The 144,179-nt window shown below is 40.1% G+C and overlaps 3 protein-coding genes across 4 annotated transcripts; 2 read left to right on the top strand and 1 right to left on the bottom strand.

Moving 5' to 3' along the window:
- Positions 1-13,009: 13,009 nt before the first annotated feature.
- LOC115420119 (zinc-binding protein A33-like) lies at positions 13,010-15,070 on the top strand. Its single transcript, XM_030135357.1, has 2 exons — positions 13,010-13,127; positions 13,202-15,070. Exon 2 carries the CDS (start codon positions 13,215-13,217, stop codon positions 14,619-14,621), a length of 1,407 nt encoding a protein of 468 aa, XP_029991217.1. The 5' UTR covers positions 13,010-13,127; positions 13,202-13,214; the 3' UTR covers positions 14,622-15,070.
- Positions 15,071-23,472: 8,402 nt separating this feature from the next.
- Positions 23,473-35,314, bottom strand: cyc1 (cytochrome c-1). The gene is made up of 7 exons (XM_030135364.1): positions 35,177-35,314; positions 31,445-31,635; positions 31,225-31,351; positions 28,307-28,464; positions 28,058-28,218; positions 25,967-26,067; positions 23,473-24,241 (listed from the first exon to the last, which is right to left on the bottom strand). The coding sequence occupies exons 1-7, from the start codon at positions 35,255-35,257 to the stop codon at positions 24,137-24,139; spliced, it is 924 nt and encodes a 307-aa protein (XP_029991224.1). The 5' UTR covers positions 35,258-35,314; the 3' UTR covers positions 23,473-24,136.
- Positions 35,315-51,987: 16,673 nt separating this feature from the next.
- Positions 51,988-129,643, top strand: appl1 (adaptor protein, phosphotyrosine interaction, PH domain and leucine zipper containing 1). Of its 2 annotated transcripts, XM_030135354.1 has the most exons (22): positions 51,989-52,153; positions 65,533-65,631; positions 75,068-75,127; positions 75,715-75,786; positions 84,619-84,706; positions 90,122-90,163; positions 90,764-90,822; positions 90,920-91,066; positions 92,835-92,917; positions 101,034-101,195; positions 117,693-117,881; positions 118,003-118,045; positions 118,119-118,175; positions 118,396-118,487; positions 119,178-119,357; positions 119,830-119,882; positions 120,824-120,998; positions 125,803-125,839; positions 125,922-126,062; positions 126,157-126,207; positions 126,289-126,378; positions 128,058-129,643. In XM_030135354.1, the coding sequence occupies exons 1-22, from the start codon at positions 52,100-52,102 to the stop codon at positions 128,208-128,210; spliced, it is 2,127 nt and encodes a 708-aa protein (XP_029991214.1). In that variant the 5' UTR covers positions 51,989-52,099; the 3' UTR covers positions 128,211-129,643. The 2 variants fall into 2 exon arrangements, with proteins under 2 accessions (XP_029991215.1, XP_029991214.1); XM_030135355.1 differs by lacking the exons at positions 125,803-125,839; positions 125,922-126,062; positions 126,157-126,207; positions 126,289-126,378; positions 128,058-129,643 and adding an exon at positions 122,539-122,636 and having other exon boundaries at positions 51,988-52,153; positions 120,824-121,035.
- Positions 129,644-144,179: the final 14,536 nt, after the last annotated feature.

Below are 144,179 nucleotides of genomic sequence, written 5' to 3'. Positions count from 1 at the left end.
AAACCCTGAAAATTTCATCAAAATCTGTCCATAACTTTTTGAGTTATGTTGCACACTAACGGACAGACAGACAAACAAACCCTGGCAAAAACATAACCTCCTTGGCGTGGGGGGACCCACGGGGGGGGCCACTGATCAGCCTTGTCGGAGGTCTGCGCTCTCCGAGTGCTTTTCTAGTTTTCAATTAAAATGATATGGTAACAAGATTGAAATTAGGGTAACAGGGCTGCATAAAGTAACAGGGATGACTAGCTACATTATTTCTGATTATAGATCATTATATAAAAGTGACAAATGCTCAAGACACTAAAGTATTCTTTGAATAACTTTTAATACTTTCTGTCAGCAGTATTTCTCAAATAACAACCCCCCCAAAATAAATAACAATAATAATCGGGGGGGGGGCTTATTTCAGGAATATTTTTAGATTCAACTTTAGCCCTGATTTTCTGATGCAACAAGATGTTCTAAGCACTCCTGTGTATTTTTTTTTTTATGAAATTTTCATCCAAAACCCCCCCTACCTTGAAAATTACTTTTTCAACCCTGAAAACGTGGGGTTTTTGGAAACTTTCAAACCTTCTTCACTTTTGATAAAGTACAATGTAGCAATCTGCTCATGCTGGGAACTTAAATGTTTTTTTGTGAGACATGTCATGTCTTAAGCGTGCTTTGCACTACAAAAGGTGTCGAGTCAAGGTCAAATTATAGGTCAAAGGTCACCCAAATGGTCCAAAATGCATATTTCATGGAATTAAGCTTTTAATGTGGGTTCTTCCAAATGTTGGGCTCAGGTTCTCTCCTCAGAACACATCTACTGACCACAAGCAACTTCTATTCAATAAGACACATTAAACAGAACTATTTACTCCATATATTCTCCATATAGACATGTCAAAAAGAACAAACAGTAGTTTCACATGACTTTGACATTTACAGGTATATGTCCTGTTGTGGGTGACACAGTGGTGCAGTGGATAGACCTGGTGCCTCACAGACAGAAGGTTCCAACACCAGTCCGTGGGGGTGGGACCTTTCTGCGTGGAGTTTGCATGTTCTCCCCATGTTTGTGTGGGTTCTCTCCGGGTACTCCGGTTTCCTCCCACCATCCAAACACATGCACTGATAGGTTAATGGATTCATCTAAATCCCCCATAGGTGTGAATGTGACAGTGATTGTTTGTCTCTCTATGTTCAGTCTGTGATGAACTGGTCACATGTCCAGGGTGAACCCTGCCTTCACCCATAAGTAGCTGGGATAGGCTCCAAGTGACCCCCGTGACCATAGTGAGGATAAAGCGGGTTCAGAAAATGAATGAATGAATGAAGTGTTAGTGATTCCCGCCAAAATGTGCGCTAGTGTTTCCCACCACACTAATGGCGGCAAATTCAAATGGAATGTACATATTTGAATATTTAGTCTCTAATGTGTCTTTAAAGTGTCAAAGGCCTTGGGGGATCCCACTAGGAAACCAGAGGGAAGAGAACTGAGGACACATTTGATCAAATGTCAGAATGGGAATAATTTTTTTTAAAAACTAGGCTTTTTGGTGACCTTTAACCTACAACATGACCTTGACATGAGACTTTTCACTGTACAAAGTACTCTTACGATACAATATGGCACTGACAAGATCATTAACTGGCCCATCATGAACATATTTATACACTGCACTGGACAAAAGAGTGGAGGAGCTGTGAAAGTTGCAATTTTCAGAGTTAAAAAAGTAATTTTTGGGGTGGGTGGGGTTTGGATGAAAATTTCAAATTGAATGAATGACATAAATTGTAACTCATTGTTTATATATAGTTTGATTTATGTAAAGTTAATAATCCCATCAAGGTAGCTGCTGCAACCATAATCCATTTGGACTACCATTAGGAAATAAAAGGAAACAATACAGTCTGGAAAATTCAGGAATGTGTTTACAATATGTAGATTAACTAAATTCTATCTCAGATAATGTAAATTGTTGACTTGAACCATAAATAATAGTTTGTAAAGTCTGAGTAAACTGAAGGAGATGCAATCCTATTAATGTAGTGCAACCCCGTTACTCTAATCACAGTAACAGGGTTGCAAATCCAGACTAATGTTAGCTTTTTCTCAGGCATAAAAGATAGCTACTTAGCTAGCTGTTACTGCTGACCAAGAGGACACACTTACTTATGTATATAAGTAAAGAAAAAATCAAAAAGAATTTGTCTTATCCTATTAATATGCATAACAGGGTTGCGTGAGGTAGAGTGAGACATTCAATCAAGGCTCACAATCTCATGAAAATATGAAAATAGAAGAGAGGACATACCTTTGCTCTACCCATTCTTTTGGAAAACTGTTTGATGATGTCAATTCCAGCATATGATGCAATTCACTGCTTCTCTTCTTCTTCTACCATGCTAAAAGGTTATGGGTGACAGGGTTGCGTGCATGTTGTGGGACACAGGTTCCATGCATCATAATTATTATTTAAAATATTATGTTTATTTAAAAAAATGTCCCCGCAATTACAAGAGACAGCAATGAAACAAATCATACCAAAAAAATGAGATTTAAATTTCATTTTAACTGTTTTATTTGAGATTCAATTTGGTCATCAGGGGGTTGGGACAAGTGAAAAATGGCATTTTAGGGGGTACTCCAGACTTATTTGGTGTTTTTTTGTTTTTGTTTTTTTTTTTATTCTCTTTATTGGGTTTTTTCATATAGCAACAAAGACGTGTTCATATACATTCACTATGCTCAATGCGAAAAAAAAAAGTGAGAACACGTAGTAAAACAAAAACCGCACAAACAGCAGTAAACAATGAACATAAAGAAAACAAACAAACAAACAAACAACTGAGGACATCGTATATCGCCAATTTTAAGTTGTTTACACATTTGTATTATTAAAATAATCAATGAAAGGTTGCCATGTTAAGTGGAATGCATTTAATTTCCCTTTTAATGAAAATTTAATTTTTTCCAGTTGTAAATGTTTCATTACTTCTCTCATTAAGGCTGAATGAGCAGGAGAAGTTTTTTGTTTCCAGTTTAATAGGATTAATCTTCGCGCTAGTAACACCACAAAACATATCATATTGTTTTGGTTGTTGGAAAGTTCTACAGCAGCCGGCTTCACACCAAACAAAGCAAAAACAGGATCTGGTTTAAGTTGTTTTTTTAAGATTTCAGATAAAGTCTGAAATATCTTGGTCCAGTATATTTTAACACAAGGACAGTTCCAAAACATATGTGCAAGTGAAGCCGGCCCCTGTTTACATCTGTCACAGGAGGTTATTTGGTGTTTTTAAAACTATTTACAAACATTCTTTTCTCCTAGTTTTTTTAGATTTGGTTTCAGGACAAGTACATTTACACAGAAACTCCATGTTTTAGTATTTTGTACATGGATTATTTAAAATTTGATGGGTGGGACGTAAAATGTCCTCCAATTCTGGAATGACCCCATAAGCGCCACAGAAGTCTGGCATCATTTACGGTTCTGTCAGGAGACTGTCTTTTGGAAACATTACGTAGAGTTTGGATTTGGGTAGTAAAACCAACATTTTTTTAAAACGCCAAAGCATCCTGTATCATACCTACATGTGTGATGTTTTCAACAAATCAAACCGTTTGGAAATCGGCCAGAATTTCAGCATTAACTAGCGGCACATTCAGAGGATAGCATGGGTGCTAACTTCGTATGCTAGCGTTAGCACGGATGCTAAACTCATTAAAAATTATACATTAGCAAACTGAAAACTCAACAGATTTATTACAGGATGAGTTGGATATTACAAACAACAAGTTACAGGAGTTTAGCCTTCATTAACTCATGAATATTAACTTTAATGAACTTTTATTGGCAGAGCTCAGCTCTACAACAACTCAGCTGGGGAAGGCTTTAACTGGAGCGCAGCCAGACGTGCCTACATCATTGCGCTGGAAGCTGCCACTCACACACATACACAAGGCTCTACACACACACACACACACAGGCAGGATATAATGGTGAAACTAAGAGTTTTTCAAGCAAAAATTGGGGGTGATTTTGTGAAATTCATAAGCTATCAATATTCAACTGTTTTATGTGAATCACCGCGCCTGCGCCACTACCTGAGCGTCATGTCATCTTCAGCATGATGCATGATTAGGAGGAAGTTGGATCAAGCGGCTCGGTACTCCATTGGTTTTGCCTGGCCAAGATGTCTGTGATATACTGAAATTTTTTTTAGATTTAATTTGAAAAGCATTGTATTTGAGAATATTGAATTAAAAAACTTTTTTTAAAATAACTGAATTCAGATTATGAAACTCTATGTGTAAAAATTCAACTATTCAAAAAAAAAACTCAACTATAAAAAATTCTATTTGTGAAATACAACAATTAAAAAAACAACAACAAAGCATTCAACTCTAAAAAAAAATCAAATGATGAAATACAACTATTAAAAAAAAATCAACTATAAAAAGTTCAAATGATGAAATACAACTATTCAAAAAAAACATTCAACTATAAAAAAATTCTAATTATGAAATACAACTACTCAAAAAAAAAAAAAAAATTGCAAAATACAACCATTCAGTATCTACGGAAGCGTATTGCATTCACAAAAAAAAAATAATTTCGGCTCTGTTTTTCTGAATTAATGAGATAATTATCTCATAATTACGAGAAAAAATAAGTTTAAAAAAAATCGGCGCTGTTTTTCTGAGTTTATGAGATACTGTTTCCTGGAAAAACAAAAAACAAAGCTCTGTTTTTCTGAGTTTACGAGATACTGTTTTCCGAAAAAAAAAAAAAAAAAAAAGCTCTGTTTTTCTGAGTTTACGAGATACTGTTTTCTGAAAAAAAAAAAAAAAAAAAAAAAGCTCTGTTTTTCTGAGTTTACGAGATACTGTTTTCCGGGAAAAAAAAAAAAAAAAGCTCTGTTTTTCTGAGTTTACGAGATACTGCTTTCCGGAAAAAAAAAAAAAAAAAGCTCTGTTTTTCTGAGTTTACGAGATACCGTTTTCTGAAAAAAAAAAAAAAAAAATTGGGCTCTGTTTCTCTGTGTCAGTGGGACAGTGGTCCCTGGTCCAGGCAGGAGCTCCTTCTATCTGTGCTGCTGAAAGCCTCTCGGGGGAGCGTGAAGTTGTTTCCGTTCTCGTAACCGGTTCCGATTACGGATCATGGAACTAGTTTTGTTCACAGAAATCAGAACCAAGCCCCGCTTTGTGCACGGATCAAGCCCTTCAAGCACACCGGCGCTCGGAGCCTGTGTAGCCCTGCTTCCTGACAGAGCACGACCGCAGTGATGGGAGTTGGCATTAATGAAGTCAAATAAAATGACATTCACCAGCATTAAAGAAAATATACACAGCAGAAGAGTGCAAATGTGTATTCATTTATTTGTCGGACCTGATGGAAAGCATTAGTCAGAACTAGATCCATGAAGGAGCGGCTTGGTGTACCGGTTCGTCCCCCCCCCCCCCCAATAACTTTCCATCAGGTCCAGGTGGACAGCTATCCGCTCCCCGGTGTGTAAGCCGGACTGGAGCGGGTGGACGGAGCAGCTGAACTCGACAGAACAGCGGCGCTCAGAGCCTGTAGCTGGCTTCCTGACAGGACACGAAGCGGTGATGGGAGTTGGCATTAATGACTACTACTACTACTAGGACTCCTGCCATGGGGCGGGTATCCCGTCCCGGTGCTATGGGCCGACCAGGTGAACCAGTGTTTTCCATGGCTGGTGGTCCTGTGCCAGCTGCTCTGCGTCCTCCATGGTAACTCCATGTTGTTGGAGGTCGCCCGCAATGACGTCGGACCATCGGGTGCGGGCAAGCCCGGATTAACCATATGGGCAACTGGGCAATTGCCCAGGGGCCCGCGACCTCTGAAGGGCCCTGGGTAGCTCGGGCATAACGAAAATATCTGGTTATCTTTTGCTTATAAATGAAACTGTCTGCTGCCCGGAGCCATTGCACTGCACAGAAACCCTGCTCCTTCTGTCTGTGACCGTGAGCTGAGACCCTCTCCTCATTGGTCAGTCCAAAAAGCGAATCAGCGGTGACGCATATCAACGTGCGTGCACTGAGCGGGGCCCTTGAATATTGTTGCCCAAGGTACAATGAAGTGTTAATCTGGCCCCGGGTGCGGGACTTGCCTTGTGTACCGGTTCACCCCCCTACCCCCATAGCTTTCCACCTGGACCTGATGGAAAGCTGTCCGGGGGTGGGGGGTGAACCGGGACACCAAGACGCTCCTCCATGGATCTAGTTCTGACTAATGCGTTCCATCAGGTCCGACAAATAAATGAATACACATTTCCACTCTTCTGTTGTTTGTATTTTCTTTAATGCTCGTGAATGTCATTTTATTTGACTTCATTAATGCCAGGACCTGGAGTACGCTGCTGACACCATCCTGCTCAGCATATCCTACAGTCAGCTGACAGATGGTCTGGGCAGATACAGTGAAGAGGCACAGAAGCTTGGCCTCCAAGTGAACCTCACAAAAACCAAGCTCATGCATGTCGGTGATGGGCCAGATCCACCTCCCTTGCAGCTTGGTAATGACATTGTAGAACCTGTCAAGAGCTTTGTGTATCTGGGGTCCATGGTGACAGACAACGGGGACCTAAAACCAGAGATTACCCGCAGAAGAGCCCTGGCAGCATCAGCTCTGCAGTCCCTCTGGAAACCACTCTGGCAGCACCAGACCATCTCACGCAGGACGAAGCTCCGAATTTACAACTCTGCGGTCCTCTCCATCCTGCTCTATGGCTCGGAAACATGGCCCTTAAACAAGACTCTGGCTGCTAGAATAGATGGCTTTGATAGCAGGGCTCTCAGAACCATCGAAAACATCAGGTGGACCCAGCGGGTTTCCAATCAGGTGCTTGGAGCCCGCACATGCCAGTCCAAAGCATCCAGCCTGGCCGCGCAACGTCGCCCCCGCTGGTTCGGTCATGTCCTCCGCCTCCCTCCTGACCATCCAACAAGAGCCATCCTTCAGTTAGACCCAAAGGCTGCAGGCTGCAAACGACCACAAGGCAAGTCCCACACCCGATGGTTCGACGTCATTGCGGGTGACCTCCAACAACATGGAGTTACCATGGAGGACGCAGAGCAGCTGGCACAGGACCACCAGCCATGGAAAACACTGGTTCACCTGGTCGGCCCATAGCACCAGGATGGGACACCCGCCCCATGGCAGGAGTCCTAGTAGTAGTAGTAGTCATTAATGCCAACTCCCATCACTGCGTCGTGTCCTGTCAGGAAGCCGGTTACAGGCTCTGAGCGCCGCTGTTCTGTCGAGTTGAGCCGTCCACCCGCTCCAGTCCGGCTTACACACCGGGGAGCGGATAGCTGTCCACCTGGACCTGATGGAAAGTTATCGGGGGGGGACGAACCGGTACACCAAGCTGCTCCTTCATGGATCTAGTTCTGACTAATGCTTTCCATCAGGTCCGACAAATAAATGAATACACATTTGCCCTCTTCTGCTGTGTATATTTTCTTTAATGCTGGTGAATGTCATTTTATTTGACTTCATTAATGCCAACTCCCATCACCGCGGTCGTGCTCTGTCAGGAAGCAGGGCTACACAGGCTCCGAGCGCCGGTGTGCTTGAAGGGCTTGATCCGTGCACAAAGCGGGGCTTGGTTCTGATTTCTGTGAACGAAACTAGTTCCATGATCCGTAATCGGAACCGGTTATGAGAATGGAAACAACTTCACGCTCCCCCGAGAGGCTTTCAGCAGCACAGATAGAAGGAGCTCCTGCCTGGACCAGGGACCACTGTCCCACTGACACAGAGAAACAGAGCCCAATTTTATTTTTTTTCAGAAAACAGTATCTCGTAAACTCAGAAAAACAGAGCTTTTTTTTCCCGGAAAACAGTATCTCGTAAACTCAGAAAAACAGAGCTTTTTTTTTTTTTTTTCCGGAAAACAGTATCTCGTAAACTCAGAAAAACAGAGCTTTTTTTTTTTTTTTTTCGGAAAACAGTATCTCGTAAACTCAGAAAAACAGAGTTGTTTTTTTTTTTTTTTTTTTTTCGGAAAACAGTATCTCATAAACTCAGAAAAACAGAGCTTTTTTTTTTTTTTTTTTTCGGAAAACAGTATCTCGTAAACTCAGAAAAACAGTTGTTTTTTTTTTTTTTTTTTCGGAAAACAGTATCTCATAAACTCAGAAAAACAGAGCTTTTTTTTTTTTTTTTTTTCAGAAAACAGTATCTCGTAAACTCAGAAAAACAGAGCTTTTTTTTTCCCGGAAAACAGTATCTCGTAAACTCAGAAAAACAGAGCTTTTTTTTTTTTTTTTTTTTTTTTTTTTTTTCGGAAAACAGTATCTCGTAAACTCAGAAAAACAGAGCTTTTTTTTTTTTTTTTTTTTTCGGAAAACAGTATCTCATAAACTCAGAAAAACAGAACTTTTTTTTTTTTTTTTTCCCGGAAAACAGTATCTAATAAACTCAGAAAAACAGAGCTTTTTTCTTCCGGAAAACAGTATCTCGTAAACTCAGAAAAATAAAGCTTTTTTTTTTTTTTTCCGGAAAACAGTATCTCGTAACCTCAGAAAAACAGAGCTTTTTTTTTCCGGAAAACAGTATCTCGTAAACTCAGAAAAACAGAGCTTTTTTTTTTTTTTTGGAAAACAGTATCTCGTAAACTCAGAAAAACAGAGCTTTTTTTTTTTTTTTTTTTTTTTCAGGAAACAGTATCTCATAAACTCAGAAAAACAGCGCCGATTTTTTTTTTTGATTTTTTTTTTCTCGGAATTATGAGATAATTATCTCATTAATTCAGAAAAACAGAGCCAAAATTATTTTTTTTTTGTGAATGCAATACGCTTCCGTAGTATCTGATGGCACACATTTGCTTCCATATACCGAGAGGTTGTAGTGTAGTTGCAGTTTCGGTGTTTAATGACCAGGCAGGTCTCTTCTCAAATTGCACGTTTACTCTAAAACATACTGCAGCTTACAGAACACAAACAGGGAACTGGCACTCGTCATCCGGAAAGTGTAAAGTTTTTTTTCCTCTGTCAACACAAATCTAAAATGACTTCCTGTTTTGAGAGCCTTCAAAATAAAACCATTTCCTGAAATTATTTAAAGTGTTTTCTCTGAATAATTATCAGCTTTGTTATGACTCTTTTTTACTATTAATAATCAACTGAAATATCTGAAAATGAATAAATAATTTATCCTTTTAATATAAACTTAACCCAACATGAATAGCCTGGTTTTCTTTAAACTCATACATTTGTTACAACAGGGGTATTTCAGCCTGACCACACAGGGAATCCGGCTGGGACCCAAGCCTGGCTGCAAACTGGGCCATTACATAAGGCTACATTACCTTTGTCTGAAATAAACACTTTATTTATGAAAGTTTTAAGTGGCGACAATGGTATTTTTTTTGGGGGGGGGGGGGGGGGGGGGCACAAAGCCTTCCCCTACAGTTTCAAAAAATGCTGGAGGAAACCCTGGGAGAGATAGATAAGGTACTTCCTGTTACTTACGGAGAACTCCCGCCACCCTGGTCTTACAAACTATTTTCCCCCCATCCCCGTCTGTGCACTTCGTGTGTACCTCACAATTTCACTCTGCAGGCACACCTGGGTATTAATACTGTACACCAATTGCCATTTATATTTTAAAGAATGACTTACCAAACAATTTTTATGTCACTGCTAATAAAATATAGACTACCATCTTTTCCCAAAACTCAACTCTCCCCAGCATAAAAACAACCACATCTAGAACCCGTGGTTCCCCATGGGTCACATACTAGTCTATGTTATTACGGTCTCCAAACAATAAGAAAGTAAGTCAGCTTAAAGGGAAAGGAGACCCCAACATAAAGAAAGGACACCATAGAAATCAAATGACTTTAAGGATTTTATTAACCAAGTTAAACAAAAGTAACCCAATGAATCAACAATGAAGTCATTAAAGAAAATAATGAACTCAAAGGGTAATACATACCAAAAATGAACTCAATGAACCAAAAAGACCTGGAGGTGCCAGCAAAAATAAAATGGAGAGGGAAGGTAGGCCACCCCCTATAGGGACATAGAAGCTGCTCCCCCTCCCTAACAGAAAAGAACTTGTTCAACTAAATCTAAAACAAAAAGTTTGACCACCGGCCACCCCCAGGCCAAACTAAAAGAAATTAACTTAAACGTTAATCCAAAAAGAAAGAAGGCTCCCTTGCCTAAGGCTTGAGCTGTGTTTGGAGGGGTTTGCTGCATCTGGGTCTCTTGAGGTGTTCGTTGGACTGGCTTTTCTAGCTGGCTGACAATCAGGGTGGCTGGTACAGCTGATCATCAGCAGGTGTGTCACCTGATTGAAAGAGCCACAAACAAGGTTACACAGCAAAATGATGTCATGGCCCCACGCAACAATGTCATAGTACTGGAAGGTCTCAGAGCGTCTGTGTGTGTGTGTGTGTGTGTGTGTGTGTGTGTGTATGTGTGTGTGTGCATCTGCACAGTTCTGAGAAATTGAGACTGTTTTAACTGGCCAATTTGGTACCTACAGTTGAGGAATAGACCCAACTCCACATTAAATATATTGAGGCAAGTTGAGAAGACCAATATTTTGGGAGATATTAATCATTTTGGAATACAATAGCCTTACAGTCATGTTGCTCAGTTGACTGGAAGCGCAGTACCATGCTGCATGATGGGAAATTAAGTTAAAGACAGGAACGACACATTTTCTAACTTCAGTCCCTAGATATCGGTATTAATATGACTTGTGGGGAACCATGGGTCAGTGGACTAGTGTGTTCATAAATATCAAGGTAAGCAGAGAGTGATCAAGCTGTTGCTGAACTGCTGGCTAGAATGACAAGTAATTAGCATGTTTACTTAGACATAATTTATGTATAATGTACAGTCAACCTTACTAAAGCATCATAGTCTGCTTTGAATGAAGCATGATTGCATCAATTTGTTCTGTTATGGGTTTACCAAGTGGACGTCTTCTATATAGTGACAGTGATGTCAGCCGAATGCTATCATCAGTTAACCTTTTTTCCGGGTAACTGTGTTTATGTACGTGTGTGTCTGTCATCTTGAGGGTTAGGGTTAGGTAATAGTTAATCTTCAGACGTGAAATGTCTGCTGCAGACATATGTACTACCCTTTTTTATCACAAACTTTGGTCCCTCATCCCACTGGATCACCTGAATCTATTTTCACCTAACCTCACTGTCCAAAGGGAAAAAAATGACAAAACAGATATGGCTGCTTTTGGGCATAACAAGAGGACCCTGGAACGCTACAAAAATTCTTGTTCTTCACATGCGCTGTAGTTGCCCTGATAGGCGAGGAAGTAGAATTCCGCGACAATTACGTATTTTCAGTCAAAAATATGGAAGTTGTGAAAAAGGTCTATTGAGCTAAATCCCAGTTATCCTACAGACCAACCTATTTGCTATCTGATTGTCTTAGTACTTTTCCGGATGTGACATTTACATCTAGCCTAAGCCTCAGGGTTAATTAAAGCTATGCATATCAATCTGGCATGTCGCACAGCACTTAGTAAAAATTTGAACATGAACATCACACCGCCCTCCAAAGCCCCGCCCACTTCCCCGTGTCTGAGCTCTGACACACTCCTCGTCACCTAACGCACGCGGTGGAAAGCAGAAGTAGAGGTGGAGGTGCCATTTCGGCATGGCTGTGGACCCCTCCTTCAGCAATCAGACACAACATCATCCACCTGTTGCATCTCCTTTATCATTAGGAGACCCTGTATTTAAGGGTCTGGTCTTTGTAACATTGTCTTCAACTGCACCTCATCATGTACAATAAAGGCTCCTACAGAGTTGGGTGTACTGTGTCGTACTGAGAGCGTGTGGACTCCGCACACTGTCCGGGGACATTTGAGGTTTCAGAGTCCAGATATTTATCATTCTACATCGTCCTACATTGTGTGACACCAAGTATGTGTACACGGAGTCCACACGGTTGTAAATACTGAGCTTTGCGCAGACGTGTCTGCGGAGTCAAGTTCGCCCTACTCCCAGACTTTTATCACCATCCTTCATTCACTGGACTCTGACTGCTGCAGTGGGGTTTTTCTGTTTGTTCCCCTTGGTTGTTGTTTTTGTTAAGGAATTGGTTCTTTTCCTTCAGCACCATGCATTTGAGTCCCATCCATTCACACCCCTTGACAGGAGGAGCAGCGCAAATGAAATGTCCAACTCAGAGGCACTTGTATCTGATGCGGGACAGCGATAATGGATGACAGACAGGATACTTGGCCAATTATTTTATTCTGACCGAATAAAATGATTGGTCAGACTTTTATCAGAAATATATGAGAATTACACATTTTTGAGTTTCAAAGCCTGGTGGATTTATTTTATGGTTTAGTTTCCCACATGCTTATTAGGAGCATTTTAAGATTGCAAAAGAAAAGCATAAAAATGCCAGATCGTACAGTATAGCTTTAAGATTAAAATGTATATTGTGTTGTGAAATATGACCGTAATGCACAGTACATTCTGTAAACAAAGCACAGAGTCCTGCTGAGCAGGAATATGACAATTCGGAGAAGGATATCACATATGTATGTATATATAGTACACACACACACACCATTTTTTCTGGCTCCACCCCTGGAATATAAATGGTCACATACTGGATGCAGCAATGTGCGCGTGACTCAGTTCTGTGTCAGTTTAGTGTGTTGAGTGCTGTGCTCCAAATTCTGCACTCTCAACATTGTCTCAGTGGCTGATTTATATCAATATCAGATTTACCTACCTGGCTAAAAGCAGTTGCAATGTACTAATGTTTGTATGTTGCATTAAAGGTAACACGTGCTAGAATATATTTATAAGCAGAAACTATTTTAAGCATAGTTTTTTGAGGCCGTCATCTTGGAATTTGTTGTGGCATTACCCTGTGGCAGTTTTCAAAGCATAAAAACTAATGTGACCTTAGTTAAGCTCCACCTGTTCCAGTAACATGACTCACCAGAAACAAGTTATTCTTCCTCATGAACATAAACCAAACAGACAGGATAAGACACATCTCTACATGAAGTGAATGATGACAGAGATAAAACAACTTTAGGATCATACTAACTCCAACACCCTACACTGAGTGGATCTTTTACGGACTCAAAATGAATGTAAGTATTGTATATTGTTGCAAAGTATGCCAGTATGTACAATACAAGTCACTCACTCTGCTTTCTCACTTCAGTTGTTCTGAGAATATGTCTCTACGAATTGAAGCAGTGGACCTCTGCTGTCCTGTCTGCCATGATGTCTTTAAAGATCCTGTTGTCCTGTTGTGCAGCCACAGCTTCTGTAAAACCTGTGTGGAGAGCTGGTGGACTGAGAAAGAACTACAGGAGTGTCCAGTTTGTAAGAAAATATCATTAATGGCTAAACCATCCTGCAACTTGGTATTAAAAAGGCTGTGTGATGCTTTATTACGACAGAGAGAGGACCAGAGGGATTTAGAACCTATCTGTAATCTGCACTCTGAGAAGTTCAAACTCTTCTGTCTGGACCATCAGCAGCCAGTTTGTGTCATCTGTCGAGATTCAAAAGCACACAGAAATCACAGGTTTAAACCAATCGATGAAGCGGCACAGGATCACAGAGTGGAGCTCACAAAGTACCTGACGCTCTTACAGGAGAAACTGAAGCTCCATGAACAAGTCAAAGGAAAGTGTGATCAAACAGTAGAGCACATAACAGTCCAGGCCCGACACACAGAGAAGCAGATTAAGGAACAGTTTAAGAGGCTACACCAGTTTCTCCAAGAGGAAGAGGAGGCCAGGATCAGTGTTCTGAGGGAGGAAGAGGAGCAGAAGACTCAAAGGATGAAGGAGAAGATGGAGGTTTTGAGTGGGGAAATCCAGTCCCTGTCAGAATTAATCCGAGCCACAGAGGACGAGCTGAGAGCTGAGGACACCTCACTCTTGAGTCGATACAAGGCCACAGTGGAAAGACAGCAGCAGCACCCCCTGCTGGATACTCCTCAACTAGGGCTAGGAGCTCTGATAGACGTGGCCAAACATCTGGGCAACCTGAGCTTCAACATCTGGAACAAGATGAAGAAGATGGTCTCCTACACTCCTGTGATTCTGGATCCAAACTCTGCTCATTCAGAACTCATCTTGTCTGTAGATCTGACCAGTGTGAGTCATGGGAAGAAACAGAAGCTTCCAGAAAACCCAGAGAGGATTGACTGTTATCGAATTGTCCTGGGCTCTGAGGGGTTTAAATCAGGGACTCACAGCTGGGATGTTGAGGTGGGAGACAACACAGACTGGTTTGTTGGTGTAACAGGAGAATCTGCACACAGGAAGGGGAAACGGATGTCTCAGTTATGGAGAATGGGGTTGTATGATGGTAATTACACAGCTCGTTCTTTATCAGATCCCTCTATTGTTTTGTCAGTGACGAAGAAGCCCTATAAGATCAGGATCCATCTGGACTTTGATAGAGGAAAACTGTCATTCTCTGATCCTGATATGAACACTGACATACACACCTTCACACACACTTTCACTGAGAGGCTGTTTCCATACATTAACTCTATAAATGTACGTCCATTGAAGATATTACCTGTGAAGATCTCTGTCTGCACTGGTTGTACTACCAAAATATAGCAAATACTGGTTAACTCAGCAATGAACCTAAACTCTTGTTTAGTTTTTAAATATGTCTAGAAATGCAGGTCCTACTTTATTCTAGTTTTATGGCAGTTTGCTGTGCTCTTTGTTGTCTTCAATGACTGCTTTACTCAGTTGTCTCATAAAAACCCTTGCGTGGACAGGATGTGAAATTAGCACTACTAATACTATGACATTTGCATTGTAAAGATGGAATCCGGTTTTATCTATTTAAACTATGGACCATTTGTTCATATTAGACAAACCACAAACAGAGCAGCCAAAATCCAATAAATTAATACTGGGGAAAAATTCCAACCTGAACTGACATCCTCCACATCTATAATTTCTTTTCAGTGTTTTGTCACTTTTTACAAATTTGTAATCACTGATTCAGTAATATTGATTGAAAATTGTGTCAAATTGGAAAACAAACAATAAAACATTATGCTATCTTGACTTATTTAAGTGCCTGAGTTGCCAACTTACGTAAGAACCCAGACAGCGCCTAAGTCTGACAGCCATTCTAGGATCTGACCTTAGGGGGGGCTCAGCCCCCAGGAAGCAGCTGACATCCATTCTTGACAAAGAATAATCAGGCTATTGAATTTAATCCAGTTTTTAAATTTCTTAGAAAAGCCAAAGATTTTTCATCAAAGCATATATAACAAGAATGTGTGATAATCCAACAATGATCTATGTACAAGCTCCACTGACATACAATCCCACCACTATATCAGCCATTTCACCAGATGCACCTTAAACCTATGATGTAAAATATTAATGATTAAGGATGAACAATGATAAACTTTTCTCCAAAGTTAGTGAATGTAAACTGAGGAGAAGGCTCAATTGACTACAGCTGTCTATTATATTGTATCTCAGCTTTTTTGGCCTGTTAAGGGGTAAAAGACCATATTGAACTTTAGGCAATTTTTGGGCTATTTCTAAAAGCCTATGCCTTCTAAATGTGATTTAGTACTGTGTAAATATGATGTGGAATTATGTGCTGTCCATGGCATGGAGGAAGGTAGTTCATATCTCAATACATACCCCTTTTCCACCAAAAACAACCTGGTGCTAGAGCCAGTGTTTAACTGGTTCCAACCTGGTGCCACCAAAGAACCGGTTTGTTTTTCCATAGGCCAAGAGCCAAGTGGAGCCAAGCCAGAGCTGCATCATTATGTCATCGTAAAACGTGACTCACGTGACTGGGTCTGGTGCGGGAGATGCTCGGCCAGAAGCAAGCGCTGCTCTTGTGTTTACAAATCTATATTCCAATCCACAGGTGAAAAACACAAATATTCAGTCTGTGGTATTTCTGATAAACATGTATATGTGGATTTCTATACGTATGAACATAGTGTAAAAATAGTCTGTAAACAGGTAATTAGTGAGGTCAGCAGAGCAGTATTGTGACCCAAGTTTATGTGAGGCATAGGAAAACCCAGACAAAATGAATTTTATGCATTTCAAAAGGGTTTATTAACACTTAAGCTGGGGTGATTCTAGGATCTGTCCTTAGGGGGGGCTCAGCCCCCAGGAAGCAGCTGACATCCATTCTTGACAAAGAATTATTATTATTATTGAATTTAATCCAGTTTTTACATTTCTTAGAAAAGCCACAGACTTTTCATCAAAGCATGTATAATAAGAATGTGTGATAATCCAACCAGTGGCGTCACTAGGCCTATTTTAGGGGGGCTGAAGCGCCCCCAAAATATTCTTAAGCCCCCCCTAAGTATTTTGGTGCTTTTCATTAGTTTTCTTTTTTTTTTTTTTTTTTTTTTTTTTTTATAAAAAAGTTCTGACACATTCAATGTAATGTGAGTTTAAATAAATAATCATATACCCTGTCATTATTAACTTAAATATGATCATAAATCGGTCAGTTTCCCTTCACTTCATAGTGTAAGGCAGTGGTCCCCAACCCCCGGTCCCCGGACCGGTACCGGTCCATGGATCATTTGGTACCGGCAAGAAGAGAAAGAAAAAGAGAAAGAGAAAGAAAAAAAAAAATGTGGTTAATATTAAAGCAATTTTTCCCATTAGTCTTCCAGAGATTTCATTTTGAAAAGCGACCGTTTCCGCCCTCGCCTCATAACCATCAGACTCTGGTGCGCCATTTCATGAATCAGTAGTAACACAAGCTAAAGAAATGAGCCAAAAAAATAAAAAGTTCACTGGAGAACTTTTTTGGGAAGAAACGAAGAAACGATGAGGCTGCAGAAGGGTCACAGACTGCCTGCAAACAGAAAGCTGCATTTAGAAGGAAATGTCATGATTCCTGCCTAAGTTACAGGTTCATCGCAGCAGGTGACACACAAGTGTCTCAAAACTGCTCCGGCACATCAATCCATGTTTGAGAAACCTCTGTACATTTTGGATTAAAGTCAAAGCAGAATATGTGGATATCGCCACAAAAGCCCTGAAAGTCCTTCTTCCGTTTCCAACCTCATATTTTTGTGTGGCTGGGTTTTCTGTGATGATGAATTACCAAGTAGTTGACTGGATATACGGAACATAACTGCAGTGTGTCTCCATCAGCCCCAGATGGGACCGTGTAGTTGCAGGGAAACACGTTCAGGATTCCGACTGATTCTGCATTAGGGTGAGTGGATATTACACTGTGGAATCATTGTAATTGTCTGATATACAGTGTAAGTGTTTCAGATCACATGCTCTGAACTGACAAAGTTTTTTGTTATTGGAACCCCCGCACCTTTTACCGGTCTGTGGAAAATTTTCATGTATGAAACCGGTCCGTAGTACAAAAAAGGTTAGGGACCACTGCTTTACAGTTGTTGTCCATGGACAAGGAGGCAGATTCACAGTAACGCCACCTGGATTTTTCTTCCCTTCTGTCAAGTTTTAAAAGCATTTTTTTTATTTGAGCCTTTTTTTTTTTTTTACTTAAGTGTGAATAAATCCTTTTGAAATGCATGAAGGTCATTTTGTCCGTGTTTTCCTATGCCTCACATAAACTTGGGTCACAATAGTGCTCTGCTGACCTCACTAATTACCTGTTTACAGACTATTTCCACACTATCTTTATATTTGTAGAAACCCATATATATGTGTTTAGCAGAAATACCACAGAGTGAATATTTGTGTTTTTTGCCATTAGATTGGAATATAGGTTTGTAAACACAAGAGCAGCGCTTGTTCTGTGAAGGTGACTCCTGTCACGGCTGATAAGTGTCTGTGGATTTTAACGTTTTTATTGTGCGTTTTAGTTATTTCTTATTTAACCTGTGTGATTTTACGTGATGTGGACGACAACAGTGCTTCAACTGGCCTTCAGGTGGCTCATAATCACGAGTCTATAGCCCGTAAACAGACTTTGTTTGGAACCGGGGCAGCCATCTACTGCCATACCAGGTAGGCTTACCTACTACAGCTGACCTGTCGCGCCACCCTCGAGTTGAGTACCTAGCACTACTGAGCATGCGCCTGACCCCTAAGCGTTTTCACAGTTTAAATGCCCGTCGATTTGCGCTACCCCAGGAAGAGGTGAGTCATATTTTGTAAATATTTTTCTTTTATAGTGCCTTTTGAGCATTAAGCATGGAAGCAATTACATGGGCGCGAAAGACAGACGTAGAATATTGACGTGAGATGATAATAGTGTATAGAAGTTCTCACTGTATGATATTAACGTTAAGTTCATGGGTCAGGTGGGTGTTAATGGCGTTTAGATTACTGTTTAATGCCGCATTTCCACCGCGTGGTATCAGCTCGACTCGACTCGACCTTTTTGCGTCTCCATTACAAAAAAGACCTGGAATCTGGTACCCGGTACTAGTGTTTTTGGTACCCCCTCCGCCGAGGTTCCAAGCAATACTAAACCGTGACATATAACACTGCAGACCACTGATTGGTCAGACAGTTTTCTCTGTGACCCGCCGTTTGGATAGTAAATATAGTGGTACATTAATCCACATAATGACAGCCCAAAACTACACCATGGTTTGTCGAGGAGATTCAGTCTTTGGTGGCCGACATAAAAATTCAGACGAGACAACATGCAATGAGCGAGTTTTCAGCAACTCTCTGAGCAGATGACAAGGAAATAATGTGCCGCATCGCTATGACGTCCAGGTACTATAAAGTCGGTCCTGTCCTTTAATTGAAACGGTCTACAGGAATACCGAGTCGAGCCGAGTCGAGTCGAGCTGGTTCCACGTAGTGAAAACGCGGCATAAGTTAGTTCAACAGATGACAATAATAGTAGCCTACCATTTAACTGAATAAATCTATGTTGACAATTCCTGTAAGCAATTACATGTGCATGAAAGATAGACATAGAATATTGATGTGAGATGATAATAGCGCACGGAAGTTCTTATTGTACGTGGGTCACCTGGGTGTTAATGGCGTTTAGATTATTGTTTAAGTTAGTTCAACAGATGACAATAATGGTAGCCTACCATTTAACTGAATAAATTTATGCTAACAGCTCCCTTAACTACCCAGAGGGGTGGCGGGGTAGCGTCAATTGATAGACGTTGCTGTTGATTTAAGCTGCTGGTAGCTTACTTCGACGGAGCAGCTCAACTCGACAGAACACTGGAGTTACTTCAAAGAAGTAAACAAAAGTGGGTACGAAGGAAAAGAGGCTCCAGAGGAGAGATATGCTACCGGCTGAGGAGGAAAGGATGCCGGTTACATTTGTTGTGCCGAATTCTACTCCCTGCCAAAAACTGCTCCCCCTTCCTTAGTCAGCCATGAAGAGGACAATATGCACTAAATTCACCCTGTCACAATTTGCTGATAAATGCTCCATTCTCACTCTGGCTCATTAATTTTTCTCTTTTCTGACTGTAGGGTATGAAATTAATTGTGAATTATTCAGCCTCTTAACATCATCATAGCTGTGTAGAAATTAAGTAATTAATAATATTGTAAGATACTGCAGTTATGTTTTTTATCTGTTTAATGTGAATGTGCAAACTGTAAGGTATATAAAACTTTCAAACATTAAATCTTAAATAGACAACACACAAAATAACAATAAAAACAGATACTGCCGAAAACTACATCACCCTCAGCTGGGGATGCAGTTTTCGGCAGGGAGCAGAATTTGGCATAACTTTTACTTGCCATCACACTGACTACTGCCCGATCATTACGGAACAAAACCGAGGAACTGTGTGCTGATGAAGTCCGATCGGGATTACCAATGGACCAGTCTTTTTTTGTTTCACTGAATCACGGCTCTCTGGGGACGCGGACTTTCAGCTGGACAGATTTAACATCATTCGCTATGACAGAGATATCAATCAATCAAATTTTATTTATATAGTCCCAAATCATAACAAAAGTTATCTCATGACACTTTACATATCAAGCTGGTTGAAACCATACTCTAAGCCAATTTACAGAAATCCAACAGAATCCAAAAACAGATACAATCCAAACACAGAAATTGATTGGGGGCAGGGTCTGCATGGCTGTCAACAATAACTGGGCAACCAACTACACGGTGAGGAAGACTGAGTCACAAAAAACATTAGGATCTGGAATGAGGATCCATCTGAGATGCTGAGAGGCTGTTTTGAGCTGACAGATTGGGGTATGTCTTTTAATGACAGTGGGGATGACTTTAGCAGACTTTCTGATATACTCACCTCATATATTATAGTCTGTGAAGACAATGTCACCCAAACTAAACAGGTAACCATCCACCCAAACAAAAAATGGATCACCAATGACATGAAAGCCTGTTTGGTGGAAAAGAAAATCTTCCCTACAGGGTGACAAAGTCAGAATGAGGAAGCTGCAGAAAGAATTCAAGAGGAAGGCTAAGCTGGCTAAAATAAGGCACAAGGACAAGGTGGAGAAAAAAACTTGAATCAGGAAATGCAAGAGACGCATGGCAGGGCTTAAATATGATGGGCAGAGCAACCAAGCCTGTGGTGGCTGACTGCCCAGACTCAGCCTCTCTTGCAGAACAGCTCAACACCTTCTTCACCTGTTTTAACAGTAACACTTCATTGATCACCTAGACCCCTTCAACCCTCAGTCTCCCCCACACAAGCCCTCAACATTAATGAACACCTGGAAACCTCCATCCTACACAAAGTCAACCCCAATAAAGCTGTTGGTCTAGACAGACTCAGGGTAAGGATCCTCAAATTCTGTTCCATCCAGCTAGGAGGAGTGTTTACCAGATTGTTTCAGCACCTCTTGGACTCAGGTGTCGTTCCCAAACAGTGGAAGGAATCATCCATAATTCCTATTCCCAAAAAAACACAGCCAAAAGATTTGAAGGACTACAGACCAGTGGCCCTGACATTGATCCTCTGTAAATGCATGTAAAGAGTCATCAGCTGTTGGGGGAGCTTGAAGGCAAACTGGATCCACTCCAGTTTGCCTACAAAACACAAAGAGGTACTGACGATGCAAGTTTCATGCTTTTAGATACAGTCACTAAACAACTGGACTCCACACATCCACACACAAGGATTTTATTCATGGACTTTTCATCAGCTTTTAACACTGTAAATAACAACACCCTGCTACACCGCCTCTCTGACCTCCAGATTCCCCCCGCACTGATTTTATGGATAAAGGACTTTTTAATAGACAGACCACAGCATGTGTGTTAAATGGTTTTAAATCTAATTCAGGGCTGTGTTTTGTTGCCTGTCCTGTTCTCTGTCTACACTAACAGCATCATCAGTAGCAGGGAAGGACTGAAACTTTTCAAATATGCGAACACGGCCTTGGTAGCACACATCACTGACACCCAGGCCCTGACACAGTACCAGGAGGTCCACAACCTGGTTCAAACATTTGCTGAGAGCTCACTAGAGCGCAATGTATCAGAAACAAAAGAGCTATGCTGTGGATCTTCAGGGAAAAGTCCAGACCTGTTCCAGCCCCTGAAGATCCATGGTCTGTGTGTCGAGCAGGTGCAGAGTTTTAAATACCTGGGGACAGATATTGACACCTGCCTGCCCTTTGGCCAACACACAGACTCTGTGTACAAGAAGGCACAACAGTGTCTTCACTTGCTCAGGAAGCTCAGATCCTTTAACATCAGCAAAGACATTTTAACCCTTGTGTACAAATCACTCATCGAATCCATCCTCCCCTGTAACATCTCAACCTGTTTCAACTTTCTCACCATCAAAACACAAAACAATCCCGAATAATAAATCAGGCCAGTAAAATCACTCAAACAGCCCAACTCCCTCTGTGTGAATTGTACAGATGCTCAGTGATGAGGAAAGCCATCCTCAACACTGAGGATCCCTCCCATCCCCTCCACCACTGCTTCATGCTGCTGCCATCAGGCAGACGCTATACAGAACCCCACTGGCCAAGAAAAACATCTACAAAAAATCTTTCATCCCTTCTGCAATAGCTGCTCTGAACATAAAACAGACTACACTGTGGTTATAGTGTTTTTATTCATTTTATGTTTTACTTGATTTTATCCTTTGTATTGTGCTTTAGAGTGTGTTGGGGTGTTTTTAATGCCTGAGTGTGGTTTTGAAATTTTGTCTTACAGCCGTGACAAAAGATAAATTTCTGTTTTTACTTGGAACAGACAATAAAGCTATATCTATCTATGAAATTAAGCCGGGGGTGGTAGCAGGGGAAGAGAAGAGGAGGAGAATGAAATGAGGCTGAGGTAAGAGCTGAATATCTACACTCTACAAGTGGGACTCTAGAGTTTACATTCTGGAATGTTTAGTTTTCTTATTGCCTACTGTTATCATTACACTATATGCATATTATAACATTATTTATTGTTATTTGTAATTGTTACTTCTTCATTATTAATTTCTATTAGTACTTTCCAATGTGCAACTGCCTGTTTTATTTTTGTAATTACTATATTCTTTCCTCTTGCCTTTTTTTTTCCAAGGTCAAATTCAAATACGTTTCAAGAACTTTTAAGGGTCATTTTCCAAATTTTCCAGCACACTCCTTACAAAAATACATATCTACAGGAATACATATACTCTTTTTTTGTCAGTTATGATTCATAATATCAAAAAAGTTGAGGAATTAAAGGAGAACACAAAGTTTTATCTAAAATAAAAAAAGGGAAGCCACTTGACGTTCTTTAGACACACTCACACTGAGACAAAGATTGAACTAAAAATTTGCCTGGAGTCAACCTGAGAACACCGGGTAATTTTCTTTTTTGCCATGAAGTTTTATTTTTCAAAACGCATTACCTCTATGAAAGGACCTTTGGCTTGAGTTAATGTTAAAAATAAATCAATCACATCACAGTTAGAATTGTAAGCACTTAAACTGACATTCAAGCACTTTTCAGACCTTGAAAACACAACACTGAAATTCAAGCATTTTCAAGGATTTCAAGCACCCCTACAAACGATGTATACATTCGGTGTTGTGCTGCTACTGGAACCTTAATTTTCTGAGGGCTCTGTCCAAGGGATCAAAGTAATCTAATCTAAAACAAAAAAAAACTGTCTTTATATTCAGGTTTGTACAGCTTTCAGTAAGTTAAATTTAAGACTTTTCAAAACATTTAGGACACAATGTAACACCTATTTCACAATTATCTCAAGTCAGTGATGTTACAAATGTGAATACACAAGAACTGGGTGTTTTCTTGGGACTTTGTTTTTCTGATTTCCAATATGAACCTAATGCTTTTTATACAAAGTTCCCAAGATCTCTCTAAAATCACATATTTTAAGTTCACAGGATTTTAAACTTAATGCCATGTATACGCAGGTTGGAAATTATACTAATCTAGTTTACCACTATTTTGTGAAAGAGGCAGGAAACCATTGACATCTTCCTGCCACTGTCAGCTCCCCACTTACTGTCTCAACAAATTATCAGCTCAAAATGAGGCTGGTTCATCAGTTTATTAAGTATATACATGGCAAAGGGTAGATGGAGATTTTACAACGTGTCAAACATAAATAATTGGAACAATGAGCAGCAATGGGAGAGCTGGGTGTGCCTACATCTCATGCAAGAAACAAAACAATGCGCCACACACACAAAATTTGTTTTAAGATAATTTATTTTATACACTAAAACGAGTTTCAGAGGTCGCATTTGATCCACTCAGCGGCTTAGTGGAGAGATAAGGGGAGGATGAAAATACACACACCGAGCATGTTAGAACCATTTCTCAGCACTCCCATTGGTATCTTAGAAAGACTAATTAATAAACTGTTCATTGTGGGGAAATAGTCTGATACGATGTGATAGACACCAATGATGACTATTCGCAAGTCACTTTCTGGAGGGTGCGTTCCAGGACCCAGCAACTCTCCGACACAAACCTGCACTTCCATGAATCATGCCAACAACAAAAAGAAAGGCATTTCGCACAGAAATAACCAGTTATGAATGTATATATTCTTATATCTCTACACTGTTTGAAAGGCATGTATGTGTTGGTCAGTTGTTTCGAGTCCATTTGACAGCTGTGAGCTGAGCGTTGTGGGGTCATTGAACACATCCTCGCTGGTGGGTTTAGGCCCATTGTGGGGTGTGTTTGTTCTTGTTTACTTGGGAGGCCTGTAGGCAATCTTCCTGCTCTTCAGTACAGACCACCTGTGTCTCTTCATGTAGTACAGCAGAGGGATGAGGATGGCTGAGCCCATTAACATCTGGAAAAACAGAACAGAACAAATGCATATTTACAGCAAAACTTGCTGTTTACACCACATCTGTATTTGCTCTTCTTCATCCATGTAGCACAAGATATTTGCACTAAATCAGTATTGTTGACGTTGGAATCCCTAAATACACTTTATTAGTCTGCAAGTTTCTTTTACAAACCACAAAGAAACACTAGTTTTTAAACCAGCAACTTTTCCCCAAGACCTTGACTTTATGCACTTTTATACTTGCATGCCTACTTTTTAGGTTGATATTATACCTGATGTGTGTAGTAGAAAAGTTCATTTTTACCCCTTGGCCGAGGGGTACTGTAATTGTTTTGTCATCTGTCCGTGCATCTGTCTGTTCAATGACATAATTGCATTATCTGAAGAATGCATTAAGTTATCTCCACCAAATTTATACTTTGGGTGCATCTTGGCATGGAGCAGAAGCCTATTGAAAACAGGTGACCTTGACATATTTTTTCAAGGTCAAACTGCAACATGTTTTTTCAATGATATAATCGCATTATCTGAAAAATGCATTGAGATATCAGCACCAAATTTATACAGTGGATACATCTTGGCATGGAGCAGAAGCCGATTGAAAATAGGTGACCTTGACCTACTTTTTCAAGGTCAAATGGCCTTGTGCAGTTATAATATCTGAGTACTTTCAAATCTAAATGTGTGTGATAAGTTTTACACAAAGACAATCTAATCTAAATTATAGGGCAGTAACTTTCAACAGAATCTTACAGTATATTAGGCCGAGGGGTATTAAAAGTGTGCAGCACGTTATGCTAATAAATGTATGAATGAATGAACGCATCATTTGCTGTAAATTCTGTTTTTTATGACAGAAACGTTTTCAGAAGATATGAAAATTACAAAAGTACATGGATATCACACAAACAAGTTTCATTAGAATCATTTCAGTACCGACCAGTTAGAGAAATTATATCACGTTTTTTTATTGCTTTCCTCATGTATTTCTTATCTTACAAGATTATGTCCTTTTGAACGTACTCTAAAATTCAACTACGAGAAAAACCTTTTTCCATAGAATATTAAAACTTTCACACAAAATTCCAGACTTTACAAGGTCTGGAAAACAGCACTTCAAAAGTCCATACGTTTTATGACTTTCAAGACCTGCGTAAACAAGACAGATCTGGAGTGCTTAGTTACTTTTACCAGATGTATTCAGATATTCACATATAAGAAAGAAAGAGTCCCACGTTTACATCTAATAGCCACAGTTTTAGACACAATACCCTAGTTTGTTTTGTATGACTAGGAGATATGATTACATTTTGACCCTTCAACATAAAAAGGTTATCCCAAAAATAAATAAATATCACATACCTGCACATACTTGTGGTTAGAGTTGTACAGAGAATGCTCTTTCTTTGGGAATGCTAAATAAAGACCTAAGTGATATAGAACACAGTAATCATGGTGGATGATAGGTTGTGAGAAGTTTAGCTGCCTTGGATATTGGAGGTTTGTACTCTGAATGCTTTTTATTGAATTTTTCCACTTTGAAGCCACTGTAAAGTCTGGTTTAAGCGACAAGATTAGTAATTTGCTGCTTTAGAAGTTACAACTAACTGCTGCACCGACTGGAATATAAACTGTGCCAAAAGTGTTTTAAGTATTGTAATGTTTATATTTTTACACAATCAATTATGTTATATTTATATAAAACAGGGTGTTTGTATTGGCTACCTTCAGTCCCATGCGTTTGCGCTGGTCATGCTCTGGCTCGGCGGCCCACCTCAGGAAGGTACACACATCCTTAGCAACTTGACTCATGGTGGCAGGGGTTCCTATGGTGACAAACGCAAACTTCATCAAAAACAACTTTTAATAAAAATGAACCAGAATCTTCCCTCCTTTATTCATTCTTATACAGGGTGCTTGCTCTTTATCCAAATAAAAATTCCAGACTTTACTTTTTTATTTGCGTGGCTACTTTTTTGGTTGAGATCGTACCTGTTTTGTGTAGTAGAAAAGTTCATTTTAATAAACGTATAAATCAATGAATGAATGCATAATTTGCAGTAAATTATGTTTTACAAACAGAAACATTTTCGTAACATATGAAAATCACAAAAATACACTGATATCACACAAACAGGTTTCACTAGAATCATTCCTGTACCAATCGTGCTGTGTCCTATGTTGCAACAACAGAAATGTTGTAAATAAAACAATCTATTACCACTTTCCTCCCGACAAAAAGGAGAAGAGTAGATGGCTGAAGTTGATATGGTAAGTTGGATCTCAAATGATAAACAATACAGCTTAGTGTAGGCTAGCATCAGAAGCTAATGTTAGCTAGCTAGTACAAGCGCTAAACCAGGGGTATTCAAATATGGTTGTCGAGGGCCAGTAGCCTGCATGTTTTAGACATTTCCCTCTTCCAGCACACCTGGAAGCCATTACATTGTTATCATGCTTCTGCAGAGCTTGATGATCGTTAATTGAACCAGATGTGCTGGAAGAGGGAAATATCTAAAACATGCAGAATACCAGCCCTCGAGGACCGGATTTGAATATCCCTGCGCTTAACGTTAGTGTTTCGTGTGGAATTGATCTGTTGGTGTGGCAGTGTATAAATTTAAGGGGTGGGGGGAGGGGTGCCTGTGTGTGCGTTACAGTCAGTGTGTGTGTGTGTGTGTGTGTGTGTGTGTGTGTGTGTGTGTGTGTATATGGGGGGGGGGGGGGGGGGGGGCTTGGGCCACACACTCACAGTTCAGCCAGGGGGGTGCACACACATGTGTTTCGGTTGGTAACCGTGCATGCATTGGTTTCTGTCCAACTTTTAATACTATGGGGGTACAGGCTGGTCCGGTCTATGCCCCCTGCAGAAGTGAACATGAAACTTTACACTCATTTATCTTTTCCCTACCTCCTGAAGCTTCGCAGACTTTCATTTGAGGGGGCAGGACGTTTGTCCTAGCCCATTGTACGTAAATTATACATATGTATAATAAGCCTAATGCGACGGTGATGATATTTTTTATGAACTGTTTGGTGTGGCGACAAGGATTTTGCCCAGCACCACGGCAAAGTTGTTGCCACGGTGCAGCACCATGGCAAAACCTTACCAGCTAAATACTGCGTTAACTTATATAACGTTACCTATCTATATGCAACTTCAAAGCAAAATGATGTGTGTATGTGTTGTCAGTTACATTGTCAACTAACAGTATGGTATTTATTCTAACATAGCTAATTAAACGCTACTGTTACCCGGGGACAGTAACAGTAACTTTATTGCTAACACCCTTATGTTCGCTGACTACTCGCTTTCACCTCAACCTCGTAGCTCCTCTTGTTCACCGACACCTGAATTTTCCCTGTCAGATTTCCACCTGGCATTAAACTAACTCTTAACTATTTGAGTTGTAAAAGTTAAGACGTCTGACTTTGGGAAGTCTGCAAAGTAAGATGTCACTGTGAAAAAGGTGACCAGTTCCTGGGCTGCAGCCATTGCTGTTTATGTTGGAAGCAGGGGTTTGGACACTTAAGTGATTTGTGATGTCACACTAGCTGTTCCCATAAGATTCCTTGTTGACGATTGTCTTTCCATAGAATTTGGTGAAGAAAAGTGACAAAATTACCAGACTTATCGTTTAAGAAGTACAAGGGATGTGGGGCATCATTTAAGAGATTTTGTTGGTTAATTATGGAGAGACAAGCTTGGTAATGATTCAGTTTTATCTCTAAAAAGCTCCTGTATGTTAGTGGTTATTTGACAACATATAACTAATTTTACACGACTGGGCGGGGTCAAAAATTTGCTTTACTTACCGTCTTCAAACTCCAGAATCTCGTTGTAGATGGGTGGGGCCATGCCAATTGCCTGGCCAGGGAAATATGGGTTGTAGTAGAGCCCCTCTCTCACAGTCACTCCTGCTGGAGGTTCACAGTAGCCTGTCAGCAAGCTGAACACATAGTCCTCTCCTCCATGTCTGAGGGAATGCAGACAACAAATAAACATTTGGGGGAACAGTCATGTGACTTATGTCTTTGCTCTTTCATGTTTTTAGAATTAATTACCTTGCATTGACTATGTAGCTGAGATCTGGAGGCAGGGCTCCATTGTTCGCGACTCTGGCAGCTTCAGCATTGGGGTAGGGCTTTGGGAAATAGTCTGACAGCTTACCGGGGCGGGTGAACATCTCTCCATTCTCATCAGGACCATCCACAACTTCAACCTGACCAATATACAGAAAACCTCTCAGGGATAACCCATGATTGATAAATACACAAGCTTGTATTCAAGTCTTCCTAATGTGCGGTTCAATTATGTTGCCATCTACGAACAAAAGTCGTTTTTCACTCATTCTGGGGTCCATGTAAAACCCTGCATTTATTTATTTTTTTGTCATAGCAAGGGCGTTATATTCCGTTACTATAATTTTTCATGACAGTCAAACAATATGTTCACCATGGGTAAAACAATATGTTTGCCATGGGTCCCAATTTGAAATATCACATCAAGGAGAGAGGACACTTAACCATGCCCTACTTTATCAGCCAATGTCACAATTATTTAATATAGTAAAGGTTTAGCAGATGCAGTACACTCCAAGTAAATTGCTATTTGGCAATTATTGAGCCGTGCAGACAGTGATTAACTGCAGTCTATGACAGAGAAAGGGCTCAACAAGGCTAAATTTTTACTTGCAACATTCACAAGTTCATCTTCTCTCCCACTAAAAATGAGTTGGAAACCGTACCTCTGGTGTTAAGCAGTTAAAGACAGTTTTGAAGAATGTAGTTGGGAGAGGATCCAGGCAGCAGGTGGAGGACCTTATGCCACCCTTCCACTTCATGGTATTGGCTTGACTCGACTATCAGGTACTATTCCTGGAGACCGTTTCCATTACAGGATACTACTGACTTTAGAGTACCTGGTCATCATAGCGACGCGGCACATAACTTCCGTGACGTCATCTACAATGCGACACAGCTGGCGGTGAAAACAAAGAGGAAGAGCAGAAGAGCAGAAGAACAACGACCACGCGATACATGCACACAATAGAGGATGTCGATGGGATGATATTTTTTATCCTTGGTATGTGGCTGTTTGTCACAGCCAGGAGGAAAGTGTTGTTCCAGAAGAGGCTGGAGGCAGCGAGACCAAATACTGAGGAAAAAATGTAGGAGAGTTTGGGAAATCCTCCAGAGCTCAGATGACGAAATGAGTCAGGTTGACCGGCGATGCAAGAGTGTAAGATAACCTGAGCACTGTAGCTACAAGCTAGTTTAGTGGGTTAGCGAGATACATTGTGTATATGTTGTGGCATATACACCTGTCGACCACGGTGTGGTTTTGCAGACTGCCATCATAGCTTTGCGGACCGATTAACCTACCAGTATATTTACTGTAACCCTCCGAATCTAGTTTTTTTAAAAATGGCAGAACACACATTGATAACGCAATGACGCAGAGACAACTCGACCAGTCAGTGGTCTGCAGTGTTCGCACATCACGTTTTAGTATTGGTACCCCCATTTTGGAACCTCTGCGAAGTAGATACCAAAAAACTAGTATTGGGTACCAGATTCCAGGTCCTGTTACGTAATGGAAATGCAAAAAGGTTGAGTCGAGTTGAGCCGATACCACATAGTGGAAATGTGGCATTAGTTGACTAACAATATTGTCAAGTTCTGCCAGACCTAAACAGTTAAAGTGAGACATGACACAGGTGGAGCTCCTGGAGAAAGGAGGGGCGAGTTCAGTTTTAGATGTTAAGGCACAAATGTTTTGTCTAATAGTAACGATTGTGTTATTAAAGAATGATGCAAATTGGTCACATTCTTCTGAGGACAACATTTCTGAAGGGATGGTGGATTAACAATCTGTCAACAGTTGAGAAAAGTACTTTACTATTATCAATATTTTCATTTTTGATTTCGAAAAGAAAGACTGTCTAGCTTGCTTGATGGCCTTGTTGTATTCATGCAATTTATCCTTGTAAATGTCATTGTGAAGCTGAAGTCTGGTTTTTCTCCTCTGTCGCTCTGCCTGACGACACTGCCTCTTTAATGCTGCATTTCCACTACGTGGAACTAGCTCGGATCAACTCGACTCGGGTACCAGATATTATTCCTGGAGACCGTTTCCATTACAGGATACTACCAACCTTACAGTACCTGGACGTCATAGCGATGTGGCGCGTTACTTCCGTGTTGTCTGCTCAGAGAGCCGCTCATTGCGTGTTGTCTCCTCAAGGTCATGCTGAATTTTTACATCGGCCACCAAAGACTGAATGTCCTGACTGAAGGGTGTTGTTTTGCGGGCTGTTATCATGTGGATTAATCTACCGCTACATTTACTGTAAACTTCCACATCTGTTTTTTCTAAAACAGCGGGTCACAGAGACAACTCTCTGACCAATCAGTGGTCAGCAGTGTTTACACGTCACGTTTTAGTATCCGTTCCCCAGTCTTGGAACCTCGGTAGCGGTGATACCAAAAACACTAGCACCGGGTACCAGATTCCAGGTCCTTTTTCGTAATGGAAATGCAAAAAGGCTGAGTCGAGTCAAGCTGAGCTGGTACCACGTAGTGGAAATGTGGCATTATTGTCTCATGTCCACTCCATTTCTCCAGGGAGTCTTTTTTTTTTTACATGTTTGATTTTGAGCAGTGCAATTTTGTTAAATACACTCAGTATTTTTGAGTTGAAGTTGTCCTCAAGGTCTCCAGTTGAGGATATTATGGACAATGACAACTCATTTACACTTTTTTGAAAGCTTTCGATAGTATTCTTATTAATTATGCATCTTTTGAGTATTTGAAAACTATTATGGTGTACAGGGAAAGCAGAAACGTCAAAATAAATGCAACAGTTATCAGAGAAAGCTACATCCATAACAAGGGGCGTGGTAATGTTAAATCCTTTTGTATAAAGTGGGACAACATCTATTCTTTATTTCTTTGGATAATTTTGCTGCATTGCGTCTCACCTCCTCAGCGATGGCCTTCACCTCAGCCTCTGTGTGTGACACTCCCACTAGATTTCTGAATGCCAAGTATTCCATACTGTGGCAGGCTGAGCACACCTGCTTATACACCTGGTAACCACGACGAACACTGCAGGACAGAGAAAGTGCTCAGTCTGAAAACTGTAACACAAAACAGCCTACATGTTTGAGCACATTTACATATTCAGTGCATCCTTCCTACCTAGCGTGGTCCAGAGAGGACAGAGGTCCAGCATGGCTCCAGGGGTAATGAGGAGGGTGAAGCTCCAGGTCAGACGCTTTGACAGACTGGTGAAGCATCAGGGCAAGACCCGCCCCACCAGCTGTGACCACACCTAGTGTTGTCAGGGCAACCTTCTTGTTCCGTGGCAGGCTGGTGAAGGACATGCTGGCCTAAAGAGTAACCAGAAAACCCCAGTTAATGATAAAGACAGAAGTCAGAGACTGTTTAACCAGCACTTAACACAGATATATAAACAATTCTTCGAGTTGTTGCATAGTTAATTTTAAGGCTCAGAAAATCTTTTTACATGATGCACTGAACTTTTTCAGTAACACTACCGAACAAAAACAGAACAGGGTGATTACCGAATTGCTGAAAGTAAAACATACATTAAGGCTGCACGATTTGGGCAAAGAATAAAATCCAGATTTTTTTCTTCTAAAAACTTGATTTTTGATTTTGATTTTTGGGTAAAACTACAAAAGACAACAGAAGTCAGCGTCGTTTTCATGAGTCACCCACAATGCAAGGCACTGCTCCCTACCTCAAACCTGTGATGGCATCATGTGATGGGCCCACAGAAGTGATACCAATGTAAGTCAGTGACAGACATCAGTCTTGTGTGCCTGTGTGTGTGGACCACATAATATGAGTGATCCCCATGTGGTTATAATTAAACTGGGGGATCTGTGCGTGAATGAGACCGACCTAGGGCACGCTAGAGGGATTATATCCCTGGAGCTGGTGGATGTGTCTGGGGAGAGGGCTGTCTGGGCTACTCTGCTGAGGCTGCTGCCCTTGCAAGCTGGATCGGAAGAAGATGGGATGGTATGGATCCGTGCGGGACAATGTAAGATGAGTGATCCCCATGCAGTTATATTTGAATTGGTCGATCTGTGCGTGAAACCACGGGTTACAGTGGTATTACTACTGCGAACCTAGGGATGTCAGTAAGACTTTGCTCAATTAAATTATTAACGGTCAGTTAATTGCCCTTTTCCGCCCATCCACACCTTTCCGAAGGTGGCCAGTTTGTCTGTGCTCCAATGCCGCAGCTGGGATAATTGGCCATTGAACTGGATCATGGTTTTGATGAGTTAGAATGGCTTTAGGGATATGATGGAGCAAAACACTGACCGGCCGTCTGTTTGTGGGAGGGGAGCACCCCCGGATAAATACACGCACAAATGCGGTGTCAGTATCGGAGCAGGGCGTTTTCCCTGGAGGTTGGTCTAGACCACGGTCAGTGAGACAGAAGTTGAAGACATCCTCCAGGCTCCTAATCCAGGCCACAGGTATGCAGAACATTATGTCCTGCAGTCACCCCGGTGGCCACAGGAAAAAGTGGAGGGGTGGGGTGGGGGGTGTGACTTATTGTGCATATATATACATATATATATATATATATATATATATATATATATATATGTATAAAACATATAACAGTCCAGGACAAACATCCTGCCCCCTCAAATTAAAGTTTGCGAAGCTTCAGGAGGTAGGGAAAAGATAAATGAGCCAAAAAGTTTCACTTTCACTGCTGCAGGGGCACGGAATGCACTGCCGCGTACCCCCATAGTATTATAGGTAGGACGGAAAGTGACGTATACGCGCAGTTACCATCCAACGTGCACACACACACCCCCACCCCACCGATGAAACGCACACGCGTGCCCGCCCCCCCACACACACACCCCACACCCCCTTTACAGACAGTTACACCAACAGATGAATTCCACAGGAAACACTGACTGTATCCAGTGGTTCAATAAATCAATCATAGAGGAATATGACATGCTTTTATCATAAAGTATATAAACAATATTTAGCTTTTTTTCTTATAGACCTTATTGAAAGAGAAATTCACGTTCTCAGGAAAATCACCACTTATCAGTTAATCATTAATCGATCAATAAAGTCAACCAACTAATGATTAATGGATTAATCGGTAATTTGCATCCCTATGTGGACCCCTCACCGATTTAACATCTGTGGTCATTACACGGACTTTGTGAAAGATCACTCTCACAGATAGGAGGAGGAGCCTACAGTAGCGCAGAGCCACACGGCTCGGAGGCATGAGAGAGATTAAATCGATTTGACGATTTCCCTTTTCTAAAAAATCATCCTAATTAAAAAAATCTGATTTCAATTTAAAATCGATTAATCACGTAGCCCTAGCATACATTTTAATCATACTGCAGAATAATAAAGTTACTTATTCAAACCAAAAGTAATGAATACACTTCTTAATACTATTTTATAACCAGGTTAGAGTATGCCCCAAAGCGCCCTTCGCCCATCACAAAGCAGCAGGCATCATATGACAGCATCCATGTACTGACACATGCACAATGCAAACACTGGCAGCTTTGCAAACATGTCTATCGGAAGAATACCATTTTTCATAGGAATGTTGATTTGATGATGCAAAATAAAACAATGTAAAATTCTACAGTATTAACTGTGTGCCTGCCCAAGACTTTGAAAAAAATGCTGGAACCCACAAACCTCTGAAAATCTATAGTAGTAGAATATCTTAAGTTGGATGGTTATGTGATACTGACTGCTTGATGTATTACAGTTTGCCTCTTGGAATAATTGAGATATCATCGATCCTACACTGTTAAAAAAAAAAAAAAAAAAAAAGTAAACTTCAACTCTCCACAGATATGCATTTAATTTGCTAGTCAATCATTTATATTCTAGCTAATAAAAGGTGAAATCTTACATCATTGTGCCATTACCAGAACGGTGAATTTACAGGTAAAACGACTGTGGTTGTTTTTCGGCAGGTAACTAGTAATTTTCAGAAATGGTGGACATAAAAACGGCACAAACACTACATCCTCAGCTACTGTTTTTATTGGTTGATCTGTTCCATCAACTATCGTAAATGTTCCATTTACGTGTAATCCTACACCAAATCTCAATAAAAACTGCGTAACTCCTATCTCCTATCAATACATTTTTCATATATTTACGTTTCTCAATACAGTAACACAATTGACATTGAGATATGGGGTGCATGTTTATCAGATATTCCCTGCTGCCTACTACACTCCTGTAAAACACGACGAATAATTAACTTATTGTAGTAGTCTCGATGATCGTCCGCCTAAAACTTATTTATCATGACGCAAAGCGCAGGAAAATATGGTTACCCAGTGTTATATCACCGGAAGTCTTCTCAGTCCTTGACGTGCTAACTAGTTAGCAGGCTGGTAAGTACATTTAGCTACTTTTACGGTGTTAGGCAAAATGTCCGAGTCGTGACCTATGAAATGTTTTAAATAACAAAAACACACATTTTGACAAGCAGATAGGCATCACCAAACTGACTATAACGGGAAATGTTATATTTTAGTAGCCCTTTAATTTCGCCGGGTGGCAGTATTAGCATTATGAAATAGGTCCCCGTACACTTTGCTACGTTTGACACTATGTCACAGCTCTATGACTCGTGTCTATGATACACTGCTCTCTATATTTTTGGAATGACACAAATAGCAAGTAGGTAATGCCATAATGAAAAACAGCATCTTGAAAGAGCGCAAAGCACGAGTGACCTTGTCTCACCCCACTGAGAGCTAACACGCTAACAGACTCAATCGGTGCCAGGACACCTAGCACTTAATCTTTCCTGTCAAACTATGCGCGCAACCACTTTCAGTCCGGGACTATATAAACACCCTTCATCCATCGACCTACCCTGGGGGTTCTGATAGCTTTCAGTGTACCAAGGAGTGTTCTCCCACTCCCCGAGAGTACCACGACTCGTAGCGCCGCCATCTTCTTTACAGGACTCTGATGGGATCAACGCAGCGGCAACTGAGATAATATTCTTCTTCGTGGGTTACATAGATCTGACGCTGCACAGGCGTCTTACTGACACCTACTGTGTATTATTTGCACTCATTTTGGAGTGGGAGACGTACAATCGTTTCGGGAATATTATATTTTTCAATAAACAATATACAAATTTGATTGATTGATTGATTGATATGAAAAATTTCAAATTAAAGAATTCATAACATCAAAAATTCTGAGCTATTTGAAAAGTATTGAGTACCACGTCATTGCCGCTACATAAGTACACTTTCTGAGTAAAACTGCATATTATTCCACTAACTACCTAACAAACGAATATACTAATTTGAACACGAATTGCATTAAGAGTGTCAGCTACAGCTACACATTTAGCTCAAAGTAAGAGCTTTGACTTCTCCGCTCTTATTTTGAAGGTTGTTGTTGTCTCATATCAACCGAAAATAGCTTACCAAGCTAACTTCGGGTAACTTGACTTCTATCCTGAAGCTTACACAACCTTTTGTCGCATTGTTTAGTAACATATTACAAAACGTTAAAAATTTTTTTTTTTTTTTTTACAATGTACGTATTGACAGACAACAGCTTAACATACTCTTAGTGTAGGATAGTTTGATATCATGTATTTTGTCAAAATATCCTTGACAAAGTTATAAACGCCTTTTATTGACCCCCAACTGAACCATGTCTATTTATAAATAGGCTGCTGTTGACTTTGAGCACACAGTCAGTGTTGTCAGATCTCGCGACACAAACAAGCAACCAGCTCCATGGAAACAAGCTCCAAAAAAGTATGGAGTGATTGTTCACTATCAAAAATAGGAGGGCCCAACTTACATAGAACGAGCCTAGAAGAGGTAAGGATAATATTGTGCAAAGTAAAATGATTAGTGTGGATACCAGGGGCAATTCTAGGATCTGACCTTAGGGGGGGCTCAGCCCCTAGGCAGCAGCTGACATCCATTCTTGACAAAGAATTATCAGGCTATGAAATTAAATCCAGTTTTTAAATTTCTTAGAAAAGCCAAAGATTTTTCATCAAAGCATATAAAACAAGAATGTGTGATAATCCAACCAGTGGCATCACTAGGCCTATTTTAGGGGGGCTGAAGCCCCCCCTCAAATATTCTTAGACCCCCTAAATATTTTGGTGCTTTTTATTAGTTTCTTTTTTTTTTCTTTTTACAAAAAAGTTCAGACAAATTCAATATAATGTGGCCAGAATATAAGTTTAAATAAATAATTATATAACCTGTCATTATTAAATATGATCATAAATGGTCAGTTTCCCTTCACTTCATAGCGTAAGGTAGAGAGCCCCTTGAGTGCGTCGTTATCCAATCCATTCCACGTGTCCATATTGAGTATGCCCACATCACTGAAAATCCAGTCCACGTTTTCCTTGAAATCTTGCTTGCATTCATCTACCATTGTAGCACACATACCTCTTTTCCACCGAACTGGTTCCAGGGCTGGTTCGGGGCCGGTGCCTGACTAAGCACCAGTTCTTTGTGTTTCCACCGCCCAAGCACCAGCGAAACCGGTTCCAGGCAGTCACCAACTTTGAGCTGGGCTAAACCGGGGCCAGACAGCTGGCCGAAAAGAATCCCACATTTGGACCTGCTGGACTGGGTTTTAGGGGACAGACTGGTGAATCTGACTACACTGAACTCGTACACAGCAGACACAGACCGGAGGCTTTGGATTGTGGACAAGTCTGTTGTTCAAACTGCGGCAAACGATACTGGTAAGTTTTGTTTCTTAAACGCATGGTTAATAGCTCACAAAAAGTCGACTTTAGAGATTAAAGTGAGCTACAAATGTTACAGATGTTAAAACGCTAGCTAGTGGTATGCTAACAACAAGCTAAAAATAACATTTATGTGTTGTCTCTGAAACGCTGTTTCTTCGGTGGGTTGATAAAAGGCAGAACTGAACACAGTAGTTAACTGAACCGTGTTCCAGTAGTCAGGGTTATTGTCCAAATTATGGAGAATGTGTCCAATTAAAGCATGGTTTCTTTGTTTTGTTCTTTACAGTTGTTGTTACTAACTGCATGGTTTCCTTCCAGGACTTTGAAAAGTAGCACTACAGACATTTCATGAAAATGCTTGCTTTTCACCCCTCCCATTTGATAAAGCTGGAGCATCATGCCCTATAGCAATCATGTCAGCATGATTCTATTTCTAAAAGCCTATGCCTTCTAAATGTGATTTAGTACTGTGTAAATATGATGTGGAATTATGTGCTGTCCATGGCATGGAGGAAGGTTGTTCATGTCTCAATACATACCCCTTTTCCAACAAAAGGAACCTGGTGCTAGAGCCAGTGTTTAACTGGTTCCAACCTGGTACCGCCAAAGAACCGGTTTGCTTTCCCAAAGGCCAAGAGCCAAGTGGAGCCAAGTCAGAGCCGTGTCATTACGTCATCGTAAAACGTAACTCACATGACTGGGTCTGGTGCGAGAGATGCTCAACCAGAAGCAAGCGCTGCTCTTGTGTTTACAAACCTATATTCCAATCCACAGGCGAAAAACACAAATATTCAGTCTGTGGTATTTCTGATAAACATATATATGTGGGTTTCTACACGTATAAACATAGTGTAAAAATAGTCTGTAAACAGGTAATTATTGAGGTCAGCAGAGCAGTATTGTTACCCAAGTTTATATGAGGCATAGGAAAACACAGACAAAATGAACTTTATGCATTTCAAAAGGATTTATTCACACTAAAGTAAAAAAAAAAAAAAAAAAAATAGGCTCAAATAAAAAAAAAATGCTTTAAAAACTTTATGAAGGGGAAGAAAAATCCAGGTGCTGTTGCTGTGAATCTGCCTCCTCGTCCATGGGCAACAACTGTAAAGAACAAAACACAGGAACTGTGCTTTAATCGGACATGTTCTCCATAATGTGGACAATAACCCTGACTATTGGAACACAGTTCAATTAACTACTGGGTTCAGTTCTGCCTTTTATCAACCCACCGAGGAAACAGCGTTTTGGAGACAACACATAAATATTATTGTTCGCTTGTTGTTAGCATACCACTAGCTAGCGTTTTAACATCCGTAACGTTTGTAGCTTGCTTTAATCTCTAAAGTCGTCTTTTTGTGAGCTACAGGGTGGGGAAGCAAAATTTACAATGAACATTTAGTTGTTTTTTCTCAGCAGGCACTACGTCAATTGTTTTGAAACCAAACATATATTGATGTCATAATCATACCTAACACTATTATCCATACTATTATCCATTCAGAAACTTTTGCCCATATGAGTAATCAGGAAAGCAAACGTCAAAGAGTGTGTGATTTGCTGAATGCACTTGTCACACCAAAGAAGATTTCAAAAATAGTTGGAATGTCCATAAAGACTGTTTATAATGTAAAGAAGAGAATGACTATGAGCAAAACTATTACGAGAAAGTCTGGAAGATACTATTAAAGAAGAATGAGAGAAGTTGTCACCCAAATATTTGAGGAACACTTGTGCAAGTTTCAGCAAGCGTGTGAAGGCAGTTATTGAGAAAGAAGGAGGACACATAGAATAAAAACATTTTCTATTATGTCAATTTTCTTGTGGCAAATAAATTCTCATGACTTTCAATAAACTAATTGGTCATACACTGTCTTTCAATTCCTGCCTCAAAATATTGTACATTTTGCTTCCCCACCCTGTATTAACCATGCGTTTAAGAAACAAAACTTACCAGTATCGTTTGCCGCTGTTTGAACAACACACTCTTCCACAATCCAAAGCCTCCAGTCCATGTCTGCTGTGTCGAAGTTCAGTGCACCGGTAGTCAGATTCACTGGCCTGTCCCCTAAAACCCAGTCCAGTAGGTCCAAATGTGGGATTCTTTTCAGCCGGCAGTCTGGCCCCGGTTTAGCCCAGCTCAAAGTTGGTGCCTGCCTGTAACTGGTTTCGCCGGTGCTTGGGCGGTGGAAACACTAAGAACTGGTGCTTAGTCAGGCACCAGCCCTGGAACTAGTTTGCTGGAAAAGAGGTATGTGTGCTACAACAGTAGACGAGTGCAAGCAAGGTTTCAGGGAAAATGTGGACTGGATTTTCAGTGATGTGGGTATACTCAATATGGACAAGTGGAATGGACTGGATAACGACGCACTCAAGGGGCTCTCTGCCATACACTATGAAGTGAAGGGAAACTGATTGATTTATGATCATATTTAAGTTAATAATGACAGGTTATATGATTATTTATTTAAACTCATATTCTGGCCTCATTATATTGAATTTGTCGGAACTTTTTCGTTAAAAAAAAAAAAGAAAAAGAAACTAATAAAAAGCACCAATATATTTAGATGGGGCTTGAGAATATTTTGGGGGGGCTTCAGCCCCCCTAAAATAGGCCTTGTGACACCACTGGTCTCAAACATTCTTCATATGCAATGCATGCCCTCTTCCCAATGAGGTCATCCTTGCATTGTACAGCCACAGGGTCAGGGAATTCATATATTATATGTCTTCCTCTTGATGCTCTGACGGTGTTTCTCCATGCACAGTCTCATCCACACCTATGACTGGTAGTTGTAATACTTCAGAAGGCTTTGAGAGTGCTCCCCCTGCCCTGCATGACATAAAAAAAGGAAATTCACACACTTGCTAATAAAAAATGTTCACACCACATAATGTTTTTTTTTATATATACAAAACCTATCATATAACACCACACATGAGAACAATACTTTGCCAAAAGGAATCAAACTCAAAGTAATAGGCATTTTAGACAGACAGAAGAAATTAATCCATTACATCATAACAAGTTAAAAAAAAAAATTAACTATGACTGTAGCTTTTGCCTCATCACTTACCTTATGTAGATTGGTGGCACAAATTCATCCTCAGAGGAGTCTTCATCACCTAGGGATATCAGAGGTGAAATGTTCTCTTCCCTGTCAATTCTGTGTTAAAACAAAGATAAAACAGAAAAGAAAATGAACAAATGTCAAAGGCCCTATGGTCAGGAAAAAAGTAGTCATTAGATCAAGGCACTTATGTGCTGTTGATGAGATTGTTGGCTTCCTCCTCATCAAAGTCCTGTGACCCCTCGAGTAGGCTCACAGACATCAAGCTGAAATCAAATTTAATTAGTACTGTCATGTGAAGGGAACAATCTGTTATTTTGTGCAGACTAGTCCAGTGTTTCTCAAATCCGGTCCTCGATAACCAGTACCCTGCATGTTTTAGATATTTCCCTCTTCCAGCACACTTGGAAGCCATTACATTGCTGTCAGGCTTCTGCAGAGCTTGGTGATGAGCTGATCATTAATTGAACCATGTATGCCAAAAGAGGGAAATATCTAAAACATGCAGGATACTGGTCCTTGAGGACTGGATTTGAGAACTACTGAACTAGCTGATATATTACATTGCCATACCTTTCTTCTAAAGCTTCTATATCCTCAACTTTTTTATCAAGCTTCTGGACACCAACTACAGCAACATCTTCTGCCCTATTTATAAAACAAGCATATATCAATTCTTTATGAATGAAAACAATGTATTCCACAATTAGACAAGAAAATGCTCAAATGATTAGCCATTCACTATACTGCACATGCTGGAATGTGATGGTGATGTGGTTGGGTCATTAAGTACATGATCTTTAGAACAAATACCACTTAAATCATTGTCTCATATCCAAGTCATGTTTGGGGACTATGGAAAAATCTGTAATTACAAACTGTTGTTAAATAAAATTAGAAAATCCAGCATGAAAGGAACTATCCTTACATTTACTCATTTTAATATTTTCCCTCTAAAACACATTCTTATCCTGGTCTGTGTCTGTGCCAATGCTGGATAAAATTACTGGTTCAGCAGAGGCTGCATACTTGTTTGGTGTTGACGCCACATGTGTTTTTGTGTAACTACAAAACACATAAAAGCACATAATATGTTATTCAAGAAAGTCCAGGATAATACGCAACACTAAATCACAGGATGATATCACAACGGGGGAAATGAGAGGACTCAAATGCACGGTACTGAAGAGAAAAAATATAAGTTTATTTTAACAAAAATGAAAACTAAACAACGGAAACACACAAAACCTAACACAAAAGCTAAGTCAGAGTCCATAGAAGAAGACAGAAAAAAAACCCCACACAAAACCTGGGTCAGAGTCCGTAGATAAGATGAATAAATGTCCGGGTTATGGAGTGGAACGGAGAGAAATGGACCAGCGCTGCATGGCTGCCAACCTAATCCTTAAATAGGCTGGAGGTAATTGGCTGCAGCCACGCAGCGCCAGCAGGTGAGTCAGATACTGATTAACTGAGGAGATGAGGAGAGGGAGGAGCCGAGGGCCACACAGGCACAGATCATGACAGAGAGGGAGGAGCTGAAAGTCACACAGGCACAGATCATGACAGATGACATGAGGGATGATGTATTGTTAGCCAGTGGTTATGTTTTCATGTAATTTCAAGGTCTTATCCACCCTAAAGGCGAGTATTATGTGAAGATAATAAAAAAATGTGTTATTTCCTACCACAGCGTAACTAATTGCAAGTTCGCAAACACAGTGTGCAGCCAGAAAACAGCTTGACGATCCTGTCTTTGCTCAATATACGATGCTAACATGTGAAATAGCTAGCCCGGTGGCTAACAGCAAACAGCTAGTCATGCAGCTAACACAGAAGTGTTTGCTAAGTGTTTGACTGAGCTACCGATAGCCACTATAGTAAAATACAATGTTCCAATGCATATGTATAAAGAACAGAAGCATTTTATACCTGTTTAGAAGGAAGAGGGCCAACTCCGGATCTGTTCTCATTCCTTTTAACTCCCTTAGTTCTCTCCATCATTTGAAAGCAATGCTGAGGTTAACACTTGTTTTAGCCTGTGCTCTGTCACTCTCCCGTTTAACTTTCTTCTGTTCCTCTGTCCTTTTTCTTTTTGCCACACCAGCTCCAGTTCCAGTGTCCATCATTATAACAAGGTAAATCTAACAAAGAACTTTCTTCAGGAAAAAGGACAGATCTCACTTACTACTCACGACTACGTTTTGCCAGTCAGCATGGTGTTTTCCTAGAGCAAAGATGTCCAATCCTGGTCCTCGAGGGCCAGTATCCTGCATGTTTTAGATATTTCCATCTTCCAGCACACCTGAAATTCATTATCAGGCTTCTGCAGAGCTTGATGATAGGCTTATCATTTGAATCAGGTGTGTTGGAAGAGGGATACATCTAAAACATGCAGGATACCGGCCCTTGAGGACCAGGATTGGACACCCCTGTCCTAGAGAGTAAGCCCGACGTAAAGCAGTTCAGTGGTGTTGTCAGAGAGACAGAAGTTTGCCGTAAATCAGTCCAGTTTTGTCCGACCTGGATAGGGACGCAGAGAAATAGCATTTAGAAATAACCTATTTTGGTGCTGATAATCTCGTTTTAAATTGCAGACCATGATCAGATATATATATATATATATATATATATGTATATGTATATATATATATATATATATATATATATATATATATATATGTATATATATATATGTGTGTGTGTGTATATATATATATATATATATATATATGTATGTATGTGTGTGTGTATATATACATATATATACATATATATATATATATACATATATATATATATATATATATATATATATATATATATATATATATATATATATGTATGTATACACACACTCACACAAATGCGACTTTTTCAAATTCACACAGAAAGTCTGTCCAGCACCTTTGAAGTCATTGTTTTGGCTCCATACTTTTCCTCCTACACTTTAGCCTGAAGTTCTGAGTTGACATTTTCTGTAATTCGAAAGAAGAAAACAGAAAAATTAGTACAGAATGTTATTACAGTAGTGACCTGCCTTCAATGGATGATCCACCATGTCATGTCTTAGATGACCAAGAAGACATTTATCATTAAATGGTTGCTTGAATCCACACAACAAATAGATGAATGACACACATACTACTTGATTTTCACTGGCTGCTATTGTGTGAGTATGTATATGTAAATGCATTAATTAAATTTTCAGTGTCTTTACTGATTGAAACGTGCCTATGTATAGTTATCATAGAGATAACCAAATGGACAGATTGAGGAAAAATTTCTATGACGCAAACCATAGTGCTCCAGCAAGTGCCTCTTTTGATCAAGTGCGACAGCACAAAGTTTATATGTACGTGACATTGGATAATAATACTCCCACACATGAGATGTGTAAAGATAGAGCCTTTGATATAACAGAGTCATGACACTTCCATAGACTCCTGTTGTAAAAAATGGCAGACAAAATATGGACCTACTTCTGGGTTATGGAGGGGCCGATAGTTCCAACATTGAGTGTAGCGGCGTTGGAACACATTCATTTATTAATAATAATAATAATAATGGATTAGATTTATATAGCACTTTTCTATGAACGCATACTCAAAGCGCGTACAGTGGATCGATTATTCATTCACTCTCACATTCTCCCTCTGGTGGTGGTAAACTACATTTGTAGCCACAGCTGCCCTGGGGCAGACTGACGGAAGCGTGGCTGCCAATTCGCACCTACGACCCCTACGACCACCCCCAAACATTCATACGCATTCATACATCAGTGTGAGTAGCAGCACTGGTGGCAAGGAGGGTGAAGTGTCTTGTCCAAGGACACAACAGCACCTGACTGGGACCTGACTGATCTATATAAATGCCACTGGAACCTGAGACTTGTGGGCCTGAAAGAACAAGAGGGAGAAGACATCACAGAGAGAACTGAACGACTGCTTCTGAAAATCATCTCCCAGTGGAAAGAAAAGATCGGAAACATCGTTGATTCAGTTCATCGCATCAGAAAGAAAGACGAAGGACAGAGTCAGCAGGTCATCATGCAGTTCGGGAGACTTCACCGAGATGCAGTGTGGAAAGCAACAAAAAACTTCCCCGTCTGCAAAGAGCATGGCCTCCACTTCTCACGGCATTTCATCAAAGAAGATCAGCTGGCAAGGGAACAACCCTGGCCAAAAATCTAACAGGGTATGGCAAGGTGGCCTTTTTACAAATGCCACATTGCAGTTATTGAAGGCTGCATAGTGAAAGCTTGAAACAGTTTTCAGCCATCATACCTTCTTTTTCTTATCCCAGTTGGAAATCACATGTCATTGTACAATACTTGTCATTGAAATAGTTGGTTCTGAATAGTTAATTCAATTTAATTCGTTTTCAGATTATGTAATGCTTAGTCTGGGGCAAGATAAATGAAAAAAAAAGTTCTGTATGTGAGCAAAAAAGGAAAAAGAAGTTAGGATAATTCTTTTGTTCATCTTTGAGGACTACCTTGATTATGTTTAAATTGGACTCACCTCACACTTACACTCAAAAGAAAGGAAACTTAAAGACTACATGTATTTATTTTAATTTGCCTTTTGTTATCTTTCTTTTCCCTTTTACAGTGTTTCAATGTCCCTAAATACAAATCTTAAATTGCAGACACTTAACACCAGACGTATGAATCATGAAACATGGGACATGATGTTAAACTGTCCATTGTGCCAATATGCACATGAGGTTTGCCTTGATGTTGAGAGGGGGATGGGAACTGTATCTCAGACATGGGAAGGATGTAAATTTCGGGACACATCATCAGTAGTGTACCTTTGAGTCATAGAGTGGTTCGGCCTTTCAACACTAGACACACTCATCAAAGGTGGCCAGCTACAAGGTGATCAAGCCTGAGCTTGTGTTCCATGCCTAATTGAGAGAGATGCCTGAATGTCTGAATGACGCAGCTCCTGGGACTATGCAAGGCAGGGGCGTCCTCTTCCCTGAGTCAAGCTTCAAGCTGACTGCATACCTTATTTACCCTCCTCCTGGGGGCTTCTGACCTGGGTTCTCAAGTTGGGGATGGGGTAGGGGGATTAATGGATGAGTCACGCTGATGTTCTTTGAGCCCAAAAAGGGTCCTTCCGCTTGATCGATATTCACTGGCTGCTTCTTTCAGCCACTTCAGAGTCTGATCTAATTGTCTTTCATAGAGCCTGCTCATGGATACCCAGGTCTTTCAGCAGCCTGATGGTGGAAGAAGCCACTAAACCTCTGCAACCCACTTCAACCTGGATACATTTTTGCCTTCCATCCTCATTGTTGCACCTCTGCTGCCAGTTCTGTGTAGCACAGTGTTTTGTGCTCATCAGCCTCTTCAACTGAATCCTCCCATGGGACTGTGAGCTCTATGATGTATACAAATGTCAGTGAAGGAGACTAGAGTACCAAGTCTGGCCTGAGGGTGGTGTATGTGATTTCAGGTGGAAAAATTAGCTGCTGGCCAATATCAACTATCATCTGGTCCACTCAATGGGGAGCCAACATTCTCTTTTCACATGGTACATCTAGGTCTGCAGGTGTAGCAATCCTTTTTAAGTCAGGGAAAGTTGCAGCATCAGACTATAGCAGTGATGGCCACTGGATTCTCTCAGTGTCAATTTTAGAAAATAGCTCAGTAATTCTGGGTAATGTGTATGGTTACTGTAACCCAACACAAAACAGAAGCTTAATAGAAAAAATAAGAGAAAATGTGGTTAAACTTAAACCAATTGGAGAATATAATTTTAGGGGTTGATCGGAACATGGTCTTAGATGAATGGATTGATAGATCACCCAGTAAATTCTCAAGTTCCAAACCTAACAACAATTTGGTGCAGTTCCACAATGAATTACTCCTCCATTACCCTTGGAGAGATAAACACCCAAATAAAAGACAATTTTCTTGGTTCAACCCAAATGCAACTATAAAGTCTCCTTTAGATTTCTGGTTATGGACAATCACGATGCATAACAAATAAACAGTGAAATATCCCCTGCCCCACTTACTGACCACTGATGTACAGACTTATAAATACCACATCAGTTGAAGCCCAATAGGAAAAAAGGCTAGTGGAAATTCAATGCTAACCTCTTAAAATGTGAAGAATATTGTAAGAAAATTGAGGACCTTATTGAAATTACCTTACAGGAAAACTCCTTATCCTCACATACTCAAAAATGGGAGTTCTTAAAATATAAGATTTGTCAATACTGAATCTCCTTTAGAATGAACATGAAGAAACAAAATAACTTAACAGAGGAAAAAGTAGTAAAAGAAATACTGTAATTGATTTGAACTTTGCCCTCAGCAGTAAATGCTGAGAATGTCAGAACCCTTGAAAGAACACACAGAAGAGGGTGGCATACCAAAAAAAGGACAATGTTTATTAACAATCACTATGAGCAATTCATAAAATGAGGGGAGAGCTACAACCAGGTAAGGACGGTGTGACGTAGGCTGGTCGTCTAGTGGTTGGAGGTCAGGGAAACGAGGAAGGAGATGAGGCAGAAGCAGGAGATGGTGTGGTCCACAATTTTTAAAATATTTTCAATAATCCTTTTTCCAGACAAAAGTGCAGGTGCTAACAAAGTGCGAATGCTAAAAAATAGTGATGGGTCCGGCAACACGGATGCGTTGGCGCATGCGTTGAGCTCATTGAGGAAAACCCCGTGTCGGTGCGCGTATCGCTTCAAGAAAGTCACGTGACCAATACAGGACCTGTTTTGGAACTGACACTGAGGCACCAAACTGTGTTTATAAGGAAGCCTTGATCCAGGCCGGAACCTTCTTAAGGGCTGTTGGTCATGCAGGGACTCTTTTCGCTGACGGACCTGGACACAAGGACAGAGTAAGTACAAACACACTAAAACACCATTCACTAAACACTTGAAAATCCACTATTACACAGACACTAAACAAAGCTAAACTTAAATATTGCACATTTACATTGCACTCCATCTGTTTGTGATCTAATTTATGTCTCCCTTTTTCTCCAGGGCCAAGTAGTGATGGTGAGATGAAGCCTCATGAGGCATCAAACCACTTGAGCCAATTGGTTCGAGAAAGGGTTCATTTCTCGAGGCTTCATGTGCACACAAAACCACCTACTGCCCATGTGTATAATCACAGGCAGCTGTATCTGAACCACAAAATGTATGATGCATTGAATTTTTGGGTCTGTTATGGCTCTCGGAAATGACTATGAATAACAAAAAATGTATGACCAAATAATTTCTCTACATAAATTGTCACATATGAGTATAATAAAATATTTTTGAATGTATTCTGTGTGTGTAAATTTCTCCCAAATGGTAGTATCATATGTGGGAGGTTGTATAATGTTGTTTTTTTTAATTAATTTATTTATTTATTTTTGCCACTTTAGGAAAATGTCATGACCTAAACAGGTAGAAGACAGTGAAAGTACTTGTGGAACAAGGAAGAGGGCACTGAACATGCTTGTGTAACTTGGACAATGATATACAGGACAGGGGAGATTTTATTGATTTTTATTCAGAAATAACAGTTTCTCAGCAGTTTTTGGTTTGAAGTGATTTCTTTTTCTTTTTTTTTCTTTTTTTTGACACAACCTCTCCAGCCTTTGAGAACACCCTTTCACATGGTACAGAAGATTCACAAATACACAAGAGCAAGATTATATAATTTGGGGTACAGTAATTTATTGTCTCTCCCAGTACTCCAGATAAGCAAACCTTATGTGTCTGAAATAATGTTAGATTTAGTTTACCTTATTAGGAGTTATCAAACCCAACTGGTCCCACAAAGGGGAAATCCTCCTCTTCTTAGCTGGCTCCATCCTCTTACTCATCCTTCTCTTCTCCGTCTCCTAAATCTTCAAAGGATCTCTCTCTCTAAACTCTTTAAACTATCTCCAAACTATATAAACACCAGCCAAACTCTAGCATCCAAACTATCCAAACTCTGTTGAAACTCTGCACTGACTGGAACTCTCAATCCAAAACCCACATTTGGAACAGAGCCTGAGGGGTTTGTATTGCTGTCAAACTTGAATCACATAGAACCACCTCTGAACCACTGCGCGAAGTAGTCATGTGGTACAGCCGGGCAGCGAGGCTTGAGACGTCATCATTTTCAGCTCCTCCCCTAAATGAAGTAAGCCTCGATACGTGCTTCACGGAAACGCCCCCTCCATTACTCGACACACGCTTCGAAGCCTCGGCACATCCCGTAACATCACTAAGGCCAAGCAATCATCAATTAAAATACAAGTGCCACTGGATGTAAAACTAAAAAGGAAAGACAATAAAATCAATAAACTACTTTTAAAACCAATCGTGCAATTCTTTTGTTTGTGCAAATATGCTTGTTTAAAGCACTGTGCTGTCAAACTACATGAGCAAGTTAAAGTGCTTAAGTGAAAAAAGGTGCCTGTATTCATACTTAACAGTGACAAATGGCTGTTTGTCACAGGCGGTCATGGGGGAACACACTAAGTTTCCTTTAAACTGAATTTCAGTACACTACTTAAAGAACCACTACACACAAGACTAGTCTTACTAGCCTTAAGGCACACCAGTGGACACGGGACACTAAGTTGAAGAACCACTGCACACATGGCTAAACTTTAACATAAAGCAATACCACCTGGGCATGTTAACACCCTCAAATAAGAGGCATTGCAATATAACAAAGACTAAAAGAATGAATCTGTGTCCGGGGATAGGGTCGCCGAGCCCCCTGCTGTCGACTGCCACCCAATCCACATTGCACCCGGCCCCTACGGCTCCCTCGGTGGGTGGTGAGTCCATCGGAGGGCAGAGGGTGGAGGAGTTTAAGTATCTTGGAGTCTTGTTCACAAGTGAGAGATGGATGGACCGTGAGATTGACAGATGGATTGGTGCAGCGTCTGCAGTGATGCAGTTGCTGTATCGGTTGGTTGTGGTAAAGAAGGAGCTGAGCCGAGAGGCGAAGCTCTCGATTTACTGGTCAGTCTACATTCCTACCCTCACCTATGGTCCTCAGGTTTGGGTCATGACCGAAAGGACAAGATCCCGGATACAAGTGGTCGAAATGAGTTTCCTCCGTAGGGTGGCTGGGCACACCCTTAGGGATAGGGTAAGGAGCTCAGTCACCAGGGAGGAGCTTGGAGTAGAGCCACTGCTCCTCCACATTGAGAGGGGCCAGCTGAGGTGGCTCGGGCATCCTTTTCGGATGCCTCCTGGACGCCTCCCTGGGGAGGTGTTCTGGGCATGTCCTGCCGGGAGGAGGCCTTGGGGAAGACCTAGGACACATTAGAGAGACTATGTCTCTCGACTGGCCTGGGAATACCTCAGGGTCCCCCCGGAAGAGCTGGAGGAGGTGTCTGGGGAGAGGGAAGTCTGGGCATCCCTGCTTAGACTGTTGCCCCCGCGACCCCATGTACCCCCCCCCAACAAATCAACAATATACTGAATTTTATCAAGGGCCCACAACATTTAGCTTTCATGGGGCTCATATTTGCTAGTGGCACCCCATCAAACATCATCATACATCATACATACATCAAATATCCAGTTAACCCTAAGGCAAAAGAAATTCACTTCAAAATTTTATCCAATTTATCCATCCAATGAACTGCTGAGACTGAGATTTGGCATTGATCACAACAACTGTAGTTTCTGTTAACAAGATATTGAAACTACCACTCATCTTTTTTTTTTTTTGACTGTATGTACACAACAGCTTTCTGGAAAGATTTTCAAGACTGCTTGTCAACCAGAATTGTTCTATCTGCTCGTTTTTTTTGGGGTTTTTTTTTTTTTTTTTACCAAGGAAGACATTATCTTTGGTCTCATTTTGAAGGACAATATATGTGACCTGATTTAAACCTATTACTTTTGGCTAAATCTTTCATTCACATGGAGAAAGACAAAGCCCCTTTTTTTCTTTCTTCCTGAAGGACCTCACAGACAATCACCTCAGCTCTTTAAGACTGATAAAAAGGAAAAATGCAGTAGCTCTGCTCAATACATATAATGATCTTAAAATCTTCAATGACCTCTGACCTCGCAAACTCAGGGATGCCCATGTCATTACATGCACTTTATTTGCCTTTTGTTGTTGTTGTTTTTCCTCCTATTTATTTATTTATTTTACTTTATTTTATTTTATTTTATTTTATTTTATTTTATTTTATTTTATTTTATTTTATTTTATTACCTCCGCCAAGGAGGTTATGTTTTTGCCAGGGTTTGTTTGTCTGTCTGTTTGTTTGTCTGTCCGTTAGTATGCAACATAACTCAAAAAGTTATGGACAGATTTTGATGAAATTTTCAGGGTTTGTTGGAAATGGGATAAGGAAGAAATGATTAACTTTTGGGGGTGATCCGGAAGAAATCCTGGATTCTGGATCACTTTGAAATTTTCGTTAACATTGTGGTAAATGGGGCCAAAATTTTCGTTTCCCAATATCTCGCTTAATTATTGACCAAAACTCATGAAATTTAACACAGGAATTGACAATGGGGTCCTCTATCACATTTCAAAGGCTGATCCGGATCTGATCCAGAAGGCGGATTTTATCTCAATTTATGTAAAAAATGGGGGTGCCCTTACTTTTTGGCCAACTGTGCCTTTAATATTAAAGGTAGAAATTTCTGACAAGCGCCATCGTGTAGCTCAGTCAGTTCTGCATCAGGAGTATGCCACCGGATTTCATGTAGCTTTAATACTTAAGGAGCTAGATCCAGAAGAAAACCGCCATTACGAGAAATGTGATTTTCGTGAATAACTACTGAACTAATAAGGATATAATTATGAATCCAGTTGCTAATGGTATGTTTTCATGGTCAAGGAATCTTAAAATATAGGTAAAATAAATATGGGACTAATATTTATGGTGGAAATCACACTATGGGGGAATTGTGCAAATCTCATGCAATTTGACTCAGGGATTTACAATGGGGTGTTCTATCAAATGTCAAAGACTGATCCGGATCTGATCCAGATTGCGGATTTTATCACAATTTATTTAAGTGTTCTATCAAATCGCAAAGACTGATCCGGATCTGATCCAGATTGCGGATTTTATCACCAATTTCAGGGAAATGAATTCCATGTAAGTTGAATATAGGTGATATGGACTGAGTAATAAAATCAAGACACTGCATCATGTACATGACACCAGCCAGGTAATAACATCAATACCTTGGATCATGCCTTTATTGCATCATATTTATAGTAATAACTGATTAAGAGTAAGATTTAATATTTGCCAAATGAGATCATGTACATGGTGTAATATATTATTTCTTCGCGCTCAGCTATAAAGGCCTGGCATTTTCATTGAATAAACAGTTAGGAAGCAAACCGTAACTGTGCTGTAGTTGACAATGACAGAACCCCCCCCCCGAGGGGGGCCACATAGCAAGCTTTTTTCATGGAGTAGAAACCATACATAATTTTAAAAAATAAATGTAGGATTTGTATCACCGATTATGTGGGGAATTTTTGCACTTGGCGGAGGTCTGCGCTCTCCGAGTGCTTTTCTAGTTTTATTTTATTTTATTTTTATTTTATTTTTTTTTTTATCTTCTCTGTAATATTTACCTCTTAAGTACCTCTACCTTTTGATACTCTGTTTGCCTTGTTGTATTCTACATTTCATGTTCGGATTAAATGTGCTAATTTGTTCTGTACATTTCATGGATTAACAAAAAAGGACGTCTCAGGTGCCATTTTGGTTCATTTCTATGCAGAACTGCTGTGAAAGGGCGATTCGGGTTAGAACCAAGATGGCGCCTTTTCTCTTTAAACCAACAACCAATCGATTTGAGGGGCTCTAATCTTTGTCCAATCAGAATCCACCTGTAGGACGCGACGTGCAGAGCTGGGCGGGGTTGTTTGGGGGTGTTGTGAATTCGTGGGAGTTGTCGGACCGATTTGTTGTGCGTTTTGCCTGTCGATTTGCACCAATTTTAGACACGCCAGCTGCTGCCATGCCCGGAATAGAGAAGCTACCGATAGAGGAGACGCTGGAGGACAGTCCGCAGGTAAGACTTTCACATCTGGAAGTCTCAGATAACATGCTAACGCCAGATACTTCTCTTGCTAAGCTAAATTTCTTTGTAGCCTCAGTGCTAACAGCTAATAGCCCTCCTAACGTAAACCGTCAGTGAGTATTGGCATCCAAACATGACTATGAAACCGACCAGCTGATCAATGAAGACATTATTTCACAAGGAAACACACTAACTCATCACATTTTGTTTGGGCATATATCAGCAACGCTAGTTCCTTAGTCATCCGGTGACCCCCTCTCCTCCTCCCTCAAACGCTAACTATTCATGTTTCGTCTCTAAACTACTTCAGATGTCAGTTTAAGCCAGCGTCACTCTGATTGGCGACTGTCACGATAGGTGTTTTCTGTAGCAAACCATGGTAGAACACCTGCTGTGACATCACCCTTTGGGGTGTGGCCAGTACAGTTCATTTCAGTTTGGTTTATCTCGTGCCATATCACAGCTTCAATCATCACAAAGTACTTCACCAGCACTGCAAAGAAATATGCATCAAATTCCTCTAAATTCCAATATAACCAGGCTCAGGGTTCTAAGAAGACTATCGTTGTAGCATTTTTTACACGCCTTAGATGTATGACTTCAGCCAAATGTTTTTGTTATATCAGTGTGTATTCGGTATCAACATGAACCTAATGGCAGATGTCATAGTTGTAGTTGCTCCCCTGATAATATCTTAAGCAAGTTATATATTTAAGTGGTTTGGATGGTATCTGTTATAGCTTCTTCATGGTTTGCAAAAATAGAGGTTCAAAATGATGGGAAACTGATCATGGACCGAGTTTGCTTCAGGACTGTGATGCACCATTTTTATTCAATAACAGTTTTTGTAGCTTTGTGTAACCACTTTTTCCACCTTTTTAAGACATTATTAAACAATTAATCAAAATTTCACCTCTACACTTACCGTACTTTCTGGACTATAAGCCGCTACTTTTTTCTCGTTTTGAACCCTGCGGCTTATACAGCGATGCAGCTTGAGTATAGATTTATATGGGTTAACGGCCACCAGGGGGTGCTCTAGCAGGAAGCGCAAAAGTGAGACAGATAGGGAGAAGAGGTGATGCGAAGAGAAGTTTTAATCTTAACTTTTAACAATCATTTTGTGTGTCATGCACAAACCCTCATCAGGGAAAACACACGAAGAAATGCATATTTTGCAGCTTTTAAGTTAAAAGCAATCGATGTGTCTGTCCAAGAAGGAAATAGAGCTGTGGCACAGAAGTGCCATTGAGCAACAATGGAGGAGAGACGTAGAAGGTGTGTGATTGGGGCTTTGAGGATGTTCAACTGAAGAACACTGAAGAAGATGACTGCAGTGGTTTCAGTGAGCAGAAGGAAGATGAAGATAGAGATTAATGACTTTTTTGGGTTTTTTAACCAGCCGTGTTACTGCCGTTTTACTGCCATGTTACAGGCACTGTTTGGAAAAAAGCAGTTAAGGTATGGAAATAAATATTTAAATAATCTTTCTGTTCACCATCTTTCTGTGTAAATATCTCATGTGACAACGTGGACACCTGCGGCTCATAGTCAGGTACGACTTAAAGTCAGCCGCAGCTTATAGTCAGGACTAAAAGTGAAAATAAGAAATGGAAAGAATAGAAATAAAATAAAATGATCCAAAAAATAAAAAGGATAAAAATGCTAACGAACTGTAATTGGAGACTCCAATTCAGAATTAAGATTAGCCTATCAGTGATCCTAAAAGAGCTTTGAAATAGGATAATCAAAAATAGCTAATTCCAATTTGTACAATAATTGCCAACTACCAAATTACTGAACGACGTGAATAAATACCTCAGATTTAGTAAATAAAAGACCTAAAAGTAAGAACAGGGACAAGAAAAAAAAAAATAATAAAATGATCAAAAAATGAAAGAATAAAAAATGTTAATGGGCTATTGTTGGGGACTTTAATTCAACAGTGAAGTTTGTGAAACGGTTAAATAAGATTTGGATTATCAGTGAGCCTAAAAAAATTAAAAACTCAGCAATGCATAACGTGAAAAAGAATTTTAAGGGTAGGCCTAGGGGCTATGGACAGTGATAAAACCTGATAAAACAAGATAACTGACACGATAGACAAAAAACTACCAGAAAGTCTCAAGGGGTTAGGAAGGAACAATAAAATCTGATTAAAAAAAAAAAATTATATAGCAAATGGCCAACCTCCAGCTGCAATTAAATACTTGTCTTCTAATCACTAGTGGGGCTAAAATGCTGTAAAAAAAAAAAAAAAAACAGCAATAGAATCGAAGTGAGTGGTCGAACAAAATTAAGGTAAAGATTAGATATCTCCAAATATTATATGGATCAGAATGCAAATGACCAGGTGAAACTAAAAATCAAGGAGAATAAAATGAGCATAACCCACACATAGGCTCAGAAAGTCAAAACAGCAATAAAATCTGAGTGATTTAAACATCAATCAGCCAGTAAATAATTATTTCTAAATACTAGAGAATTTTAACAGTCAATCAACAGCAAACAGTAAGTAAGGTCAACCTAAATCAAAGAGAAACGAGTAAGAAATTCCAAATATTAAAATTGAGAGTACATGAACAACCAATAATCAATACTAAAGAATTTCAGAATAATCAATACTAAAGAATTTCAGAAATACCTGAACCACGATAATCAATACTAAGAAATCTATCTACATAAATCAACACAGATCAATAGCTGAGGATCCAAGAAGGCCAAAGTAACAGCAAATCTATAAATTGATTATAAATCCTCGGATAACAACAGATCAATTAACAGGATTAACTGAATCAAAAGTTCTATGCCTAGAAGAGTAGGGCAGTACAACGTATCAATCAGTGAACTTAACCAAATCAGCCCAATACTAATCAAATCTATAGATCAATTATAAGTACATAAACAGCAACAAAACAATCAATAGGATTGACTGAATCAAGATTACTGCTTAGAAAAGACAACTGACCAATCAATAAATTAATGTTTAGTTAATGTTAATGTTTATGTTTTATTCCAAAAAGCTCCACCAGATGGAGCCAAAGCCTGCCTTGTACCTATGAGACTGTCTGCTAATTTCTGTCTCTGTCCTAACTTAACCAGATAGGTTCTAAGCTCAATACCTCAAGAATACACTTACGAATGCTTCAAACGGAGGTACAGTAATCTGTTACGTCCGTTGGTTCGTACATTTGTATTACCCGTAATTACCTCTTAAACCTAGCCACAACAGCAATCTTTCAGCTGTTATCCCAAAATACCTTAGTTTCCTTTAAAAATACCCAACTAGCAGCTTTCAGCTATTGGAATCACAAACAGCAATCTTTCAGCTGTTGACCCAAAATATCTTAAAATTAACCAACTAGCGTCTTTCAGCTGTTGGACCAGTTCCCTTTTTCAGAAAAAACAAAAATACTTTACTTTAAACTCTAAACAAAAATAATTAAAAAAAACCAGCTCCTTCAGCTGTCAGCCCATACCGTAGTTCCCTTTAAACAAAAATAATAAAAACAAACAGCTCCTTCAGCTGTCGGCCCGTACCGTAGTTCCCTGTAAACAAAAATAATAAAAACAAACAGCTCCTTCAGCTGTTGGATCATACCGTAGTTCTCTTTAAACAAAAATAATAAAAATAAACAACATATGAACAACGTAACAACACATACGTCCACTCCACACTCTGCAAATATGCATATAAGTTTTGGCAAACCTCAAAATTTAGAATAGTCAATATGCAGAATTCAGTTTAAACTGGTTCCTGCTTCCTCACTTACACTCTTACATATACACTCACTTAGAGACACTGTGGGGGCTTATCAAATGCAGAACTCTTCAAGTTTCTTCAGGTTCTTCCTCCAGAGATGTTTTTCTGGGTTGTTCGTTTCTTCCTCTCGTACTTACTCTCCTTGACCCATTACTGGGCACAATAATGCACCGTCAGCCAGAGGTCACGTTAACCGAAAATATTCCGTCATTGACAGATTTTTTTTTAAATGACGGAAAATTCTAAAGGCCATTTGCCATTTTGACAGATTAAAATACTGAGGGTAATCTACTGTTAACCTTTCCTCCTCGGCTCGTCCAACCGTAGTCAGCGAGCACAGGGGATATTTCCTCTAGGGCCGATGTCGGGGTTAACTCCCTTGCCAGCAGTGGAAGACGGCAGCGTTTATTTTATGCACAGTATATCGATGTTAGAACACTTTTTCCTTCTGTCCTCTTACACACTCATACTCAAAACTGCCGCTCCCTCACCTTGCTCGACCACTCACACCATACGCACGCGCCACACACTGCTCTTGCACTTAAGGAACACACACACACACCAATCTCATAACACTACCAAAGGAAGTTTTCACAAAATGCTGTGAACAGATCCTGTTCGCAGAATCGCTGGTCTGTCTGTCTCTCTTAACAAGTCATCAACCAGTCCATAACAGCCTCCTACCTGTATAGAACCAACAGCACCACTGTTCACAACTACACTGAATACAACAGCAGTACTTCAGTCACATAACTCACCGTTAGTCCACCTGTAGTAGACCCCCTGTCCAGTTCATGGTGAGTGTGAATATTAATCAGTCAGTGTCAAGTCTTGTGTCATGTTTTTTCGCTGACTTTATCCAAAATTAGATGCTACTTTGCTAGCACAAACTGTGAAGACAGCCAAGTCTCCTTATTTTAGAAAGCCCGGTAAATGTGATGGCATTGATAAACGCGGTGAAAAAAGAGGGACTGATGCGGTGAAGGATGACGGACAAGCAAGTAATACGCCAGTTCTTGTGGCATTTGGTGTACTATATATACGCATTTTCTACCGTTAATGTGTTGTTTGATGGCATGTAAATTTGTGCATAGATCTCTGGTTCACATAACCTGAACTCTAACCCTCAGTGCATGATAACACACTAATTAAAAGTGGCATACATAATTATGCGAGTCGTGATATCATGTTGGTTTATCAGCCAACAGCAACTACAGCTGCTGCATCATTGAGATGTTTTTGAACATTAAATATTACTAAATATATCTCTTTATCGTTAAAAAATAAAAATTTGAAATGACAGATAATAATATGTTATGACGGAATTTTTACGACCCTGTCCGTCAAAATGATGGACATGAAAAATGTGTAGCACAACCTCTGCTGTCAGCCAGACATCAGACAGAGTAATATGAGGAAAAGAAAAGTAAAAAACTGCTCTCCTCTTCTTCCTTCTCTCTGATGTTGCCCGCATCCTCCACCAATTTGTCGGTTTCACAAAAATCAGTGAAACAAGGGATTGTCTCAAAAGAAGGTTTTATTCGGCACACAGGGTAAAAACAAAACCTCACAGCCATCAGTGTCTGGAAATATACAGCGAGAACCTCTTTGTGATCAGCCTTTTTCAGGGAGACTGCCAAGCTCTTACATGTACATGTTTACGCAAATGCTACATAAGTTGTATCTCACCTGGTGCCACTGCGTCCTTGAAGAAGCCTTGCCCCAGTAAGATGGCTCTTCACAACTTGCATGAACCTTATACAGAGACAAAGTGTGTACAGAGATCACATACAACATAGTATGGATGAATATAAGAATATGGGTAAAAGAAATTACTTGTGTAAATCCACACGTTTTCATTCCATTCAAACACAGCATCCAAGGCAAGTAAATATCAGTGTTTAGTTAAGACTTAGTCAAGACATAGTTACCTCTGCCAAGGAGGTTATGGTTTTGCTGGCGTTGGTTTGTTTGTCTGTCTGTCTGTCTGTCTGTCTGTCTGTCTGTCTGTTCGTGTGCAAGATAACTCGAAAACTTATGGACGGATTTGGATGAAAATTTCAGGAAATGTTGATAGTGGCACAAGGAACAAATGATTAAATTTTGGTGGTGATGGGGAGATGGGATGACTGATCTGCCTTGGCGGAGGTCTTCACTCTCCGAGTGCTTTTCTAGTTAACATTGAAATAAGTGAGGTGATGATAAATATTCTCTTTTCATACAGAGCAAATGAAAGTTCTGGAGTGATCACAACAAAGACAGTAGTTTAATAATGACACAACTACGGAGCAGAAAATGAATGTAACATTTCATTTCATACATAAGAGCACATGTTATAGTGCCAATCCTGATGCAAACCAACAAGAAAATAACGCATCAGGTATTTTGGTGTCTGTGCAGGTCTGGATGCTAGGGCCTAACCGAAAATGGACTCAGGGATGAGTGGCACAGCACCCAAGCGGGCCTGATACTACTTTTGTCTCTAATTTTCTCTCTATTTAACCTTTCTTAAGTGATTTATCACCATTTATCATAATTTTATCCTCTGTGATTTGCATTTTTTTCTGTGAAAATCAGGTATTTTCCTGTATTTGAAGACCCTGGTGCTGAAAGTACTGATATCACAAAAAAAGTCTATTAAAAAATATTTAGAGGGTGGACTTAGCTAAACAAATACATCATGTTTATATGCTCAACTTGAATTGTCCAAAAATGTGACTTCGGTACTTTTAGTACCAGAGTCTTCATTTATTTTGATTTAGTGTTTTATTCCAAACATGCAATGAAATTTAAATTACGCAGCAAGCAAAACATAAATAATAATACAAATATCAAAAATTATAACAATCTTAGACAAAAGAACAGCAGAATAGTTTCATTTACATGCCTGAAAAGGGGTGAGAAGAAGTGCAACTTATTTAATCCCACCCCCTCTCCAGAAAATATTATTAATAATAAATACTTATCTCCCTATTTTATGAATCATGCACTTTAATCATCATGAAACTTGAGAAATAGTGACTTTTTCAGTCCAGTCTCTCATTAACTGAACATAAACCCAGTGTGTCCATCCACTGTCATTGATCCAGCTCCATGGGTTTTACTGGGGAATCAATGTTGTAGAAGATGATGGTGTTTCCATGGTAACTACAGTGCCTCTGAACGTCCAAATGGGTCATATCTGATGACCATGAAAAGATGAACTGTATTTTACACCAATTATTAACATGTATTGATAGAATTAATGGATCCGTCAGTATTAAACAGTTTAGATCAGTAGATGCTTTTAGTCACATGCGTATATTTGGGTCTTTATGGGTTAATTATGCTCATAATGAAACTGCTAAACTATTATATACATTTTACATTTTCTCCTAACCTTAAGGACGTTCTCTCATATTCACTTTACCACTTTATTTCACTTAACCTTAATTAAACTTAGCTTAGAGGAGAGACTATTCATCAACCAGACTGCTATATGTGTAATGCTGCAGTATGCACTTATCTATTGTCTAAACTGTTTTTTTTTGTTTTTTTGGTTTATATGTAACTCAGATCTTTGATAATAACAAAGAACTGGCCATGAATGTGGCGAATCTGTGTTGGTATTAACATTCCATACATTCAGATGACGTTTTATGACCTCTGATTTTGTCCCTTACAGTGGGTTTATTCAATGGCTGATAGCTGTGACTAAGCTACTACTCTGGAATGGCTATCATAGCAAAATATTATCTATAGATATAGGCCATTTCAAAATGCATCGCTAGAACTTGCCCCCTTGGGTGGTACCAATATCCCAAATCTTGGTCTTGGCCCATGGACTATTGTGGGCATTTATTTGTTATGTAGCCCATAAAATAAAATGCTTAAAAATCGTCTGTGTTTAGAAATGAGATTGCATACATATGTGAATCAAGATCACAATCTTTTAACGATTAATTGTGCAGCCCTAATACTGAGGTAGAAACGACAAAAAAATACCTCTTCATTTTGCTTGAGGCTTCTTCTTGTTCTTAGTTGTAATGTACAAAAATGATCCAAATGTCGTGGTTTCCCGGCACACATCAGTAAGGGCTGGAACGTTTACCTGGAAATGTAGTTCTTTTGTATTCGGATTGAGGAGGACAGTACACACTTAAAACTACCACTCCCATGAAGCATTGTTCCAACAATTGATGACTAGGACAAGAAACGGTAATATAGCCTAGTTTTTCCCACTATTTTTAGACATGATACCAGCACAACTCCTTCGCACATGTGCTAGTGGTGGCATATTTCTCTTCGCACAGACTGATTTTTAGTAGCAAATGTGACGGAAATTGTTGCACTGTACAGTCCTGAGGACTCTGATTTCTGCTGAGTCTAAAGTCGCTTCTCTGTCCGCTGTCTCTCACAGAGGGATGGGGCTTCCCAGCGCTGCGTGCTCACATGCATATCGAGCAAGTGAGTGAGAGAGAGAGAGAGAGAGAGAGAGAGAAATCATATGCAAAACCGAAAACCCACGGTCCATAAGAGTGGATTGTCCTGTTTAGGGTGGACTGAATGGTACATGATTTTCCAGAGTACTGTTGCATCCCTAATCAACACATATAAATAAATGGTGTAAAATGCAGTTTGTCATCTTTTCATGGTCATCAGATGTGACCCATTTGGACGTTCAGAGGTTCCATAGCAAACGTCGAAACATAGTCATCTTCTACAACACTGATTCACCAGTAAAACCCACGGAGTTTGACAAATGACAGTGGATGGAGACACTTGTTTTATGTTCAGTTAATGATATATTTTGTTAAGAGTCACTTTTTACAATTGTTTTTCTGATTTGATCAAATTACTTTTGAATACATTCTGAATTTTAATGGACATCTGCATGATCAGTGAATTAAATACAGGAAAAAATCTTGATTTTCACAGAAAAATGCAAAATGCAGAGGATAATTTTATTAGGAATGAGGACATACGTCATATCATGTGACATATTTTGGAGGCTGTGCCATTTTGAACTTACAAGCGTTTGGTTGCTATGGGCAACAGCATAGTACAGACATGCAGGAAAGAGCCATATGAATCAAGATTTAAGAAAAATTAAAACTGCAAGCGGTGTTAAGGCCCTTGCCCTCCCATGTGACCGCCTCCCAACTCGACCGCTGAGGTCACCGACAGTGAGAGGACACCGTATTGTGGGCTTGATCCAACATTCTACGAGATATACACACTTTTATACTTCTGAAAATGGCTGCTTCGTTGTGAGGTCATCACAGCCACATTTGATCAAAAATGTAAATGATAACTTTTGATCACACATGTATGCAGGTGATTTCCACCAAGTTTGGTCCAAATTGGATGCAAACCCCTAGGAGGAGATGATGAAAGTGTGAGGGGTGTGATTCTGCCAAAATCCCATTCATTACTATGGCACAGTTTTGATGTTGTCATGGCAACATGATTGTAAATAGGGGTGTGTCCTCATTGGCTTTTTGGTTCAGTTTGGCATGAGGGATGTTTGTGCCAAATTTTTTTGACTGTCAAAAAAAAATTTTTTGTTCCATTCAAAAAATTTAGGGGGTGCCAGAGAGCCATTTTACGATCCAACTATACAAGATACAAATCATCGTGTTCAGGTTGGCATTCCGCACAAATGCTACATTGGGTCCAACTCAATCTGACACCCTATGTGTGAGATACACACACTTTTATACTGAAAATGGCCGTTTCATTGTGAGCTGGTCACAGCCATGCCCAACATTTGATAAAAAATGTAGGTGATAACTTTTGATCACACGTGTGTAGGTGATTTTTTACCAAGTTTGGTGCAAATTGGATGTAAACCCTAGGAGGAGATGATGAAAGTATGAGGGGTGTGATTTTATAGGTCCACACTTCCACCCAATATGGCCGACTTCCTGTAGGGTTTAGGGCAGGGCCATAATGTAATTTTTTACTTGTCCTACCATAAGCTATGTCTGTACCAAGTTTCATGTTTGTATGTGGAAAAAAAAATTGGGGAGGGCTCCCATCCGCATAATGTATTTAGATTTTTGAGGGGATGTGGCCAAGTAATTTTGCGATATTTTTTCTTGGCGACTTCAAAAAAAAAAAAAAAAAAATTTGCCGGGCTTGAATTTTTGACCAAATAAAATTGAGTTTTTGTTAAAGTTCAGGGGGTCAAATTTACATTCAAAGTGTCCAAGAAAAAAAATAATAACGGAACCACGCAATTTTAATAAGCCCTTGCCGGCATGTGTGCCTTGCCCCGTGCCTAATAATGGATAAGGCGGCGGCAAAAGCAAGGGTTCTCTATCAGTAGAAGCTCAACACAACTGCTAAGCAAAAGTATTTGGAGAAGATTGGAGATATTAGGGATATAGACCCCTACGAGTTGCTGATGTTTACTGGCAAATGGCCAACTAGTGCAGGGATCTGGACTCTGCGACTGTGTACCTACATGCAGTTCGTTAACTATCTCGTTTTCGGCTTAAATTACTACACAGTGGGAGAATGCAAAAGCCTTAAAGCTGCGGGAGACTTTCGTCACCAATTTTTTATCATATCTGTAAAATCCGAGTCATAGCCTAAGTATCACAAATCCGTAAGTCTTTCTGTGATTACTCACCTGAATCTCTTGCCTCACGGTGAACAATTTCGAAGTGTACTCCACCATAAACAAACCATTTGTTTCCAAACAGAGCTGGCAGGTAACTTGGGCATCTTTGGAATTTTGTCGCGACGTGCATTGTGGGAAGCGGAGCTCTACCCGTTGCCGCGTTGTGTTTGTTGCAGACATATAATATCATATGGTTGCACTGCCGCTGCCAGGCGGCTGCGCGAACCTCTGCTTCGATTTTACAGACAATTGAATGCAATGAAAACAATGAATGCACTGCTATGGGACTGTTCGCGCCTGTAAGCTCAAAATGATGAAATGGAGCAGGGACGCTGGTCGTTATGTCATCTCCTCAATCCTAATAACAAGTGTTGATAAATCACTTAGGAAAAGCCAAAAATCATTTGGAAGTTGTGACGAAAATAGTTGTAGTTCTTTAAGGGTTGAAACATTAAAGGGGTCATATTTTGCTAAACCCACTTTTATTAGTCTTTGGTACTTTTATTTGTGTATTTGGGGACTCTCGCAGTTCAAAAAGTTTGAATTTGAACCCTCCAGGTGCTGCAATGCTATCTCTATATTAATGCCAGCAAAAATTGAGTGGATTTCTAACACCCTTTTCAACTCCTGCTTAATTTGTTACGTTCTATAACTAGTTACATCATGACATTTGCACATATAAGGTCAAGACTTCCAATGAACATTTCATTGAGTATCCCATAATTGTTTATCAGCAACAGTGTTTGTAGTCCATACTGAAAATTAGAGCCTGACTGATATGGAATTTTTGGCTCCGATGCCGATACCGATATTGGGGGCAAAAAAAAAGCAGATATCCGATATATCAGCCGATAAGCAATATATTGGCCCATATGTGAAACAAGAGCACAGGATATTTACTGTACATGAACATAAATTCTTATAATACCCAAAATATGACTCAACACACAGAAGCAGAAGACTACTAAATTAAAATAAGGAACTTTAATTGGTAACACTGTCAGCATAAGGACTGTAAACCCACTGATAAATAAGAAAAGACAAACTGTGAACACAGTGATATAAGAAAAGCAAATTGTAAACACAATGATAAATAAGAAAATTTGTAGTGTTCTTTGCTTTGCTGGTGCTGGAGCCCTGGCTAACTTGCGCACTGCAGATGTTGCATCTAGCGCCTGTGGAGTCTTTTGTGAAGTGGCTCCACACCTTACTCTTCCCCGCTAACTGTGAAATGAAAATATATACATTTAATGCATTTTGGTTATTAGCATAGAATTTGATTCTATAGTTGGCCATTTTAAAATAAAAACAAGTGGCTGCATTAAGCTGAAAGTGATAATACATATGCTAATGTGAGGTGTTTTTAAACTAATACATTATGTGTTTTTAAAAGGCTTATTCACAAAAACATCTTACCAATATCAATTAGTCATATTTACTAGCTAATGAAAAGTTCCATCTGCAGCCTCTGGGTATTTGCAAACAGCTCAAAAATAAATGCTGAAGCAAACATTAAAAAGTGAAAAAAAGTTGTCTACAAACAAAATAAGAAATAATTAAAATATGCATCACATTATTAGACTTAATACAAGGGACTAAACTACATTTTATGTAACAAAAAAAAAAAAATGGAGCTGCTTTCAAAACATGCAATACATAAAATTACAACTAAATACATTACTTGGAACCTTTTCAAAATTATTTTAATGAAGACATTAACTTGTGAATTTATGAGCCCCGGTAAATCCTGCATGACAGTATGAAGTGAAGTGGGATGCTGTATAGTAGTCTGAGATTAATGATGGACATGGGAGTTAACAGTTACATACATCAGTATTTCACAAAGATGCAACTTACATAACTTTAAAACGCTGTATAATAGTCTTATATTAGATAATGGTGGACATGTTGATTAACAGTTGCATCTTTGTTTATCTCATAAAGATCATTTACATAACTTTAAAATGCTGCACAACAGTCTTATATTAGATAATGGTGGACATAAGAATTAACAGTTGCATATGTCTTTGTTTATTTCACTGAGATGCAACTGACACAATGTTAAAACGCTGTAATACACTCTCTAAAACTTGAGTGAAAAAAAGCTAGAATGTTCTCCTTGGTGTACCCTGGCAGCGTGTTTCCACAAGGACGCTTTTCTCATGGGGCACTAAAGTCTAGTGCTATATTGTTTTACGAAGTCACAGCTTACCATGGAGTAAAATAAATGTAGTTTCTTTCGCCTTTTCTCTCTTCTCTGCTGCAGCCGATTGAGTGTGAGAGGTGCACTTTGCTGGCCTGTGCCTGTGTGTGAGGGGGAGGGGCCAGGTATTCGGGCAGTGTGCAGCACACAGACATAGGAACGGAGTGACAGAATCTCTGCGCAACAAAAAACTTAAATTAATATATCAGCTACATATTGACCAATGCTGATTAATCGGTGATAAGCTATAATCAGCCGATTAATCGGTCGGGCTCTACTGAAATATGTCCAAATTTTGAGCTGATTACTTAAAATGTTCAGTCATTGGTTGTATTAATGAACACAAGTGGCTGAATTGGACAGAAAGCATGGTCAACAACCTGGAGGGAGCGGGGCATGAAGTGGCTCATTTGGATTTAAAGGGCCAGCACTCAAAATTACCTTTCTCATGTCATTACTCAGAAATAGGGTTGAAGATGGGCCTGTGGAGTTGAATTAATGAAGAATTCAGACCCAGGCATAGCATTTACAGTTTATGTAGGCCACAGGGAAATGTTTTAAAATGCATAATTCCATTTTTAAAAAAAAAAGTAAAACATTACTCCTTTACACCCTCATTAGAACAGCTGTTAAATGTTACCAAGGCTCCTTGGAGATCAAAATGAGATCTGCACACATCAGGGACATATTTAACAAGCCCAGTGTTCTGCAGATGTAGATCGGTACAGATGTGTGGTCTTATGACTTGATTTAAACATATTCTTTGTGTTTGTGTCTCATGTTGTGTGTGTTTGCAGACACGCTCTCTGCTGGGAGTGTTTGAGGAAGACACTGCAGCCATGTCTAACTACTGTACACAACTCTATCAGGCCATGCAGAGGATCTACGATGCACAGGTACACACACAGGAGGCTGATGCACTGACAGAGACACAGTAACAGGTGGATGCTTATTAGGCCCAAGCCGAGTAAAGCCGGCGCAGGGCCTATTGAGTCTGCAGTGGGCGCATGGGGACAAATTCGCCAGTGACGCGGTCGCCTTTCGCCACTGTCGCCACTCTCACACATATTCACATTCACGACAGTAAGACCTTTAAGAACATGTACATGTCATGTACACAAATCACATATTTACACCTGCTTGGAATGAATGGGAGTCAAGGGGACACGTCCAGTTGGGGTCAGTCATGTGGATGTAAGTGCACGACACGAGACATTGGACCCCACAGACATGTGGGGGACCTCGAGAGCTTTCAAATAAGGCCAAATATGTGGTTGCCACGGAAATGGCTATATTGTTCTTGCTCAGATTTTTTTTTTAGGCCCGAGCCGAGTAAAGCCGGCGCAGGGCCTATTGAGTCTGCAGTGGGCGCATGGGGATGAAATCGCCAGTAACGCGGTCGCCTTTCGCCACTGTCGCCACTCTCACACATATTCACATTCACGGCACTGAGACCTTTCCGACGATGTACATGACATGTGCACAAATCGCATATTTACACCTCCTCAGGATGAATGGGAGTCAAAGGGACACGCCCACTCGGGGTAAGACACGTGGGTGTAAGTGCATGACACGTGACATCTGACCCCACAGACATGTGGGGGAGCTCGAGAGCTTTCAAATAAAGTTAAATACGTGGTTACCACGGAAACGGCTATATTGTTCTTGTGCTCAGATTATTTAGGCCCGAGCCGAGTAAAGCCGGCGCAGGGCCTATTGAGTCTGCAGTGGGCGCATGGGGACGAAATCACCAGTGACGCGGTTGTCTTTCGCCACTGTCGCGACTCTCACACATATTCACATTCACGGCACTGAGACCTTTCCGAAGATGTACATGACGTGCACAAATCGCATATTTTCACCTGCTCAGAATGAATGGGAGTCAATGGGACACGCGCACTCGGGGTCAGTCATGTGGGTGTAAGTGCACGACACGTGACATCTGACCCCACAAACATGTGGGGGACCTCGAGAGCTTTCAAGTGAGGCAAAATACGTGGTTGCCACGGAAACAGCTATATTGTTCTTGCTCAGATTATTATTATTTTTATTAGGCCCGAGTCGAGAAAAGCCGGCGCAGGGCCTATTGAGTCTGCAGTGGGCGCATGGGGACGACATCGCCAGTGACGCGGTCGCCTTTCGCCACTGTCGCCACTCTCACACATATTCACATTCACGGCACTGAGACCTTTCCGACGATGTATATGACATGTGCACAAATCGCATATTTACACCTGCTCAGAATGAATGGGAGTCAATGGGACACGCGCACTCGGGGTTAGTCACATGGGTGTAAGTGCACGACACGTGACATCTGATCCCACAGACATGTGGGGGACCTCGAGAACTTTCAAAAAAGGGCAAATACGTGGTTGCCATAGAAACGGCTATATTGTTCTTGCTCAGATTATTATTATTTTTATTTTTATTTATTTATTTATTTATTTGTCTTATTTTTCTTTCTCCTTCGCTTTGAGCTCAATTTTGACCCTCTGAACATTTACGAAAACTCACCAAATTTTGCCTAAAATTCAGAAGTGTGAGAAATTGAATTTACATATAGGTTTCGTAGATGTCAGTAAAGAAATGTTGCGGCAGCACCCCCTTGAAAAGTGGAAATGCATGCGCCAATGGGAGCGCGTCCAACATAAAGTTTGTCGTAGAACCACGAAAATCGGTAGACAGATTTATCATGAGGAGACAAACAAAAAATATTCTATGGCCACGCCCCTAAACCAACCCTTAGTCGGCCATATTGGATTGAAATTTCCAAAATGCTGAGTCAGCGTTTTCGCTGAATTTGTATTTTAACTATCTCCTACTAAGCCGTTTGGCCGAATGAGCTCAAAATCGGTGTACAGTATCTAGAGAAGTGGGGCATCAAAAGTTAGCCGAATTTTTTGAATCGGCATCACCGTTTTTGTGTGACGAGGTTGCAAACTTTGCGAAGTTTTTTCGAAAATTTACCATCACAAAAATTGTTTCAGCTCAGACATACGAACACCGATTTGGCTGAAATTTGACTCAGACATCTATCTCCCAGGCCTACACCCATTTATTAAAAGAAATTGAAATTTCGCACTATAGCACCCCCTACAAATGTACATTTACAAAAATGACATCAGTTCGGACATACGAACACCGATTTGGCTCAAATTTGACTCAGACGTCTATATCCCAGGCCTACACCCATTTATCAGAAAAATTTGAAATTTGGCGCCATAGCGCCCCCTACAATGTTACCTTTACGAAAATTACTTCACATTAGACATGCGAACACCAATTTGGCTCAAATTTGAATCAGTTGTCAATCTCCCAGGCCTACACCCATTTATCAAAAGAAATTGCCACTTCGCTCAGTAGCGCCCCCTACAAATTTACCTTCACGAAAATTGCATCAGTTCAGACATACGAACACCGATTTGGCTCAAATTTTACTCAGTGGCACATCTCACAGGCCTACATCCATTCAATGGAACAAATTGAATTTTGGCTCATAGCGCCCCCTACAGATTTATTTATATAAATTTTGTTCAGTTCAAATTTTGCACTATAGCGCCCCCTACAAATGTAGATTTACAAAAATGACATCAGTTCGGACATACGAACACCGATTTGGCTCAAATTTGACTCAGACATCTGTCTCCCAGGCCCACACGTACTTGTCAAAAGAAACTGAAATTTTGCACTACAGCGCCCCCTACAAAAATTTTTGATATTTTTTTATTAAAATTGCTTCAGTTCGGACATACGAACACCGATTTGGCTCAAATTTCACTCAGATGTCCATCTCCTAGTCCTACACCCATTTATCAGAAAAATTTGAAATTCGGTGCCATAGCGCCCCCTACAATTTTACCTATACGAACATTACTTCATATTAGACATGCGAACACCAATTTGGCTCAAATTTGAATCAGTTGTCAATCTCCCAGGCCTACACCCATTGATCAAAAGAAAATGCCACTTTGCTCAGTAGCGCCCCCTACAAATTTACCTTCACGAAAATTGCATTAATTCGGACACACGAACACCGATTTGGCTCAAATTTGACTCAGTGGTACATCTCGCAGGCCTACCCCCATTCAACAGAAGAAATTTAATTTTAGCTGCATAGCGCCCCCTACAGATTTACTTATACAAAAATTTCTTTAGTTTGGACATACGAAAAAAGATCTGCCTCAAATTTGAATCAGTTGTCAATCTCCCAGACCTACACCAATTCATCAGAAGACACTGAAATTTGGTGCTAGAGCGCCACCTGCTGAACGATGGACATAGTTCCACTGGACGTGCTTGTGGCGAGGGCCTTTAGACGCTGCTTGCGGCTTTAATTATTATTTTTCTTTATTTTTATTTTTATTTTTTTTATTTTTCTTCTCCTGCTCTTTGAGCTCAATTTTGACCCCCTGAACATGTATGAAAACTCACCAAATTTTGCCCAAAATTCAGGAGTGCAAGAAATTGAATTTACATATAGGTTTCGTAGATGTCAGTAAAGAAATGTTGCTGCAGCGCCCCCTTGAAAAGTGAAAATGCATTGCGCCAATGGGAGCAAGTCCAACATAAAGTTTGTCATAGAGCCACGAAAATCGGTACACAGATTCATCATGAGGAGACAAAAAATATTATTATGGCCACGCCCCTAAACCCACCCTTAGTCGGCCATATTGGATTGAAATTTCCAAAATGCTGAGTCAGCGTTTTCGCTGATGTTGTATTTTAACTATCTCCTACTAAGCCGTTTGGCCAAATGAGCTCAAAATCGGTGTACAGTATCTAGACAAGTGGGGCATCAACAGTTAGCCAAATTTTTTGAATCGGAGTCACCGTTTTTGTGCGACGAGGTTGCAAACTTTGTGAAGTTTTTTCGAAAATTTACCATCACAAAAATTGCTTCAGCTCAGACATACAAACACCGATTTGGCTGAAATTTGACTCAGACGTCCATCTCCCAGGCCTACACCCATTTATTAAAATAAATTGAAATTTCGCACTATAGTGCCCCCTACAAATGTACATTTACAAAAATGACATCAGTTCGGACATACGAACACTGATTTGGCTGAAATTTGACTCAGACATCTGTCTCCCAGGCCTACACCTACTTGTCAAAAGAAACTGAAATTTTGCACTACAGCGCCCCCTACAAAATTTTTTTATATTTTTTTTATTAAAATTGCTTCAGTTCGGACATACGAACACCGATTTAGCTCAGATTTGACTCAGATGTCTATCTCCCAGGCCTACACCCATTTATCAGAAAAATTTGAAATTTGGTGCCATAGCGCCCCCTACAAATTTACCTTTACGAAAATTACTTCACTTCAGATATACGAACACCAATTTGGCTCAAATTTGAATCAGTTGTCAATCTCCCAGGCCTAAACCCATTTATCAGAAGAAATTGCCATGTCGCTCAGTAGCGCCCCCTACAAATTTACCTTCACTAAAATTGCATTAATTCAGATATATGAACACCGATTTGGCTCAAATTTGAATCAATTGTAAATCTCCCAGGCCTACGCCCATTCATCAGAATCAGTATCTAGAGAAGTGGGGCATCAAAAGTTATTTTTTGGATTGGTGTCACCGTTTTTGTGTGACGACGTCGCAAACTTTGCAAAGTTTCTTCGCGAATTTAACATTACAAAAATTGCTTCAGCTCAGACATACTAACACCGATTTGGTTCAAATTTGACTCAGACGTCCATCTCCCAGGCCTACACCCATTTTATAAAAAGAATTGAAATTTGGCACTATAGTGCCTCCTACAAGTGTACATTTAAAAAAATGACATCAGTTCGGAGATACGAACACCAATTTGGCTCACATTTGACTCAGACATCTGTCTCCGGGGCCTCCACCTATTTGTCAAAAAGAAACTGAAATTTTGCAATACAGCGCCCCCTACAAGTTGTTTTTTTAATTTTTTTTTAGTAACATTGCTTCAGTTTGGACATACGAACACCGATTTGGCTCAAATTTGACTCAGATGTCGATCTCTCAGGCCTACACCCATATATCAGAAAAAATTGCCATTTGGCGCTATAGCGCCCCCTACATTTTACCTTTACGAAAATTACTTTACTTCAGACATACAAACACATATTTGGCTCAAATTTGACTCAGTGGTACATCTCGCAGGCCTACACCCATTCAATGGAACAAATTGAATTTTGGCTCCATAACGCCCCCTACAGATTTATTTATACAAAAATTTGTTCAGTTCGGACATACTAACACTGATTTGTCTCAAATTTGAGTCAATTGTCAATCTCCCAGGCCTACACCCATTCATCAGAAGACATTGAAATTTGGTGCTAGAGCGCCACCTGCTGAACGATGGCCATACTTCTACTGGACGTGCCCTTGGTGAGGGCCTTTAGATGCCGCTTGCGGCTTTAATTTATTTTATTTATTTTTCTTCTCCTGTTCTTTGAGCTCAATTTTGACCCCCTGAACATTTATGAAAACTCACCAAATTTTGCCCAAAATTCAGGAGTGCGAGAAATTGAATTTACATATATGTTTCGTAGATGTCGGTAAAGAAATGTTGCTGCAGCGCCCCCTTGAAAAGTGGAAATGCATTGCGCCAAAGGGAGCACGTCCAACATAAAGTTTGTCATAGAGCCACGAAAATCAGTACACAGATTCATCATGAGGAGACAAACAAAAAATATTATTATGGCCACGCCCCTAAACCCACCCTTAGTCGGCCATATTGGATTGAAATTTCCAAAATGCTGAGTCAGCGTTTTCGCTGACGTTGTATTTTAACTATCTCCTACTAAGCCGTTTGGCCAAATGAGCTCAAAATCGGTGTACAGTATCTAGACAAGTGGGGCATCAAAATTTAGCCGAATTTTTTAAATCGGTGTCACCGTTTTTGTGCGACGAGGTTTCAAATTTTGCGAAGTTTTTTCGAAAATTTACCATCACAAAAATTGCTTCAGCTCAGACATACAAACACCGATTTGGCTGAAATTTGACTCAGACGTCCATCTCCCAGGTCTACACCCATTTATTAAAAGAAATTGAAATTTCGCACTATAGCGCCCCCTACAAATGTACATTTACAAAAATGACATCAGTTCGGACATACGCACACTGATTTGGCTGAAATTTGACTCAGACATCTGTCTCCCAGGCCTACACCTATTTATCAAAAGAAACTGAAATTTTGCACTACAGCGCCCCCTACAAATTTTTTTTATATTTTTTAATTAAAATTGCTTCAGTTCGGACATACGAACACCGATTTGGCTCAAATTTGACTCAGATGTCTATCTCCCAGGCCTACACCCATTTGTCAGAAAATTTTGAAATTTGGTGCCATAGCGCCCCCTACAAATTTACCTTTACGAAAATTACTTCACTTCAGATATACGAACACCAATTTGGCTCAAATTTGAATCAGTTGTCAATCTCCCAGGCCTAAACCCATTTATCAGAAGAAATTGCCATGTCGCTCAGCAGCGCCCCCTACAAATTTACCTTCACGAAAATTGCATTAATTCAGATATATGAACACCGATTTGGCTCAAATTTGACTCAGTGGTACATCTCACAGGCCTACACCCATTCAACGGAAGAAATTTAATTTTAGCTGCATAGCGCCCCCTACAGATTTACTTATACAACAATTTCTCTAGTTTGGACATACGAACACTGATTTGTCTCAAATTTGAATCAGTTGTCAATCTCCCAGGCCTACGCACATTCATCAGAATCAGTATCTAGAGAAGTGGGGCATCAAAAGCTATTTTTTGGATTGGTGTCACCGTTTTTGTGTGACGACGTCGCAAACTTTGCAAAGTTTCTTCGCGAATTTACCATTACAAAAATTTCTTCAGCTCAGACATACAAACACCGATTTGGCTCAAATTTGACTCAGACGTCCATCTCCCAGGCCTACACCCATTTTATAAAAAAAATTGAAATTTGGCACTATAGTGCCCCCTACAAGTGTACATTTAAAAAAATGACATCAGTTCGGAGATATGAACACCAATTTGTCTCACATTTGATTCAGACATCTGTCTCCCAGGCCTACACCTATTTGTCAAAAGAAACTGAAATTTTGCAATACAGCGCCCCCTACAAGTTTTTTAAAAAATTTTTTTAGTAAAATTGCTTCAGTTTGGACATACGAACACCAATTTGCCTCAAATTTGACTCAGATGTCGATCTCTCAGGCCGACACCCATATATCAGAAAAAATTGCAATTTGTCGCTATAGCGCCCCCTACAATTTTACCTTTACGAAAATTACTTTACTTCAGACATACAAACACCAATTTGGCTCAAATTTGACTCAGTGGTACATCTCGCAGGCCTACACCCATTCAATGGAACAAATTGAATTTTGGCTCCATAACGCTCCCTACAGATTTATTTATACAAAAATTTGTTCAGTTCGGACATACGAACACTGATTTGTCTCAAATTTGAGTCAATTGTCAATCTCCCAGGCCTACACCCATTCATCAGAAGACATTTAAATTTGGTGCTAGAGCGCCACCTGCTGAACGATGGCCATACTTCTACTGGACGTGCCCTTGGCGAGGGCCTTTAGATGCCGCTTGCAGCTTTAATTTTTTTTTTTTTTGTCTTATTAGGCCCGAGCTGAGTAAAGCCGGCGCAGGGCCTATTGAGTCTGCAGTGGGCGCATGGGGACGAAATCGCCAGTCACGCGGTCGCCTTTCACCACTGTCGCCACTCTCACACATATTCACATTCACGGCACTGAGACCTTTCCGACGATGTACATGACGTGCACAAATCGCATATTTACACCTGCTCAGAATGAATGGGAGTCAATGGGCCACGCCCACTCGGGGTCAGTCATGTGGGTGTAAGTGCACGACATGTGACATCCGACCCCACAGACATGTGGGGGACCTCGAGAGCTTTCAAATAAGGCCAAATATGTGGTTGCCAAAGAAAAGGCTATATTGTTCTTGCTCAGATTTTTTTTTCCTTCTCCTGCGCTTTGAGCTCAATTTTGACCCACTGAACATTTACGAAAAGTCACCAAATTTTTCCCAAATTTCAGAAATATGCAAAATTGAATTTACATATAGGTTTCATAGATGTCGGTAAAGAAATGTTGCGACAGCGTCTCCTTGAAAAGTGGAAATACATTACTCCAACGGGAGCATGTCCAACGTAAAGTTTGTCGTAGAGCCAAGAAAATCAGTACACAGATTCATCATGAGGAGACAAACAAAAAATATTATAATGGCCACGCCCCAAAACCAACCCTTAGTCGGCCATATTGGATTGAAATTTCAAAAACTCTGAGTCAGCGTTTTCGCTGACGTCGTATTTTATTTTAACTATCTCCTCCTTGGCCGTTTGGCCGAATGAGCTCAAAATCGGTGTACAGTATCTAGAGAAGTGGGGCATCAAAAGTTAGCCGAATTTTTGGGATCGGTGTCACTGTTTTTGTGTGACGATGTCGCAAAATTTGCAAAGTTTCTTCAAGAATTTACCATTACAAAAATTGCTCCAGCTCAGACATACGAACACCGATTTTGCTCAAATTTGACTCAGACGTCTGTCTCCGAGGCCTAAAGCCATTTATTAAAAGAAATAGGAATTTCGCACGAAAGCGCCCCCTACAAATGTACATGTACAAAAATGACATTAGTTCGGACATACGAACACCGATTTGCTTCAGTTTTGACTCAGACATCTGTCTCCCGGGCCTACACCTATTTGTCAAAAGAAACTGAAATTTCCCCCTACAGATTTACTTATACAAAAGTTTCTTTCGTTTAGACATACGAGCAAAGATTTGCCTCAAATTTGAATCAGTTGCCAATCTCCCAGGCCTACACCCATTCATCAGAAGACATTGAAATTTGGTGCTAGAGCGCCACCTGCTGAACGATGGACATACTTCTACTGAACGTGCCCGTGGCACCCGTGCGCTATAGCGCCCCCTACAAATTTACCTTTATGAAAATTGCATCAGTTCGGACATACAAACACCGATTTGGCTCAAATTTGACTCAGTGGTGCATCTCACAGGCCAACACCCATTCAATGGAAGAAATGGAATTTTGGTTGCATAGTTCCCCCGACAAATTTGCTTATACAAAAAATTCTTTAGATCGGACATACAAACAAAGATTTGCTTCAAATTTGAATCAGTTGTCAATCTCACAGGTCTACACCCATTCATCAGAAGACATTAAAATTTGGTGCTAGAGCGCCAGCTGCTGAACGATGGACATACTTGCACTGGACGTGCCTGTGGTGAGGGCCTTTCAATGCTGCTTGCAGCTTTAATTGGTAATATTATCTGCTGTTTGTTATTTCCAGAATGATCTGAGTGCTGCTACACACCTGACCTCCAGACTGCTTAAAGAATATGACAAACAGGTAACATCTTTGAGCATATTTATATGCACGTTAATATTCCACTACTGTTCTAAATATGACTATTTTGAACTGTCGCGTAAATATTGTATTCCATTAGGATATTCTGAATTAAGCATTTTTTAGAATTTAGAATAGAGCATTTCTATTACATGGCAAATAATGAAATGGCAGTTTTATCACCTGGATTATGTGTCTGTCATCTCTAATTTTTTATTGCTGGAGTAGAGACAAAGAAAAGGAATGTGTTGCTGTTAAACATTATGACAGTTGATAAGTGGTTTTTCAATCCATGCAAATATCAAAAAGTCAAAATTTTTAAGATGAATTTGAGGTAATAAAAGAGGGAAGCTGAGCCCATAGTATGATGTCTGCCACCAATGGAAAACAGTGCAAAAACCATGTACAGCTGCATGTAAACACCAATATTAGTTGAATGTTCATTTTCATCATATGTGTAAACAGCATATTAAGACATATTTTTTACAATAAGGGCAAGAACTGGAATATTTTGATCATGTAAATGTAGTCACTGTGTTGTACTCATTTGCTTTTGCAGTGATTTTAGCCTTTTGTACTGTTGTTTGCAGCGATTTCCTCTCGGGAGTGATGACGAGGTGATGAGCTCCACCCTGCAGCAGTTTGCAAAAGTAATAGATGAGGTGAGAAAGAATACAGATATTTTTCATTTTTTGTCATGGTGGTTTTGTCAAATGATCAGTTTTGATTTATCATTATCATTGATGTTAGCTATTGGTCTGACATTTGTTCAGTCCAAAGGCGAATGTGGTCAGTTCAGTTGTATGTTTTTCTGTGTTCACATGTGTGATACACTTTATTCATAGTAAGTCAAGTCTAAGTAGTTATTCATTATACAGGGTGGGGAAGCAAAATTTACAATGAACATTTAGTTGTTTTTTCTCAGCAGGTACTACGTCAGTTGTTTTGAAACCAAACATATATTGATGTCATAATCATACCTAACACTATTATCCATACCTTTTCAGAAACTTTTGCCCATATGAGTAATCAGGAAAGCAAACATCAAAGAGTGTGTGATTTGCTGAATGCACTCGTCACACCAAAGGAGATTTCAAAAATAGTTGGAGTGTCCATAAAGACTGTTTATAATGTAAAGAAGAGAATGACTATGAGCAAAACTATTACGAGAAAGTCTGGAAGTGGAGGAAGCAACAAAAAACATACTATGGCTTTTATTAAAGCTCTCAAATCCAAAATCCTAAAGGATCCAACCAAATCCATGAGAAAAATGGCAATTGAACTTGAGGTAGACAACAAGACCGTTAGAAATGCAGTAAAATATGATTTGAAGTTAAAATCTTACACAAGAACACCAAAACACTTGTTGACAACAGCAACAAATCCAACTTTAGCAGTTTTTGGGAATCATGTTTATGGCCGCCTTCTAGCCCAGATCTAAACCCTCTGGATTATGCTATTTGGGGCAATTTAGAACATGCTACCAATAGAACATCACACAGCAATGTCGACTTTCTTAAAGATACTGTTAAAGAAGAATGGGAGAAGTTGTCACCCGAATATTTGAGGAACACTTGCGCGAGTTTCAGGAAGCATGTGAAGGCAGTTATTGAGAGAGAAGGAGGACACATAGAATAAAAACATTTTCTATTATGTAAATTTTCTTGTGGCAAATAAATTCTCATGACTTTCAATAAACTAATTGGTCATACACTGTCTTTCAATCCCTGCCTCAAAATATTGTACATTTTGCTTCCCCACACTACATATATATATATATATATATATATATATATCTATATATATATATATATATGTGTGTGTGTGTGTGTGTGTGTGTACATATATATATATATATATATATATATATATATATATATATATATATATATATATATATATATATACACACACACATATATATATATATATATATATATATATATATATATATATAAATGTATATATATATAGATAGATAGATAGATAGATAGATATACACACAGGGTGGGGAAGCAAAATTTACAATATTTTGAGGCAGGATATGACCAATTAGTTTATTGAAAGTCATGAGAATTTATTTGCCACAAGAAAATTTACATAATAGAAAATGTTTTTATTCTATGTGTCCTCCTTCTTTCTCAATAACTGCCTTCACACGCTTCTTGAAACTTGCGCAAGTGTTCCTCAAATATTCGGGTGACAACTTCTCCCATTCTTCTTTAATAGTATCTTCCAGACTTTCTCGTAATAGTTTTGCTCATAGTCATTCTCTTCTTTACGGTATAAACAGTCTTTATGGACATTCCAACTATTTTTGAAATCTCCTTTGGTGTAACGAGTGCATTCAGCAAATCACACACTCTTTGACGTTTGCTTTCCTGATTACTCATATGGGCAAAAGTTTCCGAAAAGGTATGGATAATAGTGTTAGGTATGATTATGACATCATTATATGTTTGGTTTCAAAACAATTGACGTAGTGCCTGCTGAGAAAAAACAACTAAATGTTCATTGTAAATTTTGCTTCCCCACCCTGTGTGTATATCTATCTATCTATCTATCTATATATATATACATTTATATATATATATGTATATATATATATATATATATATATATATATATATATTTATATACACACATATGTGGATGTACAATACAGGCCAAAAGTTTGGACACACCTTCTCATTCTTTGCATTTTCTTTATTTTCATGACTATTTACATTGTAGATTCTCACTGAAGGCATCAAAACTATGAATGAACACATGTGGAATTATGTACTTAACAAAAAAGTGTGAAATAACTGAAAACATATCTTATATTCTAGTTTCTTCAAAGTAGCCACCCTTAGCTCTGATGACTGCTTTTCACACTCTTGCCATTCTCTTGATGAGCATCAAGAGGTAGTCACCTGAAATGGTTTCCTAACAGTCTTGAAGAAGTTCCCAGAGATGCTTAGCACTTGTTGGCCCTTTTGCCTTCACTCTGCGGTCCAGCTCACCCCAAACCATCTCGATTGGGTTCAGGTCCGGTGACTGTGGAGGCCAGGTCATCTGGCGCAGCACTCCATCACTCTCCTTCTTGGTCAAATATCCCTCACACAGCCTGGAGGTGTGTTTGGGGTCATTGTCCTGTTGAAACATAAATGATGGTCCAACTAAACGCAAACCGGATGGAATGGCATGTCACTTCAGGATGCTGTGGTAGCCATGCTGATTCAGGTTGCCTTCAATCTTGAATAAATCCCCAACAGCGTGTAGCAAGAATTGGATACCAAATTATTTATTAATTGAGTGTTGATTTATTGATTAATTTAATTATAGATTTATAACCAAACTTAAACTTAAATCAACTCAAAACAATAATTTGGAAATCTTGCATAGGTTGATAGTTCGTTGACTGCACAGTGAACCCATGTTTGAATAATAGTACACAAAGCACAACTGAGGCAATGGATTTATATACATATAAATACTTTATTAACTAAACTAAGACACACAAATAACATAAAGACAAGAGACAAATACAACAAAAGGAGCAGGAGATTATGGACAGGAGAATATGTAAATTAAGTTGGCAGATAGCTATATTCAAGAGATTATAATGTTAGTGAGGTTACGTTGAGGTAAACCTACTTAAATTGGAATAACACCAACTCAGATAAATCAGGAGCAAGTTTTCTTACAAGTTGTTGCGGTGCGGATGCAGCAACTGGCACGGCCTTGACGGTGGATGGATGAAGTCTTCTGACGTAGTTCGAAGCAGGAACAGGCTGTGAAGCGACGTGCTTGCGCTGGAGGCCTGAAGGTCTGGAGTTCTGAAGTTCTGAAGCTCTGAAGTTCTGAAGCTCTGAAGTTCTGAAGTTCTGAAGTTCTGCTGGCTGGAGGAGGTTCACAGCTGGCTCTGGCGGCTGGTTCTGGAAAGCTCGCCAGGAGAAGATGGAACAGCTCTGAGAGCCAAGGAGATGCCACGCCTTCCTCGTGCATATAGATGAGTTATCGATGCCTTGGGGCGTTGCCTTCTTTGTCTGTTTTCGGCGGGAAAACACCTCCTCGTGAATATTCAAAATATCACGTTTCTCTTCCCTCTTGGGAAGACAGAGGGGGAGAGGACTGTGGCTTAGCCTTGTAAGAAAACTTTGCATCCTCAAATAAGATCCTCTTAAACTTTATACATCACCTGTAACCTCACTTAAGCATCAGTAAAATAATAGCATGATTATTCAGACATGCTATAAGCAGTGATACTCTTACTTTCACATAATTCACCGTGAACATGATCAGGACACACATATGTGAAACCACAGGTCAGGCGAATGGCTGAAGTATTACGTGCATAAAAGAGTTAACGTGCTGAGTTAATCAACATTAACACATAATGTAATACATTATTAACATGGCACATATAGGGATTTTTGTCATTCAGTCCTTTGTTCGTTTCTGGGTTCATCTTCACCTCTGGATGAGCACATAATGAAACACAGATGTTGAGAGGACAACAGTCACTAAGTGTAAGCAAGTTCCATTAGGCTCATTCCTTAAGATCATCTGTCTTCGTAAATGTCATTTCCAAAGGATGTCCGGGCATTGACCTGCTAAACAACCAATCAGCATGGTTGTTCAGGAATTTGGTTTGACACGGAGAGGAAGATAATATAATTTATAATTCTGTTTTTGAGTCTGTTCACTCACTCCACCGTCATCCGGCTACAAGCGTCACCAGCAAAGCACCCCCACACCATCACACCTCCCCCTCCATGCTTCATGGTGGGAACCAGGCATGTAGCATCCATCCGTTCACCTTTTCTGCGTCGCACAAAGACACGGCGGTTGGATCCAAAGATCTCAAATTTGGACTCATCAGACCAAAGCACAGATTTCCACTAGTCTAATGTCCATTCCTTGGGTTTCTTGGCCCAAATAAATCTCTTCTGTTTGTTGCCTCTCCTTAGCAGTGGTTTCCTAGCAGCTATTTGACCATGAAGGCCTGATTCACGCAGTCTCCTCTTAACAGTTGTTGTAGAGATGTGTCTGCTGCTAGAGCTCTGTGTGGTATTCATCTGGTCTCTAATCTGACCTGCTGTTAATTTGCGATTTCTGAGGCTGGTGACTCAGATGGACTCATCTTCAGCATCAGAGGTGACTCTTGGTCTTCCTTTCCTAGGGCGGTCCTCATGTGAGCCAGTTTCGTTGTAGCGCTTGATGGTTTTTACGACTGCACTTGGGGACACATTCAAAGTTTTTGAAATTTTCTACACTGACTGACCTTCATTTCTTAAAGTAATGATGGCCACTCGTTTGTCTTTACTTAGCTGATTGGTTCTCGCCATAATATGTATTCTAACAGTTGTCCAATAGGGCTGTCAGCTGTGCATCAACCTGACTTCTGCACAACACAACTGATGGTCCCAACCCCATCAATAAGGCAAGAAATTCCACTAAGTAACCCTGACAAGGCACCACTATGAAGTGAAAACCATTTCAGGTGACTACCTCTTGATGCTCAAGAGAATGCCAAGGGTGTGCAAGGCAGTCATCAGAGCTAAGGGTGGCTACTTTGAAGAAACTAGAATATAAGATATGTTTTCAGTTATTTCACACTTTTTTGTTAAGTACATAATTCCACATGTGTTCATTCATAGTTTTGATGCCTTCAGTGAGAATCTACAATGTAAATAGTCATGAAAATAAAGAAAATGCGAAGAATGAGAAGGTGTGTCCAAACTTTTGGCCTGTACTGTATATATGTGTATATATAGTATCTGCCATGTGTCGGTACTACATCTGTTGTCAGGCAAATCATTGGCACAGTACAACTGTAGGAGGCAGCAAACTGAAAAACCACAGACAATGCTGAAAACTTCCTTGTCCATGACTGTAAATTATAACTGTTGTCCTTTGTTGTCTACTTGGTGAGTTGTAGTGTAAAAAGGTCTGTTTTATTTCTCCAGCACGTATGACTGAGTCACTAGCTTAGCATTAGCGTAAGCTTTAGCATTAGCAGCAGGATGAAGGGAAAAAGATCCAAACTCTTAGATGAAGTTGGTTGATACCATCGGAAAACTCAAATGCACAACCCACAGACCCACTGCCACTGGTGTAATATCAATTTATGGTTTTAATTTACTCAGTATTACTTACAGACTTCACCAGGGTTGTAGCAAGGCGTCCACTTGAACATTTTACATTTTTCTGTTTCATAAAATATTGGACTGTAGGCATTTAGTGTCAAAAGGCCTAATGCTTTGCTGCTCTAATACCCCTTTTCCACCAAAAAGAACCTGGTGCTAGTTCGGTGCCGATTCTAGAGCTGGTTTCCTAACTGGTTCCAACCGGGTGCCTCCAAAGAACCGGTTTGCTTTTCCATAGGCCAAGAGCCAAGTCAGGGCCGTGTCATTGCATCCTTGTAAAACGTGATCACATGACTGGGTCTGGTGCGGGAGACACTCGCCCAGACGCAAGCGCTGCTCTTGTGTTTACAAGCCTATATTGCAATCCACAGACAAAAAACACAAATATTCAGTCTGTGGCATGTGTCATAAACATAAATGTATGGGTTTCTGTATTATATACGTCAAAGCATAATGCGAGGATAGCACTAGGGAACACAGTTTTTGTTGAGTTAGGTCTGACAGCTGTTTTTAACTAATTTTTGGGTGCGGAATCCAAAGCTGATCTCAGTTTTTCTCTATCTCATCAAGTTTTTGAACTATAGGATCCCCATTTTCTTTAAAAATATGAAAAATACTGTACTTAACAGATATGTGCTTGATTTATGAAAATTTTCTGAAGCTGTTTTTGATAGGCCCAAAACATGTGCCAAATCATTCAACTTGTGCTGATCAAATCCCCTACGAACTGAATCCTCGGGAATTTCAAAATCTGCATCATTGCTGTCACTGCAGTCTTCAGCATCACTCAGATCTTCTAGAAGAGGTAGTTGTTCGAAAACTGGCACTGGAATTTCAGCTGAATGAGGCATTGGTCTTATAGTTGACAGTAGATTAGGATATTCTATTTTACTTTTGTTTTTCTTGTTAAATCCTGATGTTTTCACTAAACAAAAGTAACAGTCTGTGCAATGATCTTTTTGCTCTCGCCAAACCATGGGGATACCAAATGCCAACTTTTCACGTGTTCCTTTGGTCCACATCCGTAAATTGTCGACACACTGTGAGGGGCCCATGGCTTGTCTTGATCACCGAGTTTTACTTTAAAATATGCAAAATATGCTTGTTTGACAAAGGCACTGATGTTTGCCCTCTGACTTGGAATGGTGAAACTACCACAAATAAAGCAAAAGGAGTCATGGTTGTTTAGGCATTTACGACGAGAAGTAGCAGGAGCAGACATGATCTGGAACAAAGGAAATATATACCTAGGTAAAAAAAACACTAAGATGGAATAGTTACAAGCTTTGAAAACTAAAAAAACAGCGTAAAACGAAATAGAACTTACAACGGTATGCCCATGGTTACAAGGTTAAGAGAAAAGCCAGCACAAATCTTCTTAATTCCTACTATGCTAGCTTTCTGTTTGTAGATATTGATAGTACTGACCTATTGGGAGCTGCACGCACCTCTCACTGCACTGTCTCAATTGTGACTGCACAAACAAGTTGCCACATAGCTGTAGATGAGTCCAATTGTAATCAGCTGGCAAGTCTTACTACACCTTATCAGTGGAATTTTGCTTATCTGGAGGGTAAGCTGTGGAGAAAAAACTTGACGTGCTAGAAAAAAACTGACTGCAGTTTTGGAATCAGCATGCCAATTTTAGGTTTAATCAGCATAAAAATCTAACTCAACAGAAAATTTTTTTCAAATTGTTCCCCAGTGTAGTCTATAATAGTTAGATTAGTTAATTAGGGAGATCAGCAGAGCAGTATTGTTACCCAAATTTATGTGAGGTATAGGAAAACATGGACAAAATGAACTATGTTTTTCAAATGGGATTATTCACATTGAAGTAAAAAAAAAAAAAAAAAAGGCTCAAATAAAAAATGCTTCAAAAACTTTACAAAAGGGAAGAAAAATCCAGGTGCTGTTGTTGTGAATCTGCCTCCTCGTCCATGGACAACAACTGTAAAGAACTAAACAAAGAAAAAGTGCTTTAATTTGACATGTTCTCCATAATGTGGACAATAACCCTATCTACTGGAAAACGGTTCAGTTAACTACTGTTAGAACAATAACCCTGTCTACTGGAACCCTGTTCAGTTAACTACTGGGTTCAGTTCTGACTTTTATGAACCCACGGAGGAAACAGTGTTTCGGAGACAACACGAAAATATTGTTAGCTTGTTGTTAGCATACCGATAGCTAGCATTTAACATTTGCAGCTCGCTTTAATCTCTAAAGCTGACTGTGAACTATTAACCATGCATTTAAAAAACAAAACTTACTGGTACCGTTTCCCTCTGTTTGAACAACAGACTCGTCCACAATCCAAAGCCTCCAGTCCATGTCTGCTGTGGCCAAGTTCAATGCACTGGTAGTCAGATTCACCGGTCCACTAAAACCCAGTCCAGCAGGTCCAAATGTGGGATTCTTTTTGGCTGTCTGCTGCATCCAAACTGTCTTTTCTGGTCCCTGTAGTCCTCCTTTATCTTCTTTAGTTTGTTTAGAAGCTGGTTCAGGTCCGATCGTATCCGTCTCTCTATATTTTAACACCAGCTTTGTGCAAGACACTCCCTCCAGCTGGTCTTGGACTTAAGGTGAAGCCCACAGTGTCAGAAAACACTGGATCTCCTCCTCTGTCCACTGCTGCTTATTTTTGCCGTCTGTTCCGCTTTCTCTAAAAACTAAACTTAACTAAAAAACCCGCTGATTTTAGTTTTAAAACTGTCGGTTCATAGCTTTCGCTGTTCCCATTAGGGTCTGTAATCCCCACCCACCAATGATGCAAGGGGTTGCATCATCGGTGCTTAGTCTGGCCCCGGTTTAGCCCAGCTCAAAGTTGGTACCTACCCGGAACCTGTTTGGAACCACTTTGGAACTGGTTTGGCCGGTTCCAGACCGGCCCTGGAACCAGTTTGATGGAAAAGGGATATGTATAATTATCAGTCTGCACATGGGCAACAACTACACTCCAACTTTTACAGTCTAGTAGTGGCCAGTGATTATCATATGTAACTCATTATTTTATTTCATTTTTCTACCAAATTATTCCTTACTCAACAATCGTCCTTTTATAACCAACAACAAAGGCTCCACAGTAGAAGAGTGTATTAGTAATTAAAAGAAACTCATTAAATTTGAATATGTATTTATCTGTTAGATTTAGTGTTTTTTTTAGTTTTACCCTGGTCTGTGATAAACAGAAGTTTGTTGCTGGTATCAGATCAGTATTCTGTATTTGCCAATTTAAAAAGCCTGTGAATTGGTATTGGCAGTGAAACAGTTGGGTTGGTTGCGTCCCTAATGGTCATATGTTGGTTGAATGTTGTTTTTTTTTTCTTTTTTAATGAACTCCTCCTCTCTGTTTTCTAGCTGAGTTCTTGCCATGCTGTCTTGTCCACTCAGCTTGCAGATGCCATGATGTTTCCCATCACTCAGTTTAAAGAGAGGGACCTAAAGGGTAAGAAATATAACATTTGAATAACAAAACCACCATAAATCTTCATTTCACTGGTTTTATCTAACCTTATTGTATCTCTGAAACAGTTCAGCTGATTTTTCCAGTGTAAAGGATCTATTTGTTGATTTTCTTTGGTTTTTGTTAGTGTCAACAAACCCTGATATCAAATTGTCATCCGATGGCCAAGGTTAAAGCTGAGTAGACTTTCCATATAAAGAAAATGACTAAACTGTTACATCTACAAGCAATTCCTTTGAGGTGCATATTGAAGTTATCATCTGGCCTCATACAGCACTTCAATTTGACAACAGAATATTGAATATTTTAAGAGTTTGTCTTACTAGTATTGTATGTGGCTTTGAAGTGTATTTTTTAGTTTCTTGAGACCTGAGTGTTGGGATCAGTTGCACTAATTATTAGCAGTAATGATGAGCTCAGGCAAGGGCTTTATCAGTGTTTCCAGAAGACTTTTTTATGATTCACTATTACCCTCAAGTAGCTTATATAAGGGTGTTAGGACACTTTTAGGTGGTCTGCTTTTATCACTATCTTGGTTTTTGGGATGCACAATTTCTTAAATATTTATGTAATATATTATTAAGCTGACAATTATATAAAGAAAACAAACAAACACATTTTTACCCAAGGTGTACTGCCAAATGATTTTTGACCAACAGTACAATCCTGTCAGTAAACTTGATCTTGACATCAGTTCTCATAAGACATTTGGATTCCCAAACTTCTCATGTCTTTGAATAATTTCCTGAAGACACTCCCCATGGGCAACACATCTTCAGTGTTTATACCAGTGGTGGGCCATCAGGGCCTGCAAGGCCTTCTCTGCTGGCCTAAAAAAAATATCTGAATCACAGATGTTAATTATATTTTGTCCATGAATACTTATTAAATAATTCCAAATGGTCTGTCCACTTCCTTTCGTAGCTTTTCCCCTGGTTGTGCTGCTTCCAGACATGTATTTTCACATTAAATCATTTAAACAATCACATTTCAGCCATCATTTGTTGCCAGGCAGGGTCAAAGTTAAAGAAATCTGCTTGGAGACCTTCACAATCAGTTCTGTGGGCCCTCTAGCAAAACGTAAGTGTCGATGAAACGGTTGCTTCAACCAATCATATTTTGAGTTAGCGACACCAAGGCCCTCTAGCAGGCATACGGTAACGTTAGTGTATTCACACCCTTTGATTGGATAGTCAGAGAGTGTACTACCCAAAGCTAGCAAACTGTATCTGTAGCGAGCTGCGCGAACAGAAATATAGTTGTGCTGATTTAATAGCTGTTTTTTCAACCCACAATGGCTGAAGGAGGAGAAGAAATGGATTCGGTTGCCGATTTATTGTCAAAGCCATTTTCAAGACGGACTTTTCAAAAAACGCTGGACATCGTTAAGAAAGGTCAGACAATTCTGAAGCTAGCAAGCCAGTTACAACCAGGAAAAGGATTTGTCTGTCACTTTTACTCCACTAACTACGACCAGTACCCGTACGGATAATCTGTACAACAGAGGAGTTTAACTCTTTTTGAGGAAAGAAAGGAGGATGGATTTTGTGTACAAATAATTAGATTTTTTTGTGTGTAAAATGTTGCTATTTTCCTAAATAATATTGCAAGTTTATGAGGTTATTATTGATGCGTTTTTATGTGTGTTGCAGCTGTAGCTGCAGTAGAAGGACACTTGTGCACCGTGGGTTTGTTTATTCAGTAAAGGCATTTATTGTGGCTACACGAGTTGTCTATCTGTGATGCAACTGCTCTTTATACTGAATTTCTGCATAATAAGATAGTTTTTATAACCATAAAATAGTTATTGAGGGGTGGATTGATTCAGACGGAGCACTACTGAAGGCCTTGGTGTGAAATGCACGGTCCGGCACTGGTTTATACTGATGCTGGCGACACAGGATGAACAGCACTTTTCACCAGTGTTCACATTATTTTGGGAACCACTAATAGTGATTATGTTCATCAGATGTTTATTATGACTGAACCTTTAATGTGTAAAGCACTATTTGGCCTGGATTAGGTTTACATGGGTATGTGGGGTAATGCCACTTTACCACAGGATGTCAATAATATTAATGGACAATTCGCAAGGGATAAGAAATATCAGTAAGACTACAACAAGTGGGAGGGGGAGGGTTAAATCCATTCACACACCACCATCCCCTCCTGTTGTCATGTGCATATGACATTGCTTTCCAGTTAGGCTTGAGTGTCCAAAACAGAGCCCGGCTCGGCCCGCATAGTTCTGTCTTAACCCAACCCGAATCCGACAGCCACTTCAGTGCTTGTGTCTGAACCCAGTCGGTTAAATGCAGTTGTTCCCATATGTTATAGAGTGTAGTAATTGGTCGGCCGATTAATCGGGCCGATTATAGCATATCACCGATTAATTTTTGTCTTGACACTCAATCAAGTACCTGCCTAACAGGTTCAGTGTGTGTTTTGTGGTAATGCCAAATGCAGTTCACTCTGTCTGCAAAACAAGTCTACCCACAGGTATAAATAAATTTACCTTTCTGTCGCTTGCTGCACCTGTGTATGTGTGCTGCCCGGAGAGTTAGAGGAACAGTAAAGCGTGTCAGTTTCATTTTCACTTCCGCTCGGACAATCACGCTATCACCCCCCTACACACATGCACACACACACAATCACAGAATCATGGACCGCTATCATCCCCCCTGCGTGCGCTCCGACAAGGATGGACGCTAATCCCCCCATCCGAAAATCACGGACTGCTACCCCCCCAGTCTTTTGAACTATTCACCCCCCCCACACACACACCCATGTCCATGCACTTCCTGTCTACCTCACAGTTTCATTCTGCAGGCACGTCTAGGTATTAATAGTGTAGGGGAGACCAGGGACAATTGTAACACAGGTCAGTTGTAACTCTTGCAATTGTTCCCATCAGGAACAACTTAGGACTCACCTAATTCACTCTGCATATGCTCAGTTTACTCCTCAGTCCACATGGAAAGTTGTAGTGCCCTGGGGCAGACACATCAAAATTTGTGAGGGAAAACATAATTTTGTGGTAAGTAATATTTTTTGCGCTAATTATTTTTGTGATGGCATAGTTAGCTTTGTAGTTGGACTCATTAAAGGTAGGTGTCGCTTACATTTTAAAGAATGAGATACTAAACAATTTTTATGTCACTACTTATAAAATATAGATACATCTTTTCCTAAAAGTCTGCTCTTCCCAGCATAAAAACTACCACATCTACAACCCGTGGTTCCCCACAGGTCACATACTAGTCTAATATAGGACTGTTATACAGCGTTTGAAAGTTGTTTAAATTATCTTTGTGAGATAAACAAAGATTTATGCAACTGTTAATCCACCTGTCCACAATTATCTAATACAACATTTTTATATCCTGTGTAGATCTTATTTCATATATTGGCCACTATATCGGATATCGCCCGATATATTGGATATTGGCTTTTTTTAGCCCCCAAATCGGCATCAGCCTGAATCCCATATCAGTCGGGCTTTAATAGATTGTTATTAAATTTACTCGTTTATACATATGTGGTATGTGAACTCAACAGTACCTTTATTAAATGACTACATGTGCAACAAATGCTTTGTATTGCCACTACAGAAACAAAATCTAAGACTTGGGGTGACATGAGGTTTCACATGCACTTATCCGACTGCCTACTGGAAAACTGAGTGCATCTTGCATGAGCCTCCATCCTTGAAAATCTGTGAAAAACCACTTGTAAACAGAATAGGACAGAATATCTACAAAGATATTAACTACTGGTCTATTCGCACAGGATTAGTATTACCTGGGGTCATTTTCCCGGAGCCTTTTACAGAAGGTAAAACTCACAGTAATCTTTACTGACATTGTTCGGTAATGATTACTGATGTAGTACATTCGGACGGGACTAAAATCTCTGGCAATTATTACTTTACCCCACATACCTATGTAAAACTAATCTCATCCGAGTAGGGCTTAAGTCTAATAGTTTTCTTTTACCAGCGATATTTCGGTTTATTTACTTTACCATCACATTGGTAGTGGTACTTAAAGATATGGGTTGATATTTTTGCCCCTCTTAAATTACGCATGCATACACATACATACTACAACTACCCACTGTTACCTTTTCACCAGCAGCAGTGGACCATCACATGCCTGCACATTTTCAGTCCATTTAATATGTGTCACTTCAGTAGCAGGTGCCCATTCATTTTCTGACATTGTTTATTCAAAGAGAATAATTTCCAAGTGCACACAGTGTGCACCAGTCCTCGTGTGAGAACACTTAAAATTAACTCTGAGTTAAATTAACACTGGCTACTGGCAGCTTTAGGAGAATAACATTTGTATCAGAATGATTCTGGTTTTTGATCCATAAGCTATTGATCACTGTAAACTGATCTTTATAAACACTTTCCATTATCACAGACCTCTTTCATGCCACACTTCTGGTTCATCTGAGCAGTGAAAGACAAAGGTGATCTTAATAACATGAACAAGGGATCAGCTGTGTTTTAGTATCCCAAAAGCAACAACTGAGCAATAACTCAGCCATTGTGAATTCAAGTAAATACTCAATTTTCTGCGAAAATTATGTAAAATATCTGTTGCAAAAAAGGTATTTTAGGAGTCATAGGTGCTCTCTTTTTTAAAGATACGGGAGACTTTCGTGACCAATTTTTCATCAAATCTGTAAAACCCCAGTCATAGCCTAAGTATCATGAATCTGTAAGTCTTTCTGTGATTACTCACCTGAATCTCTTGCATTACGGTGGACAATTTCGAAGTGCCATCCACCATAAACATACCATGTGTTTACAAACAGAGCCAGTAGGTCACTCGAGCATCTTCGGAATTTTATTGTGACGTGCATTGTGGGAAAGGGAGGTTTGCATAGCTGCCTGACAGTGGCAGCGCAACCATATGATATTATATGGATAAAACAAACACGACGCGGAAACGGCTGAAACGGCTGGAGGAATATGCATAGAGGGAAGGGAGCTCCTGCCGTTTCCACGTCGTGTCTGTAGCAGCTGCTGCTGCCAGGTGGCTGTGCAAACCTCCGTTTCTCACAATGCATGTCACGAGAAAATTCCGAAGATGCCCGAGTTACCTTCCGGCTCTGTTTGTAAACACATGGTTTGTTTATGGTCGATGGCACTTTGAAATTGTTCACCGTGATGCAAGAGATTCAGGTGAGTAATCACAGAAAGACTTATGGATTCGTGATACTTAGGCAAGACTGGGGTTTTACAGATGTGATGAAAAATTGGTCACGAAAGTGTCCCGCAGCTTTAAACAGGTAATAGATCATCATGCATGAGTCAGTATTTGTGAACCTTTGACCCTACTACATTCACTAATAACCCCTCTGACCTCTGTTTGTCTGTGTCTGCAGAGATCCTCACCCTAAAGGAAGTCTTCCAGATTGCCAGTGATGGTAAGTCTGTATTATTAGCTATTGTACTATTATCATTCACTGATATATTATTCTGAAATCTGTTTTCACTCTCTGGTAAACTAATTTGTTTTTTACTTTCAGCAGCTGGTTTTTGTCAAACTCTCTGTATGTGTCAAATATTGTTTGGACTATATGCGCTCAGTGAAGTAATATAAAAACAAAATAGAAGAATAATCAGCCAAATATAGTTAAATTATGAAATGTTTATTGTTCACTGTCCACCACAATGGTTCCTGTCAGTGGTAAAACTATTGTATCTGACGTTTTTGGATTATTTTTTACTACTGACACAGCACATTTCAGAAGTATGTCACATTTTGATTAATGAGTCACTGTGGTGAATCATTAACTTTCAGCTCATTTGAACTACTTCATATACTACTAGTAGTGTCATCTACGGCAATGCATCATATTCCATCAAATCATCATATTTTTAATCAAGGAATTACAGCCACTCTTAATCACAGACTCATGTTTCCACTTGTTTTCAAAATCTGGTGCTGTGTTTCTGTTTTTTTCAGTTTCTGCGCTGCATTTTCTTTAACCCTTAAGAGAATATTTTTTTGCATGTATTTCCAGATCATGACATGGCAATTAACAGATACAGCCGCCTGTCCAAACGGAGGGACAACGACAAGGTACGACAAAACCTAGAAGTAGTAAATGACACCATGTTTTCTCCCCTGCAGTACACTCACTTTAGCCAAGTTGTGTGTTTCTTAATGTTTTTTTAAGGCACGGGCAGAGGCAGTGGAAGATGTCTACACTTCTCGTAAGAAACAGCATCAAACCATGATGCACTACTTCTGTTCTCTGAACACTCTGCAGTACAAGAAGAAAACAGCACTGCTGGAGCCTCTACTGGGCTACATGCAGGCTCAGGTACACACGTTAAAAAAAGTCACACAACAGCTCAGGGCTTTAAAGCTATACCGTATGAAGCTGCAATTGTACACTTTTCTTTGTCATCTTAAAATGCTCCTAATAAGCGTGTCAAACTAAAATGTAAAAGAAATCCACCAGGTTTTGAAACTAAAAAAATGTTTAATTCTCATGTATTTCTGATAAAAGTCTGACCAATCATTTTATTCAGTCCGAATAAAATAATTGGCTGAGCCTGGCTGAGCCTCCTATCAGTCATCCATTACTGCCATCCCATACCGGTACCTCTGAATCTGACATTCCACTCGTGCTGCTCCTCCTGTCACTGACTGCAGTCTCCTGTCTAGGGTGTGAATGGATAGGACTCAAATACATGTTTTGAAGGGAAAAAACTGATTTATTACCAGAAACAACAACCAAGGAGAACAAACAGAAAAACCCGATTGCAGCAGTCAGAGTCCGGTGAATGAAGGATGGAGATAAAGCCCAGGAGTCGGGTGTACTTGACTGCACAGACACGTCTACAAAAAGCAAAATTTTTATGACCGCAGGACTCTGCTTACACGTACATGGTATCACACAATGTAGGATGATGTAGGATGATAAATGTATGGACTATGAAACCTCAAATGTCCACGGAAAATTTGCGGAGTCCTCACTCACAGTGCTCGCGTCCATCGCCTGGGCACCTCATTGCCCAGGTGATGAGGTGCAGTGAAGACAATGATCCAGCGCTGCACAGACCAGACCCTTAAATACAGGGTCTCCTAATGATAAAGGAGTCCACAGGTGGATGATGTGTCTGATTGCTGAGGGAGGGGTCTACGGCCACACCAAAGTGGAACGCGCCTCTGCCTCCACCTTTTTTTTTTTTTTTTAATTGAACAATTGAACAGCATATATACATTATTATCAAAATAGGATAAAAAAATCACATTTCACAATATATTTTACATTTCAAATATATAGAAACAAATGTAAGTAAAAATAAATTTAAAAAATAAAGCTCGAGATATAAAGTAAAAATTATATAAATGAAATAAGATTATGTACTTGACATAGTTTTTTGATTTTATTTGCTTTAGAGTTTATAATGTTCTTTAAATTGTCTAAATAATTGGAAAAAAGGGCTTTAAAAAAGCCTCCACCTCTGCTTCCACCGCGTCCGTCAGGTGAGTGGAGGGGAGCGTCATAGCTCAGGCAGGGGGAAGCGGGTGGGGCTTTGGAGGGAAGCAGGTTGTTCATGTTCAAATTTTTACTAAGTGCTGTGTGAAATGCCAGATTGGTAGGTACAGCTTTAATCACAACCTACACAATCCCCAGTTCAGCTCCAGCTGCTAGGATTGAATATTGTTTGCAATTTGTGATTTTGGTTTGGAGTATTTATTATGATTCTTATTGATTCTCTGTTTTGATTCCAATGTTGGGATGAAAAAAATATCTTTTTTTCATAAGTCTTAACCTGGTGGAAATAATTAGCAAAAATCCAAACTCTGCGCTCATCTTAGTGATAGTACAGATACTGCCCCCTCTCAATTAAATAAAAAAAAACACACACACACAAAGAAAATGGAGACACAGTTCAGTAATTAAATATAGTCATGATGTTCTCTGGGATGTCAGAAACTGAGCAAAACTGGTTTCTCTAATTCCCTTCCAGGTTTTTGTTTGCTTGACAGTTTTGAAACCAGCTGACTGATCTGCACTGATATGTTCTACAGTGACTAAACCTGACCTCTGAATCTTTATCTTGTTTCTCTGTGAACAGATCAGCTTTTTTAAACTGGGTTCAGAAAATTTGACCCAGCAGTGGGAGGACTTCCTGGGGACCATTGGAACCAGCGTCCAGAAGTAAGAACCATGCACACATGCATGTATAGAGATGCAACGATATTAAAATTTCAGATCACGGGTATTTTGACAAAATTATCACAGTTATCATTATAATAATGTAACCAAGTTGTATTTTGAAACAAAGAAATAAAATGAGATACACAATGTACTTTCTGGTGGCAGAAACATTAAAATGTTAACATGTAAACATCAAACATACAAATGTGCATTAAAGATGGCACCTTATGGCCATAAGAGACATCTGCATTAGGGGTGGGAATTGATAGGATTTTATCAATATTAATGCCATTTTTGATTCTGCTTACCAATCCAATTCCTGATCAATTTTCCTGTCAATTCCTGAGTGTTTTTTTGAGTGGGGAAAAAAAGGAGTTGGACAGGTCATAGGGGAGATTCTTTGGCCATTTTCCATACTAAATCATTCACAATGTCATAGTGAGAGAGAGAGATAGTTGTACGGGACGGAGGTGTACTCAGACTGGCCGGGTCCATGCGCTCGAACCGGGTCCGTAGGTTCGTACTCTTGGACCAGACAGACCGGGTCTGTGCTGGAGCCACTATCCATGGATCTCAAGAGTGCTATTCGTGCAGGTGCCTTCAGCCATGTTTTCAGAGGCCAAACATTGTAAACTGTGTATGCACACCTGGGTCCATTGCACAAAACTAGGATTCCGTCATCCAGGATAACTGACTAAGCTGCATTCAGCGAATCCTAAATAAGGGAGTCCAGGCTTAATCGGTTGCACAAAGACCAAGCCAGGATAAACAGACAGATTCATTAAGCCAGGTGTAACTCATCCTGGATAAGTACGCGCATCCGGCTTCCTCAAAAGACCCCGACATCGATCGCAGATTCATTGATTCACCATGGCAACTAGAGCAGTGTACATTTCCCTATCAGACACAAAACTCCTCATTTTGGCTTAGAGGAGTTAAAGGACCAAATCAAAAAGAATGACAACACCGCCACAGTTCTAGAGCAACGAGAGAAAGCATGGAAAAGGACAGCAGACCGCCTGAATGCGTAAGTCGTGCACAAATACACACTCACTGCTCCACTGAAACCAGCACAATTACAACCTAAATAGTTAATTAACATCTCCAAAAACGTAGCTGTGAAATTGTAAGTGAAACTGACTGTAGATGTGAGTAAAACTGTGTAAATGTAACTCCATCAGACTGTATAACTCTGATAAATAGATGAGCTCACTGACTTCAGTGAATTTACTTTTGGAATGAATAAAGTTATCTTATCTTATCTTATCTTATCTTATCATGAGTTTCTGATATTGTTAATTAATAAGGAATGAATAAAGTTATCTTATCTTATCTTATCTTATCATGAGTTTCTGATATTGTTAATTAATAAACACTGTTCATTGCTTGTGATGTTCATTGTTTGGTTTAATATCCTTCATCTTATCATTTCAGATGGTCAGTGCTGACTGTCTCATCAGTGTTGTGTCTCAGTGGTCTGGCTCGGTCCATGAGTCTATCGGACCTGTGGAATCTATCAGCGCCTATCACAAGGTGAGCCACACAACCTCTATTAATAACCACTTTTTCCATCATATCTATGTCCAGAATGTCACTGTATTTCTGAGGTTGTGATGCTGAGGTTTTGTATTGACGAGTGAATTGTCTGGTGTGTTTTTAGGGGACAGGGGGTCTGCCTGCCAGCCTTTTCTCCTGATGCCATTCACAGACTCCCAGGAAGCACAGCAGGCCTACAATCATGCTCATGCCAGGACAAGGGCCAGGATCCCAATGACCTTTGACCTCCTGAAGGCATGCATTCACTGTCTTCACCACTTAAGGGTCAGCCTGTTGAGGTCATGTGACATCACTGTGGCCTGCGCTGTCCTTCACAACGTGGCCCGAGGAAGGAGAGTGCATCACACATGGACTGGGACAATCCAGCCATCTTCCCTGATGACCACAGTGGTCAACTGGTCAGGGACCAATATGTGTTCAATTATTTTAGTTAACATTTGTGTTTTAAATTTACCTTAAATATGTCCTGCAGTGGTAGAGGAATGTCTTTTTATTCAATTTAAATTGATTTGGCCTGTTTTGATGTTTGTGTCATATACTGTATGTATACTGTGTATATACTGTGTGTGTACTATGTGTATACTGTGTGTATATTGTGTTGCAGGGAGGCTACTGCATCCATTAATTTCTCTGTTGATTTGTTGTGTATGGATTTGTCCTGCATTTCTTTCAGTGTACAGACATGTGGGCTGTATTCTACCTTTGAATGTTTATTCAGTCTTCTGTTCTATCATATGCTTTGATTCTGTTCTTTCTATCTTGTAGAGTCACTGTGTGACTTCAGTTTTAAAGTAGCTGATGGTTTTACTTGCTTTAATTTATCCTTATTCAGGAAAGGAACATCATTTTACTCTTTGTGTATTTATATTTGTATGATATATATAGTCTATGGGAAACTGTAAGTTATCCAAGTATAAAAAATACATAGACTGAAAGGGTAAATGTAATCAAATGACTTGGAATACACAAGAAGTGAAGTTGCTTTATGTCGTAGTACATGGAGGTGTGGGGGAATACCAACAGAACTAATACAAATCCAATCATCATTCAGAAAAGGCCAATACCACTGGTCAAATAAAGGGAACACACACATCAGTTAATATCAAGTCAAAAGCTTTACAGTTTAGTGACTTAGTCCACTTTGAAACAACACCATTTATGTTCAAAATAAAAAATAATCTGTTGCCTGTTCATATTCAGTTTGTTTAAAATGTGTGTTTCTAATTTCAGAGGAAGCCATGTGTTCAAAAACCTTCTGTTGAACAAATATGAAGACATTTAGTCTGTGTGTTGGAGGAATGTTTGGAACAAGTTCAATCCTGAGTTTAAAGACTGTACAACGGTATTTATGTTTAAAAGAAATGTCAGTATATGAAGAATGTGAATGTTTATTTTTCCACAACTCAAACTATTAAATTGTTTAATTTTTAGCTTACCGGCCGACAGGCTGTAAGCTATTGTCATCCTGCGGCGTCTGGCGGTGTCGTCGGCGTCTGTCGTCCATTACAAAAATTTCAATCGTCTTCTTCTCTGAAACTACAATTCCGATTGACTTCAAACTTGGTATACAGCTTCTTTATGATCATGTCAACAAAAATTAGTGAAATTATTTGGATCCAGATCTGATTCTGGATTTGGTGCAACTTTGAAAAATTTCCCCATTATAAGAGATAGGAAGTGGATCGATGCAATAACTCAGTAAATATAAATGATATCAAGTTGAAATTTCTACAGTCCAGCCCTGATGGGGAGATGACCAAAACATAATGGCCACATGCTGATCAGGATCTTCTTCTGGATCCGGGAACTTACGGAAAATTTAACATGGGCTCTTATGGGGAAAAAATTTCAATCGTCTTCTTCTCCGCAACTACAGTTCTGGTTGACTTCAAACTTGGTATACAGCTTCTTTATGGTGATGTCAACACAAGGTATGGAAATTTTTTCGATCCGGATCTGATTCTGGATTTGGTGCGACTTTGAAAAAATGTTCCCATTATAAGAGATAGGAAGTGGATTGAATCAGTAAGCATCAATGATATCAAGTTAGAATTTGAATTTTTTACAGATCTGAATGGAATATGACCAAAACATGGGCTATTTCTGTAATATAATAAATACACATAACTGGGTGATAATAAATGGCATCTGGATACATTTCCCAAAGCTTTCAATTTGGCCGGTAAGCTACAGGGCCATTGGTCCTATTTTTAGGGGGCCAAGCCCGCGGGGACTGGGGGACGCGTATGCCAGCATACGCGTTCCACAGTTCCAGCGGTGCTTTGGAACCCTATTGTTTTTGTAATGTAAGGATTTTTATTCTTCCGTTGATAAAACTGTTACTGCAGCCTAAACCGTACATGGTACGGCGGTGCAATTTGAAGGATTGGTCCAGACCCCTGCAGGGACCTCAGGCGCAAAAATGCACATATATTCACAAGCAGGGGGCGCTATAATCAAGGATAACGCGTTTTGGTCTATAACTCCCACACCGTATTTTGCACATTCAAAAACCTTATATCCTCGGATTCCTTGAATACTACTGAATCACGTGGGCTAGGCCACGCCCACTTCTGCCAGAATTTTTTCCCCCGCAAAATCGCGAAAATTGAAAAACCTACTTTTTTGAACACCGACACTGGAGTTTGTCCGATCTGCATGAATTTTCGCACATACACTCTTCTCATGGACCTGATCCAAAGTTACCACAAGAATTTTGTTCAGTCGAAAAATGTGCAAATTATAAACAAACAAATTTCTGTAGCTAGCTAAAAAAATCCTAAGTGTTATGTATCTCAGTCATTGTAAAAGATATCAACACCAAATCTTAGATCCTTGGTTCACATATGATTGTGAGGGTATGAGCCGAATTTGGTGAATGTTGGCCACTAGGGGGCGCTGCAAATATTGAAAATTTATATCTCTGAAACGGCTGCACCGATTTCTACGAAATTTGGTGGGTATGATGAACGGCCTTTCCTGAGGCCATATCTTGAAGGTGGGTGTGGCTGAACAATGTGGGCATGGCTTATTACAAGTTAAACAACAAACATTTCCTACAGCTGAACTGTTCTGCTGAGGGCTGTGAAATTTCTATGGACCCTATAGAATAGGACACAGATCTACCAGAGCAAAAACTGTGGATGTACTCCACTAGGGGGCGCTATAAAAGACAAATCCGTGTTTTTTCCTCTAACTTCCACATTTTAAATGACACATTCATAAACTTTACATCTTTGTATTCCTTTGATAGAGATGAGTCTTCTGACAAAGGCCACGCCCACTTCCGCTGCATATTTTTCTTTCTAAGTCGCTACATATTGAAAACATACTTTTTCGAACTCCTACTAGGGTTTAAGACCCATTGGCTTCAAATTTTGCACATACAATCTCCAGAGGCTTCTGATCTAAAGTTATCACAATCAGCTTGCTGCTGTAAAAAATTTACTAGTTATGAACGAACAAATTTTTTTGCTAGCTAAAAAACAAATATTGTAACATATCTTTGTCAAAATAAATGCTATCAACATCAAACTTAATATACTTGTTTTAGAGGTCAACCAGAGGCACTGTACCAAATTTGATACAAATCGGACAATAGGGGGTGCTATAAACAGAGAAATATCAAGTCTCCAAAAAACTTGGTCCGATTCACACGAAATTCGGTGAGCATGATGTGGGGTCACTCCTGAGACCAGCTGTAAAGTTTGGTAATGATTGGTCAATGTGGGTGTAATTTATTACAACAAATCCCAGTCCTCACACATTCCTCCTTTTGCATTCCTAATGCATTGGTCCCATTCCAGTGAATGCAGGGAATCCGGCTCAAACTGTTCCTGCAGCCTAAAGCGTACATGGTAGAGCGCTGACATTTGGAGGGTTGGTCCAGACCCCTGCACGGAACTGAGACGCAAACAATTATATATGTCCAACAGCAGGGGGCGATATAACCAAGGTATATGCATTTTGGTCTATAACTCCCACACTGCATATTGCACATTAAAAAACCTCATATCCTCAGATTCCCTGAATAGGGTTGAATCACATGGGCATGGTCAGGAAGATTTGGGGGATGACTTTTTTTCCGGCAAAATTGTGAAAACTGGAAAACCTACTTTTTCAAACTCCTACTTGGGATTTGGTCCAATCTGCATGAATCTTGGCATGTACACTCTTCTTACAGACATGATACTAAGTTATCAAAATAATTTTGTTCGGTCAAAAATTGTGAAAATTATTGGTGAATAAATTTCTGTAGCTAGCTAAAAAAATGTTAACTACTACATATCTCAGACAAAATAAATGCTAGCAAAAACAAATTGTAGATACTTGGTTGACATGTGACCTTGAGGGTTTGAGCTGAATTTCACGAATGTTAGCCTCTATTGGGTGCTGCATTGGGCACTGTACCAAATTTGGTACAAATCGGACAATAGCGGGCGCTATGAACAGAGAAATATCAAGTCACCAAAAAACTTGGTCTGATTCACACGAAATTCGGTGAGTATGATGTGTGGTCACTCCTGAGACCAGCTGTAAAGTTTAGTAATGATTGATCAACGTGAGTGTAATCTATTACAACAAATCCCAGTCCCACACATTCCTCCTTCCACTCTACTGGTGCCTTTGTCCCATTCCAGTGAATACAGCGGCTCAGACGGTGGAATACTAACTACAACTGTAAACCCTTATGAACGGGGCCCAGCCTCCACCAGCTCAGCCCCAGACCGACGTCCTTCGGGGCCGACTTCCGTGGGCTCTGTGGGGCCTGGGGTCCGAGTGGGCGGGGAGGCTTGGCCCCCGTTCATAACTGCTCACAGTTCTAGTTTGTTGTTGCTATTGTTACTAAACTAAAGGCATTGGTATCTATTTTATTTCATTTTGTTTGGTGATGTGAATAGGGGGGGTCAGCAGAATAAGCTTAGGCTTCAACCTATTCCTTTACGGACTCTTTAGTTTTTCAAACATTGTATCTACATAAATGTATAATGCTTGAAATGTCTGAACAAACACAACTACACTGAACTGATGTAATGATTGAAAAATCATCTAAAATCATAATTTATGTAAAATTATTAAAATTCATGATCGCAAATGTTTAAATAATGACAATGGGTTTAGTTAATGTGATTCCATTGTATAATGGGCAGTGGAATAACTATTGGTTTTAATTTGTGGTGTCTGCTGACTGAGATGAGGGATCAGATTAAATAAATCCTGGATTTAGCCTGGTCTGTAGCAGGCTAGCTCCACAGAATAAATCTCCATGGTAACTTCCATCAAAACATATCCTGCTTTCCCCTATCCTGCTTTTGTGCAACCGGATCATGGATAAATTGAGCCATGATAACCAACATATCCCGACTTAATCCCTTATCCTAGTTTTGTGCAGTAGGCCCCTGGAGTATGAGCAGTATCACCGTGAGTTTCAAAGTACAGTAATCGAACACGGTTTTCATGATAATTAGAATTTAAATGGACGTACTAACCGTCGGGAATTTTACCGCAGTTTATCATTATTCCGGTAATCCCACATTAGTGTAACAGCATCAGAAACAGATTGCTCAGATATGAAGAGGGTGTGATCTTATACTCAGCTCTGTTTTCATTTCACAGACTTTGGTGTGATAATTGTGTGTAGCTCTATCGATATCTGTGCATGTTGTTACCGTTATGCATAATTAGTAACTAGCTGACATTGATATCAGTTCATACTGAATTATATAACTGAGTTATTATTATATAATTAGCCATTCTGTAAATTCCGCAATTTAGATATTACTGTTATACACAGCTATATGTATTTTTTAAATACTTGTCAAGTAGCTGACATTAAGTTATCATCACAAAACAGCAAAGTTTAGAAAAAAATGGTCATCCTCTCTTTATAATGCGACCTTTAGTTTTGTTCATCTTTGTCTTGTTCAGTGATTTTTTAGAGAAATATTACTTGTACAGTTGAATCTGCTTAGCGCTCCAAAGTTTGTTTCGTGAAATTATTTATTTATTATCAAATTATTCATTATTTATTATTAACTTATTCATTATTTATTGTAAATTATTTATAATTTATATTTTTATTTTTTTGTTTTATGAAATTATTTATTACATATGCTTATGCAATATACATATGCATATGTATATTGGTACAAGCTTCACCTAGTATCACCATGGTACCACAGATTGAACAACTCGTTTTAAGAGGGTACATGTAATCACTAAGAGTTTAAAATCAATCCTATAATTGATAGTTTCATTAGCCAGAGAAGATGCAAAATTGGCGTGATATTATTGTTTGGCAATTTTTAATGGAGATGTTTAACTTTTTAAATTTTATCTTTTGCAATGTTCCCGATCTGGATGAAATACGACCCACAGGCTATTTGTGTGTCAAAATAGAGGTCCAAGTTAAAGTAAGTCATGCTCAGAGTGGGTAACATTTCCAGACAGGTGGGACTTTTACATTCAGACTGGAGGAATGGAATAAAGTGACTTCAGATTTAGATTAATTCAACTAGAGAAAGTCTTAAGAGCATAAAAACTTTGAGTGTGTTTGCAGTGTGCGACGAGAGATGGAGGAGGAGGTGGGACATATGCAGCAGACCATCCAGCAGATGGAAAGTTCCTGTGACCCACTATATGCACCCTGTGACCCTGACCCTGGCCACTCACCTGTCTGTCGCAACCTGACCAGAAAACAGGGCTACCTGTACATCCGCAAGTAAGACACACATTCATGTCAACACTTTATTTATTTATTTAACCTTTATTTAATTATTTATTTATTTATGAAATGCAATTCTTTTGGAAATGTGAAAATTCTACTAAAAAAGTGAATCTTAACCCTTTGGAGTCTTTGGATGCACCTTCCTGTCCAAATCACAAACTGATTTAAGATGATGTATGAGCAGACCAGGGTCCTGCACTGGGTCGGGTACCTGCAAGAACATGTGGGGGTGGGTAAAAAAAGAAGATTTTTCGCAGGTACGGGCACGGGTAAAATCAAACGAAATGCGGGCGGGTAGCGGTAAAGGAAGTGAAAAAATAATCATGGATGAAAATAATTTGCAGTACATTGAATGATGATGCTCATCTGATCCAGTTTGGTTTATTTTGAAGTGAGCTTCACCTCTGTTTACTTCTGGCCAACGATGTCATTGAGCGGTGCAGACAGGTAGCCTGCACTGGTGGTGAAAAATAAAAGCACTGAAGAGGTTGTGACTCAGAGCCAGAGCATCACAATGGAGGATATAAAGGGAAAGATGGTCTGTGGAGAATCTTGAATATTGGACAATACATCCTCGAAGGCCAAGTCGGACATTTGGTACGCAGGTAGGCTGCCGCTGCGTAGAGGTTACTTCATACAGTCTGAAGGATGTTTTGTGTTCTGATTCAATCCAGGACACTTAGGGCCCGATCTACTAAGATCCCAATTTGCGTGTACTAATTTGCTTGCGCAATCTAGAATTTTGCGTGTGGGGTGTAGCCGTGGTTTGCGGGTGATTTACTCTGATTGCTTGCGCAAATTACAACAGGTGCAAAGTCTTGGAGACCACCCTATGAGGGTTTTGTGTGCGGTACTGGAGACAATACGCTGTAAAAACTGCTCTGGGATCCGCCAGCACGAATGGGAACAGTGCACTGAATGATCCAGGCGCACGGAAATGTGACGTTGGAGAAGTTTTGTCAAGGTATTGCATGACTCATTCATTTTTCAATTTAAAGGTGTGGGTGGGGGTGGGGTAGTTGGACTGAATGACTGTCAGGCGCACATAATTTTGTCACACTGTAGCCTAATGTCGGTGCGTATTTTTAATCACGATAATCAGGGGTGGAAAAGAGTCCCGTAAAGTGTGATGTGTGTGTGTGTGTGGGGGGGGGGGGTTCCGTCATTCCAAAACTGTTCACACTAGGGTGAAAAATGCGTTCTCTGCTTCCCGTTTCATCATTTCGATGTCTCCTAACCACTTCCATGTGTGCACAATTACGCATCCAACCCGTTTGCACCTCCCTTTGAGACGTGTTAAATATATACGCAGTTTCTATGAGCTAAATTGCTTTCGGGTTTGATAAATCACTTTGCGTGTGCTAAAAACAACATATTTACAATTTCTCCTCCCAGCACACGTAGAACTGCATGTAAACGCCCCATATTGCCAATTCATTGTGTCAAATGTGCTAACTGGATGCAGACACGCTATTTAGCACCTTTGAGAGACGCAACCCTTAGTGCACACAGTTAGTAAATCAGTTTGTAAATTTTTTTGCGTGTGCAGTGAGTTTGCACACGTTTTAATACACGCAAACCTTTAGTAGATCTGGATCTTAGTGACAATGTTCCCTTTGTAATTAGCGCACTGTTCTTTGACAAAATGTGTTGATGGAGACCAACATTTTTTCTTTTACTTTATTGTTGCATGTTTGGACTGTGTATTGCCACTTGGGTATTTTAAAAAATGTTTTTATTGCCAAGTACGTGCTTGCTCCTGTTTTTGAGCAACGTATATGTAACATATTAGAGATTTATCGATGCCGTACGTTTTAGCCAAAAATATAGCCCTTAAAAGTGAGTTACTGTGTAGACAATATGTTTAATCACAGGTCAGGTTGGGTTGTGGGTCTAATGTACACGGGTACGGGCAGGTGCAGAATGGACATGAAAAAAAATGCGGGTAGCGGGTCGGGTTGTGGTAATCAGCTTTGCGGGTATGGGCAGGTGTAGGTTTGGAAAAGTGGACCCATGCAGGACTCTAGAGCAGACCGAGCCTTGCTGAGTCTTCCTTTCAACTTGTGTGTAAAGAGCAGTCAAAGTGATACTGTGATACTGTGAAGTCAATGGTGTTGAAAGGACAAGTTAAATCAGACTTATGATACACGATAGAAACATAATTTTCTGCAATATTGTTATCACTTTGGTGCAGGAAGAGACTGCAAAAATGGGCTTCAAAGGGAAGTGCTTACATGAAAAAGAAAATATGTTACCACGTTTGGTGATAGTGAAGTGAACTACATCAACCAGTCAGATGTGTGGCATCTTGTGACACTTTATTGTTGTTACAAGTAGTCGTATTTAGTTTTCTCAGTTGTAAAAATGCTTCATTGAACATGTTTGTTCATCATATTGTGACATCAGATTGTTGTGGAAATAGTTGAATGTAGTTTTCCTAAAAAACACCTTAGGCATTGCCTGCATTGCTTTATTTGCTAAATGTGTAATTTTTTTTTACGTTTTCAATGTATGTTCATTGTAAGTTATCTATTTATTTTTATTTAACCTTTATTTAACCAGAAAAAAGGTCATTGAGATTAAAAAGCTCCTTTTCAAGAGTGTCCTAGCCAAGACAGCAGCAGCATAAGTTACACAAAATAGAAATCACAGCCATACAATAAATCTTACATACATCATACATCCACACTAAAAATATACATAAAACAATAAAAGTCAGTTCTAAAACCATACATTAATCACGAAACTAAGAACATACATATAAAACACCATCAATAATTTAAAAGGTACTAAAAGTATAACAACAATGTTCCTTAAAAGCATCTCAAAGCAAAACTTGATTCAATCAGTTAGAAAAACATCTACATCCGAATTTCTCCTTTTCCCATTAGTTTAGAATGACTTTGAATGTATTTACAGAGATCAGTTCCTTCAGTTTAGTCTCCTGTAAATTGCTCCAGGCAGTAGGAGCAGAAAATTTAAAGGTTTTCTTTCCTAGGTCTGTTCTGACTTTTGGCAGATAAAAGAATAACCTGTGTTGTAGTCTGTGTATAAAACGACCAGTCCATCCAACTCAAGCTTATAAAAGACAGTGACGAGTCCAAGATCTGAGGCCTGTAACAAACCAGTGCACCATGATAAACAGTATCAAGGGCATGTAAACACTGAGGAGATGCATTCAAATAAATAATATCCCCATAATCAAGCACAATCATAAGTGGCAGCAACAGGTCTCTACTTAGCCTCAAAAGTAAGGCAAGATTGTATCCTCAAATAAAAACCTAATTTTAGTCTCAGTCTCCTTAAAAGTTGCTGTATGTGAGAGGTGAAAGAGTGAGTCACTAATTAAAATACCTAGAAATCTGTACTCAGATACACGCTCAATTTGATGGCCATGAGAAGTGATGATTAAAGGAAGGTCCTGTAGCTTTGACTTGTTTTTTTTTTTTTTCCTTTATGGGCTCAGCTGGCTGACAGGCAGCTGTCTGTACTAGGGATGGGAAGATTATCCGATACGCATCGGTGCGCTGACACGCGCATGCACGATCCAAGTGCACCGGTAGAGAAGCTGCGAGTGAATGAAAAGTTTGGAATGATATCGCGATGCATCGGTTATTGTATGTTTGTAAAGATAAAATTTGATCCATTTAATGGAATATATTTTTACTTGCATTTAAAAGTGTTACTATTTATTTGGGTAAAGTTTTTCTTTCCAGACCAACGTTAATGTGCGCCGCGGATTCACAGATGTGTACACTGTACACTAACAGTCTGCGCTCCCTGGATGGACTGTGGCATTAGCACCGCGGATGAATACTGTAATGTCTGTACGTGAGTCTGACAGACTTAGAAGGGAGGAGACGACTTGTGGTTTCTGAACGTGTACTTTTTACTCTATGAACTGCATTGAATACTGCCGTACATACCAGAGATATTTCCTTAAACAGTGTCATACATTTCCAACAGTGCATCCCAGAATACCTTTTGCAGGTGTCTCTTAAAGTGACAGAACCTTTTTCTGTTTTCCCTTCATTACAAATACATTACATTAAAAAAAGATTCTGCAAGGGAGCAAGAAGTTGAGTGTTAGAAACATACAGATAAATGACTTTGGAAACAAAGTCCTAACTTTTTCACCTGACTGAATGTCAGACACATGTTCTGAAATTGAACTAGAGCCACTTTGTAAAAAGTCATGGTCTTAATAAATAAATAATCAAACTCATTGAATTGCACTGCATTTTTTTTTTTTACCAGATTAAATGTGTTCAATCAGAATGTGCTTAATTGCTTTGTGTCGTGATTTGGGTGTGAATCGTATCGCATCGTATCGTGAGATGCCATACACATATCTTTAATATATCGGATCGGACATGCCGTATTGAGATGCGTATCGTATCAGCCTTACAACTAAGATTCCCAACCCTAGTCTGTACCGACAAGGCAGCAGCCGACACCAACTGTACTCCCAGTCATCATTGCCCATTTTTCTGACACCTTTGCTTGTGTATCCTCTTTTATTTGGACATTTTACCAGGGAGTATCTCACACTACTTTTTTTTTTTTCCTACTTGTCTTGTCCTGCGTCCTAACAGCAGAATGGTAGTCTGGTTAGGCCCAAGCCGAGTAAAGCCGGCGCAGGGCCTATTGAGTCTGCAGTGGGTGCATGGGGACGAAATCGCCAGTGACGCAGTCGCCTTTCGCCACTGTCGCCACTCTCACAATTATTCACATTCACGGCACTGAGACAGACATGTGGGGGAGCTCGAGAGCTTTCAAATAAGGCCAAATATGTGGTTGCCAAAGAAACGGCTATATTGTTCTTGTGCTCAGATTCTTATTTTTCTCCTGCTCTTTGAGCTCAATTTTGACCCTCTGAACATTTACGAAAACTCACCAGTTTTTGCCTAAAATTCAGAAGTGCGAGAAATTGAATTTACATATAGGTTTCGTAGAGGTCGGTAAAGAAATGTTGCGGCAGCCCCCCCTTGAAAAGTGGAAATGAATTGTGCCAATGGGAGCTCGTCCTACATAAAGTTTGTCGTAGAGCCACGAAAATTGGTACACAGATTTATCATGAAAAGACAAACAAAAAATATTATTATGGCCACGCCCCTAAACCAACCCTTAGTCGGCCATATTGGATTGAAATTTCCAAAATGCTGAGTCAGCGTTTTCGCTGACGTTGTATTTTAACTATCTCCTACTAAGCCGTTTGGCTGAATGAGCTCAAAATCGGTGTACAGTATCTAGAGAAGTGGGACATCAAAAGTTATTCGAATTTTTTGAATCGGTGTCACCGTTTTTGTGCAACAAGGTTACACACTTTGCAAAGTTTTTTCGAAAATTTGCCATTACAAAAATTGCTTCAGCTCAGACATACAAACACCGATTTGGCTGAAATTTGACTCAGGCGTCTATCTCCCAGGCCTACACCCATTTATTGAAAGAAATTGAAATTTCGCACTGTAGCGCCCCCTGCAAATGTAATTTTACAAAAATGACATCAGGTCGGACATATGAACACCGATTTGGCTTAAATTTGACTCAGAATTCTGTCTCCCAGGCCTACACCTATTTGTCAAAAGAAACTGAAATTTTGCTCTACAGCGCCCCCAAACAAAAATTTTTTTTTTTTTTAGGCCTGAGCCGAGTAAAGCTGGCGCAGGGCCTATTGAGTCTGCAGTGGGCGCATGGGGACGAAATCGCCAGTGACGCGGTCGCCTTTCGCCACTGTCACCACTCTCACACATATTCACATTGACAGCACTGAGACCTTTCCGACGATGTACATGACATGTGCACAAATCGCATATTTACACCTGCTCTGAATGAATGGGAGTCAATGGGACACGCCCAGTCGGGGTCAGTCACGTGGGTGTAAGTGCACGACACGTGACATCTGACCCCACAGACATGTGGGGGACCTCGAGAGCTTTCAAATAAGGCCAAATACGTGGTTGCCACGGAAACGGCTATATTGTTCTTGCTCAGATTATTATTATTTTTATTTTTTATTTATTTTTAGGCCCGAGCCAAGTAAAGCCGGCGCAGGGCCTATTGAGTCTGCAGTGGGCGCATGGGGACAAAATCGCCAGTGACGCGGTCGCCTTTCGCCACTGTCACCACTCTCACACATATTCACGTTCACGGCACTGAGACCTTTCCGAAGATGTACATGACATGTGCACAAATCGCATATTTACACCTGCTCTGAATGAATGGGAGTCAATGGGCCACGCCCACTCGGGGTCAGTCACATGTGTGTAAGTGCATAACACGTGACATCTGACCCCACAGACATGCGGGGGAGCTCGAGAGCTTTCAAATAAGGCCAAATACGTGGTTGCCACGGAAACGGCTATATTGTTCTTGCTCAGATTATTATTATTAGGCCCGAGCTGAGTAAAGCTGGCGCAGGGCCTATTCAGGCCCAAGCCGAGTAAAGCCGGCGGAGGGCCTATTGAGTCTGCAGTGGGCGCATGGAGACAAAATCGCCAGTGACGTGGTCGCCTTTCGCCACTGTCGCCACACTCACACATATTCACATTCACGGCACTGAGACCTTTCTGAAGAGGTACATGACATGTGCACAAGTCGGATATTTACACCTGCTCAGAATGAATGGGAGTCAATGGGCCACGCCCAGTCGGGGTCAGTGACGTGGGTGTAAGTGCACGACACGTGACATCTGACCCCACAGACATGTGGGGGAGCTCGAGAGCTTTCAAATAAGGCCAAATATGTGGTCTCCATAGAAATGGCTATATATTCTTCTTGTTGCTCAGATTAGGCCCGAGCCGAGTAAAGCTGGCGCAGGGCCTATTCAGTCTGCAGTGGGCGCATAGGGACAAAATCGCCAGTGACGCGGTCGCCTTTTGCCACTGTTGCCACTCTCACACATATTCACATTCACGGCACTGAGACCTTTCCGACGATGTACATGACGTGCACAAATCGCATATTTACACCTGCTCAGAATCAATGGGAGTCAATGGGACACTCCCAGTCGCAGTCAGTCATGTGGGTGTAAATGCACGACACATGACATCTGACCCCACAGACATGTGGGGGACCTCAACAGCTTTCAAATAAGACCAAATATGTGGTTGCCATAGAAACGGCTATATTGTTCTTGCTCAGATTCTTATTAGGCCCGAGCCGAGTAAAGCCGGCGCAGGGCCTATTGAGTCTGCAGTGGGCGCATGGGGACGAAATCGCCAGTGACGCGGTCGCCTTTCGCCACTGTCGCCACTCTCACACATATTCACATTCACGGCACTGAGACCTTTCCGAAGATGTACACGACATGTGCACAAATTGCATATTTACACCTGCTCTGAATGAATGGGAATCAAAGGGACACGCCCACTCGGGGTCAGTCACGTGTGTGTAAGTGCACGACACGTGACATCTGACCCCACAAACGTGGGGGAGCTCAAGAGCTTTCAAATAGAGTCAAATATGTGGTTACCACGGAAACAGCTATATTGTTCTTGCTCAGATTATTATTATTTTTATTTTTTTTATTAGGCCCGAGCCGAGTAAAGCCGGCGCAGGGCCTATTGAGTCTGCAGTGGGCGCATGGGGACGAAATTGCCAGTGACGCGGTCGCCTTTCGCCACTGTCGCCACTCTCACACACATTCACGTTCACCGCACTGAGACCTTTCCGACGATGTACATGACATGTGCACAAGTCGCATATTTACACCTGCTCAGAATGAATGGGAGTCAATGGGACACGCCCACTCGGGGTCAGTCACATGTGTGTAAGTGCACGACACGTGACATCTGACCCCACAGACATGTGGGGGACCTCGAGAGCTTTCACATAAGGCCAAATATGTGGTTGCCATAGAAACGGCTACATTGTTCTTGCTCAGATTATTAGGCCCGAGCCGAGTAAAGCCGGCGCAGGGCCTATTGAGTCTGCAGTGGGCGCATGGGGACGAAATTGCCAGTGATGCGGTCGCCTTTCGCCACTGTCTCCACTCTCACACATATTCACATTCACGGCACTGAGACCTTTCCGACGATGTATATGACATGTGCACAAATCGCATATTTACACCTGCTCAGAATGAATGGGAGTCAATGGGACACGCGCACTCGGGATTAGTCACATGGGTGTAAGTGCACGACACGTGACATCTGATCCCACAGACATGTGGGGGACCTTGAGAACTTTCAAAAAAGGGCAAATACGTGGTTGCCATAGAAACGGCTATATTGTTCTTGCACAGATTATTATTATTTTTATTTATTTATTTATTTATTTTTCTTATTTTTCTTTCTCCTGCGCTTTGAGCTCAATTTTGACCCTCTGAACATTTACGAAAACTCACCAAATTTTGCCTAAAATTCAGAAGTGTGAGAAATTGAATTTACATATAGGTTTCGTAGATGTCAGTAAAGAAATGTTGCGGCAGCGCCCCCTTGAAAAGTGGAAATGCATTGCGCCAATGGGAGCGCGTCCAACATAAAGTTTGTCGTAGAGCCACGAAAATCGGTAGACAGATTTATCATGAGGAGACAAACAAAAAATATTATTATGGCCACGCCCCTAAACCAACCCTTTGTCGGCCATATTGGATTGAAATTTCCAAAATGCTGAGTCAGCGTACAGTATCTAGAGAAGTGGGGCATCAAAAGTTAGCCGAATTTTTTGAATCGGCATCACCGTTTTTGTGTGACGAGGTTGCAAACTTTGTGAAGTTTTTTCGAAATTTACCATCACAAAATACTTCAACTCAGACGTACGAACACCGATTTGGCTGAAATTTGACTCAGACATCTATCTCCCAGGCCTACACCCATTTATTACAAGAAATTGACATTTCGCACTATAGCGCCCCCTACAAATGTACATTTACAAAAATGACATCAGTTCGGACATACGAACACCGATTTGGCTCAAATTTGACTCAGACATCTGTCTCAAATGCCTACACCTATTTATCAAAAGAAACTGAAATTTTGCACTACAGCGCCCCCTACAAAAATGTTCAATATTTTTTATTAAAATAGCTTCAGTTCGGACATACGAACACCAATTTGGCTCAAATTTGACTCAGACGTCTATCTCCCAGGCCTACACCCATTTATCAGAAAAATTTTAAATTCGGCGCCATAGCGCCCCCTACAATGTTACCTTTACGAAAATTACTTCACGTTAGACATGCGAACACCAATTTAGCTCAAATTTGAATCAGTTGTCAATCTCCCAGGCCTACACCCATTTATCAAAAGAAATTGCCACTTCGCTCAGTAGCGGCCCCTACAAATTTACCTTCACGAAAATTGCATCAGTTCAGACATACGAACACCGATTTGGCTCAAATTTGACTCAGTGGTACATCTCACAGGCCTACACCCATTCAATGGAACAAATTGAATTTTGGCTCATAGCGCCCCCTACAGATTTATTTATACAAAATTTTGTTCAGTTCGGACATACGAACACTGATTTTTCTCAAATCAATTGTCAATCTCCTAGGCCTACACCCATTTGTCAGAAGACACTGAAAATTCAGACAATAGTGCCCCCTACAAATTTACCTTGACGAAAATTGTAACAGTTCAGACATACGAACACCAATTTGGCTCAAATTTGACTCAGTGGTACATCTCGCAGGCCTACACCCATTCAATGGAACAAATTGAATTTTGGCTCCACAGCGCCCCCTACAGATTTATTTATATAAAAAATTTTTCAGTTCGGACTTATAAACAGTGATTTGTCTCAAATTTGAGTCAATTGTCAATCTCCCAGGCCTACACCCATTCATCAGAAGACATTGAAATTTGGTGCTAGAGCGCCACCTACTGAATGATGAGCATACTTCTACTGGACGTGCCCTTGGCGAGGGCCTTTAGATGCCGCTTGCGGCTTTAATTATTATTTTTTCTTTACTTATTAGGCCCGAGCCGAGTAAAGCCAGCGCAGGGCCTATTGAGTCTGCAGTGGGCGCATGGGGACGAAATCGCCAGTGATGCGGTCGCCTTTCGCCACTGTCGCCACTCTCACACATATTCACGTTCACGGCACTGAGACCTTTCCGACGATGTATATGACATGTGCACACATCGCATATTTACACCTGCTCAGAATGAATGGGAGTCAATGGGACACGCGCAGTCGGGGTCAGTCACGTGTGTGTAAGTGCACGACACGTGACATCTGACCCCACAGACATGTGGGGGAGCTCGAGAGCTTTCAAATCAGGCCAAATATGTGGTTGCCATAGAAACGGCTATATTGTTCTTGCTCAGATTATTATTTTTATTTTTATTTATTTTTTTTTTTTGTCTTATTTTTCTTTCTCCTGCGCTTTGAGCTCAATTTTGACCCTCTGAACATTTACGAAAACTCACCAAATTTTTTCCTAAAATTCAGAAGTGCGAGAAATTGAATTTACATATAGATTTCGTAGATGTTGGTAAAGAAATGTTGCAGCAGCGCCCCCTTGAAAAGTGGAAATGCATTGCGCCAATGGGAGCGCATCCAACATAAAGTTTTTCATAGAGCCACGAAAATCGGTACACAGATTCATCATGAGGAGACAAACAAAAAATATTATTATGGCCACGCCCCTAAACTAACCCTTAGTCGGCCATATTGGATTGCATTTTCCAAAATGATGAGTCAGCGTCTCAAATTTGAATGAGTTGTCAGTCTCCCAAGCCTACACCTATTTATCAAAAGAAATTGCAACTTCGCTCAGTAGCGCCCCCTACAAATTTACCGTCATGAAAATTGCATCAATTCGGACATACGAACACTGATTTAGCTCAAATTTGACTCAGTGGTACATCTCGCAAACCTACACCCATTCAATGGTAAAAATTTATTTTTAGCTGCATAGCGCCACTTACAGATTTACTTATCCAAAACTTTCTTTAGTTCGGACACACAAACAAAGATTTGCCTCAAATTTGAATCAGATGTCGATCTCCCAGGCCTACACCCATTCATCAGAAGACATTGAAATTTGCTGCTAGAGGGCCACCTGCTGAACGATGGACATACTTCTACTGGACGTGCCCGTGGCGAGGGCCTTTAGATGCCGCTTGCGGCTTTAATTTTGTCTTATTTTTCCTTCTCCTGCGCTTTGAGCTCAATTTTGACCCCCTGAACATTTACGAAAACTCACCAAATTTTGCACAAAACTCAGAAGTGCGAGAAATTGAATTTACATATAGGTTTCGTAGATGTCGGTAAAGAAATGTTGCTGCAGCGCCTCCTTGAACAGTGGAAATGCATTGTGTCAATGGGAGCACGTCCAACGTAAAGTTTGTTGTAGAGCCATGAAAATCGGTACAAAGATTCATCATGAGGAGACAAACAAAAAATATTATTATGGCCACGCCCCACAACCAACCCTTAGTCGGCCATATTGGATTGAAATTTCCAAAATGCTGAGTCAGCGTTTTCGCTCACGTTGTATTTTAACTATCTCCTACTAAGCCGTTTGGCCAAATGAGCTGAAAATCGGTGTACAGTATCTAAAGAAGTGGGGAATCCAAAGTTAGCCGAATTTTTTGAATCGGTGTCACCGTTTTTCTGCGAAGAGGTTGCAAACTTTGCAAAGTTTTTTCAAAAATTTACCATTACAAAAATTGCTTCAGCTCAGACATACAAACACCGATTTGGCTGAAATTTGACTCAGACATCCATCTCCCAGGCCTACACCCATTTACTAAAAGAAATTGAAATTTCGCACTATAGCGCCCCCTACAAATTTACATTTACAAAAATTACATCAGTTCGGACATACGAACACTGATTTGGCTCAAATTTGACTCAGACGTCTATCTCCCAGGCCTACACCCATTTATCAGAAATATTTGAAATTTGGTGCCATAGCGCCCCCTACAATTTTACCTTTACGAAAATTACTTCACATTAGACATACGAATACCAATTTGGCTCAAATTTGAATCAGTGTTCAGTCTCCCAGGCCTACACCCATTTATCAAAAGAAATTGCCACTTCGCTCATTAGAGCCCCCTAATAATTTACCTTCACGAAAATTGCATTAATTCGGACATACGAACACTGATTTAGCTCAAATTTGACTCAGTGGTACATCTCGCAAACGTACACCCATTCAATGGAAGAAATTTATTTTTAGCTGCATAGCGCCCCCTACAGATTTACTTATACAAAACTTTCTTTAGTTCGGACATACAAACAAAGATTTGCCTCAAATTTGAATCAGTTTTCAATCTCCCAGGCCTACACCCATTCATCAGAAGACATTGAAATTTGGTGCTAGAGCGCCACCTGCTGAACGATTGACATACTTCTACTGGACGTGCCCGTGGCAAGGGCCTTTAGATGCCACTTGCGGCTTTAATTATTATTATTATTTATTTATTTTTATTTTTTTTCTCTTCTCCTTCTCTTTGAGCTCAATTTGGACTCCCTGAACATTTATGAAAACTCACCAAATTTTGCCCAAAATTCAGAAGTGCGAGAAATTGAATTTACATGTAGGTTTCGTAGATGTCGGTAAAGAAATCTTGCTGCAGCGCCCCCTTGAAAAGTGGAAATGCATTACATTAATGGGAGCACGTCCAACATAAAGTTTGTCGTAGAGCCACGAAAATCGGTACACAGATTCATCATGAGGAGACAAACAAAAAATATTATTGTGGCCATGCCCCTAAACCAACCGGAAGTCAGCCATATTGGATTTAAATTTCCAAAATGCTGAGTCAGCGTTTTCGCTGACATATTTTTACTATCTCCTCCTTGGCCGTTTTGCCGAATTAGCTCAAAATCGGTGTACAGTATCTAGAGACATGGGGCATCAAAAGTTAGCCAAATTCTTGGGATCGGTGTCACCGTTTTTGTGTGATGATGTCGCTAACTTTGCAAAGTTTTTTCGGGAATTTACCATTAAAAAAACTGCTTCAACTCAGACATTCGAACACCGATTTGGCTCAAATTTTACTCAGACGTCCATCTCCCAGGCCTACACCCATTAATTAAAAGAAATTGAAATTTCGCACTATAGCGCCCCCTACAAATGTACATTTACAAAAATGACATCAGTTCGGACATACGAACACTGATTTTCCTCAAATTTGACTCAGACATCTGTCTCCCAGGCCTACACCTATTTGTCAATGGAAAGTGAAATTTCGCACTACAGCGCCCCCTACAAGTTTTTTTTTTACATTTTTTTATTAAAATGTCTTCAGTTCGGACATACGAACACCGATTTGGCTCAAATTTCACTCAGACATCTATCTCTCAGGCCTACACCCATTTGTCAGAAAAAAATTTAAATTTGGCGCTTTAGCGCCCCCTACAATTTTACCTTTACGAAAATTACTTCACTTCAGACATACGAGCACCAATTTGGCTCAAATTTGAATCAGTTGTCAATCTCCCAGGCCTACACCCATTTATCAAAAGAAAATGCCATTTTGCTCAATAGCGCCCCCTACAAATTTACCTTCACTTAAATTTTTTCAGCTCGGACATACGAACACCGATTATGCTCAAATTTGACTCAGTGGTACATCTTGCAGGCCTACACCCATTCAATGGAACAAATTGAATTTGGGCTCCATAGCGCCCCCTATAGATTTACTTATACTAAAATTTCTTTAGTTTGGACATAAAACCAAAGACCTGCCTCAAATTTGAATCAGTTGTCAGTCTCCCAGGCCTACACCCATTCATCAGAAGACATTGAAATTTGGCGCTAGAGTTCCACCTGCTGAACGATGGACATACTTCTACTGGACGTGCCCGTGGCGAGGGCCTTTAGATGACGCTTGCGGGTTTAAATCCTTTAGGTGCTGAACAAATTTGCTTTGCCAAGGGTAACTTCATAAAGTATGTGAAGCGCCCTTTGATATTCTACTGTGTTTATTATGAGTTTTGTTGAACCACATTTCGATGCCGGACCTGACATGGGGGGGGGCTAGAAGAAGGGGAGAGAAAAAGAGAAAAGAAGGTGGCGAAGACCCTCACAAGAAAGTATGAATAATACAAACAGTAACAACCATGCAGCACTCGGAGAGCGCAGACCTCCACCAAGGCTGATCAGTGGCCCCCCCCGTGGGCCCCCCCACACCAAGGAGGTTATGTTTTTGCCAGTGTTTGTTTGTCTGTCTGTTTGTTTGTTTGTCTGTCTGTTAGTGTGCAACATAACTCAAAAAGTTATGGACAGATTTTGATGAAATTTTCTGGTCTGCGCACGAGTGGGGCTTGAGAAAATGACGTCGCGTGCATCTGCACATTGCGACCTGATGCAGCCTGTGAAGTGTAAGACACAGGAAGAATACATTCTACAAAATTATGAGACGAAATAACTTCATAAAATTTCGTCTTGTCTCGTTTTCGTCAATGAAAATGGAGACTTTTTAACATAGTTTTTAATTAGTAAACCACATTTAGTCTTGTTTTTATTTGTCAACAATATTGCATTATACATTTAACTATAGTCATCGTCTCACGACCAGCATTTACGTTGCATCTCAGCTCGTTTTCGTCATGTGATAAAGGTTCATTGACGACGATATTTCATCATAATTTTCGTTGATGAAAGCAACACTACCAGGGAGACTACGTTGACAGCATTGGTTATTGCGGTCCAAGCATCTTTTTTTTTTTTACCATCATCACCCCGAGGAGACACTCTTGAAAAGTATTCCTTTTTCTGGCTTCCACCTCAGACACAATTGTTTCAATTTCTGTGGTTGTAAAGTTCTTTATTTTTTGCCTTTTGGCACCATCGCTTCTAACAAACTGTAAAATTTACTACTTCTCTCCTCGCGTAACTGCCTCCTTCATTCACAAACCAACTCTAGGCAAGCAGCTTCCTTATATGGAGAAATAGGGGTGTGGTAGTATACTAATCACAAATTGCGAGCATGCACCTGTCAGTGTAGAATGATTCGGATTCACACACATGCAAGGTGGTGAGAACTTAATTAGCTGGTGCGCAGGTGTCAAGAATCTCAAGGTGATTTTGCGAATGCACTTATTTTGTATGCAAAGTAAGAACATTTCCATGCACATATTAGTGAATGAGGCCCAATAAGTATGTCCAGACCATACGACCATACGAAGTGAAAATGAAACTTAAGACACTTTGCTAATGTTTCCAGTGAGAAAAAGAGGTACAGGCTTACAGGAGAAAATGCAGAGCATCTCTTTTTCCTCCATTATAACCTGCAGCTTCTAAACTGGGAGTATTAAGATCTTTCAGTGAGGGGTGTGTGGGGCAAGGTCCATATTATGAATCTATCTTTGTAAGTTGTTTTTTTGTTTTGTATTACTATTTATTTCCTTATATTATCTCTATACTATGTTGCAAGTAAACATCAATTTTAGAAGACATTAGGTTATATAATGTATATTATTATGGACTTTGGCAGAAAAGCCAGGTTGAGATTACTGCACAAAGTGAAAATTTTATTTTCCTTGGTCAGGATATGTATAGTCAGTCCAGCTTGTATTTACAAGGCTGCAAATTAATACTGAAAAAACAATAACTCAAACTATGAATCATGAAAGAGCTGCAGCATCTTAAACCAGCCACAATGAACACTTGAAAGATACAGTACCACAGTGCTTCCGCTTCAGAGTTTGTCATGTCTTTCATGTATTGTGATTATCTCTCTCAACTCACCATATATTTTTTTGTTTTTTTGTTTTGTTTTTTTGATCAATTACTAAAAATTTCAGGTGACCGCATTTGAATTCCAGGCAGCCCCAAGATTTAAAATCACTGACTTAGGCCTAAGCATTAAATGACTGAGTGGGAAATAGTTGCTTACTTTTAAAATCAAGTATAGTAAGTGCACTGTCCACTATATTATACTGCTTCCTTGTTGCTACTGTGTGCAATACTGTAATTATTTTATTTATACTTAAATATTTATTTTCAAAGAAATTCCTTGAAGAATTAAGAGTACTGAGCTCTTTTTGTTTTGTTTTGTTTTTTGAATGTATGTTTGATAAAGTTCAACAAAGATTAAGCTGTTAAATGCTACTGTATGCAACATTACTTGTTCTACATCACCTTTCTACCTCTTTTTGCTATTTGTTAAATATTCTTTTAACTTCAATAAATGCTTCTTATTTTAAAATTGAGACTCATAACATTTGTTATCATTGTGTCAGTTTTATTATGTAAATTGAGGGAGCAAAAGCAGTATCAGCTCCAAATACCAGCTCAAGAAAATTGGCAGCCCGTTTTGGTCATCACTTAAGGCTGATGAAAAAAAGTCAGCATCGGTCCTAAAAAATCCAAATTGGTTGATTCCTAATTTTAGGTTCAGTGTGTTAATATGGCGTGTCAAATGAAAACAATAATTGTAAAGTCACATAGGCAAGGTTGTGCCGAAAAAAATGATACCAAACAAGGCAAGGTGAAGAGTTTTATAATGACAAATACACAGGTGAAAATGGCCAAATTACACATAGACTTCTCAGGGTTAAAACCTGGATATGTGTATTTCTCAGTAAGACGGGGCTGGTGTCTTCATCCTGGGAGCGGCAGTACTTCTTCACACAAGGCGGTAACCTAATGCAGCAAGGTCGTGGAGAGGTTGCCGGCGGACTGGTCACTGACCTCGACAACTGCTCTGTGATGGCAGTCGACTCTGACGACCGACGCTTCTGCTTCCAAGTCACATCCTTTGACGGCAAGAAGTGAGAGTTGCTCTTCACTTATTTTCTGTTGAGCAGACTTTTAAAGGACGAGTCCACGTCTGCTTTCTTATTTGCTGCAGGCTTCTTTCATTGAATGTAATCATGTTATTTATTCTGGCAGAGTAGTGACACTGCAGGCGGAGACCAGGAAGGACTGTGAGGAGGTAAGGGCTTTTCAGTCGGTCATGTGAGCTGCTCTGTCATGTGACTGACTTTCTGATGCTCCATTTCCTCCAGTGGATCTCCACCATCAACAATATTTCCAAGAGGATCTATCTGAGTGAGAATGCTGAGGTCAGTTTCACAAATACCACCAGCAACATTGAAACTATCTGCTCTCAGCTCAGGTTGTGGTGAATTCTTTCCTTTGCAGTAGCTTTGTGAATTACACAATACATTTTTACTCATTTGCACCTGTTGTATTCCTGCAAAATGTGCACAAGCATTTTGTGAATCTGGCCCATAATTCACTTCAGTCCTCTGTGTTGTGACGGTTCTGTCTTGTCAATGACAGGAGTTGGCAGCCAGAGTGAACCAATCAGCTCTGGAGGCTGTGACGCCTTCGCCATCCTTTCAGCAGAGACATGAGAGTATGAGACCCAGCAGGTGGGTGTTTTATTCCCTACATGACACATTTACCAGGAGATCAACAGTGGTGCAATGTATCTATGTGCTGCAGTACTGTATTTAAGTACAGATTTAATGTATACCTATTTTACTAGTACTTCAGTTTTCTGGAGCTTTGTACTTCTGCTTTCATCTCAGAGGCAAATTTTGTACTTTTTACTCTTTCAGTTGTGTGTGACCACTTTGGTTCCATTTCAGATGAAGATTCTACGCACTGAATAAATGGAACAAATTTTTATAAACCAACACATGAATCAGGATTAAACCAGAGGTTTCCAACCAGTCTGCCTTCTGATGTCTTACATTTCATAAGTCTACAAATTCAGCAAATTTTCAAAATGTCAACAAAAATCTCAGATCCATCAGAACTGTGTTTGTTCTTTCCTCTGAAATTGAGTCATGTGATGAAGTCTGAGAATTATATATTATTTCTTTATGAAACTGTATATAAATGGTTCTAACCAGCCCCCCATCAGCAGAAAGGGCAGATACGTCTGTATTTTTACTGAAGGAGGATTTTAATGCAAGATTTCTATTTTGAACAAAGTATTTTTACAATGACGTGTTAGTGCTGTTACTATAGAAAGGGTCTGAGGACTTGTTTGACCACTGGTATTGAATCAGTTTCATCAGGTACTCACTTTCTGTCTTTTTGTCTCTGAATCCCAGTAAAGGACGTTCAGGCCGAGCAAGCAGCATCAGCTCTGTGGGCTCTGAGCCGTCGCCCGCCCTCTCTGTGCTCTCATTGGATGCGCTAGTCGCTCCAGAAACACCCATTCAGTTTGACATAATTTCCCCTGTTAGTGAGGAGAACTTAGGCCAGAGCAAGACAGCAGCGCAGTCAGGCAGGTGAGTGTTTACCTCTGCAAATGACAGGATTAACCTGAAGGGTTGGTGGTTTGAATCCCACTCTGTCTAGTCATGTGCCATTTTGTCCTCGGGCAAGACACTTCACCCACCTTGCCTCCAGTGCTGCAACTCACACTGGTGTATGTATGTGTATGAATATTTGATGGAGGTCAAAGATGGAGGTTGGCGTGGATTGGCAGCCACGCTTCCGTCAGTCTGGCCCAGGGCAGCTGTGGCTACATAAGTAGTTTACCACCACCAGAGTGTGAATGTGTGAGTAAATGGATAATGGATCTATTGTACATGCTTTGAGTATGCGTTAATAGAAAAGCACTATATAAATCTAATCTAGTATTATTATTATTATTATTAAAATATTAGGGTTCATAGAGCCACAGCTACTGTTAGTGTAAGGCAGCTTTCACTGAAATGAAGTGTGTGTGTGTGTGTGTGTGTGTGTGTGTGTTTTCAGAAGGAGTAATCCATTTGGAGAGTCAGGAGACAGTACATCAGATGACAGTGAAGGTACTCTGTTATCTATGTTATGTTACCTTTATATTTTAGCAGATAACAGTATTGCAGAGACAGCAGTTAGAACTTTTTTTATGTTTAAATGATTATTATACCCCCACCCACCCCAAGGGGCGTCCATCTGTCTGAGATTTTTGTCCAACCCATCTCTCAGGCTCTATTGACCTGATGCATTTAGAATTCAACACGTATGTTCTTTACCACTAGGAGAGGTGCAGTGCGCTGTTTAAAGACTGAATTTCCTTTTTTTTTTATTATTATTATTTCTTTTTTTGTCATTTTTGAACATTTTAACTCAGAAAATTTTTCCAGCCCATTTATCAGACATTATTCATTATTCTTTTCAAACTTCACACACATGTTCTTTACATGTGACTTTCTCTCAGTGTTTTTATTTTTTGCAAATTTTTGAAAGGTTTTTGAAAAGATTAGAAGTTAACACTCAAAATGAATCCGTGGGTAGGCAGGGTATCTGTGAGCAGGCAGGGCAAAGTGTTGTGCGACCAGACAGGGGTGTTAATAAGTAATGCCTACTTTTTCACTTGTTGCATTTATTTTGCCATGTAGAGTCAAATTTGGAGTGTACGGTGTGTAGTTTACAGCGGAGTGTAAATGCATGACAGAAATTCTGTCTAGGATTAATTAATTTTAAATAAGGCAATGCACAAAATATGTAATTGATAATTATAAATATAGAAAAATTATAGAAAAGCAGAAGAACTTATGACAACATCATAGGAACCAGTTAAATATTTCACATGGTTGCAGTAATCTTCAGGGAGATTAGTAGGCTATTATTTTGAATTATTTTACTGTAGCATTTAATTGGAGCATTTCATATGATAAGAATTAGATTGTAGTAATATTAATCCTGGCAAATTCAGTTTGTTTGTTTTTTTGTTTGTGTGTACTATGTGTACTTGCTTGTTGTTCAGACTCCATCCTCCATCAACTCTTCATCGTCCGTTTCCTCGGCTCCATGGAGGTGAAGACTGCTGATTCAGTAGATGTCATCTCCGAGACGATGCGTCAGATTCTGGCGGCCAGAGCCATCCACAACATCTTCAGGATGACTGAGTCTCACCTACTGGTCACCTGTGACTGCCTCAAGTATGAACCCAGCCCAAATCTTTATAGAGTGGTGCAGGCCTCTGTGCAGGGGCGATTCTAGGATCAGAGGTTTAGGGGTGCTGAGCACCCAGAGGGCTAGCTGGCCAAGCAGGAGAAATTTCACTGTTTTGTACATTTTAACGCAATTTTGGGCCATTATTCCCACATTTGTGAAAGACAAGCATAAAATTTTCTGGGAATGAGAGACTCTGTGACTAAACCATCAAATCTGATAAAAGTTATTTAAATGCTGAGCCACAGTAGAAGAGGAATGGATTGGAATCATAAAAGAAATATACCCTAACTGGAATTGCTGGTGGAGGACAGTCCTCCATTTTGATACAGCAGCTCCTCAACATCTACGAGAGAATGGGTTGACCTCCAGAGGAATATTAGTGTCAGAGTTACCAGATCTACTTCAAACACTGTCTGCACATGACAATACATTCGCTTTACAGGTTCTATCAGTGGAACATTTATAAATCTGTTTTATAAATGGACAGAAACCAACATATATGTGGAAGAACACATCATATACTGTCAAAACATCAGCAAACCAGTTTTGGTCATTTGTTTTCCAATTAATCTGATTAAAATATGTAACATTTAGCACATTTAATCTCTGAGGCAGATAATTTCTAAAAAAAATTGTAAACCAGTGTAAATGTTAAGTGTCTCTCTGCTCCCCCCCTCTCTTTGTGCTTTAACCAAAAGGCAAATAACCAAACAATTTGTTTAATATCTAATAAGAGATATAAACTGGTACATTTATCCAACTTACAATATCATTGTAATAGAATATTTGGTTGCTGTGGAAAATGGGGTTACACAAGTTGACCTCAGAATCTTACCTGAATCTGGCTCTTTTTTATTTTTAGAAAAAAAAAAAAAAGAACTGTACGTTCATGATGAGGCTGGCTGTCTACACACACACACACACACACACACACACACACACACACACACACACACTTTTATATGAGCACATGCACAGACACAACAGCAGCTTCTCTCAGTCCAGTTCAGAGGACAGAGGTGGACTGAACCACATGAACCGTTTCCTAGCGAGAAAAAACATCAGCATAAACAGTGATCTACGTTTCAATGCAGCAAAAATTGGGACTGGTGATGATAATAATGTGTTGGTATTAAGTGGTTGAAGTAAAGAAATGTGTCACATGTCCTGGTTTACACCAAGTACTTACACCACTACCATATCCCAACTCTGGAAGGCAGCGCCTGTGCACAACTGCTCTATACCTATGAAGCACTCAGACTCTGAATTGAGGAAAGCGGGGAGGGATGGGGAGGATCAAACCATTTTCGAGACAGGGGGGTGGGGGGCTGTATTTTTGTTGTTAAAATATTACGTTTCAGCCATGTACTGTATGTGGTTTTGACATTTTTCTAGCATGTTAAGAATGGACCTAAAGTAAACAAGAAATAAGAAAAATTTCAGCAATCTTAAAATATTTTAGGGGTGCTGAGAATCAATTTAGGGGTGCTTCAGCACCCCCAAAAATGGGCTAAAAACGCCCCTGCCTCTGTGTATCAGTGGGCCTCATTCACAAACAGTGCATACGCACAAATCTGTGAACTCTGCATGTGATTGTTTGACGCACAAATCTGGGATTCATCAATATGTTCTTACCTGAATTTCTTCTTACTCTACAAATTTAGAACTGCCTCAGACCATATGCACAAATGAGGAAGGCTGAACTGACTTCGAAAATGCAAACACATACCTTTTAAGTACATGCAGAGCATATAAAACCACATTCATTAAAAAGAGATCTAAATAACATTTTTAAAAATGATTAATTTGATTAATTTACTAATATATTGGCCAAATGTGTTAACCATGAAATGGACACACTTTCACCCTCATTATTGTGACAATTACTATATTCAACAGTAACAACAGTCCTAGTTTACACAGGACATTTGGTGGACATATTCCATGAATGGATGTTTGTCCAGTTATTGCTGCTGTTCTCTCATCCTGGGGCGTTGGATCAGGTGGACCTTGTCCTCCACTAGTCTCCTTTTTCGTCTGGTCCGTAATGCATTTTTTGGCATCAACTTTGATGTCGGACCACTTTTTTTTCACTGGGGCCACACTGTGCTTCTCCAGGGATACTATGTTAACAGCCTTGGTTATATTGCAGTCCAAGCATTTTTTTTTTTTTTTTTTACCATCGTCACCCCCGAGGAGACACCCTTGAAAAGTATTCCTTTTCTGGCTTCCACATCGCACACAATTGTCTTAATTTCTGTGGTTGTAAAATTCTTCTGGTTTTTTCCCTCTTGGCGCCATCACTTCTAACAAACTGAGAAATTTACTACTTCTCTCCTTGCGTAATGGCTTCCTTCATTCACGAATCAGCTCTAGGCAAGCAGCTTCCTTATACGGAGAAATGGGGGCGTGGTAGTATGCTAATCACAAATTTGAAGCACGCGCCTGTCAATTTTTTATTATTATTATTTATTTATTTATTTTTTAACCTCTATTTAACCAGGAAGTCCCATTGAGATTATGAATCTCTTTTGCAAGGGAGACCTGGCCAAGGTAGCAGCCATACAAAGTCCAAACAACATAAATACATAAATGATGCACAATGAACAATAAAACTCAATAACAACTATTCAGCCATAATGGCATCAAGAAAAACAGTGAGATTCCTCCTTCACTGCATTTTCCATGATACTTTCAGAATAATTAACAGAAATTAATGTATGTAGTTTTACAGTTTTTTGAAGATTATTCCACGACCATGGTGCATGGTAGGAAAATGCTGTTTTTCCAAAGTCTGTCAAAACTCAGGGAATAGTCAAAAGCAACCACTTGGAGGAGCGCAGATGGAAACTACTAGAGCTAACAGAAAGAAGATTGCTGAGGTGTTTTGGGAGTTTACCCAGCAGAGCTTTATAGATGAACATAAACCAGTGTTTTTGTCTATGGCTGGTTAATGATTTCCAGCCCACTCAGTCATAGAGGGGTGGTGAGTGAGAGATTTTGCATTAGAAATGAAACATAAAGCATGATATACTGAATCAAGGCTCCTTAACGTGGAGGTAGTTGCATGTCTGTACAGTAGATCACCATAATCAGTGTAGAATAATTCTGACTCACACACAGACGCAAGGCAGAGGTTGCACTAGACATTTCTATTGTCCATCATTTTGATGGACAGGGTTGTAATTACGTCATAATACATTATTATTCATCATTTCAAATTTAATTTTTTTTTTAATGATAATGAGACATTTAGTAGTATTTACTGTTAAACAAGATCTCAATGATGCAGCAACTGTAGTTGCTGCTGGCTGATAAACCAACGTGATATCATGACTCATAAATACACATGCCACTTTTATTTGGTGTGTTATCTGTACGCATTATAGCTTTCCGCATGTATGTTCACGCTGTGTCAAATACCATGCACTGAGGGTCACGGTTATGTGAACCAGAGATCTTGGTGTTAATTGACATGCCATCAAATGTCATTGATCACACAAAAGGTACAAAATTCTTACGTATAGCACGCCAAATGCCATAGGAACTGGTGTATTACTTGCTTGTCCTTCATCCTCCACTGCATCAGTTCCTCTTTTTTCACTGCATTTATCATTGCCAGTGGGAACCTGAACCAATACACCTGAAGTTAATACAACCACCTATTTATTTATTTATTTATAAACAGATGCTGGAGGTTAAACAAATGATTAAAAGATTGAATAAATGTGTTGGATGCCACCAGTGTTTATACTGATCAAGGGTATTTTTCAGGGAAGAAATGATCTGCTTTAACCTTAACCTAACAGCCAAGCACTATAGAAGGAAAAAAACTGAACAAATTGCCTAAAATAATAATAAAACATCTAAATAATAAAGAAAATTAACATTTTAGGTAATTTTAAATATGCAAACCTACACATGAAATTAGTTGTCAACTCAGACTTTGGGAAGACATTTGTCCATGTGGAATCCCTATCGTTAAGTTCACCGGCCAATAGGCCATGAGCTGTTGTGGAGGCGCTGTGTTTGTTGTTGTCTTCATTAGTAATTTCTTCACACATCTTCTCTGACTACTGGTCAGATTCATTTCAAATTTTTATGTAGCTTATTTCAGAAAATGTCTACAATGTTTGTTCACAGTTTTGAAAAATTTAGATTTTTGCTTTTTTTTTTAATGATTTTTTGAAATATTAAAAATTTGTTTTTACTTATAATGTGCCATATTTTGATGGCTTATAAAATGGAAATGGTTAGATATTAGTATAGTTACTATTGTGCACTGATAGGAAGTCGTATATCGTCGGCTTCCTGATAAAACCTGCTAAGTGACATTTTTGGTTGGGAATAAAAACCTGCTATCTCCCTTATTAACTTCAAATTTCAGTCTCCTGTGAAAGTTGTTTATATTCCATCATAAGTACCAACATTAAAGGAACAGATATTTTTTGTCATATTTCAGTTTCCTGTTATATAAACAGTTTTTTGTTTCTCCTGTAAAATTTGCCAAAAGTCACATAACAGGTTTTATCAGGAAGCCAACGATATAGACTTTAATTGAATTTGTTGAGTTATCCTCCAGTGACTTCCTCCACCCACTTCTACTGGGAGATTGATCTCCTGCATCAAGACCACAGGACTCTAACATAGCAGCAGTACTCGATAACCTTGCAAATTCAAGTTGTTATAGATTCTTGATGGAACATGCTGGTGAGTTACAGGGCCATTGGTCCTATTTTTTTTTCTACATTAAACTCTTTATTGATGAGTGTGTTTTGCTTTTCTCAGGCTCATTGATCCTCAGACGCAAGTGACTCGACTCAGGGTAAGATGAGCTCAATCCATCTATGTAAATGATCTTTGTCCGGGTGTGTTGTCCTCTGCTGATGTCTGTCCGTCTTCAACAGTTCCCTCTGTCCAGTGTCCTCCACAGCTCTTCTCATCAGGACAATAAGAGGCTGTTCGGTTTTGTTCTACAGCCAGCAGGCGGGCGGGGGGACAGTCGAGCTGTCTGCTACATTTTTGAATCCAACAATGACGGAGAGAAGGTCATTAGTCAGTCGGTCTGTGTGTGTGTGTGTGTGTGTGTGTGTGTCCGTCCGTCCATCCATCTGTCCAACATGTTTCTTCTTCCCATTTCAGATCTGTGATAGCATCGGCCTGGCCCAGCAGATCGCCTTCCACTCAGAGATGGTGAGTGCTAATGCTAACAGCAGGTAGCAGAGATGGGGCCTTTAGGTGTGTCTGTGGAGTTTAACGGTCATTGCTGTGCAGGATCGTAAGGCGGTGGAGAAGAGGAAGGAGCAGGACAAGGCCAAAGAGAAGCAACAGGAGGAGCTCAGCAAGCAGAGACAGATCGAAAAGGTAACTATTAGATTTGTACATGAACAACAAGGCTTTCCCATCACAATGTTCAGTCTAAAGGATTAATTATTAAAGGTTACCTCTTATGAATTTTTATTGCTAGCTATTTCAAAAGATCACATAAAACCAGCGGTTCCATCGGGTACCTTTCGTCATAGCCCATTGTCAAGTATGTTTGAGTACTAAGTGATTGCTCCATCAGTGAGGCATGGTCAGTGATATGTTGCCTCCTTCATGGGCTGTTCCAGCACCAGTAGTGAGTCATTGATTTGTCCAGTTGACTGGGCTGCAATGGATTGGTCACAGACCCTGTACAGCAGACACCAGTCTAAGATGGCACATTATCAAATTGAAAAAGCAATCATTTCCACCCATTTGCTCACAATTGTTAGTCAGTTTGCTTCTTGAACACATGCTTTCCACTCAATCTCGCTCGCAGACTGCTGCTTGTTTACTCGCACTTGATCACCCAGAATCCACAAAGGTACATCACTTCTGGCCTTCAGTGGCTGCTCCCCATAGGTTCTGCCCCCGTGCACACTTCACAGAATAAAAAGGTCCAATGTGGTGCATCTATGACAATTTTTTTTTTTTTTTTTTTAAATTTACTGAATTTGTGCCTATTTTGCTTATAAGTAATACACAAAGCACAATTGCTGTCATAAGCATGACCAGTACCGGTACCCTTTAAACATGATCAAATTAACTCGGACTTATGGTTTCATTTGTAAATTATGTTATGCCAAACCAAGGATCAGGTTTAATAATCAGCAAAATAGCATTAGGCTGCAATCCAGAAAAAGTACAGAAGGGAAAGACCAGTTTGTAAAACCATACGTTTGGAAAATGTAATATCATTAAGCTGAAGATTTAATGCAGGGATGTCCAGTCCTGGTCCTTGAGAGCTACTATCCTGCATGTTTTAGATGTATCCCTTTTCCAACACACCTGATTCAAATGATAAGCCTATCATCAAACGTTGCAGAAGCCTGATAATGATTGTCAGGTGTGCTGGAAGAGGGAAACCTCTAAAACATGCAAGATAGTACATCTTGAGTACCTGGATTGGGCACCCCTGATTTTAATGTATTTTCCAAACGTTTTTAGGCATGCAGTTATGCATACGTGAAATTAAGAGCCGTAAAGCCTCCTCATCATTTGTAATGATCTATCTCTGAGAACCCAGAGAGAACCTACACTGACACGACAGAATGAGTCTGCATGTTTTTTTAACTCCTCTGCGTGGAGTTAAAAAAAAAACAAAACAAAACGAAAAAAAACCCAAAACATTCCACTGTCATTAAGAAATCCATTAACATAGGAGGAGAAATTTCCACATGGTCTCCGTTTCACAAATAGGTTTAAGTCCAACTTTTTTAATGGCACAGTTGATGCAAACATTTGTAATGTTGCTGAAAAGTCCTTGCCTTAATTGGTTCTTTAAATAGATGTATGCTGTTTGATCAGTGATTGCTGTTCTACCTTTTTATTGGTTTCATGTTCAGATGTGCAGCTTTATGTTCTACTAATAATGGAATAAGGTCCATCTCACAGAGCAGTTACTGTCATTGACGTTGGACCTCATACATAAAGGTGACACTGGTTTGGTTTGGTTTGGTTTGGTTGTGTTTGGTTTGATTTGATTTTCTTTATTTGTCTTCTGTCACTCTGACCTACAGGATTTGGAGGAGCAGAGCCGCCTCATTGCCGCCTCCAGTCGCCCTGCTAACCCCCCTGTGGCTGATGGACACTTCCTGGTGCTTAGCAACAGCCAATCAGAGGACAGTGACGCGGGTGAGGAGGGAAAAAAGAAGGGTGAATCTGAAGCATAACACAGCAGTGAAAGTGTGAACCGTTAAAGACCAGCTCAGGAACCACAGCAGAGGATACCACCTGCCCTACTGGGCTGCACCAGGCTGAAAACCTTGTGCTCCCTCTCTGCTGGACTCCACATCACTCTGTAAAAGAGAATAAATTAAACACACCCTCACTAAGAGGAAGACAACCACGGAAACATGTCATCACAGACTTGTTTTATGCCTTCAAAAAGAGAAAAAACACATTTTTTATATGGGCTCCATGCAGAAATAACTTGTAAGTTTCAGTTTTTTTACATTTGTGTTATTAAAATGCAAAATGCCAAAAAACAGCATGAAAATTGAAGAAAACCAATCTGAAGGAGAAAATTCCAAGGGCCATTCAGATGTTATTGGATCATCCACTAAGCCCCACCCCCAGTGCCTTGATCAGGGCACTCCCATTCACTGTCATTGGTGTAACAAGGCAGTCATAGTTAAGACAGCACTGAAGTGTCCATCAATGACTTTAAATTATTTACATTCAGGGAAAAATTCACTTATCTGACTCCTCATTTAATCATTTGGTTCAAAGTCTACATAATGTAGCTTGTTTTCTTTTGTTAATAAATTCTTTATTTCTTGTCTTGATAACAAAGCTCATCTCTGAATGCATATATCTCAAGATAGAGATTTAAATCCTTTATCACGAGAAAACAAGCTTTGTTATGTCGAGATAAAGAGTTAATCTGTTATGTTCTAACAAAAGGATCGTAAGGCTGGCTGTTCTTGGCTTCCATAGACAACAGCTATTAATAAATTACTATTTAAGAAAAAAAAAAAAGCAGAAAATCTTCATATTTGTAAAGCTGGAACCAGAAATGGAAATTTTATTTTTGCTTGGGAAAGAAATGGATGATCATAATATAATTGCTTATTTGCCACTTCAGTTGTACAGACAGAAAAGTTGATGTGACTTAGGGCCGCTTTTTAAATAATGATAATGCTGTTTTAAGAGAGCTTTAATACTTTCTTGTCATGTCAAATCACACTGGCAGATTGGAAAGAAGGGAGTGGAAGGGAACAGTGGCCATATTAACAGTTCTACAATACTTAAAGGTAGTTTGTATTTGCAGTCCCATCACACTTGCTGAGATTTATAGTTAGCATTATTTTATTCTTCCAAACTTGCTTAAATGATAACTTTGCTACACACCTATGACATTGTCCACTGTAAGTTAAAGGAAACATTTTCTGTGCTGAGGTAAGAATCTGAGACAAATTTCTGAGAAGAAACTCTTAACTCTAAACTGAGATTATAAATCATACATTTTCAAGACACAAATTGCCTGAGTGTTAAGGGAAAAAAACACAAATTTGAAAAGCAGAGAATTTCATTGGGGTTGTTTTCTTGGACGACAACTTAAAGCAGTGTTTTTCAACCTTGGGGTCGGGACCCAATGTGGGGTCACCTGAAATTTCTAGTAATTGATAAAATAACAAAAATAATAAAAAAATAAATGGTGAGTTGAGAGAGACAATCACAATACATGAAAGACATGACAAACTCTGAAGCTGAAACTGAAGCACTGTGGTACTGTTTAGCTTTCAAATGTTCATTGTGGCTGGTTTAAGATGCTGCAGCTCTTTCATAATTCATAGTTTGAGTTATTGTTTTTTAAGTATTAATTTGCAGCCTTGTAAGTCCAAGCTGGAGTGACTATACGTATCCTGACCAAGGAAAATAAAATTCTCACTTTGTGCAGTAATCTACACCTGGCTTTTCTGCCTCCGTCCATAATAATACACATTATATAGCCTAAATGTCATCTAAAATTGTTGTTTATTTGCAACATAGAATAGCAAACTATTACATGATCAAAAACAAGTTCATTTCAGCAAAAAAAAAAAGTCTCGGTTTTGAATTTGTGGGGTTACCAGAAATTTGTGATGTAAAAATGGGGTCAAGAGCCAAAAAAGGTTGGAAACCACTGACTTAAAGAATTTATAACTCTGTAAATGTGTGACTTGGTTCATTGTAAATGTATGATTAATCTCAGAAAATATCCAAGTTGTTTTCGTAAGACTCCTTTGACAAAGTGGCTCTAATTTGTGGATGTTAAAAAGCTTTTATTAGCTTAAAAGTGAAGTGATAACAGCTCTCCATGGGTCTTTTATCACAAAGAAGGTGTCAGAGGTCAATTGACACCATCTTATTTTAAATCTAATGAGAAAATATTAAAGGAGGAAAATGAAAATGATGGCCTTTAAACATTTCAGGTGCCATCACAAACTTTTCATTCAAGTTTCTGGAGAACATAAACCGCCCTAGCATAATATTCCAGTATTTCATACTGTTTGCAGTATGCATCAATCCTGTTGTCATGGAAACAAAAAAGGAAACTCCCAAAGAGCATTCAATTTAAAGGGGACATATTCTGCCTTTAGGTTTTCTGTCATACTTACAATATTTACTGTTGTCTGTTTTAAATGTTTAAAGAAAACCTGACACGTAAAGCCTCTTGTGAAAATCTTCAAAGACATTTTCCTTCATTAATATTTATTTTTTATTAAGCACTGTAACCTTTTCAGAACCCTTAAGAAATGGTCCCTGAGCATTGTGTCAGTTTCCATCCAGAGCGCAAAGTGTCCCTTTGATCATCCCCTTTCTTGAGGAACTAAGGTTTGAAGCTCTTTTAAATACAAGTGGTTCAGATACAACACACCAACTGGAATCTGTCGGTTCTCCTGGTTCCATCAGAACATTTTCATGTTGCCTCATGAGTCATAGCTTTGGGAGAAAATCCTTCAGTCTTTGCTGTTTTTTGCTGTTTTTAATCAACTAATGCACAGTGATAATTCTAGACAAATAATGTGTTTAAAGCTTCAGCTACCGCATCGTCCACGTGTGTGGGTCAGAGGTCACAGCCCTCTGCGGTCAGCTGATGAACAGTTACTGATGATGACTTTTCTTATTGTTTTGTTTGATGGGGAGTCAAGCCACGTCAAGGACTTGTGTTGCTGCACTTTAGTGATGCAGGAAAACATGCCAAGATCAATGAACTGTACATACCTGATTAATGTTCCTGTGTATTGAATAATTCAAAAAGCTTTTTGGTGATCAATAAATGACTAACTCCACTAGCCTGAGGCAGTCTGTTAAATTTTAGAGAGGGATCATCCCGCCAAAATTGATACTGACTGATAGTTTGCCTTATTTTTCCACTTTTCAGCTCCAATTAGTTTACAGACAAGTGTAGTTTACTCACTTTCTTTTTACAATGCTTTGTTTTAGGTGTTTTTTTCTGTAACACAGGACACCAATGGAGATCATTTAATGAGCCTCAGAGGCAACCTGAAACACCTCAAGGAGCAATTAATAATAACAAATATCTAAAATACTTACACATTGTACATGATGGTTACAAAGAGGATGGACCAAACAAAAATATAAATATAAACCCTTTGTTTTTGCTTCAGTTGAAATTGGTTTAGATTTTTTTTCTATGTAGATAGTAGACCTATTCCTCTCAAACTGTGTTCATAAGTTTATATTAATCTGATACCAAACACTTGTGCTTCACCATGAGAGAACCATACCTGGAAACCATTATGAACAGGTTCCACAACTGATGATTCAGTGAGACTTTCACCAGTTCTGACTTAAATGGACTGATCTATAAATACAAGCATCCTAATCACCTAAAAGTCAGCACACAAAAATCCAAACCAATTTGTTTAGATGCCGTGCACTGAGAACATTCAAATATGCTTCTTTGAAAATGGCAGTACAGAAATGTTCATTGAGGTATTCACACAATATTTGGCCCGTGTATTTTACAACACTAGCAGAATATTCAGGAAATCATGCTCAGGAAATAGGAAAAACATTGATAAAATGTTATGAATGATTCCATTCCACTGTTTTTTCATATATTCAGTATTTTCGGAATTTGACAGGTGTTGTATAAACTGCTGTGCCTTGAATGTTCTGGATTAGGCCTTTTTCTAATTGAGACTTTGCTGATAATGTCCCAGTTTTATGAGGATTCTTTGGACATGTTTACAGTGCTTTGAGAAAATGAATCAAAGGCTACATTCAGACAGCAGGTCTTAATGCACAATTCAGATTTTTTTGGTGAAATCCAATTTTTTTTGTGTTCTCATTCATATTACACATTAAATGCGACTTCTATCAGTTTTGAGTATGAACGGAATGCGACCCTGAAGTGACCTGCATGCACAAAAGAGGTCCTAATATAATGCATGACCACGCAGGCACGCACTGTGTTTGTGGAAGTTTTTTTCATTATTATTATAATTTTTTTTTTTTTTTTTTACATCCGGTAGTGAAACTTTGTTTTTTTCCCTTTTTTATTGGCACAAAGCTATTTAAAAAGCAAGAATGGGAAAAGGTTACAGATATGTAAAACAGAAATACAATAGGAGCCAAGGTGGAATGATGAAGCATTGAAATTTTTTTAAAAATATCTGAAATGAAATAAACTAAAAGACATGCATTTTGACGTGTAATGGAAATAGAGAAACAGAATTTAAAAAACAGCAAATCTGACTGAACAATAATAGCACTAAGGGCCAAGGCAAGAGATGTTTAAAACAGCAAGGACTCAGATATACAAGAATGAAATTTTCTGGCTTTTTTGTTTGTATTTTCAATATATCGTAATGATTCGTTGTATTTCAGAAAATCACACATAAACAAAACAAAGGAGGGGTTGGTGTTCTTCCACTTACAACAGTGAATATGATGTGTACTCATAATAACAAGGTTTACAATATCTTTGATATTTACATCCGATGAATTCATATAATAAATAATATCGTTGACAGTACAGGACGGAATATTGTCGATTTTTAAAGCTATACTGTATGATCTGGCATTTTTAGGCCCGAGCCGAGTAAAGACGGCGCAGGGCCTATTGAGTCTGCAGTGGGCGCACGGGGACGAAATCGCCAGTGACGCGGTCGCCTTTCGCCACTGTCGCCACTCTCACACATATTCACATTCACGGCACTGAGACCTTTCCGACGATGTACATGACGTGCAAAAATCGCATATTTACACCTGCTCTGAATGAATGGGAGTCAATGGGACACGCCCACTCAGGGTCAGTCACTTGTGTGTAAGTGCACGACACGTGACATCTGACCCCACAGACATGTGGGGGAGCTCAAGAGCATTCAAATAAGGCCAAATATGTGGTTGCTGTGGTTGCCATAGAAACGGCTGTATTGTTCTTGTTGCTCAGATTCTTATTATTAGGCCCGAGCCGAGTAAAGCCGGCGCAGGGCCTATTGAGTCTGCAGTGGGCGCATGGGGACGAAATCGCCAGTGACGCGGTCGCCTTTCTCCACTGTCGCCACTCTCACACATATTCACATTCACGGCACTGAGACCTTTCCGGAGATGTATATGACAAGTGCACATTTACACCTGCTCAGAATCAATGGGAGTCAATGGGACACGCCCACTCGGGGTCAGTCATGTGAGTGTAAGTGCACGACATGTGACATCTGACCCCACAGACATGTGGGGGACCTCAACAGCTTTCAAATAAGGCCAAATATGTGGTTGCCATAGAAACGGCTATATTGTTCTTGCTCAGATTATTAGGACCGAGCCGAGTAAAGCCGGCGCAGGGCCTATTGAGTCTGCAGTGGGCGCATGGGGACAAAATCGCCAGTGGCGCGGTCGCCTTTCGCCACTGTCGCCACTCTCACACATATTCACATTCACGGCACTGAGACCTTTCCGCCGATATATATGACATGTGCACAAATCGCATATTTACACCTGCTCAGAATGAATGAGAGTCAATGGGACACGCCCAGGCGCGGTCAGTCATGTGGGTGTAAGTGCACGACACGTGACCTCTGACCCCACAGACATGTGGGGGACCTCGAGAGCTTTGACATAAGGCCAAATACGTGGTTGCCATAGAAACGGCTATATTGTTCTTGCTCAGATTCTTATTATTTTTTTTATTTATTTATTAGGCCCGAGCCGAGTAAAGCCGACGCAGGGCCTATTGAGTCTGCAGTGGGCGCATGGGGACGAAATCGCCAGTGACGCGGTCGCCTTTCACCACTGTCGCCACTCTCACACATATTCACATTCACGGCACTGAGACCTTTCCAACGATGTACATGACGTGCACAAGTCACATATTTACACCTAGTCAGAATGAATGGGAGTCAATGGGACACGCCCACTCGGGGTCAGTCATGTGGGTGTAAGTGCACGACACGTGACATCTGACCCTACAGACATGTGGGGGACCTCGAGAGCTTTAACATAAGGCCAAATATGTGGTTGCCATAGAAACGGCTATATTGTTCTTGCTCAGATTCTTATTATTTTTCTTTATTAGGCCCGAGCCGAGTAAAGCCGGCGCAGGGCCTATTGAGTCTGCAGTGGGCGCATAGGGACAAAATCGCCAGTGACGCGGTCGCCTTTCTCCACTGTCGCCACTCTCACACATATTCACATTCACGGCACTGAGATCTTTCCGACGATGTACATGACGTGCACAAATTGCATATTTACACCTGCTCAGAATGAATGGGAGTCAATGGGACACGCCCACTCGGGTCAGTCATGTGGGTGTAAGTGCACGACACGTGACATCTGACCCCACAGACATGTGGGGGACCTCGAGAGCTTTCACATAAGGCCAAATATGTGGTTGCCATAGAAACGGCTATATTGTTCTTGCTCAGATTATTATTAGGCCCGAGCCGAGTAAAGCCGGCGCAGGGCCTATTGAGTCTGCAGTGGGCGCATGGGGACAAAATCGCCAGTGACGCGGTCGCCTTTCTCCACTGTCGCCACTCTCACACATATTCACATTCACGGCACTGAGATCTTTCCGACGATGTACATGACGTGCACAAATTGCATATTTACACCTGCTCAGAATGAATGGGAGTCAATGGGACACGCCCACTTGGGTCAGTCATGTGGGTGTAAGTGCACGACACGTGACATCTGACCCCACAGACATGTGGGGGACCTCGAGAGCTTTCACATAAGGCCAAATATGTGGTTGCCATAGAAACGGCTATATTGTTCTTGCTCAGATTATTATTAGGCCCGAGCCGAGTAAAGCCAGCGCAGGGCCTATTGAGTCTGCAGTGGGCGCATGGGGACAAAATCGCCAGTGACGCGGTCGCCTTTCTCCACTGTCGCCACTCTCACACATATTCACATTCACGGCACTGAGACCTTTCCGACGATGTACATGACGTGCAAAAATCGCATATTTACACCTGCTCTGAATGAATGGGAGTCAATGGGCCACGCCCACTCAGGGTCAGTCACTTGTGTGTAAGTGCACGACACGTGACATCTGACCCCACAGACATGTGGGGGAGCTCAAGAGCATTCAAATAAGGCCAAATATGTGGTTGCCATAGAAACGGCTATATTGTTCTTGTTGCTCAGATTCTTATTATTAGGCCCGAGCCGAGTAAAGCCGGCGCAGGGCCTATTGAGTCTGCAGTGGGCGCATGGGGACGAAATCGCCAGTGACGCGGTCGCCTTTCTCCACTGTCGCCACTCTCACACATATTCACATTCACGGCACTGAGACCTTTCCGGAGATGTATATGACAAGTGCACAAATTGCATATTTACACCTGCTCAGAATCAATGGGAGTCAATGGGACACGCCCACTCAGGGTCAGTCATGTGAGTGTAAGTGCACGACATGTGACATCTGACCCCACAGACATGTGGGGGACCTCAACAGCTTTCAAATAAGGCCAAATATGTGGTTGCCATAGAAACGGCTATATTGTTCTTGCTCAGATTATTAGGACCGAGCCGAGTAAAGCCGGCGCAGGGCCTATTGAGTCTGCAGTGGGCGCATGGGGACAAAATCGCCAGTGGCGCGGTCGCCTTTCGCCACTGTCGCCACTCTCACACATATTCACATTCACGGCACTGAGACCTTTCCGCCGATATATATGACATGTGCACAAATCGCATATTTACACCTGCTCAGAATGAATGAGAGTCAATGGGACACGCCCAGGCGCGGTCAGTCATGTGGGTGTAAGTGCACGACACGTGACCTCTGACCCCACAGACATGTGGGGGACCTCGAGAGCTTTGACATAAGGCCAAATACGTGGTTGCCATAGAAACGGCTATATTGTTCTTGCTCAGATTCTTATTATTTTTTTTATTTATTTATTAGGCCCGAGCCGAGTAAAGCCGACGCAGGGCCTATTGAGTCTGCAGTGGGCGCATGGGGACGAAATCGCCAGTGACGCGGTCGCCTTTCACCACTGTCGCCACTCTCACACATATTCACATTCACGGCACTGAGACCTTTCCAACGATGTACATGACGTGCACAAGTCACATATTTACACCTAGTCAGAATGAATGGGAGTCAATGGGACACGCCCACTCGGGGTCAGTCATGTGGGTGTAAGTGCACGACACGTGACATCTGACCCTACAGACATGTGGGGGACCTCGAGAGCTTTAACATAAGGCCAAATATGTGGTTGCCATAGAAACGGCTATATTGTTCTTGCTCAGATTCTTATTATTTTTCTTTATTAGGCCCGAGCCGAGTAAAGCCGGCGCAGGGCCTATTGAGTCTGCAGTGGGCGCATGGGGACAAAATCGCCAGTGACGCGGTCGCCTTTCTCCACTGTCGCCACTCTCACACATATTCACATTCACGGCACTGAGATCTTTCCGACGATGTACATGACGTGCACAAATTGCATATTTACACCTGCTCAGAATGAATGGGAGTCAATGGGACACGCCCACTCGGGTCAGTCATGTGGGTGTAAGTGCACGACACGTGACATCTGACCCCACAGACATGTGGGGGACCTCGAGAGCTTTCACATAAGGCCAAATATGTGGTTGCCATAGAAACGGCTATATTGTTCTTGCTCAGATTATTATTAGGCCCGAGCCGAGTAAAGCCGGCGCAGGGCCTATTGAGTCTGCAGTGGGCGCATGGGGACAAAATCGCCAGTGACGCGGTCGCCTTTCTCCACTGTCGCCACTCTCACACATATTCACATTCACGGCACTGAGATCTTTCCGACGATGTACATGACGTGCACAAATTGCATATTTACACCTGCTCAGAATGAATGGGAGTCAATGGGACACGCCCACTTGGGTCAGTCATGTGGGTGTAAGTGCACAACACGTGACATCTGACCCCACAGACATGTGGGGGACCTCGAGAGCTTTCACATAAGGCCAAATATGTGGTTGCCATAGAAACGGCTATATTGTTCTTGCTCAGATTATTATTAGGCCCGAGCCGAGTAAAGCCGGCGCAGGGCCTATTGAGTCTGCAGTGGGCGCATGGGGACAAAATCGCCAGTGACGCGGTCGCCTTTCTCCACTGTCGCCACTCTCACACATATTCACATTCACGGCACTGAGACCTTTCCGAAGATGTACATGACATGTGCACAAATCGCATATTTACACCTGCTCAGAATGAATGGGAGTCAATGGGACACGCCCACTAGAAACGGCTATATTGTTCTTGCTCAGATTCTTATTATTTTTCTTTTTTTTTTATTTATTTATTTTTCTTCTCCTACTCTTTGAGCTCAAATTTGACCCCCTGAACATTTACGAAAACTCACCAAATTTTGCCCAAAATTCAGAAGTGCGAGAAATTGAATTTACATATAGGTTTCGTAGATGTCGGTAAAGAAATGTTGCCGCAGCACCCCCTTGAAAAGTGGAAATGCATTACGCCAATGGGAGCACGTCCAATGTAAAGTTTGTTGTAGAGCCACGAAAATCGGTACACAGATTCATCATGAAGAGACAAACAAAAAATATTATTATGGCCATGCCCCAAAACCAAACCTTAGTCGGCCATATTGGATTGAAATTTCCAAAATGCTGAGTCAGCGTTTTCGCTGACGTCGTATTTTAACAATCTCCTCCTTGGCCGTTTTGCCAAATGAGCTCAAAATCAGTGTACAGTATCTAGAGAAGTGGGGCATTAAAAGTTAGACGAATTTTTTAGATTGGTGTCACCGTTTTTGTGTGACGACGTCGCAAACTTTGCAAAGTTTCTTTGTGAATTTACCATTACAAAAATTGCTTCAGCTCAGACATACGAACACCGATTTGGCTCAAATTTGACTCAGACGTCCATCTCCCAGGCCTACACCCATTTATTAAAAGAAATTGAAATTTCGCACTATCGCGCCCCCTACAAATGTACATTTACAAAAATGACATCAGTTCGGACATACGAACACCGATTTGGCTCAAATTTGACTCAGACATCTGTCTCCCAGGCCTACACCTATTTGTCAAAAGAAACTGAAATTTCGCACTACAGCGCCCCCTACAAGTTTTTTAAAAATTTTTTTTATTAAAATTGCTTCAGTTCGGGCGTACGAACCCCAATTTGGCTCAAATTTGACTCAGACGTCTATCTCTAAGGCCTACACCCATATATTGGAAAAATTTGAAATTTTGGAGCTATAGTGCCCCCTACAATTTTACCTTTACAAAAATTACTTTACTTCAGACATACGAAAACCAATTTGGCTCAAATTTGAAGCAGTTTTCAATCTCCCAGGCCTACAACCATTCATCAAAAGAAATTGTCATTTCACTCAATAGCGCCCCCTACAAATTTACCTTCACAAAAATTGCATCAGTTAAGACATACGAACACCAATTTGGCTCAAATTTGACTCAGTGGTACATCTCGCAGGCCTACACCCATTCAATGGAACAAATTGAATTTTGGCTCCATAGCGCCCCCTACAGATTTATTTATACAAAAATTTGTTCCGTTCGGACATACGAACACTGATTTGTCTCAAATTTGAGTCAATTTTCAATCTCCCACCCATTCATCAGAAGACACAAAATTTGGGGCTAGAGCGCCACCTGCTGAACGATGGAAATACTTCTACTGGACGTGCCAGTGGCGAGGGCCTTTAGATGCCGCTTGCAGCTTTAACTAGGCCCGAGCCGAGTAAAGCCGGCGCAGGGCCTATTGAGTCTGCAGTGGGCGCATGGGGACAAAATCGCCAGTGACGCGGTCGCCTTTCGCCACTGTCGCCACTCTCACACATATTCACATTCACGGCACTGAGACCTTTCCGACGATGTACATGACATGTGCACAAGTCACATATTTACACCTGCTCAGAATGAATGGGAGTCAATGGGACACGCCCACTCGGGGTCAGTCATGTGGGTGTAAGTGCACGACACGTGACATCTGACCCCACAGACATGTGGGGGACCTCGAGAGCTTTAACATAAGGCCAAATATGTGGTTGCCATAGAAACGGCTATATTGTTCTTGCTCAGATTCTTATTATTTTTCTTTTTTTTTTTTTTTTTTTTTTTTTTTTTTTCTTCTCCTGCTCTTTGAGCTCAAATTTGACCCCCTGAACATTTACGAAAAATCATCAAATTTTGCCCAAAATTCAGAAGTGCGAGAAATTGAATTTACATATAGGTTTCGTAGATGTCGGTAAAGAAATGTTGCCGCAGCGCCCCCTTGAAAAGTGGAAATTCATTACGCCAATGGGAGCACGTCCAACATAAAGTTTGTTGTAGAGCCACGAAAATCGGTACACAGATTCATCATGAAGAGACAAACAAAAAATATTATAATGGCCATGCCCCAAAACCAACCCTTAGTCAGCCATATTGGATTAGAGAAGTGGGGCATCAAAAGTTAGCCGAATTTTTTGGATAGGTGTCACCGTTTTTGTGTGACGACGTCGCAAACTTTGCAAAGTTTCTTCGTCAATTTACCATTACAAAAATTGCTTCAGCTCAGACATACGAACACCGATTTGGCTGAAATTTGACTCAGACGTCTATCTCCAAGGCCTACACCCATTTATTACAATAAATTGAAATTTCGCACGATAGCGCCCCCTACAAATGTACATTTACAAAAATGAAATCAGTTCGGACATACGAGCACCAGTTTGGCTCAAATTTGACTCAGACATCTGTCTCCTCGGCCTACACCTATTTGTCAAAAGAAACTGAAATTTTGCACTACAGCGCCCCCTACAAAAATTTTTAATATTTTTTTATTAAAATTTCTTCAGTTCGGACATACGAACACCGATTTGGCTCAAATTTGACTCAGACGTCTATCTCCCAGGCCTACACCCATTTATCAGAAATATTTGAAATTCGGTGCCATAGCGCCCCCTACAATTTTACCTTTACGAAAATTACTTCACGTTAGACATATGAATACCAATCTGGCTCAAATTTGAATCAGTGTTCAGTCTCCCAGGCCTACACCTATTTATCAAAAGAAATTGCCACTTCGCTCATTAGCGCCCCCTAATAATTTACATTCACAAAAATTGCATTAATTCGGACATACGAACACTGATTTAGCTCAAATTTGACTCAGTGGTACATCTCGCAAACCTACACCCATTCAATGGTAGAAATTTATTTTTAGCTGCATAGCGCCCCCTACAGATTTACTTATACAAAACTTTCTTTAGTTCGGACATACAAACAAAGATTTGCCTCAAATTTGAATCAGTTGTCGATCTCCCAGGCCTACACCCATTCATCAGAAGACATTGAAATTTGGTGCTAGAGTGCCACCTGCTGAACGATGGACATACTTCTACTGGACGTGCCCGTGGCGAGGGCCTTTAGAGGCCGCTTGCGGCTTTAATTTGTCTTATTTTTCCTTCTCCTGTGCTTTGAGCTCAATTTTGACCCCCTGAACATTTACGAAAACTCACCAAATTTTGCACAAAATTCAGAAGTGCGAGAAATTGAATTTACATATAGGTTTCGTAGATGTCGGTAAAGAAATGTTGCGGCAGCGCCCCCTTGAAAAGTGGAAATGCATTACACCAATGGGAGCACATCCAACATAAAGTTGGTCGTAGAGCCACGAAAATCGGTACACAGATTCATCATGAGGAGACAAACAAAAAATATAATTATGGCCACGCCCCTAAAGCAACCCTTAGTCGGCCATATTGGATTGAAATTTCCAAAATGCTGAGTCAGCGTTTTCGCTGATGTCGTATTTTAACTATCTCCTACTAAGCCGTTTGGCCGAATGAGCTCAAAATCGGTGTACAGTATCTAGAGAAGTGGGACATCAAAAGTTGGCCAAATTTTTTGAATCGGTGTCACCGTTTTTGTGCGACGAGGTTGCAAACTTTGCAAAGTTTTTTCAAAAATTTACCATTAAAAATTGCTTCAGCTCAGACATACAAACACCGATTTGGCTGAAATTTGACTCAGACATCCATCTCCCAGGCCAACACCCATTTACTAAAAGAAATTGAAATTTCGCACTATAGCACCCCCTACAAATGTACATTTACAAAAATTACATCAGTTCGGACATACAAACACCGATTTGGCTCAAATTTGACTCAGACATCTGTCTCCCAGGCCTACACTTATTTGTCAAAAGAAACTGAAATTTCATACTACAGCGCCCCCTTCAAGTTTTTTTAAAAATTTTTTTATTAAAATTGCTTCAGTTCAGACAGACGAACACCAATTTGGCTCAAATTTGACTCAGACGTCTATCTTTCAGGCCTACACCAATTTTTCAGAAAAATTTGAAATTTGGAGCTATAGTGCCCCCTACAATTTGACCTTCACGAAAATTACTTCACTTCAGACATACGAACACCAATTTGGCTCAAATTGTAATCATTTGTTAATCTCCCAGGCCTACACCTATTTATCAAAAGAAATTTCTATTTCGCTCATTAGCGCCCCCTACAAATCTACCTTCACAAAAATTGTATTACTTCAGACATACGACCACCGATTTGGCTCAAATTTGACTCAGTGGTACATCTTGCAGGCCTACACCCATTCAATTGAAGAAATTTAATTTTAGCTGCATAGCGCCCCCTACAGATTTACTTATACAAAAATTTCCTTACTTCGGACATACGAGCAATGATTTCCCTCAAATTTGAATCAGTTGTCAATCTCCCAGGCCTACACCCATTCATAGGAAGACACTGAAATTTGGTGCTAGAGCGCCACCTGCTGAACGATGGGCATACTTCCACTGGACGTGCCCTTGGCAAGGGCCTTTAGATGCCGCTTGTGGCTTTAATTTATTATTATTTTTATTTATTTTTCTTCTCCTGCTCTTTGAGCTCAAATTTGACCCCCTGAACATTTACGAAAAATCATCAAATTTTGCCCAAAATTCAGAAGTGCAAGAAATTTAATTTACATATAGGTTTCGTAGATGTCGGTAAAGAAATGTTGCCGCAGCGCCCCCTTGAAAAGTGGAAATGCATTACGCCAATAGGACCACGTCCGACGTAAAGTTTTTTGTAGAGCCACGAAAATTGGTAGTATCTAGAGAAGCAGGGCATCAAAAGTTAGCCGAGTTTTTTTGATAGGTGTCACCGCTTTTGTGTGACGACGTCGCAAACTTTGCAAAGTTTCTTCGTGAATTTACCATTACAGAAATTGCTTCAGCTCAGACATACGAACACCGATTTGGCTGAAATTTGACTCAGATGTCTATCTCCAAGGCCTACACCCATTTATTGAAAGAAATTGAAATTTCGCGCTATAGCGCCCCCTACAAATGTACATTTACAAAAATGAAATCAGTTCGGACATACGAGCACTAATTTGGCTCAAATTTGACTCAGACATCTGTCTCCCCGGCCTACACCTATTTGTCAAAAGAAACTGAAATTTTGCATTACACCGCCCCCTACAAAAATTTTTAATATTTTTTTATTAAAATTTCTTCAGTTCGGACATACGAACACCGATTTGGCTCAAATTTGACTCAGACGTCTATCTCCCAGGCCTACACCCATTTATCAGAAATATTTGAAATTCGGTGCCATAGCGCCCCCTACAATTTTACCTTTACGAAAATTACTTCACGTTAGACATACGAATACCAATCTGGCTCAAATTTGAATCAGTGTTCAGTCTCCCAGGCCTACACCTATTTATCAAAAGAAATTGCCACTTCGCTCATTAGCGCCCCCTAATAATTTACATTCACGAAAATTGCATTAATTCGGACATACGAACACTGATTTAGCTCAAATTTGACTCAGTGGTACATCTCGCAAACCTACACCCATTCAATGGTAGAAATTTATTTTTAGCTGCATAGCGCCCCCTACAGATTTACTTATACAAAACTTTCTTTAGTTCGGACATATAAACAAAGATTTGCCTCAAATTTGAATCAGTTGTCGATCTCCCAGGCCTACACCCATTCATCAGAAGACATTGAAATTTGGTGCTAGAGTGCCACCTGCTGAACGATGGACATACTTCTACTGGACGTGCCCAGTTTAGATGCCGCTTGCGGCTTTAATTTGTCTTATTTTTCTTTCTCCTGTGCTTTGAGCTCAATTTTGACCCCCTGAACATTTACGAAAACTCACCAAATTTTGCACAAAATTCAGAAGTGCGAGAAATTGAATTTACATATAGGTTTCGTAGATGTCGGTAAAGAAATGTTGCGGCAGCGCCCCCTTGAAAAGTGGAAATGCATTACACCAATGGGAGCACATCCAACATAAAGTTGGTCGTAGAGCCACGAAAATCGGTACACAGATTCATCATGAGGAGACAAACAAAAAATATTATTATGGCCACGCCCCTAAAGCAACCCTTAGTCGGCCATATTGGATTGAAATTTCCAAAATGCTGAGTCAGCGTTTTCACTGATGTCGTATTTTAACTATCTCCTACTAAGCCGTTTGGCCGAATGAGCTCAAAATCGGTGTACAGTATCTAGAGAAGTGGGACATCAAAAGTTGGCCGAATTTTTTGAATCGGTGTCACCGTTTTTGTGCGACGAGGTTGCAAACTTTGCAAAGTTTTTTCAAAAATTTACCATTAAAAATTGCTTCAGCTCAGACATACAAACACCGATTTGGCTGAAATTTGACTCAGACATCCATCTCCCAGGCCAACACCCATTTACTAAAAGAAATTGAAAT

The sequence above is a fragment of the Sphaeramia orbicularis genome, chromosome 5, assembly GCF_902148855.1.
Source record: "Sphaeramia orbicularis chromosome 5, fSphaOr1.1, whole genome shotgun sequence".
NCBI classification, from domain to species: Eukaryota; Metazoa; Chordata; class Actinopteri; order Kurtiformes; family Apogonidae; genus Sphaeramia; species Sphaeramia orbicularis.
This window is presented reverse-complemented; position numbering and strand designations above follow the sequence as displayed.

What these genes read in the sequence shown, in the direction of transcription:
- LOC115420119 (XM_030135357.1), top strand. Translation starts at nt 13,215, where the DNA reads ATGTCTCTACGAATTGAAGCAGTGGACCTCTGCTGTCCTGTCTGCCAT.
- appl1 (XM_030135354.1), top strand. Translation starts at nt 52,100, where the DNA reads ATGCCCGGAATAGAGAAGCTACCGATAGAGGAGACGCTGGAGGACAGT. An exon ending in GGCTACCTGTACATCCGCAA is followed by an intron (nt 101,196 to 117,692) that starts GTAAGACACACA and finishes TGTATTTCTCAG; the next exon opens with TAAGACGGGGCTGGTGTCTT. An exon ending in TACATCAGATGACAGTGAAG is followed by an intron (nt 119,883 to 120,823) that starts GTACTCTGTTAT and finishes CTTGTTGTTCAG; the next exon opens with ACTCCATCCTCCATCAACTC.
- cyc1 (XM_030135364.1), bottom strand. Translation starts at nt 35,257, where the DNA reads ATGGCGGCGCTACGAGTCGTGGTACTCTCGGGGAGTGGGAGAACACTC. An exon ending in TCCTCTCTGGACCACGCTAG is followed by an intron (nt 31,352 to 31,444) that starts GTAGGAAGGATG and finishes TCTGTCCTGCAG; the next exon opens with TGTTCGTCGTGGTTACCAGG. An exon ending in GATTCTGGAGTTTGAAGACG is followed by an intron (nt 26,068 to 28,057) that starts GTAAGTAAAGCA and finishes TTGTCACCATAG; the next exon opens with GAACCCCTGCCACCATGAGT.